This window comes from Cherax quadricarinatus, chromosome 35 (genome assembly GCF_038502225.1).
Source record: "Cherax quadricarinatus isolate ZL_2023a chromosome 35, ASM3850222v1, whole genome shotgun sequence".
Classification (NCBI taxonomy): domain Eukaryota; kingdom Metazoa; phylum Arthropoda; class Malacostraca; order Decapoda; family Parastacidae; genus Cherax; species Cherax quadricarinatus.
This window is the reverse complement of record NC_091326.1, coordinates 8,350,237-8,494,415: the sequence shown is the minus strand read 5'-3', so window position 1 is coordinate 8,494,415 and position 144,179 is coordinate 8,350,237. Positions and strand designations below refer to the sequence as shown.

At 40.5% G+C, this 144,179-nt stretch overlaps 3 protein-coding genes across 3 annotated transcripts; 2 read left to right on the top strand and 1 right to left on the bottom strand.

The window, feature by feature from the left end:
* Window positions 1-5,124: 5,124 nt before the first annotated feature.
* On the bottom strand, window positions 5,125-34,345 carry GatB (glutamyl-tRNA(Gln) amidotransferase subunit B, mitochondrial). Its single transcript, XM_070091362.1, has 13 exons — window positions 34,199-34,345; window positions 31,506-31,610; window positions 29,726-29,873; window positions 29,056-29,169; window positions 25,054-25,226; window positions 24,210-24,358; window positions 16,283-16,383; window positions 14,808-14,942; window positions 14,387-14,578; window positions 11,392-11,525; window positions 7,983-8,109; window positions 7,300-7,386; window positions 5,125-5,591 (listed from the first exon to the last, which is right to left on the bottom strand). Exons 2-13 carry the CDS (start codon window positions 31,595-31,597, stop codon window positions 5,460-5,462), a joined length of 1,584 nt encoding a protein of 527 aa, XP_069947463.1. The 5' UTR covers window positions 31,598-31,610; window positions 34,199-34,345; the 3' UTR covers window positions 5,125-5,459.
* Window positions 34,346-46,865: 12,520 nt separating this feature from the next.
* Window positions 46,866-52,237, top strand: LOC128694988 (uncharacterized). The gene is made up of 5 exons (XM_053785365.2): window positions 46,866-46,889; window positions 48,338-48,497; window positions 49,810-49,977; window positions 50,713-50,822; window positions 51,641-52,237. The coding sequence occupies exons 2-5, from the start codon at window positions 48,401-48,403 to the stop codon at window positions 51,857-51,859; spliced, it is 594 nt and encodes a 197-aa protein (XP_053641340.1). The 5' UTR covers window positions 46,866-46,889; window positions 48,338-48,400; the 3' UTR covers window positions 51,860-52,237.
* A 3,362-nt stretch (window positions 52,238-55,599) lies between these two features.
* Window positions 55,600-114,987, top strand: LOC128695043 (modular serine protease). The gene is made up of 13 exons (XM_070091360.1): window positions 55,600-55,842; window positions 72,428-72,554; window positions 73,441-73,620; window positions 86,166-86,337; window positions 86,942-87,263; window positions 99,182-99,272; window positions 100,676-100,705; window positions 101,111-101,292; window positions 104,199-104,358; window positions 105,174-105,258; window positions 108,525-108,680; window positions 109,606-109,744; window positions 114,578-114,987. Exons 1-13 carry the CDS (start codon window positions 55,746-55,748, stop codon window positions 114,784-114,786), a joined length of 1,950 nt encoding a protein of 649 aa, XP_069947461.1. The 5' UTR covers window positions 55,600-55,745; the 3' UTR covers window positions 114,787-114,987.
* The last annotated feature ends 29,192 nt before the right edge of the window (window positions 114,988-144,179 follow it).

The following is a 144,179-nucleotide window of genomic DNA, read 5'->3' as shown; positions in this document are numbered from 1 at the left end:
CAGGATAGTCTAAGGGGATGACTCTTGTGATGCCTCACCCACCATCCTCCACCCAAGGGAATGTCTCACTTAACCACCCACTCATCCTGTGCCCAACCCAGTGGCTGCCCAGTTTAAGTGCCCACCTACACACTCTGTGCCCACCAAATCAACTGCTCTTTGCCTGCCAGTCCATCCATCCCCTATCTAAGCAGCTGCTTACCCCACCCACCCAATGACCACCAGTCTTACCATTCCATCCCCACTCACCAAAAGAGAGCCAGTCACCACCCACTGCAAAGTTCCCAGGAGTGGGGATGGTTGCTTCTCTTCCCCTCCCAGCATATTGCTATCCTTACAACCAGGGAAGGTAGGCCTGTAGACTAAAATATCCCCCGGCCAGCCTTGGCCTGCCAGCATGAAAGAATGTTAGCAACCTGTGTGAAGTGAGGTTCCCTGGGATACTATACCAGTTGTCCAGGATGCCTTGTGTCATGGAACCAGAGGATTCAAGATGCAGTACAGTAATCTGTGGTCTCCTGCTACAATCCTTGTTCTCCAGGTTTCAGTTGTGGGAGAAATGGAAGGTGGTTGATGTGTGCCGTGGTGGAGAATGAGACTTGCTGTTGTAAAGATATTCAAATGCTTAGTACCTCTTTGAGCCATTTTTGACACCATTACATTATTATTATAATAAAAAAAAGCGCTAAACCTGCTAGGGTCATACAGCGCTGCAGGGCAGGAACTGATGCAGGATCAAGGGGTAAATAAGGGTGGAGAGGACAACAAAGGTAAAATTAGGAAGAACTGTGAGGAGTGCTAAAAGAAGGATTATAAAAAGAAGGGAAAAAAATAAAGTAAGGGTGTTAGAGCAGTGATGACATTGGAGGAAAAATCTGCTCGTTGATAGACAGGACAGTCCAATAAAATATGGGAAATTGAAATAGGAACTAGACAATTCTCACAAAGTGGAACAGGGCACCTCTCCATGAGATATCTATGTGTTAGAAGAATGTGTCCAATGCGAAGACGAGAGAGTGTTGTCTCCCAATCTCAGTATTGATGACAAGAAGGTCAGAAACCCAACTTGGTTTGATAGAATGAAATTTGTTACGAGTCATATCAGACCAATGTTGTTGCCAACAGTTGCAGTGAGTAGAGATTACAGCAAAATAGTCAGAGAATGGAATACTATACAGTGGTACCCAGAGTTTTTCGCCCATAATTCATTCCAGAAGGCTGTTCAAGTGCTGTTTCTGAATGAATTTGTTCCCATAAGGAATAACGTAAATTAGATTAGTCCATTTCAGACCCTCAAAAAGAGTCTGCCTGCTCATTGCCCCGAACATCAACGTGATCAGGGACCCAACAGAAAACAATTTCTTTATTTCTGCTACTAATGCAATGCAACCAAATTTGTATATGAAGAACTAGGGGATGAGGTGAATCAAATTTTTTAATAGCTTGCAAAGGACTAAAGGAATCTGAGATGATTACAAACATTGAAGTAGGCATAGATGCAATAAGGATAATTGGAATGAGAATGGCATATAATTCAGCTGTAAAAACGCCAGCCGAGTCTAATAAATGACCTTGCACAACACTGCCAGGAAACACTGCTGCAAACCCAATGCCATCAGAGGATTTAGAACCATCGGTGTACACTGCAACAGCATGAGAATGAGATTGGAAGTGATTAAGAAAAAGAGAGTGAGAAGCAACTGTAGGGATTTGGGCTTTCGTGCATGGCAGTGAGGAAGAACAGACACTGTTGGAACTTCCCAAGGGGTATGGGAAAAGTTAGATGCCAGATGAATGCATAAAGGGGGCAAATGAAGAGAAGATAAGAGCGAATGAAGACAAAGAGAAAAGAGATGGAGTATACAGGGGCGGCGAACAAATGATGGACCTCTGCTAATGCCCATTACTATCCTGTATGTAGAAGGATCATGAAGTCCCACATCAGGTGCTGATCCTAATCAGTTAATCAGCAAGGGTAGGCCAATGAGAGGCTGGTACCCATTTCTAAGAAAAATAATTGAGTCATCTAGGAGTGCCTACACAATTTCTAATAATATCACTTATTCCTGTTTTGATCCTATGGTCCTCTTCCCTATGATGTGACACATACCAGTTAACTAACTCCTAGGTACAGTACCTATTTTCTTGCTAGACAAACATGGACAAGTATAAGAATTTTTTGCCTATAGCATATCTTAACTCACTGGGGAATCTAGCTGTTCCTCTGGTTTGCAATCTGGAACCTTTGTTTTGGAAATATTTCCTGAAATCTGCTGGTTGAAGAGTCCAGAGTCACATATGTTCTTAAAGTGTTCTCGAATTATGCCTATGGCACCCCGTTTATCACTGAGTTTATTTACACTTCCTCCTATCTCTCTCAATTCAATAAGTTATGGTAGTGTGCAGATCTGGGACCAGACCCTCAAGTATCTTTCTCTTCCCCATTCCAGAATCCATTCCAAGTATTTTAAGGCATTCTCAATAGTTTAGATACTTTATTGACTATATGGGAAGTAATCCCATATGATAGAGTGGATAGGGGAGCAATGTGGCAGATGTTGCAAGTATATATGGAATAGGTGGTAAGTTACTAAATGTTGTAGAGAGATTTTATGAGGATAGTGAGGCTCAGGTTAGGGTGTGTAGAAGAGAGGGAGACTACTTCCCAGTAAAAGTAGGTCTTAGACAGGGATGTGTAATGTCACCATGGTTGTTTAATATATTTATAGATGGGGTTGTAAAAGAAGTAAATGCTAGGGTGTCCGGGAGAGGGGTGGGATTAAATTATGGGGAATCAAATACAAAATGGGAACTGACACAGTTGCTTTTTGCTGATGATACTGTGCTTATGGGAGATTCTAAAGAAAAATTGCAAAGGTTAGTGGATGAGTTTGGGAGTGTGTGTAAAGATAGAAAGTTGAAAGTGAACATAGAAAAGAGTAAGGTGATGAGGGTATCAAATGATTTAGATAAAGAAAAATTGGATATCAAATTGGGGAGGAGGAATATGGAAGAAGTGAATGTTTTCAGATACTTGGGAGTTGACATGTCGGCGGATGGATTTATGAAGGACGAGGTTAATCATAGAATTAATGAGGGGAAAAAAGGTGAGTGGTGCGTTGAGGTATATGTGGAGACAAAAAACATTATCAAAGGAGGCAAAGAAGGGAATGTATGAAAGTATAGTACTACCAACACTCTTATATGGGTGTGAAGCTTGGGTTGTGAATGCAGCAGTGAGGAGGCGGTTGGAGGCAGTGGAGATGTCCTGTCTAAGGGCAATGTGTGGTGTAAATATTATGCAGAAAATTCAGAGTGTGGAAATTAGGAGAAGGTGTAGAGTTAATAAAAGTATTAGTCAGAGAGCTGAAGAGGGGTTGTTGAGGTGGTTTGGTCATTTAGAGAGAATGGATCGAAGTAGAATGACATGGAGAGCGTATAAATCTGTAGGGGAAGGAAGGTGGGGTAGGGGTCGTCCTCGAAAAGGTTGGAGGGGGGGGGGGGTAAACGAGGTTTTGTTGGTGAGGGGCTTGGACTTCCAGCAAGCGTGCGTGAGCGTGTTAGATAGGAGTGAATGGAGACGAATGGTATTTGGGACCTGACGATCTGTTGGAGTGTGAGCAGGGTAATATTTAGTGAAGGGATTCAGGGAAACCGGTTATTTTTATATAGCCGGACTTGAGTCCTGAAAATGGGAAGTACAATGCCTGCACTCTAAAGGAGGGGTTTCGGGATATTAGCAGTTTGGAGGGATATGTTGTGTATCTTTATAGGTACCTATATGCTTCTAAGCTGTTGTGTTCTGAGCACCTCTGCAAAAACAGTGATTATGTGTGAATGAGGTGAAAGTGTTGAATGATGATGAAAGTATTTTCTTTTTGGGGATTTTCTTTCTTTTTTTGGGTCACCCTGCCTCGGTGGGAGACGGCTGACTTGTTAAAAAAAAAAAAAAAAAAATGAGCAGTAAATGATACCTGTATGTTTTCCAGCTCTGATTCCCTTGCTTTGAAACAAACTGCAAGCACAGAGCAATATTCAGGATGTGAGAGCACAAGTGATTCGATTAAAACCACTACGTTCTCATTAGTCACCCTGTCACCTTGTTTGGTCTTTGCTGCATTTGGCTTTTTCTTTTTAACATGCTGGCCATCTACCACCAAGGCAGGGTGACCTGAAAAAAACTTTCACCATCGCTTACACTATCGCTGTTTTGCCAGAGGCATGCAGATACGACAATTTAGATGTCCCCCTAAACAGAAAATATCCAAAACCCCTCCTTTAGTGTAGATACTGAACTTCTCACCTCCAGCTAACTGGTTTTCCCTGAATCCTTTCACAAAATATTACCTTGCTCATCATGTCCCAAAAACCATTTGTCTCTAAATGATAGGTCATCCAACATTATTATTCCCAAGTCTTTTACATGTTCCTTAAGTTCTATGAGATGGTCTTCTTGAATTTTGTATCCTGTACTCATTTCAAATTCTTCATTCTTTCCAAGTCTAAGCACTTAGAATTTGTCACCCTTGAATATTGTGTTATTTTCCTTTATGCATGGGGATAGTTTGTTGGCATTTCTTCTATTCTAGGGAAGGCAACTTCAATCCTTAGACATCATCAGTGCACCCATCATCAGTTACTTTCATCCTGAAAGTAACACTATGCTTCACCAGAATTTTTGTTTCTTCACTGGTGTGCCTTGATGCTGTCGAAGTGCTCTTGATCTAAGGAAATGGTGTTACTTTCCCCTTCCTCAGATGAAATCTTATTAACTCCCATTCATCAAGCATTGTATAAACCATACTGGCTTAATGCTTTCATGTAAATGTTATAATTATTCTTATAATAATAATAGTTACCTTCAATAAGATTTTTTTTTTTCTTTTTTTTTCAACAAGTCGGCCGTCTCCCACAGAGGCAGGGTGACCCAAAAAAGAAAGAAAATCCCCAAAAAGAAAATACTTTCATCATCATTCAACACTTTCACCACACTCGCACATTATCACTGTTTTTGCAGAGGTGCTCAGAATACAACAGTCTAGAAGCATACACATATAAAGATACACAACATATCCCTCCAAACTGCCAATAAGATATTCTCATTTAATAAAAAATAGAAGAAACTAGGTAATTTTTTTAATATACAGTATATTTTCCATTTCTTTCTTCTTTATTACAACAAACTGGCGGTATCCCACCGAGGCAGGGTGGCCCAAAACAAAAAAATGAAAGTTTTTCTTTTTAAATTTAGTAATTTATACAGAAGGGTTCACTTGCCTCTTGATATTTTCCATTTATATATCAATAATTATACTATTATTAGCACCACTGCTTTAATCTCTTTATACAATTAATCATGGCTCAGATGTTGCCAGACATTATGACCAATTATGCAAAATTTTAACTTATAATTCTAACAACATACTATTTCCTGACATTTACTTCAGTGCAAAAAATAACTAAGAGCTCAACTTCTTCAGAAGAACATCATTTACAATTTTCATGTTTGCTCTGTTGTCCGAGGCTTTGTTAATCTTTCCCATCAAGGCATTCAACAGCTTCTTCTTCTTACTTTTTTTGTATTTTTCAACCTGAAATACAAAAAATTATTATTATAGCATTACATTTTTAACTTTGTCCAATAGGTCATTTTTATTATTATAGCAATATATGTCTTTCCATATGCAACAAGATTGGTCACAGAATGACAGAGGCCTGATGCATTATGCACAATAATTATTATTATATTCATGGGGAAGCATGAAATTTAGAGGGATAATACAGTGCCAGGGTAATGGAAGGTAATTAGGTTTGGCCAAAGGAAGAGAGTAGCTCCAATTCCTTTCACCAAGACCCTTAACCAGTATCACTGCTCTCCATTTGAGGGTGTCCAGATATGGATAAATAAGCTCTTAATCCAAAACAATGGAGCTAGGGTTCCCTTCTCTGGATTATATTTGATTACCTCCCATTCCCTAAATGCTGTATGACTATTATAAGTTTATCATATGGTTGTTGGTTTAGAAAGACACGTAAGCAAACACTATGACATATTTATTAGAAAATGTTTCGGTCCTGGGACCCTGATCACTTCTAACATACAGAGGTAGAAAGACATTATATATATAGGCGGAGAGTGAGATGTGAGTGACGCACGTGACCTGAGGAATGTCATGTTGTGATGAGGACGGGTAGACGATGAAATCATGTGACTCATGTGTTGTTGGGTTGGTGGTGCTTAAGTGTCATGTATGCCAATGTTACTTAAGCACCACCAACCCAACAACACAGGAGTCACATGATTTCATCGTCTACCCGTCCTCATCACAACATGACATTCCTCAGGTCATGTGCGTCAGTCACACCTCACTCTCCGCCTATATATATAATGTCTTTCTACCTCTGTATGTTAGAAGTGATCAAGGTCCCAGGACTGAAACGTTTTCTAATAAATATGTCATAGTGTTTGCTTAAGTGTCTTTCTAAACCAATTTGTCGGTATTTATTACCAAGGTTTATACCATCATATGGTTGTGAATACAAAAAATACAACACATTAAACTCTATACTACCATTAATATTTTATGCATCAGAAGCATCTCTTTCAAAATGTTGATATATAGAGGCAACATTTAACAAGCAGTGTTCATATTTATTCATGTGCTGTTAATCATGGCTTTGCTTTGCAAAAGCTCCTTTGTTAATGATAATGTGGAAGAAGCACCTTTTATAGCTTATCAATGTGATGATCAACTTCTCACAAGAAATGTTCAATCAGTCATGCACACACAACGTCTTCAGGTCCTCCAAGTTACCTGCCTTGTGTGTATTGAACTACTCTACCTACACCAAAATTTTCTACCAGAGTGAGTTTTGGGTCCATTGATGAACAACTAAGAACATTGATTTTGTGCTCTCCTAATCATTTGATCATTGATTTTGATGTAATGTATATTTCAGGTCATTATAATTTTGGCAAGTTCATATGCAACCACACTTCATCATTTGATGATCTATGATGACCCCTATGGCTTTAGCACTTACCCATGAATGTGTAATAATAAGTAATAATAACTGAGCATCTGAATACAGCACCATATTCTTGACTAAAATATCCTGGTTATTCAAAATAAAAATACATTATAAAAAATATTAAACTGTAATATGACATACCTCTCCTAATATTACAGCAATACAAATTTCATTAAGCAATTTAACTGTAAATATTTTTTTGCATTATAAAAATTACACATGCAGTTAAAAGGAATAAAAAGTACCCAATGAACAAAAATAACTAACCAACTCCAAGTTATCAGCCAAAATCTTTTCAACAATTTCCTCCATGACATCATTAGAAAGCTGCAGCCAGTTATTGTCAAGCACAATCTGAAAAATGAGAATAACTATACAATTTCCAAAGCACCACTGAGGTGCTAGAGAGGAAAAGAAAAACATGATTTAAAGGCAACAAGTTGATTCTTCCATTACTGGTTTAAACTACTAATACTCCTTATTTTATTTTTCACGGGTGGGGAGGTGCCACTGTAATGCTGAAGGGTTCTTGATACAAGGAATCGTAGCTACACATCTTTGAATCAAATATGATCAGCACCTATTTTCCAAGCTCTGTATGACCCTTAGCACTTCCCAGTAATAAATAATATTTATTATTATTATTATTATTATTATTATTTCATCTTCATTAGCCTTGCCCTGAGCAGTGTGGACAATATCTTGGTACCCAACCCTACAATTTTGATCAAACTGATCTCATTTTAAGTGAATGTATTATAACACAAAAGGACATACGAGGTGCTGAGAAGAAAAACCAGCGAACAAAACGTACATTGAAGATAAATTGCATTTTCTGTACAGTACAAAAATTTTCACCAACCTTTAAATACATACTCTATATTATATTTTACACCCTTTTAATATGAAAACTTGTTGCAATGATAACTTATATCAAGTATAATTGTTACCTGAGTAGGCGACCGTGAGTCTCTCTCAATGCATATGGCACTGATCACTTGCTGGGATATATTAGTTACGATTCTGCAACTCTGCTGTAGGTCGACAATTTCACCAAAGGCTGATGCTGAAAGTGGACTGAAATATTTATTTTTAATTATATATATATATTCTGAACTGAGTTAAGGTAAATTAATATAGTACAGTGGACCCTTGACCAACGATGGCATTGTCTAACGTTAAATCCGACTAGCGATACATTTTAACGCAAAAATTTTGCCTCGACTAGCGCTAAAAAACTCGACCAACACGATTCGTTCCGTCTGAGACGCGTCCACTTGTGGCCAGTGTTTACAAGCCAGCCAGCCACCGCGGTCCCATCCAAACATACAATCGGAACATTTCATATTATCACAGCGTTTTTAATGATTGCACCTGCAAAATAAGTCACCATGTGCCCCAAGAAAGCTTCTAGTGCCAACCCTACAGCAAAAAGGGTGAGAATTACTATGGATATGAAGAAAGAGATCATTGCTAAGTATGAAAGTGGAGTGTGTGTCTCCGAGCTGGCCAGGTTGTACACAAAACCCCAATCAACCATCGCTACTATTGTGGCCAAGAGAACGACAATCAAGGAAGCTGTTCTTGCCAAAGGTGCAACTATGTTTACGAAACTGAGATCGCAAGTGATAGAAGATGTTGAGAGACTGTTATTGGTGTGGATAAACGAAAAACAGATAGCAGGAGATAGCATCTCTCAAGCGATCATATGTGAAAAGGCTAGGAAGTTGCATGAGGATTTAATTAGAAAAATGCCTGCAACTAGTGGTGATGTGAGTGAATTTAAGGCCAGCAAAGGTTGGTCTGAGAGATTTAAGAATCGTAGTGGCATACATAGTGTGATAAGGCATGGTGAGGCTGCCAGTTTGGACCAAAAAGCGGCTGAAAAATATGTGCAGGAATTCAAGGAGTACATAGACAGTGAAGAAATGAAACCTGAACAAGTGTTTAATTGTGACACTGACAATGTTATGAAACACTTTAGGAATGTCATAAAGGAACGGGAGGTACAGGCCTCTATGGAAAGATATGATGTGTGACAGAGGTCCAGTGACTCTCAAGCTGGTCCTAGTGGCATTAAAAGAAGAAGGGAAGTAACCCCAGAAAAGGACTTGACACCTCAAGTCCTAATGGAAGGGGATTCCCCTTCTAAACACTAACACCATCCACAGTCTCCCCTCCTCCCATCCCATCAATCATCACCAGATCTTCAATAAAGGTAAGTGTCATGTAATTGTACATGTCTTCTTCAGTTTGTGTGCATTAAAATTAATATTTCATGTGGTAAAATTTTTTTTTTTCAATACTTTTGGGTGTCTTGCACGGATTAATTTGATTTCCATTATTTCTTATGGGGAAAATTAACTCGACTAACGATAATTTCGATTAACGATGAGCTCTCAGGAACGGATTAATATCGTTGGTCGAGGGTCCACTGTATGCTTATATAATTTTTCTTTAAGTATGGCAGCAAAGAATAATTAAATTAATTCATGGCATAACAAAACAGTTTTCATTGATCACTGAACAATATTTTGTTCTCTGATCAGTTAACAAAATATTTTTCTTAATGTAAATTTTTAATTAATTTATAGCATAACAAAATATTGTTCACTGATGAGCGTAACAAAGATTTTTTTTTTCATTTTAGAACAGATCAACTGCTACTCATATAAATTTGTCACACAAATATTTACCAAGTGCAGCATAAGCTTTTAATGCAGTTAAATAACAGCCTTGAAAATTTGAAGCTAATCAGAAGATGCATTCACAAGTTATCACATGGAAATTGATATCACAGCTCCTTCAATAAAAATAGCAAGGTGACACCAATGCAACCCAAAACCATTCTGTACTTTACATTAAATATACTGCACCAGTTTTAAATGTCAGAGACCAATCAGGAAAGACAATTTCAAGTTATAGCACAGTAACCAATTTCCCTATTTGTTAAATAAAACTGGCAAATTAGGACTTTTTTTTTTTTTAAACACGCTGGCTGTTTCCTACTGAGGTAGGGTGACCCGAAAAAGAAACACTTCATCATCATTCATACTATCATTGTCTTATCAGATGTGCACAGATATGATAGTTTAGATGTCCCTCCAAAGAGGAAATATCCCAAACCCCTCCTTCCAATTGCAGGCATTGTACTTACCACCTCCAGGACTCAAGTCTGGCAAACTGGTTTACCCTGAATGCCTTCACAAAATATTACCCTGCTCACACAGATGAAAAAAATATGAACTTTTCTCTCTCACCAAAATACACTCGCACTTTACATTTGAAGTTGCTCAGAATTTGCATTCTTAGGTTACCATGACACAGAAAAAAATACCTACACACTTCAATAACAATCTCAACTTTCTTCTCTGTAGGATTTTGTAATGCATTGGCCATTTCCCACTGAGGCAGGGTGACACAAAAAACAAGAAATACTTTCATCATCATTCACTCCATCACTGTCTTGCCAGAGGTGCGCTGATACCACAGTTGAAAATTCGCAGCAGATGAGAAGCGCCCTTCTCAAGTTACTGCATGGTAACCACTGTGCTATTTGCATGTAGTACTGTATAAAGTGGGCAAAGTAGCCTCTGTATATCTTAATTCTAGCCCAAACCTTCCTCTAAGACACAACATTGATAGTTTTTACCTGTGTGATGAATGGTTTTGAAAACCGACAAGTTGAAGAATTGAGACACTTATGCAATGCATGGGAATCTTTATTAAAGAAGCATTTCGCCACACAGATTACCTCAAACTCCTCCTCTCCTTACCCATTTCTACTTTGTATTGGACTGATGAAGCCACTGTGTGGCGAAACATTTCTTCAATAAAGATGTCCATGCGTTGCATAAGTGTCTCAATTCTTCAAAGTTTTTAGCTAAACAGAACAGTCAGTCTGAGTTATTGCACAGAAACTGTTTAAAGGATGCATTTTTAAATTATCTTGTAAACACTAATATCTCACAATTTTATTACTAATAATGATAATCTAAGTGCCTACATATTTCAATAACACACTAAACCCCTTTCTAAGCAGGATACACCTGTGTTGAAAGTCTGAACCTGATCAAATGAAACTTTCTCAAGTTATCACAGCAAAACCACTGTACTATTTGCATTTATAAAATTGGCAAATTGGCAACACCACAGCCCAATAACACTGAACTTTTCTTTAAATAAGATACAGTTACTGTTCTGAAACCTTGGAGGCACTTGGAATAACAGGAAAAATAAAACTGACAGCCACCATTGATTTTCCCTCTATAGGGATAAATAAATATTCAATAAAGAATATTTTATTAATAAAAACTCCTTGGAGAAAGCTACTAGATAATAGCATTAGGAGCAGACTACCTGTTTGTAATGTCTGTATTGATGCTGTTTAGAGCTTCCAGTAGGTTATTAAGCAAGAGGTTACAAACGAGTTTGGAACTTCTCTTAGTATTTGACATCACTGCCATGAAGTAGTCCAAAAGATCATCCTTACTCTGCAAAATGGCAAGGAGAGAAAACAGTAAGTTATAATTCTTTAGAACTATTAACAGAAAAAAATATTAAAAAAAAAAAAAAAAAAAAATTATTTCTTTGCTTCAGTATAAATAAACTAATGAAATACACATGAATAAAAAGATGCATTTTCTGCATTTATAGTGATCTGACATCTTCAAAAAATATATGCTGAATGTAGTAGCCATCAAAATATTTTGGAGATTCTTTCAATTACTTTAAAACAATTAAGACAGGTGAATGAAATCTATTGAAGTTGCAAAAATCCATCATAATTTACACCTGGGAAATTCTGGAGGCAGAGGTGACACCAGAAGTTTTAAATAGGAGGGGCTTAGGGGTAGAAATCTGGTTGGTAGGCAAGGCTTGGGGACTTGTCTCAAAGCAGTGTTATAATTATTTTTTTTTTTCCTGAGGGATACTGATGGAATTTTTTTTTTAGGGGATTTTCGTTCCTCTTACCCCACCTCAACACTGCCAATCAGGAGGGACTGGTCCCAAATCTTCACAATGAGATTACATAATATGAAAGCAAGAACTTCAGTAAACAGTGTAATGAGTATACTAAGAGATAAATAAAAATAGGATAAGAGGATCAAGATGTTTCAACACCCTCCATTCATACACAGAGAGGAATCAAAACTAAACTCCTAGCTATTTTCAAGAGGAAACTTGATAAGTGTCTCAAGTTAGCTCCTGATCAGCCAGGATGTGGTGGCTATATTGAACTGCATGTAGCAAGATGATCAGGCAATCAATCAGGAAGTCTGCTCTGGGACCGAACTACGGAGGGCAGTGACCCCTGCAATTTTCAGGTAACCCTCAGGTGTCTGAACAAGGATCTGATTCACTAATGTTAGGACACTACATAAAACTTTATTGAGCAATTGGTTTATGCAAGTAACTATCTACTGTTTTAAGCAAGACATTGACTTTACTGACTTAACTGAGACTATTAAAAAGTTGTGTGATGTGCACACTTATATGTGTACATCACTTAAAGTATGTTTTGGTAATTTTTTTTTTTTAACAAGTCGGCTGTCTCCCACCGAGACAGGGTAACCCAAAAAGAAAGGAAATCTCCAATATTCAACACTTTCACCTCATTCACACATAATCACTGTTTTTGCAGAGGTGCTCAGAATACAACAGTTTAGAAGCATATACGTATAAAGATACACAACATATCCCTCCAAACTGCCAATATCCCAAACCCCTCCTTTAAAGTGCAGGCATTGTAATTCCCATTTCCAGGACTCAAGTCTGGCTATACAAAAATAACCGGTTTCCCTGAATCCCTTCACTAAATATTACCATGTTCACACTCCAACAGCTCGTCAGGTCCCAAATACCATTCATTTCCATTCACTCCTATCTAACACGCTCACGCACGCTTGCTGGAAGTCCAAGCCCCTCGCTCACAAAACCTCCTTTATCCCCTCCCTCCAACCTTTTTGAGGATGACCCCTACCCCGCCTTCCTTCCCTTACAGATTTATATGCTCTCCATGTCATTCTACTTTGATCCATTCTCTCTAAATGACCAAACCACCTCAACAACCCCTCTTCAGCCTTCTGACTAATACTTTTATTAACCCCACACCTTCTCCTAATTTCCACTCTCCGAATTTTCTGCATATTTACACCACAAATTGCCCTTAGACAGGGCATCTCCACTGCCTCCAACCACCTCCTTGCTGCAGCATTTACAACCCAAGCTTCATAAGAGTGTTGGTACTACTATACTTTCATACATTCCCTTCTTTGCCTCCATAGATAATGTTTTTTGTCTCCACATATACCTTAACACACCACTCCTTTTTTCCTTCATCAATTCTATGGTTTACCTCATCCTTCATAAACTCATCCACTGACAAGTCAACGCCCAAATATCTGAAAACATTCATTTCTTCCATACTCCTCCTCCCCAATTTGATATCCAATTTTTCTTTATCTAAATAATTTGATACCCTCATCACCTTACTCTTTTTTATGTTCACTTTCAACTTTCTACCTTTACACACACACTCTCCCAAACTCATCCGCTAACCTTTGCAATTTTTCTTTAGAATCTCCCATAAGCACAGTATCATCAGCAAAAAGTAACTGTGTCAATTCCCATTTTGTATTTGATTCCCCATAATTTAATCCCACCCCTCTCCCGAACACCCTAGCATTCACTTCTTTTACAACCCCATCTATAATTATTATTATTATTATTATTTTTAACACAATGGCCATCTTCTGCTGAGGTAGGGTGACCCAAAAAAGAAACACTTTCACCATCATTCACATATAATCACTGTCTTTGCAGATGCACTCAGATATGAGTTTAGGTGTCACTCCAGCCAATATCCCAGTATTATTATTATTATTATTATTTGAGTGAGGCAGTACACTCTGCCTGAGTTTTTCAATATCTATTTTATAGAGCTCTTACACAGTACTTAAAATTAGGCAAAGTAGACTATTTTCTCTGTACATACTATAATTATTTTGATTCTAAGAGACTGTGAGAACTGAGCAATAAGATTACCTACTATGTTTACCAGACATTCTGATCCTAGGTAAGAATGAACTTTCTCATTTCTTAAAATTGGAGAAAAACAAGTTCCCATTTTTTAAACCTTCTTTTTAGGAAAGGAGAAGATATGCTATGTAATGACAAATTCTATATCTAGAGTAAAGAAAAATTCTACTTATATTTAAAAGACATCAAACTCTTCGAATAATATTTTATACAAAACAAAAAATGAAGTGCAAGAATTTTATATATGTACTAGTGTATATCATTTAAGTACATAATTGTATACAACTTCCACTGCCATACAACTGCCACTTACAGCAAGCAAAAATGCATTCTCTAGTGAGAGTCCATAATCCCTTATCAGTTTTTGTCTAGTAGCTTCAGGTAGCTCTGGTATTTTAGCACGAACTTTACTGATATCAAGTGAGCCATCATATTGGCAATTGGGTTCTGAGGAATCATGCAGACGGAGTGGAAGCAAGTTTGGCTCAGGCATGAAGCGGTAGTCCTGAAAGAGAATGACTGTCTGAGAAGTTTGTATTTATACACCTGAAAACTTAACATCTCTTATTATGTTATTAATCTCACTGAGGTATATTTTCCAAATTTCTACTTTCCCTTTATTTAGTTTTATAATCCATATTTTAAATAAGATTTTTTCTAACACTAATTTTTATGTTATTTATTCACAGCTAAAGTTATAAGGTAAACTATATTAAACAAGACTGAGAAACTACCTGGATAACTTCTTTATCTCTCATGCTGATGGTTTCTTGAGTATGTGTATCAAAACTACGAGTTTCACTAGTCACATTGCCGCCGGATTCCAAAATATCAATCTGCCGCTGAATCTCGTAGTCAACTGCTTTCAGCTGCAAATAAATGCTGTAATATACTGTACTGTAATCATTCAGTATTCACAAGTTCTATATGTATGAATTTTACTTTATAATCTACTGCCTTTCATCTGTGAGCTAAACTCACATATGCCAACTCAGTGCCCAAAACAAAATGAACACTCCCTACCTGAAGTTTCTAAATGTTCCCTAGCTGCTAATTGCTTCAAAGCTAATGTTAAAAGTACCTCATCTCCTTAATGTAATTTAGACAGCAATATGCTATGTCAAACAAACATGATTTTATCCAATTTTGTCCCTGTTCTTCTTACAGCCTTCCTTCAACTCCCATATATAATCAGTAGCATATATTGTCCTGATGAGCTGATGGAGTGTGAGCAGGGGTAATATTTTGTGAAGGGATTCAGGGAAACCGGTTAGCCGGACTTGAGTCCTGGAAATGGGAAGTACAATGCCTGCACTTTAAAGGAGGGGTTTGGGATATTGGCAGTTTGGAGGGACATCTAAACTGTTGTATCTGAGTGCCTCTGCAAAGACACTGATTATGTATGAGTGATGATGAAAGTTTGTTTTTCTTTCTTTTTGGGTCACCCTGTCTCGGTGGGAAATGGCTATGTTAAAAAAAAAAAAGTCCCATTACATTTGTATTATAATTAAAGTAACAAATACCATTTGCTCTGCTAAACTTACTGTGTTTTCACCACCTCTCTTCAAACACTCAATCTAACTGAAGATCAATGAAACAACTTAAATAATATGTAATTCTTTTGCAATGCAATTGATCATTTGTCACTTATACCATTTCTTATTGTACTTATGTTTGTAATGCGCAAGTAGCATTACACAATACATTATGTCTACTTTTTAAGTAGCATGTAAGCCTTATGATTAGATGAACAAAATACACTTCATAATTTGTGGCTTTCTTTGTGCCTGCCATTGAAATGCATGTATAACTACTGTATTCTTTTTAAGGCTCAAAGAAATAAAAATTATTATTATTATTACTTAGCTGCTCCCACATTTTCAAAACAGATGCTAAGAGAAGAAGCTAAAATACTGTCCAAGCCATTTGGTCAGACCTTCAACAAATCATTAATGATAGTTGAAACTAAGCTAAGCTTGTCCTAAATGACATAGTAAAATATGCTTTAGCATAAACTCCCTTCAAGGAGGGTATTTTGATGCCAGTGAGGGCTCTTGATCCAAAGGTTTGGAAGTATCCTTCCCTTCCTGTATAAAACCTGATCACCTCCCATTCCACATGTGCTGTATGACTCCTATAGGTTTAGTTCCACGAATAAATAAAAAATAAAAAGCTCACAGCATAAGGTGTCCTGTCTTGCTTAGCTTACCAGAGACCCAATGGAACCGAGGTTCTTCACTTCAGTCCTGGTTCCCAGCGGCTCATCAGGTCTGTGAACTGATATATTAGCATCTACTCGAAGAGCTCCCTCTGTAAAGATACAATATTACAAATTGTGATTTATAATGCTGCTTCATTATTGCCATACATTCCTCAGCTCCAACCTGATTACCTCCCCCTCCCGCACCCCCACCAGTTACCCAGGTGCTGTATAGCCCTTATGGATATATCACTCTTACAATTTAATATTATTATTGCACAATCATGTACAGGAGGGTGCCCCACTTATACAGCAGATTAGGTTCTGGGCTACTGCCGTAAATTGAAACAGCCATTTTACACTTTCAAATGCATATAAAAGCCTGATAACATGTCTACAATATCATATATTAAGTGACCAATAGTGCTAGGCTTAAAAAATGCAGATACAGTACATTCATTACTCACCTTAAAATATTTTTTCTTAGCTTACAGTGAGTGGTGAATATATTCATTGTAGGTAGTCTGAATAAATAAAGAATGGGTATAACTGAAAACCGCTGTATTATGTACATGCATTAGCAAAATGCTGTAAAGTGAAGCACTATAAAGTGGAGCCCTCCTGTATGTGCAGCATTAAGGAAACATTTTTTCACAAAAAGGGGCATACAATCAAAGAAAAATGTATTAGAAGCTATAAATTATTTTCAATATGGTGTGTATACTTTGTAAATGTGGTTTGGAGAGCAATCACAACTCACAAAATCATAACATGTTTGCAAACAAACCACAGAACAGGTGGGGTTTGAATCCATGACAAGTGAGTTCCAACCCAACTCTCTCTGTGGTTTGGAGAGTAATCATATTTGTGGAGCCTTGATTTCAAGTAGCAGTCAGTATTGAATGATTCCCATGGTTCAGCACATTCCAAGAATAATAATAATCATGGCATTATGGGTAAGTATAAAGCTAATAATGGCAATTATAACAATTAATTTAAATTATGCCCTTTCAAAGAGGGTGTTTTAATGCTGATGAAGGCTATTTAAGCTCCCATTCCTTTCCTTAGATAAAACCAAAGTGATTCCCCATTAACCAAGAACTGTATGCGCCTTATGATTTTTTTTTAACATATCAGCCATTTCCCACCAAGGCACGGTGACTCAAAAAAGAAGAAACACTTTCATCATTACTTACTCCATCACTGTCTTGCTAGAGGCCTGTGGATACTACAGTTCAAATGCTGCAACTGAATTTAGTACTTTCCATAATTTTTTTTTTTAACAAGTCGGCTGTCTCCCACTGAGGCAGGGTGACCCAAAAAAGAAAAAAAAATCCCCAAAAAGAAAATACTTTCATCATCATTCAACACTTTCACCTCACTCACACATAATCACTGTTTTTGCAGAGGTGCTCAGAACACAACAGCTTAGAAGCATATACATATAAAGATACACAAACATATCCCTCCAAACTGTTAAGATCCCGAACCCCTCCTTTAGAGTGCAGGCATTGTACTTCCCATTTCCAGGACTCAAATCTGGCTATATAAAAATAACCGGTTTCCCTGACTCCCTTCATTAAATATTACCCTGCTCACACTCCAACAGATCGTCAGGTCCCAAATACCATTCGTCTCCATTCACTCCTATCTAACACGCTCACGCACGCTTGCTGGAAGTCCAAGCCCCTCACCAACAAAACCTCCTTTACCCCCTCCCTCCAACCTTTTCGAGGACGACCCCTACCCCGCCTTCCTTCCCCTACAGATTTATACGCTCTCCATGTCATTCTACTTTGACCCATTCTCTCTAAATGACCAAACCACCTCAACAACCCCTCTTCAGCCCTCGGACTAATACTTTTATTAACTACACACCTTCTCCTAATTTCCACACTCTGAATTTTCTGCATAATATTTACACCACACATTGCCCTTAAACAGGACATCTCCACTGCCTCCTCGCTGCTGCATTCACAACCCAAGCTTTACACCCATATAAGAGTGTTGGTACTACTATACTCTCATACATTCCCTTCTTTGCCTCCATAGATAACGTTTTTTGTCTCCACATATACCTCAACGCACCACTCACCTTTTTGTCCTCATCAGTTCTATGATTAACCTCATCCTTCATAAATCCATCCGCCGACACGTCAACTCCCAAGTATCTGAAAACATTCACTTCTTCCATACTCCTCCTCCCCAATTTGATATCCAATTTTTCTTTATCTAAATCATTTGATACCCTCATCACCTTACTCTTTTCTATAAATAACAAAAAAGGCACAATACCGTGACTGGAACGATACACAAATAACCCGCACATAAAAGAGAGAAGCTTACGACGACGTTTCGGTCCGACTTGGACCATTGACAAAGTCACACTAACCAGAGGTGGAGCAGGACGGCTATATATAGGCAGGAAGAGGTGGTGGTAGTAGTAGTAGTACAAGAGTTGTATATAGTACCGACAAGATGAAGTTAAGACACATGCACAACACCCGGGCATCCCCATCATAGACGTTTCGCCATCCAGCCAGCCACTGGATGGCGAAACGTCCACAACAAAGACAACCAGACGCCGCACATGTCTCAATTTCATCAGTAGTTGTAGTAGTAGTAGAAGAAGAAGAGGTAGTAGTAGTGGTAGTGGTAGAAGTGGGAAATAAGGATGACGAGCCAGTCAAATACAAAGGAAGGGGAGCACTGCAAGAGAGCTAGATGCCCACAGAGGGAGAGCAAGCGCACAGAGGTGCGTGAAAGGGGAAGTGGTGAAATAAATGAAGAAGGAACAGAAACACGAGAGAGGAGAGAGAAAGACAACCCAGAGGAGAAAAGGAAAGAGGAAAGGGGAAGAAGAAGAAGAAGAAAAAGAAAAAGAAAAAATGAGGATTCAGGTTAAGTCACGGGTGTTCTGAAGTTTGGAGCATTTTACAATGTAGTGGGAGAGGAAGGCATCTACAGAGACGAAGCCAGGGCTAAGGTTCATACAAGGAAAGTTGTGTATTAGAGAGGATTCAACTAGTCAGCGACTGTTCGAGTTGGAAGTAGGGAAGACAGTTTTAGCAGAAGACCAGTCAATAGGATGGCCATGATCTCTGACGTGACAGAAAAGAGCATTGTTAGTGTCGGCAAGCCTAACACTATTTTTGTGCTCCCTAAGTCTGTCAGAAAGAGATCGACCAGTTTCTCCGAAGTATTGAAGAGGACAGGAGGAGCAAGAAATAGAGTAGACACCAGGAACATCTGTAGAGGGAGGAGAGGTATGAACGAGATTAGTGCAAAGAGTGTTAGTCTGGCGGAAGGTAAGCTTGATGTCTAAGGGACGGAGAGAATTGTTGAGATTAGAAAGACCGGAAATGTAGGGAAGGCAGAGGATAGAAGAGTTCTCATGAGTAGAGAGTTTGGGAGAGAAGAAATTGCGTTTAGCACGTGAGAGGGCAGAGTCTATGAAATGGGAAGGGTAGCCAAGACGTGAGAACGAATTATGAAGAGTGGAAATTTCTGCTGGAAGGAACTGAGGATCACAGATGCAGAGGGCACGGAGAAAGAGGGAGATAAGAACACGTTTCTTGACAGGGGAAGCATGATAGGAAAAGTAGTGAATGTACATGCCACTGTGCATAGGTTTACGGTAAACAGAAAAGGAAAAACCTGTATCTGAGCGGTGGACATGGACATCAAGGAAAGGAAGCAAGGAATTAGATTCCCATTCAGCTTTAAACTTAATGGAAGGGGCAAGATTATTAAGAGCTTCAAGAAAAGGTTGGAAGAGACTGGAGTCATGAGGCCACAGAGCAAAGATGTCATCCACATAGCGGAGCCAGAGTGAAGGTTGCACATCGAGGGTAGGAAGAAGAACAGTCTCGAAGTATTCCATGTAAAGATTAGCAAGGACAGGAGAGAGAGGAGAGCCCATAGCGACACCGAAGGTTTGAGAATAATATTTCCCTTGGAAGGAAAAGGAGTTCGAGTCCACACAGAGGCGGATCAGATCAAGAAAGACATCAGTGGGGATAGGGAGATGAAGAAACCCTTCATGGGCCTTCTCTCTAAGGAAATCAAGGACATCATCAAGAGGGACATTGGTGAAGAGGGACTCAACGTCAAGACTAAGCATCTTACAGGATGGGAGAGAGCGAACCAGTTCAATGAAGTCTTGAGAGTGACGGAGGTGGGCAGGAGAAAAAGTACCAAGAAAGGGAGTGAGGGTTTTGGCCAGCCAAGAAGCAAGAGAATAAGAGACAGATAGGACGAAGAGGAATATCAGGTTTGTGAGTTTTGGGAAGGCCATAGAAATAGGGAAGAGAGGGACAGATGACACGAAACCGTTTAACAAGGTCAAAGTCAGGAGGACAGAGGTCGGAGAGAGTCCTTAGTTTTTTGTTGAAAGTTCTCTTGATGTGATCAAGAGGGTTGGAAATGAGAGGAGTGTAGGTGCGTGAGTCAGAGAGCAAGACATCAGCTTTACGGAGGTAATCCTCGCGATCAAGGATAACTACTGAATTACCTTTGTCAGAAGATAGTATGACAATGTTAGTGTTGGATTTAAGAGAAGAAAGGGCAAGTTGGTAACGGCGTGGAAGGTGGTGATTCTTAGAAAGCAGACTAACAAGAGCAGGAAGGAGAGCACCACGAAAAGTGGACAAGTCAGGAAGATTACGGAAGCGAGATTGACGAAAGGAATCAAAAGAGCTAATCGGGGAAATACCAGCTCGAGGAGTAGGCGAAGTGGCAAAGGAAAGGCCAAAACCAAGAAGTTCAAGCTCATACTGAGAGAGTGAGACAGAAGACAGATTAGTAACACAGTCAGTGAGGGAGAATTTAGACCAAGGGCTAGCTGAGATGAGACGTTGAAGTTTATTTTGTAGTTTAGAAGAATGAATTTGTGCATTCAGGCGAGCAGTATCAAAGGCAATGGTAGAGAGAAGGTTACAGAGATCCTGTGGTAGAGCCGCAAAGAGAGCACGTTGACGCTGACGGAAAGTAAAGAAGGCATCTTCAACCTGTGATTTAGTAGAAAGAATGAGCTGTTGAAGTAGGAGACGGGCATGATCAGGAAAGAGAGTGCCCAGTGGGTTGGTTTTCAGGAAGTGGGAGAAGGAAGGTGGCAGAACTTGTTCAGCAAGACAATCACGTAGGAAGCGAAGCTGGTTCTTACGACGCCAGGTAGCTGCCACCATTTCTCGAAAGGGGTTCTTGGATGGAGATATCGTAGGTTGAAGGTAGACACACTTGTAGGATGGTAAATGTATTGTCAGACTGAGATGAGGGATGGAGCCCGGTGCCTAGCCTGTTCACGCCTTTAAGGTCTGCCGCCGAGTGAGGACGGGACAGAGGGATCACTGCCCATGTGTGTCCCATGACGTCACCCAAAGCCAAAGGCCTACGAGGGATCTCGTGTCTAAAGCACAGGGATGATACTAATATGCTATGCTATATAATACTGGGAATACAGGGATCAGCAACTATGCTGACAATAAGAGCAGCCTCATAAGATCGAAAGAGGGAAGAACATTAAAAAAGTTGGAGAGAATATGACGCTTAACTGCGGGGTCCATAAATAACAAAAAAGGCACAATACCGTGACTGGAACGATACACAAATAACCCGCACATAAAAGAGAGAAGCTTACGACGACGTTTCGGTCCGACTTGGACCATTGACAAAGTCACTCTAACCAGAGGTGGAGCAGGACGGCTATATATAGGCAGGAAGAGGTGGTGGTAGTAGTAGTAGTAGTAGGCTTGCCGACACTAACAATGCTCTTTTCTGTCACGTCAGAGATCATAGCCATCCTATTGACTGGTCTTCTGCTAAAACTGTCTTCCCTACTTCCAACTCGAACAGTCGCCGTCTAGTTGAATCCTCTCTAATACACAACTTTCCTTGCATGAACCTTAGCCCTGGCTTCGTCTCTGTAGATGCCTTCCTCTCCCACTACATTGTAAAATGCTCCAAACTTCAGAACACCCGTGACTTAACCTGAATCCTCATTTTTTCTTTTTCTTTTTCTTCTTCTTCCTCTTCCCCTTTCCTCTTTCCTTTTCTCCTCTGGGTTGTCTTTCTCTCTCCTGTCTCGTGTTTCTGTTCCTTCTTCATTTATTTCATCACTTCCCCTTTCATGTACCTCTGTGCGCTTGCTCTCCCTCTGTGGGCCTCTAGCTCTCTTGCAGTGCTCCCCTTCCTTTGTATTTGACTGGCTCGTCATCCTTATTTCCCACTTCTACCACTACCATTACTACTACCTCTTCTTCTACTACTACTACAACTACTGATGAAATTGAGACACATGTGCGGCGTCTGGTTGTCTTTGTTGTGGACGTTTCGCCATCCAGTGGCTGGCTGGATGGCGAAACGTCTATGATGGGGATGCCCGAGTGTTGTGCATGTGTCTTAATTTCATCTTGTCGGTATTATATACAACTCTTGTACTACTACTACTACTACCACCACCTCTTCCTGCCTATACATAGCCGTCCTGCTTCACCTCTGGTTAGTGTGACTTTGTCAATGGTCCAAGTCGGACCGAAACGTCGTCGTGAGCTTCTCTCTTTTATGTGCGGGTTATTTGTGTACTCTTTTCTATGTTCACTTTCAACTTTCTACCTTTACACAAACTTCCCAACTCATCCACTAACCTTTGCAATTTTTCTTTAGAATCTCCCATGAGCATAGTGTCATCAGCAAAAAGCAACTGTGTCAATTCCCATTTTGTATTTGATTCCCCATAATTTAATCCCACCCCTCTCCCGAACACCCTAGCATTTACTTCTTTTACAACTCCATCTATAAATATATTAAACAACCATGGTGACATTACACATCCCTGTCTAAGACCTACTTTTACTGGGAAGTAGTCTCCCTCTCCTCTACACACCCTAACCTGAGCCTCACTATCCTCATAAAAACTCTTTACAGCATTTAGTAACTTACCACCTATTCCATATGCTTGCAACATATGCCACATTGCTCCCCTATCCACTCTATCACATGCCTTTTCTAAATCCATAAATGCAATAAAAACTTCCCTACCTTTATCTAAATACTGTTTACATATATGCCTCAATGTAAACACTTGATCTACATATCCCCTACCCACTCTGAAACCTCCTTGCTTATCCACAATCCTACATTCTGTCTTACCTCTAATTCTTTCAATTATAACCCTACCATACACTTTTCCTGGTATACTCAGTAAACTTATTCCTCTATAATTTTTACAATCTCTTTTGTCCCCTTCCCTTTATATAAACGGACTATACATGCTCTCTGCCAATCCCTAGGTACCTTCCCCTCTTTCATACATTTATTAAACAAAAATACCAACCACTCCAAGACTATATCCCCCCCTGCTTTTAACATTTCTGTCATGATCCCGTCAGTTCCAGCTGCTTTACCCCCTTTCATTCTATGTAATGCCTCACGTACCTCCCCCACACTCACATCCTGTTCTTCTTCACTCCTAAAAGATGGTATACCTCCCTGGCAAGTGCATAAAATTACCGTTTCCCTTTCTTCATCAACATTTAAAAGTTCCTCAAAATATTCTCGCCATCTACCCAAAACCTCCATCTCCCCATCTACTAATCCCCCTACTCTGTTTTTAACTGACAAATCCATTCGTTCTCTAGGCTTTCTTAACTTGTTTAACTCACTCCAAAATTTTTTCTTCTTTTCATTAAAATGAAATTTTCCATAAATATAATACAATAATTGCAATAAACAGTTCCCAGCACAAAGTGTTCTCCTGTCCTACAGCATCCATAATAAAACTTTAATTAACACTTCCCTATGAATTTGACAATAACTTAGTAATAATGTGTGTGCATTTGAATGTATAAGGAAGCATGATATGAGAGAGTGTAATGTATATGAGAGGTGGTAACTCTGCCTTCTCATCCCATGAAAGGTACAGTATTATGTTACTTACCATGCATTCGTCCATTACAAGTTCCTATTCTAGTGAGGATAAGGGCAACTTCTTTAACCATGGCAGCAGCCTCTTCACCATTACGTAACCCAGGGGCAAATACAAGTTCCATCAGTGGTTGACCTGCACGATTAAGATCCACAAGTACCCTAAAAATATTGAATTTACTTATAAATCATTCTATTCAAGTATAAAATTTGCTCTTTGCAGTTGAAAACATAAAACTTAAACACTGAACATTAAAAATGGTAGTACATTAGCAGTGTAATGCGATATGTATTTCTTTTGACAATATTCACTACCTCTAAATAAATACAAATTAATGTAAAGTAATCTTGAGGATTTTCAAACAGCATCATATAGTAAAGTACCTACAAAAATGCTATTCACTGTACCCCCAAAGTACAAGAAATGCCCTGTTATCATAAGTCAATTAGATAATAATAAAAAAAGTAGAGCTACATGGACAGAATGCTATTTATTCAGCATACTTCACTTTACTTGCCAGGAGTGGGGAGCTAGTAACCTCTTCCCCTGCATAAATTACTAAATATAAAAAAAAAAACTTTAATTTTTCTTTTTAGGTCACCCTGTCTCAGTGGGATACAGTTGGAGCATTAAAAAAAAGTTTACTCTGAAGAAGGCAGAATCACGAAAAAACAATGCAAACTTTTTTTTTTTTTAATAAATCATGATTCTTATACTGTACAGAAATAGCCCACACATAGGAGAAAGGAGCTTATGTAAGCTTCTTTCTATGTGCGGGTTATTTGTGTATTGTTCCAGTCATGATATTGTGCCTTTTTGGTCTTCACGATTCTTAATAAAGCCAAAGTCTTCCTACCTATTATTATCCTTGTCGTGAATGCTTTTGCCACTGTCCTCCTCAAGCTGAAGTTGCAACAAATCAACTGAATGTCGGTATGGATGTTTATGGAGAGAAGAGTTTAAGACGATGAATTCTAATCTGCCATTGCTTGCTAGTGGATAATCTAGTTGAGTGATCTGGTAACCAGCCTAGAGTCGATAAACTGATTACAATTTGCTAAATAATTTCAATATTTTTACACACTCTCAGTACACAGTAATGTACCCACAAAATTATTCTCCAAGTCCCATAACCCTTCAAAGGAAATACCTGCCTTGATACTAATGAAGGGCTCTAGATCCAAGGTAGTAAAGCTACTCACAGTGTGGAAAACCCATTTTACATATCTGATGTAACAATCAAGAGTAATTACTAAAAATAATCATTTAACTAAATTTTTTATTTCCATTTATAATTTAAATTATTATGAACATTTATGCAACCAACCACTTCAATAACCATTTTAATGTATGTTTAATCTTAAGTTAACTCAAAATGTACTGCATAACTAAGGGTTTTTTCCATGTATGATAGTACAGTACATAATATAAGACAATATGCCATGAGCAATAAACCTTACTGTATTTTGTGGCTTATAAGGTTTGTTTTAGTCTCAATGGCTCAGCATCAGATGTAACTGGGAGAACTACAGCCCACCCCACACCCCAAAGTTATAGCTCCTGTCACTGACCTTCAGTTTGCAGGATGCAGGGTGGTTTTTGCAGACATTTTATGGAAAAAAAAAAAAACATGTCTAATAAGCCGCGAAATACGGTACGTACTTTACTTTAAAATGTTCACATGTGAAACTGTGCAATCTTTAACTGCAAAACAAGGGAAAGGTATACAGTGGACCCCCAGTTTTCGTCCAGTGCGAAAATCGTACAATTCGGATTTCGAGCACTTTTTCGGCAAAATTTTCCGACAGGTTTTGTACATCCGCTCGGAAATCGTCCATATCAGACACGTCCACCTGCCCAGGACACTGCTTCTCATGCATACCAGACTCAATCTGCCTCTGTCTCGTTGAGCTAGCAATACTCCGTGCGTTCATTCATTGTTTTTTGTGCTTGTTTATTGACTGCGACTGAAACAAGCCACCATGTGGCCAAAGAAAGTTCAGAGTGCCAGGCCTTTGGTAAAGGTGAGAAACATGATAGAGTTCAAGAAAGAACTCGTAAAATGAGTGGCAAAGTTTTGTGGAGAAATATCACTACCACCCTCTACAAAGGTAGAGGGTAGTAGTGATGGTAGTAGAGGGTGGTAGTGATGGTGGCAGAGGGTGGTAGTGATGGCAAACAATCAAAGATGTTGAGTTGTTGTTGTTGGTGTGGATCAACGAAAAAAATTTAGTGGGAGATAGTGCTGTGGAGGCGATAATTTGCGAAAAGGCAAGGCAGTCGCATGCAGATCTCGTAGAGAATATGCCAACAAGTCTTCAATAAAGATAAAACTGATTTAAAAGTTCATTTATCCATTAAAATTAGTGCTTTATATTTATTTCTCATTGTTTTCTGTATGTAAAACTATAGTTATTCTCTATAAAATGTATTTTTTGTTAATATTTTGGGGTGTCTGGGATGGATTACAGTGGACCCCCAACTTACGATCAGCTCCCAACTCGAACAATTATGTAAATGTATTTTTGTAAGTGCTTTAGTAAGTGCATTTTTGGGGGTCTGAAACAGACTAATCTAATTTACAATATTCCTTATGGGAGCAAATTCATTCGGTAACGGCACCCGAACAGTCTACAGGAACGAATTAATATTGTAAGCCGGAGGTCCACTGTAATTGGATTTACATTATTCCTCATGGGAAATACTATTATTTCAGTTTTCGTCCATTTTGGATTTCGGCCGACCTTCTGGAACAGATTAAGGACGAAAACCAGGGTATTACTGTACAGATGTATACAATACACTGGGTGGTAATCTACTACATTTTCTTAACTCGTATATGTAATATCTTTTCATTTCATATGATTTCTCCACTAGTTTTTTCTTATATCTGCTCATTTCTTTTCCTGTTACTTTCTTTCTACTTTTCTATTTACATATGTACATACTTGCATTTCTCTATTTTTGGTGTATGCAAGTTCAAACCAAAATTAACATATTGAGTATTTATGTAATGTTTATTGAGCAAGTTGAAATATTTAATAACTGATGAGTGAGTGCTTATGGAGTCTTCTATGTGAGGCAATTATTATTATTATTATTATTATTATTATTATTATTATTATTATTATTATTATTATTATTATTATTATTATTATTAATGAATTTACCCCTTAACTGTCCATATGTAGATCTGTGTTTTTACCACTAGCGCTCCAAACACAGATCTACGTTTTATTTTTCCTGCCTCCAAATGTGGCACAATTGGCCTGAGATGCATGGTCAGCATAGAATGGGTCTTAATCCTCAGTGGGTGCAGTATTAAAAAAATCTAGGACCACACAGCACCTTGTGGGAGCACCAGTTCAACTGAGCACTAACTAGAGCAAACAGCGCGGCAAACACCAAGGATTCACTGATGTCATGTCGTACTAACACTCCCCTTTTAAGAGGAAAGCGATAGTGACCCCAAGTTTAGTGGCTTTGAGGTTGATGTTGCCACATGTGGTCACAGAAATATAAAAAACCTCGATAATAACCCATGTGCAACATTTGTGCAACATAGAGTGGGAGGAATAGGGGAGTTGAGGAAAGAACATTAGCAGTATGGAGAGAGGGTCTCCGCTGACTTGTCAAATTGGTGTCCGTCAAGGAATCATAGAAAGTATATGCATTAAAGGCAGGGAGGAGGGTAGACAGATCAAGGCAAGAAAGCTTAGTCCCTGTGCAGACCCAATACAAAAGAATTAGGTGCCTGTAGGAATGTCACACTTAGTATAGCATGCTTTCATTCTACCTCCTTACACATGTATTTCTTAAATCTGCTACACCTGGAAAATCCTAGAGGGACTAGTACTGAACTTGCACATGAAAATCACTCACTACGAAAGCAAAAGACTTGGCAGACGATGCAACATCCCCCCAATGAAAAGCAGGGGTGTCACTAGCACGTTAAGAGACCATACAATAAGTGTCAGGGGCCTGAGACTGTTCAACTGCCTCCCAGCACACATAAGGGGGATTACCAACAGACCCCTGGCAGTCTTCAAGCTGGCACTGGACAAGCACCTAAAGTCGGTTCCTGATCAGCCGGGCTGTGGCTCGTACGTTGGTTTGCGTGCAGCCAGCAGCAACAGCCTGGTTGATCAGGCTCTGATCCACCAGGAGGCCTGGTCACAGACCGGGCCGCGGGGGCGTTGACCCCCGGAACTCTCTCCAGGTAAACTCTAGGTAAACCTGTACATTTGATTCATTTACCCAATTTGGTGAGTTTTTTCTATCACCTTTTTCTTTAATACAGGCACAATATTTTTCACTTTTCATGTGTCAAGGAGCTTACCTTTTTTTATTATGAAATCCTCTGAATCATAAGAGGTGAAGTATGGTAATGTAAAAATGTTTCAAAACTGAATTGTGTTTTTGAAGTAAAGGTGACCCCCACACTTATTTCCTAACTGGTTCCAGGAGAGCACTAGCCAGGCAAGATGCTATAAGTTTATTTCCCAAAAGCACGATGTAATAAATGGGGGGGCTCTGTTCCTGGAAACCATTTTCATACAAATTTCATTGAAAGGAAAAAAAAATAATTTTAAATGCAGGGCAGTTACAGATTCAGAATTACTTATAAATTTACTAATACTAATACAAGTTTATTTGACTATCCATGCCCTGGAATAAACCAGCCAATGAATCTACTAAGGGAACTGCTTTTGAAACAAAAGAATGATCACAGCTTTTAGAGTTTCAAAGACATTTCGTTTCACATTAATAATGTAAATAACTGCAGTTAATGTTTAATTGCAAAGTTTTACTATGTACTCTCTATGTAATACAATCTTGAAAACAGATGCTAACTTACCGGAAGATCTGGGTAAAAATAATGCTTGCGATCAAAAAGAGATATTTTGTTGACAGTAGCTCCAAAGGCCAAAGCTGTCTTTATTCCTGCTTCAACACACCTCTTATTCAGGACCTATTAAGAAATGGCTTAATTATTTTGGAGACAAAAATAAAATAAAAGATACTGGTAGTACAATGAAAAGACAAAGTATGCTGTACATATTTCTTTTAGTGGATGTTCTTGGTTCTATTATTATACTTTTATTTAACATGCCAACCATCTACTACCAATGTAGGTTTCCCCCAGCAAAAAAAGAAACATATTCATCATCATTCATTCAATAATTGTCTTGTGAGAAGTGCATGGACATCACAATTCAAATGACCTTCTGATATGCCATATCCTTACTCCTCCTTCAGAGTGTAGGCACTATATTTTCCACCTCCAAGACACAAGTCTTGCTATCTGGCTGGATCAACCAGCTATAAAGAGTTTCGCTACTTTTAAACTTAAAAAACTCAACAAAGGCCTAAGAAAACAAATTTGATGATACAAATTAAAAGATCACATACAAAATATGTTTTGATTTATATTTTGGCTACTTACACAACCAGCAACTTGAAAAAATTGCCATTTTCTCTTCATTAATATAAGAGGCAGATATTTAGATATGCTGTATATGACTTACTGGTAAGGTTCCTGGGTGAGCTGATTCAAATATGCCAACTTGAGTGTTTGGAGGAGCTCCATATCTGGTACCAACACGGGAGAATAATTTGCTGATTGATGAGATCTGCGCGTGGATCTCCAAACCAATTACTGGCTCCCAATAATCTCTAAAAAAAATTTAAATAGAAAGACAAAATATTTAGTGTTACATAATTGCATATGAAAGCGTAAAACAAAATAAATCACATCTTTGGGCTCTTATTAGCAAATACAGTACTGTAATATCAAAAGAAATTCCTCAAAAATTAGATATCAACAAAATCTTCCATTTAGCAATGAAAAATTGCATACTATTCAGGCATGATAAATTCTAGTTGCTTCAACATGGAAAAAACAAAGAGCTTAAAACAAGTACAGTACAGCACATAATGAAGCGAGATCTGGTCTTCCAACAGAAAAAAAAAAAGTTAAAAAGAATATACGTAGTATATGTTAGACAATGTAACCTGTAAAAGTACAATAAAACAAGAAAAGTTGAGCCACTGATGGTATTCATCACAGCACTTGTACTCTCTCACACAGAATGCTGTTCTGTCCTAACATTTTTCAAGGCAGGTGAGATATCCAACTAGAAAATGCAAAGATACCTTACTGCTTGCACAGATTCGATATATAATATTCAATATTAAAATTATTGGAACCACCTCATAAGACTTGGAATGCACTGTTTAGTAGAAAAGAGAGAAATCTTATAATCTATACACAAAAAACACTCAAAAGCCAGGTAATCCACACAATAAAATAACGACTTAATAAAGAGAAATATGGTGGAAATGTACAGTAAGTTCAATGAAAAGTAGGAGGACCATAAGCATAATTACAGAACACTGTATCAGCATCTAGGATTCTCAACTCTTCAACTTTTACCAGAAGATAAAAGTAATGCTGCTAACATAAATGTAGAAATCTACATGAGGAAACCAGAAGACAAATTACTGCTGAAGGTGCTTTATCAACCAGGGTATAATGGATATGAGCCTGCATGCTGCAAATACATAGCAATAACTTAGCTAACATGAAGTCACCAGGAAAGCCTGGCTTCAGGCTGAGTTACAGGAGTAGAAAAACCTCTCAAAACGAGTTACATGTATGTCAGCAACTATACTGCTCCCTATCCACCCTGTCACAGGACTTTTTCAAATCTGTTAATTCAACAACCAGTTTTTTTCTCATTTTCTGGTAGAAATGTACATATTAGTCAATTACTGTGGGTTGTATCCTGGGGATTGCTGGATAGGAAAACCTCAATAAGACATTGGCTTCCTGTCTCTGACACAAGTATACCAATTACTAGTATTATATATGCAGAGTGGTAGAGCTATTAATTATAATATAACACTGCATGCATTCAGTTTGGAATTTAGTACTTTCCTATTACAGTAAATATTCCCTTACTTAACCTAACCTCAATGAAACAAAAGAAAATGGTATTGCAACAGAAGTAAAAACTGCATTCACAAGATAATCACAATAATTAAGTGCTGTAACTAATTTTAGTACGTAATACAGTATTAAACGAGGGATACTAAATGTAAGTAGGCCTATAATACATTAGCTATTTGTATTACTCTTGGTTTCATCATTATTATTTGTTACTGACATATGCCTATAATATTTATGTGTACAGTGAACTAATGTAGATTATATAAGTATAAAATATTTGTAATGGAAGCTTAAAATTAAAAAAAAAACTACTAGCTATATTTAAGTATCTGTAGACAATCAACAATGATACCTGCCTAATAAGATGTGGTTTATACTGGGAATTAATATTATAATGCCTCAGTAGTGCATTTTGGAGTCTTGTTTGCAGTCTTAACTGGTGCCTCATTTTTCTTCCTGATCTGTAAAGAATTTTTTTGCTATTATTATTTCCATTACAGTAATAAATGATTTTGATGTAACAGATTTTATATCCAAATATGTACTATTTACCCAGTAGACCATATCAGTAACGGACAATTCTGAAATAATTTCAAGACATTATCCAGCCATAGATTTTATCCATTAACCCTTTGAGGGTTTCCGCCGTACTAGTACGGCTTACAACCCAGGGTTTTTGACTTACTAGTACGCCTAAATTCCAGTGCCTTCAAATCTAATGAGAGAAAGCTGGTAGGCCTACATATGAAAGAATGCGTCTATGTGGTCAGTGTGCGCAGTATAAAAAAAATCCTGCAGCACACAGTGCATAATGAGAAAAAAAACCTTTGACCGTGTTTTTGGAATAAAACAGCGACTTTGCACTGTATTTTCGTATGGTATTTATTGTTGTATTCTAGTTTTCTTGGTCTCATTTTATAGAATGGAAGACATATTACAGAAATTGAGGTGATTTTGACTGGTTTTACAATGAAAAGTACCTTGAAATTGAGCGCAAAGTAGCAGAAATGTTCGATTTTTATCAAAGTTCAAAAGTAAACAAATCATGCCAAGCGTCCAATACACATCAACTGGTGAGTCTAATATTCTTTCACAAGTGCGCTGGTATTACTTATACCATTTCTACACTAATGCAGTAGTCTGCATAACAGTAAATCTTCTATTTTTTGTAAGAATAAAAATTCAAAGTGGAAAGCCAAAGAAAATATAAGAGAGGCCTGGGGATGTGACTAACGAACAGAGAACTTGTTATTTTAGTGCCAGGAATGTCTTTTTTGTTTATTCTGGACCCTATTCGGAAATTGGCATCTTTTGAAATTTGTGTGAAATTGGCAAAATTGCTAAATTCTGACCACTTTATTGGATGGTTGAAATTGGCAAATGGGTGGTTTCTTGTACTCACTCGATAGAAAAATTGGAGTTCTAGCGAAATAGTTATGATTTTTGTCGACTAGTACATTGGAATTGGTCGAAAATAGGGCTCAAAGTGGGCAAAATCGCCGATACGTAAACATCATCAAGACCGCTAACTTCGTGAGAGCATAATTCCGTAAGTTTTCCATCAAATTTCATACTTTTGGTGTCATTATGATCGGGGAAAAGATTCTCTATCTTTTCATAAGAAAAAATAATTTTTTTTTTTTTGAAATTTGGCCAACCCTGAGAACAAGTTTCGGAGAGGGCCTGTCGACCCTCAAAGGGTTAAGTACAAAATCAGTTAAATCCAAAATTTGTTAGATCGGAGCCCATTAAATTAAAGTTTTATTGAATGTGTTTAGGTAGATGTATCAAAATTTACATATGTAATATAACACATACTGTGAGGTAAGCTATTTATGGAGAATGGTAGCTGGGCCAAGTTGGGGTAGCATGAGAGAACAGCTTGTATATATGGTACCACTTAGTGGAGGTGGTAAGCACTACAATCAACTCATCAGGCAGGCGTGATCCTTCATTATTATAATTGTTTATTACAATGTATTAACAAGGGCTAAAACTTGCTTATTTTATCTTATATTATCTATGTACAGTCTCCTCAGTTATTTTTAGAGCCTCAGAGCTAGGTATGATTTAGTACTACTGTTTCAGCAAATCAGTATTACTAATGATAGAAAACTAACACACATAATTCAATTTCAAATTCCCCCCCCCCCCTAAAAAAAAAAGTCAGGATTATAAAGAATTATGAATGACCCGAGACTCCACACAGATTTAGGTTTAAAGTGTCTCCAGCATTTCTAAAACATTTGCTGGGACCTGGCAAAAAAGGCAAAAATCATTTCTTATTTTAAATATATTTTCCTTATTTAAAAACCCGTAACAAAAATACTGGGGTGTTTTTTGGTGGGGGCTGGAACGGATTAAAGGCATTTCAATTAATTTCAATGATGAAACCTGATTTCATATATGAGCAAATTGAGTTACGAGCTTGGTCACAGAACGAATTCAACTCGTAAGTCAAGGTACCACCGTATTGAGAGGAATCAACACGGTGGACAGAGACAGGTTGTTCCAGAGATGGGACACAGTAACAAGGGGTCACAGTTGGGAGTTGAAGACTCAGGTGAATCACAGAGATGTTAGGAAGTATTTCTTCAGTCACAGAGTTGTTAGGAAGTGGAATATAGTTTGGGAAGTGATGTAGTGGAGGCAGGCTCCATACATAGCTTTAAGAAGAGGTATGATAAAGCTCATGACGCAGGAAGAGTGACCTAGTAACGACCAGTGAAGAGGCGGGGCCAGGAGCTGTGACTCGACCCCCTGCAACCACAACTAGGTGAGTAACCAGGTGAGTACCTTGTACATGTACTTGAAATAAAGATTATTATTATTATTATATTATTTCCTACATTAAAAGGAAAGCTCTTTGGGCGCACTAAAACTAATACTTATGAACTACTTAATACAAGTTCTTGGATATATATTATAACATATAATTGAAGTTTTGTGTGATATTCTGCGTGGAAAATTTATGTAGGATAAGCTTTTTAACAATGATTTTGAGGGTGTTGGGAGATGTATTTTTCACATGTTTGTTTTACATTATTACCTCAGTGGAAATAAGCCAGACACAGTGGCTTTATTGGGTGGTCTTGAGTTGCTAATCTTCCGGGAAAAATAAAAAGTCTTCGTTTGCAACAGTAAGAAAATCTCTAACCCACAAACAGTTGTTATTGTTGGTTTATAAGGGTTAAGATGGCTGGAGAGCCGTATGAATTCTTAAAGCCGACAATAAGATAAGATTTCGTTCGGATTTTTAACCCCGGAGGGTTAGCCACCCAGGATAACTCAAGAAAGTCAGTGCGTCATCGAGGACTGTCTAACTTATTTCCATTGGGGTCCTTAATCTTGTCCCCCAGGATGCGACCCACACCAGTCGACTAACACCCAGGTACCTATTTGCTGCTAGGTGAACAGGACAACAGGTGTAAGGAAACGTGTCGAAATGTTTCCACCCGCCGGGAATCGAACCCGGTCCCTCCGTGTGTGAAGCGGGAGCTTTAGCCACCAGGTCACCGGGCCTTGTGATGAAACCAGCTTCAAAGTATAACCTCAAAAATTGAGATATCTTATTATTAACACTGAAGTTATTAGGTCTTTTCAATGACTCATAGTTCAGCGGTAGCATCTTCAGCTCACAACCGAAGGAACACGGTTCAGCCCTGGGGCGGGTTGGGGTAAATAGGTACTCGTGGGTTAGCCGACTGTTGTGGGTGGCATCCTGGGGAAGGAGGGTGGGAATAGTAAGACCACAGATTATCTGGAGGATGTTTTGGGGGTCAACGCACTCGCGGCCCGGTCCATGACCAGGCCTCCTGGTGGATCAGGAACCTGATTAACTAGGCTGTTACTGTTGGCCGCACGTAGTCCAACCTGGAGTTTACCTGGAGAGAGTTCCGGGGGTCAACGCCCCCGCGGCCCGGTCTGAGACCAGGCCTCCTGGTGGATCAGAGCCTGATCAACCAGGCTGTTGCTGCTGGCTGCACGCAAACCAACATACGAGCCACAGCCCGGCTGATCCGGAACTGACTTTAGGTGCTTGTCGAGTGCCAGCTTGAAGACTGCCAGGGGTCTGTTGGTAATCCCCCTTATGTGTGCTGGGAGGCAGTTGAACAGTCTCGGGCCCCTGACACTTATTGTATGGTCTCTTAACGTGCTAGTGACACCCCTGCTTTTCATTGGGGGGATGGTGCATCGTCTGCCAAGTCTTTTGCTTTCGTAGTGAGTGATTTTCGTGTGCAAGTTCGGTACTAGTCCCTCTAGGATTTTCCAGGTGTATATAATCATGTATCTCTCCCTCCTGCGTTCCAGGGAATACAGGTTTAGGAACCTCAAGCGCTCCCAATAATTGAGGTGTTTTATCTCCGTTATGCGCGCCGTGAAAGTTCTCTGTACATTTTCTAGGTCGGCAATTTCACCTGCCTTGAAAGGTGCTGTTAGTGTGCAGCAATATTCCAGCCTAGATAGAACAAGTGACCTGAAGAGTGTCATCATGGGCTTGGCCAATGTACGAACCACAGCCTAGCTGATCCGGCACTGACTTTAGGTATCTGTCCAGCTCCCTCTTGAAGACAACCAGGGGTCTATTGGTAATTCCCCTTATGGCTGGTGGGAGGCTGCTGAACAGTCTTCGACCCCGGACACTTATTGTGTTTTCTCTTAGTGTACTAATGGCGCCCTTACTTTTCACTGGGGGTATGTTACATCGCCTGCCAAGTCTTTTGCTTTCGCAGGGAGTGATTTCTGTGAGCAGATTAGGGACCAGTCCCTCCAGGATCTTCCAGGTGTAGATTATAATGTATCTCTCACGCCTGCGCTCCATTGTGTACAAATCAAGTGCTTCCAAGTGTTCCCAGTAGTTCAGATGTTTGATGGAACTTTTATGTGCAGTAAAGGTTCTCTGTACATTCTCTAGATCTGCAATTTCACCTACCTTGAATGGAGATGTACAGCAGTATTCCAGCCTAAAGAGAACAAGTGATTTAAAAAGGATCATCACTGGCTTGGCATCTTTTGTCTTGAATGTTCTCATTATCCATCCTGTCAGTTTCCTTTCAGATGTGATTACCTGGAGTTTACCTGGAGAGAGTTTCGGGGGTCAACGCCCCCGCGGCCCGGTCTGTGACCAGGCCTCCTGGTGGATCAGAGCCTGATCAACCAGGCTGTTGCTGCTGGCTGCACGCAAACCAACGTACGAGCCACAGCCCGGCTGGTCAGGAACCGACTTTAGGTGCTTGTCCAGTGCCAGCTTGAAGACTGCCAGGGGTCTGTTGGTAATCCCCCTTATGTGTGCTGGGAGGCAGTTGAACAGTCTCGGGCCCCTGACACTTATTGTATGGTCTCTTAACGTGCTAGTGACACCACTGCTTTTCATTGGGGGGATGGTGCATCGTCTGCCAAGTCTTTTGCTTTCGTAGTGAGTGATTTTCGTGTGCAAGTTCGGTACTAGTCCCTCTAGGATTTTCCAGGTGTATATATAATCATGTATCTCTCCCGCCTGCATTCCAGGGAATACAGGTTTAGGAACCTCAAGCGCTCCCAGTAATTGAGGTGTTTTATCTCCGTTATGCGCGCCGTGAAAGTTCTCTGTACATTTTCTAGGTCGGCAATTTCACCTGCCTTGAAAGGTGCTGTTAGAGTGCAGCAATATTCCAGCCTAGATAGAACAAGTGACCTGAAGAGTGTCATCATGGGCTTGGCCTCACTAGTTTTGAAGGTTCTCATTATCCATCCTGTCATTTTTCTAGCAGATGCGATTGATACAATGTTATGGTCCTTGAAGGTGAGATCCTCCGACATAATCACTCCCAGGTCTTTGACGTTGGTGTTTCGCTCTATTTCGTGGCCAGAATTTGTTTTGTACTCTGATGAAGATTTAATTTCCTCATGTTTACCATATCTGAGTAATTGAAATTTCTCATCGTTGAACTTCATATTGTTTTCTGCAGCCCACTGAAAGATTTGGTTGATGTCCGCCTGGAGCCTTGCAGTGTCTGCAATGGAAGACACTGTCATGCAGATTCGGGTGTCATCTGCAAAGGAAGACACGGTGCTGTGGCTGACATCCTTGTCTATGTCGGATATGAGGATGAGGAACAAGATGGGAGCTAGTACTGTGCCTTGTGGAACAGAGCTTTTCACCGTAGCTGCCTCGGACTTTACTCTGTTGACGACTACTCTCTGTGTTCTGTTAGTGAGGAAATTATAGATCCATCGACCGACTTTTCCTGTTATTCCTTTAGCGCGCATTTTGTGCGCTATTACGTGGCACTGTTGTGATCCTTGAAGGTGAGGTCCTCAGATATTACCACACTCAGGTCCTTCACATTACTTTTCCGCTCTATTGTGTGATTAGAGTTTGTAGTATACTCAGTTCTAGTTATTATTTCCTCCAGTTTTCCATAACAGAGTAGTTGGAATTTGTCTTAATTGAACATCATATTGTTCTCTGTTGCCCATTGGAAAACTTGGTTTATATCTTCTTGGAGCTTTACCGTGTCCTCAATGGATGACACTCTCATGCAGATCCTATTATCGTCTGCAAAGGATGATATTGTGGAAAATACTGTATATATTTTCCGGAAATACAGTAATTTATAGGTAAATAGATGCATTATATTGTATTTTTAAAAGAAGTATGTTATCGAAAAAAAGAAGAGACACTCGCCATCTTGGTTTTGATTTTGTATTAGAAACGTTGGTGAATGGGGAAGAATTTTTTGTGCTCTAGAGGTTAAAACTGTGCTGACACCTCTCAAATAGGAGGCGAAATTGGTGGATATGCATTCCTGCAAAACTTGAGTATCAGACGACAGGACAAGACAGCTCCAGGAACCTCAGATAAGCTCTCTAGATTTGTGTATAATTCTGGCCAGCATTATTTTCATAGATTTAGTTAGAGTGAGGTTTTCTGAGTATGATACACATTAATCTCCAGTCAAATTGGTGAGTGATATTAAGATATATTTTCCTTCTGTTATGTAATTGTGTATATATATATATAACCATTTATTATTTTAAATATAGTCCACAAATTTATATATTTACCAGTATTCCTGGTGTATGTATATTTCATTTAATTAATAGGTCCAGAGCAACTTGTGGCTATGACAGTCGTAGGTATCGAAGGGGGACATTTTTTGCGACCTAAGTGTCCCAAATTCCTACTTGTCTAACTGATTAATAATAGTTATCATTGTTCATTTACTGTTATGTATATAATTATACATCCAAGTAAATGCAATTTTCCACATTTAATTTGCCCGTTGGTCCTTCTTGAACCGGAGGTAATTAGTGAAGTCATTAATTAGTTAATTACTTAATAATTATATGTGAAATGACAGAAGGAGGTGGATGTTAAGTTCACAAATTTCAGTGGGCTGCAGAAAACAATATGAAGTTCAACGATGAGAAATTTCAATTACTCAGATATGGTAAACACGAGGAAATTAAATCTTCATCAGAGTACAAAACAAATTCTGCCCACAAAATAGAGCGAAACACCAACGTCAAAGACCTGGGAGTGATTATGTCGGAGGATCTCACCTTCAAGGACCATAACATTGTATCAATCGCATCTGCTAGAAAAATGACAGGATGGATAATGAGAACCTTCAAAACTAGGGAGGCCAAGCCCATGATGACACTCTTCAGGTCACTTGTTCTATCTAGGCTGGAATATTGCTGCACACTAACAGCACCTTTCAAGGCAGGTGAAATTGCTGACCTAGAAAATGTACAGAGAACCTTCACGGCGCGCATAACGGAGATAAAACACCTCAATTACTGGGAGCGCTTGAGGTTCCTGAGCCTGTATTCCCTGGAACGCAGGCGGGAGAGATACATGATTATATACACCTGGAAAATCCTAGAGGGACTAGTACCGAACTTGCACACGAAAATCACTCACTACGAAAGCAAAAGACTTGGCAGACGATGCAACATCCCCCCAATGAAAAGCAGGGGTGTCACTAGCACGTTAAGAGACCATACAATAAGTGTCAGGGGCCCGAGACTGTTCAACTGCCTCCCAGCATACATAAGGGGGATTACCAACAGACCCCTTGCAGTCTTCAAGCTGGCACTGGACAAGCACCTAAAGTCGGTTCCTGACCAGCCGGGCTGTGGCTCGTACGTTGGTTTGCGTGCAGCCAGCAGCAACAGCCTGGTTGATCAGGCTCTGATCCACCAGGAGGCCTGGTCACAGACCGGGCCGCGGGGGCGTTGACCCCCGGAACTCTCTCCAGGTAAACTCCAGGTAATGTGTAGTGGATTATAATTATTACAATATTAATTTGGATAAGTCAAGTCTGGCTAAGTTTATATTAATTTGTATAATACTAATTTGATAAGACAATTCTGGACAAGTGTGGATAAAGATTATATTGTGTATAATATTAATTTTGCTATGACAAATTCTGGCAAGGATTAATATTTGTATAATATTAAATTGATAAGACAATTTTGGCCAAGATTTATATCAGTGTATGTGTAATTGATAAGCCATGTGTAGCTAATTATTAATGTGTATATTAATTTTGCTATGGGAAATTCTGGCAAGGATTTATTAATTTGTATAATATTAATTTTGATGAGCCAAGTTTGTATTAAGTACATTTAAAATTTATATTATACATGTAATTGCTAAGCTCAAGTAGCTAGAATTTATTTAAAGGTAAGTTGTACTATTTACCTTTATAAAGTGCATAATTTAGTACATAATCAGTGTTATTAATAAAGTTGAATTTAATACATCGCATCATGGCTGAAAATGAGGAAATTAATATAGAAGACAAACATATAGAATATAGAGTAAAGAAAGCATCAGTACAGGCTAGAAAAGTTCATGTAACCAAGGCATATAATAAATGTTTGGAATTAATGAATCAAGAAACTGTGAATGCTGATGATTTAAAATTGTATTTAGATGCTTCAGGTAATAGATATGATTCATACAAATTATATTACAACAAATATGAAGGAGATTTGTTAGTAAACTGTGTAGATGAGACTGAAGTAGATCTCATGATTAATCAGTATTATGAATTAGAGGAAAAGATTCTTGTAAAAGTCAGGCCTTGAATAAATTAAAATGTGTAAACCAGGCAGTTAATCAGTCTGCTCCAACAAATAATATGTCTTTGCCAAAACTCCCAGAACTATGTTTACCTGTATTTAATCCTGGTGAAAATTGGGAGGAATTTTGGTCAATTTTTAAAGCAGCTGTGCATGACAGGAGTGACCTAGCCTGTGTAACTAAATTATTTTACCTCAAAGGACAGGCAAGAGGAGATGCTCACATACTGATACAAGCCTTTCCTAATGTAGATGACTCTTACAAGGAAGCAGTTGACTTGTTGAAGGTCACTTATGGTAATATAGAACAAAGTAGGTTGGATCTAGTGAATATCATTGTTAATTTAAAATCTCCAGATCACACTTACAAAGGTTTACAGCAGTTTAGAGTTAAACTGGAGAGCACTCTCAAAACTTTAAGTAATAAATATAATCTGAAGGAATCAGACTGGTTATTGAGTGCCATGATACAGAATAAATTAAGCTGTAAAACAATTGAATGACTCTCAAACAAATATCACAAGGGTTATTTTGGACTGGAGGAAATAAGACTAGGTCTACAAGAATTAATTGTGCAGTTGCAGACCAGCCAACTAACTCATTTTAAAGATGCAACACACAATAACTCTGAGGTATCTGTCAAGTTTCACAAAGGGAAAAATTATCCCAACGTTAATAATCAAATTTCATTTCCTAAAAAGAGTTGCATAGGTGCATATCAAGTAGCAGGAATCAGAAATAATGATTCTCCACAAGGTAAGAAGAATAAGTACCCTCCTAAGAGTAGCCCAGTTAATAAGAAACCAGTCCGAGAAAAGAGAGATTGTCTTTTCTGCAAGGGTACTCATTTATCTAAGAATTGCAATGCATACAATTCATGGAATGATAAAGTTGAAAGATTGGAGGAACTTGACAGATGTATCAGGTGTTTAGGTAATCACAATGTAAGGGATTGTCATGCCAAATTAAACTTCTGTTATCAATGTCACAAAGGAAGACACCATATAGTCATGTGTAAGGGTCTATATGTTAATGTTGATAATAATGATAATGTTGTAAATCCTGACACAACAGTAGCTAATGTAAAAATTGCTGCTAATCTTAATAATGATGGGTTTGCTGAAGTAGCCTTACCTGTGTTACAGGTAAAAATTGATGATAAAAGGCATAAATCAAAAAATGTAACTGCATTATTGGACCAGGGATCCCAGCGTACTTTCATAAAACGTAAATGTCTTGATGGTATGAAAGTACAGATGGGAGATCCCACAACTTTAAAATTATCTGGTTTTCTCTCGGATAAAAGGTCTCAATTGTATGACACTGTTTATGTAACTGTCAGGTTGGGCAGTGAGAAAAAACGTGTTAATGCAGTAATTGTAGATAGACTTCCAGAGAAAATATCTACAATAGGACTTAGTAAAGCTACAGAAAGACTCTCACATAATGTAAATTTAGCACCTTCTGGTGTAAGTGATGATTCTGTAGGCCCAATAAATATTTTGATAGGTAGTGACTATTATGCCTCCTTTGTAAAGGGTATGGTAAAGAAATGTGGTGTCACCCTTTTGAAGACTGCAGGAGGCCATGTAATGCATGGTAGGATTCCTCGTAATAATAATTCATGACTAGAGGAAACTACAAATACCATAACTGTGTGTCATACTCATGAAATCGTGCCCCAGTAAAATTCTTCCATAGAGGATGGTGTTGAGCCAGTGCATAAATTGTGGGAATTAGACAGCATTGGAATAAATGTAAATGAAGAAAGTCCAGACAATTCTTTTACTCAGGAGCAATATTTGAGAGATGTAAAATTTGAATCTGGACAATACTGGGTACGACTTCCGTGGAGACTGAACCATCCAGAATTGCCCACTAATTACAGAATGGCATATGGACAGTTAAAGGCTCAGCTCCGCGAACTGAGTAAGACACCAGAATTGTTAACTGCCTATAATGATATAATTGCTGAGCAGTTAATAAATTTATAGAAGAGGTACCTCCTGAGCAAACCAAAATTTATGGTCACTATTTGCCACATCACGGAGTGAAGAAGGATTCTAAGACCACTCCTTTGAGGACTTTGTTTAATTGTAGTGCCAGGAGTAACAAAAATGTACCTAGTTAAATGACTGTTTGATGACAGGTCCGTCGTTGACGGAAAAATTAGGAGATATCTTATTAAATTTCAGAGTAAAGAATTATGCCTTTACGGCTGACATAAGTAAAGCTTTCCTAAGAGTGGGTTTACAAGAGGCTGACCGGGATTGTACCTGCTTCTTATGGCCTGAGAATCCTATTGACCCACTTAGCCCTCTGAAAACCTTTCGCTTTAGGAGCGTGTTATTTGGTGCTACATCCAGTCCGTTCCTACTTCAAGCGATGATAAATGCACACCTTAAATGTACGGGAAGTCCATTGAGTAAAGTAATGAGCAAACAATTTTATGTGGACAATTTCCTGGGTGTGACGTCAACTGAAGAGGAACTGTTAATGACTTATGGAGAGGCTAATAAAATAATGCAAAGTGCAAATATGCCTCTGAGATAATGGAATAGTAATTCGTCCAAATTGAAGGACAAAATAAGTAAAGATTACCCTGGAGATGAAGTGCAAAAATGTAGTAATGTATTGGGTTTAACTTGGGATACTGAGAGAGATTTGTTAATGTTAAAACCTAATAATTACAGTATGCCCAATAAATTAACTAAGAGAGTTTTGCTTGCTGAAGTTTCCAAATGTTTTGATCAACTAGGTTTAGTGTCACCCCTATGTACTGTGCCAAAACAAAAGCATTCATATTGCTAAACTCATAAACTAGTATTTAGTCACTTAGGCATAATACCAACTTACCTCATAATTTGTAATATTTTAAAATTAAGAATTAAACTAAGTCTGCCCAAAATGCCTAGCCATGCTAGGTGTTCTAGTGGTACACCCTGTAATCATTATTTTACTACATGTAAACCACACAATAACCAAATTCTGTAAACTCAGCATTGTAATCCTTATAGAGAATAAACTTTGAAATGTTATTACTATAAGAGGGAAATTATTAATACAGGAAGCATGGAAACTTAAATGTGCTTGGGATGAAATTCTACCTGAGGAATTCATTAACAGGTGGGATGAATTAATTGGTGATTATGAGAAAATTCCAATGTTGGAGTTCCCACACCAGGTGGCCAATCCAAATGGGAAAAATGTACTCCACAGTTTTTGTGATGCTTCAAAATTGGCATATGGAGCAGTTGCTTACCTTCAATGTAATAGTGTCATTTCTCTTGTTATGTCTAAGGCTAAAGTGTCTCCAATTAAATCACGTACCTTACCTCAGTTGGAATTAACAGCCATTTATGTAGGTGTCAAATTAGCTAATTATATAAGAAATAAGTTGCAGGAGATAAATATTAGCGACACTGTAATTTGGTCTGATAATGAGGTATCCTTACAGTGGATTCGTAATGGAAACAGTAAAATTGTGTACATACAAAACAGAGTCGCTGAAATTAATCAGATGCAAGAGAAATATAATAGTTTGGGTCAGCATATGTTAACCTTTAATCATATACCTGGGGAGGAGAATCCAGCCGATTTCTTGTCTAGAGGTTTACCTTATACTAAATTTGTAAATGCTGTATCATGGTTTAAAGGACTGAGTTGGTTGGTAAATAAAGCTAATTGGCCTGTACAAAAGGCGTATATTGCTCCTGTTGAAATTACTGTGACCACCGCTCCAATAGTTTGTCCTCCCTTAACCTTTGATATAAATAGGTATTCTTCTTTACCCAAACTAATCAATGTAACTAAGTTGGTGTTTAAATTTCTAAACAAGATGAATATTTCATATAAGTTTTCACATCCTCTTGAATATTGGATAAAGAGGGTACAAGAAGAAATCTATGGAAATGAGATTAAATTGATGATGGAAAGAAAAATTGTGAAAGGTTCCATAATAGAGAAATTGGGGCTGTATTTAGAGAACAGTGTAATTAGGTGCAGAGGTAGGTTACAAAATGCTGAATTGGGTGATTATGCTAAACACCCTATCTTACTGCCCAAAACTCATCTTCTAACAAATTTAATTGTTCTAAATGCCCATAAAAATGTAATGCATGGTGGGGTACAAGATACCTTAAATTGTATTAGGGAAACTTTTTGGATTCCACAAGGACGGCAAAGTGTAAAAAGGGTGATTAAATCTTGTGTAATATCTCGCCATGTGGATGCCAGATCCTATATGTACCCAGGTCCTCCACCATTGTCAAATGAGCAATTTGAGTCGTTTAGCAACGAACTCCTGCCGGCCGCAGTGTGGAAAATAATGTATATATTTTCCGGAAATACGGTAATTTATAGGTAAATAGATGCCCTATATTGTATTTTTAAAAAAAGTATGTTATCGAAAAAAAAGAAGAGACACCATCTTGGTTTTGATTTTGTATTAGAAACGTTGGTGAATGGGGAAGAATTTTTCGTGCTCTAGAGGTTAAAATTGTGCTGACACCTCTCAAATAGGAGGCGAAATTGGTGGATATGCATTCCTGCATAACTTTAGTATCAGACGACTGGACAAGACAGCTCCAGGAACCTCAGATAAGCTCTCTAGATTTGTGTATAATTCTGGCCAGCATTATTTTCATAGATTTAGTTAGTGAGGTTTTCTGAGTATGATACACATTAATCTCCAGTCAAATTGGTGAGTGATATTAAGATATATTTTCCTTCTGTTATGTAATTGTGTATATATATAACCATTTATTATTTTCAATATACAGTCCACAAATTTATATATTTACCAGTATTCCTGGTGTATGTATATTTCATTTAATTAATAGGTCCAGAGCAACTTGTGGTTATGACAGTGGTAGGTATCGAAGAGAGACATTTTTTGCGACCTTACTAAGTGTTCCAAATTCCTACTTGCCTAACTGATTAATAATAGTTATCATTGTTCATTTACTGTTATGTATATAATTATACATCCAAGTAAACGCAATTTTCCACAGATACAGTGCTGTGGTTTACATCTCTGTCTATGTCTGATGAAGATGAGGAACAGGATAGGTGCGAGTACTGTGCCTTGTGGAACAGAGCTCTTCACTATAGCAGCTTCCGATTTAACTCTTTACCACTACTCTTTGTGTTAAATTTGTTAGAAAGTTGAAGATCCATCTGCCTACTTTACCAGTTATCCCTTTAGTACGCATTTTTTGCACTATGATCGCACTTGTCAAAGGGTTTTGCAAAATCTGTGTTTACTACATCGCGGTGGATTAGGGCTGTTACTGCTGGCCGCATACAAACTGACGTACGAATCACAGCCCGTCTTGATATTGCTGAGCTTTGAAATAAGGGAAGAGGAGGACAACAACACTACTCACAGGATAAGCACGGGGTACACAGTGAACGAGGCAAGAAGGCGGTACTTCTAAATAACGAAGGATTCTTGATCCAAGAAGACACGTGTAACATTTAGGTATTTTTATTGTGGAAACGTTCGCCAGCCAGTGGCTTCTTCAGTCCGGTACAGGGAAGAACGGTGGAAGATGAGGAAGGGTTTGAAGTGACCAGTCCCTCAGCCTTGAGATATATGTTCAGCCCATCACTCTTAATTACTGGAACTAGTTTTCTCATTCTCGCATCATACCTTATCAATCCCCCATGCACTCGTTCCCATTATTATGACGCTGTATGACCCCTACGGGATTAACGCTTGCCCATAAATAATATTATTGTTACAATCATAACTAAGCGCTAAGCCCACAAGGGTCATACAATAATAATATTATGAAGAAGAAGACTGTCCAACAAAAGATACATTTGAGCACTGGCGTTCGAAGAGGAACTCTTCTGAAGGAAGGATCAAGAAATTTCCCATTTTTTTTGTCAAATGCCTTAACTTCCACATAAGCATTATAAGAGCATAAAATAGCACAACAATTATAGTAGAATAAGTAAGTAAGTAAGTAAGTAAATTTATTCAGGTATACACAATACAGTTACATAGAATTATCATACATAGCAGCATATGTGTAGAGAACCTAGGATAACCCAAAAAAGTCAGACAGAGTGACTTATTTCCATTGGGGTAACTAACATATGACAAAGCCCTTTCTGACATAGCAAATTAAATGAATTGATCCCCCCCAAACATATAAAAAAAAATATTACCAAAGATGCTGCCGTGAAAAAGTCAAGTTTTTGTTCCTATAATGTTCATTTTCCTAGTCCAGGGGAGGCTGCTGCATTCCAGACTGCTTGCTTCATACGCACGTTTCTTTTTTATTCCTTACGAATATAATAATAATTCTGAGTTGTTAATGATGAAAGAGAATGCTTGTTGAGGCGAGCGAGCATGGTCTAGCCTCGACTCAATGGTATTATAGCCTGGTGTCACACTCTACCACAATGAACACTTGTCGCATTAACATAGCGTTCATGCCGGTGTCTCCTCTGTGCTGCTCAGACTGCCTGACTTATCCTCTGCCTGGAGGCTTTGACCTCTCAGATTTACCATTGGCTAAAAGATCTTTGAAGTCAAATGTGATTGGTCGAGATGGATTTCTAGATATGCACATTGGAGTTGCTGTGATATTTTGATTCATATACGTTGCTGGCCGCTACGGGGTGCAGATTCTTCCAAGGAAGCAGACAGCAAGGTTCGTTCTTGATTAGTTTTACATTTGTTTAATATATCTGTACTAAAGGCATTCCAGTACAAAGAAAGGTATTCCAGTATCTTGTAATCCCAGCCCCCTCTATCTTAAATTATTCAAGAAAGGTACTCCCGTATCCGATAAACCCAGCTCCCTGTATCTCGATGACATGAGAAAGGTGTCCCCATATCCCCAGCCTCGTCTGCCTCAATCCAGGCAAGAAGCACAGTAGTTGAATCTCTCTAAACCGTCTAGTGACGGAGGAGCGACAACTAAACTCCCCAAGAGAGACCCAGGAGCTATTGATTCAAGGAATTGAACAAATCTTATTTTTCTTTGAATTAAACCTATTGCCTCCCATTTCTTAAGGTGCTGTATAACTCCTCTGGGTTTATCGCTCCTCCATGAATGTAATAAATAATACTAATATTAACAATAAAAATAATAATCTGAAGAGGATTACACACTCAAGAAGTCTAGCACTTGTAGTTTAACGTCTTTAAAAGGCTCAGGAGCTGTAGATCAACCCCTTTAAGAGGGCCGAGAAATGCTACAATCCGAAGCTTCTGAGAAATATGCATCAGCATTGTAGGTTTGAAGCCAATTAGTAGATACATGTATATATTGCAGTTATCACAAGTAAACCGATATTAAAATTTCTTTAATAAAACTGACAAATTATACCTTGCACTGCCCACTAATATTGCGAATCTTCCTCTGAGGAAAATACATCTGCATGAACAGTTTCTAGATATTAGGCAAATTATTCTCAGGAAAAAAATAACTCACATTTTTATGGTAATATTGCCACCTTCACATTTCATTGGCAAGTAGAATGTTGTATTAAGTAAGATTTACCTGTACAGGAAGTTTGAAGCCAATCGGAAGAAGTGTTCTTATCACACGAAAATTACCTGCCTATCTGCACGTGTAAAATTGGCAGATTGAAACCTACATAAACAAGTAATAATCTGATCCTTCCTCTAATTTACATTCACTAGTGCTGATAGTTTGAGTCTGATCAGACGAAGCGTTCGTATATAATCATATGGCAAGGTGCTCAGGCGAACCTCAAGTAAAGCCAGAGTCAGATATTAAATTACCCACTTTAGCATGGTCGTAAAAAATTGATAATAAACTTAGCTCTTGTGAAACTCCATGGATATCGCAGACCGTAGATAATCAGTTATATGATTAGAGTGTAATATACGAAATTACTGTATCTTAAAGATATAAGTAACTATGCCCAATGAGTGTAACAAAGACTAGTTGTGATACTTGTAATTCAGTTTTTTCAAGTGTACTACCTCTCACAGGATGAGCCACAGGTGTACAGTGAAGTAGCCGCTCTGGTGACAGAGTAAAATGTATGTTGGCAGTTTTTACTTGCAATTTGAATTGTTCCAGCCACTATATCTTAACTATTGTATGTATAACTAACTTAATAGCAGGAAGTAATACCTCCGGTCCAAAGAGCACTACCATCGTCAAGCAGCAAAGTTTGCGACTACAGTATGCTGAGTGGAGCGCTGAACCACAGGGGCCACTGTTATGCTGGTCTTGTCGCCAGCTTTGTTGTCCCTGTTGCTGCTGCACTCACCAGGGTGGAAAGTAAGTGTGACGCTGGAGAAACCTTAAACAAATATTGAAAAATGGATATCTCTCAATAACGACAAATATATATATATATATATATATATATATATATATATATATATATATATATATATATATATATATATATATATATATATATATATATATATATATATATATATTTTATCACACTGGCCGATTCCCACCAAGGCAGGGTGGCCCGAAAAAGAAAAACTTTCACCATCATTCACTCCATCACTGTCTTGCCAGAAGGGTGCTTTACACTACAGTTTTTAAACTGCAACATTAACACCCCTCCTTCAGAGTGCAGGCACTGTACTTCCCATCTCCAGGACTCAAGTCCGGCCTGCCGGTTTCCCTGAACCCCTTCATAAATGTTACTTTGCTCACACTCCAACAGCACGTCAAGTATTAAAAACCATTTGTCTCCATTCACTCCTATCAAACACGCTCACGCATGCCTGCTGGAAGTCCAAGCCCCTCGCACACAAAACCTCCTTTACCCCCTCCCTCCAACCTTTCCTAGGCCGACCCCTACCCCGCCTTCCTTCCACTACAGACTGATACACTCTTGAATCATTCTGTTTCGCTCCATTCTCTCTACATGTCCGAACCACCTCAACAACCCTTCCTCAGCCCTCTGGACAACAGTTTTGGTAATCCCGCACCTCCTCCTAACTTCCAAACTACGAATTCTCTGCATTATATTCACACCACACATTGCCCTCAGACATGACATCTCCACTGCCTCCAGCCTTCTCCTCGCTGCAACATTCATCACCCATGCTTCACACCCATATAAGAGCGTTGGTAAAACTATACTCTCATACATTCCCCTCTTTGCCTCCAAGGACAAAGTTCTTTGTCTCAAATATATATTAATTAATTAATATATATATATTAACATGTTATATTGAACTAAGTACGTATTTAAACAATCTAAACTTTTACTGTGCATTATTAAGCAGGTTTAGGTCCTAGTCAGAAGGTATGGTCTTGGAATTGTTCGAAACGTTCTGCTTTTGGAACTTACTTTTTTTTGGCAAATCCTTGAAAGATTTTTTTTTGTTAAATAAAGATCTGAATTTGAATGTCTCTCAGTAACGAGAGGCATTGAAATTCTAACGCTTTACTTTAATTTAACATGTCCGTAGTCTTCCACACAGAAGCTACCCTCCCCTTCTTTGAATTATTATTGTAATTAGAGGGAAGCGCTAAGTCCGTAGGTCATAAAGCACCAGGCTTGATTTAAGGAAGAAAAGTGGTAGCTCCAATTTCTGGAAATCAAGAAAATATATTTTTGCAGCATCAATGTGTGGCAAAACAGACACACTAGCTGAGTGCGTGGTGAAGCAGGGTCAGTGTTCTCCCCTGGACGATCTACTGGCACCGTTGCTTGGCACTCCTGACCTCATCACTGCCTGTGCCAACACCACCGGTGTCCCGCTTAATTCAGATTACTATGAGAGTATCGGTGAGTAATACCGCAATATACATTTTTAAAAGGCTTAAGAATCTACTTGGAATCTGTCTGATGCATCGTAATTATATTAAAATATTTTTTTTCATAAGTGTTAATTTCTTACCACGTTAGTGTTTTTTTTCAACTGACTGATTACATTTAGGTACTCTAATGTCAAGTATTTTTATCTGTAGTATAAACTTTGTTTGATTCACGGGCTTGAGGGGAAACGTATTGGTAAATCTTATACCTGCTTGTCCTGTTTACTTAACATTACATCTATTATAATAAAAAAGAAGCGCTAAACCTACAAGGGTCATAGAGCGTGTTTACTTAACAGTAAACAGGTAACCTGTGTGATAGGTAGATTGGTTAGAGGATAATAATTTATTGAGTTTTCTTGTGCTTAAGTAGATGTAGGGTTATTATATTTGTATACAGTGCTAAATTCCAGTGGGTCATTTAGCTACAGTGGTGAAGGTTGGCTACTGCGTCTGCTCGCCGCAAGACACACATGTTTTCCTAGGATACAGTGATACAGTGAAACTCGTCACAGGCCCTCGAAACTACCAAGAAGAAACCATTGTTACCAACTTTTATTCTCATCTTCCTGCGCTAATTTTCTTTGAGGACTCGAGAACGTCAAGTGTTATTAGTTTATATTTGGTTAGACTAAATTAGATTACTTAAGTTAGTTATATTTAAGCAAAAATAAGCATATAGTTAAAGGTATCTACTGGCCCGCAGGTAAAGCCGTGGTGACTGGAGTGTCCGCAAGCAACCTGATGAGGCAGCCAACCTCTGATTCTGTAGCCAATCTGGCTATTAGACGCTGTGTTCTCAACGCTACACACATGGTGAGCTAACACGATACAATAAATATCTCTGGTTCATGAAGGGTTAGAACTTCTATGTAATATTAATCTTTAAGATAACTGTTTTAAGTATATTCTATAAAATTAATCTATTTCTCACGAGCAGGGATATTACTTTAATATCCAGAGTGATGCCTTCAGCATAAAGGCATCACTGTTGAAGCAAGGGCAACTACCCCACACATGTTATGCAGAAAGCTAATTAGCATAGGACAAACTCTCTATTTAGCATTGCTATATCATCATACTTTTAGCCGTAATATTTCTGTCATTCATAAAATTCGCTTCTTTTGCACATTTAGTTTATGTAACAAGAGCGTTTGGCTCACGACCGATAGGAACCGGGTTCGTTTCTCGGGCAGGCTGAGAAATCTGATTATAATCATAACTAAGCGCTAAACCCAAAATGGTCATACAGCGCTGTGAATAATAAGAGCATGTCTCCTTACACCTACTACACGTGTTACATAGAAATAAACAGGTAACTGGGTGTTGGTTGAGTGTTGTGGGTTGCATCCTGGGCAAGGACCTAAAGGAAATAGACCACAAATTATTTGTTTTCTTGAGTTAATAACGCTGAGTATGTTTTATCCGAAAGGAACCAGATTCGATTCCCGGGCGAGCCGGTTACCTATCAGTAGATAGACATCTAAGAGCTAGTTGACTGTTGTGGGCAGCAACCTGTGAGAGGCCCTAAAAAAAGAACCCAAACGAAAATAAGCCATACTGCTTGGCTTTCTTGAGCTGTCCTGGTTTAAGCTTCCGTGGTTGCTCATCCGAATATAACATTCTCATAACAGCTTGGTGCAGACGGAAGCCTCCTTGACCGCGGCGCTGTGGTGACGCAGGTGTCACTGCTCTCTCCTCCAGATCTGGGTGCCGCCGTCGCTGCAGCAGCCACCACCTGCCCGGAACCAACCTCCTTGAAGACCACCGGGTTCATCCAGTGCCTGAAGAAGGCATGCATGACGAACGCTCCTGGATCCACAGTCACCATCACTTCCTCTGAGGACTACTGACATGTTTGCCTTTCATGCCGTTTTCACACTGTAAATGCCTAGTGATCCTTGGTTGTTCACTATGTTTTAGCCTCTAGACTAGGCAAGAATCACTAATGCTGCATATTCCTTTCAGTATTCAGCATCAACTATCTAATACTTTGTCTCAGGTGAAAAGAACTTAATTTCTCTGACATAAAAATACTATAGTTTTCTTAAAGCACGCAGGCTAATATTTTATTAAAAATCAATTAATATTACTGTAGCCTTAAACATGAGGCTACGTACCCTGTATGAGGTAGCTTGGAAAGATGTTCCTTATATGAGGTAAATGAGAAACATTTACCTTAAATGAGGAAGATGAGAAACATTATCCAGTCATATTTTATATATATATATATATATATATATATATATATATATATATATATATATATATATATATATATATATATATATATATATATATATATATATATATATATATATAATATATATATATATATATATATATATATATGTCGTGCCGAATAGGCAGAACTTGCGATCTTGGCTTAAATAGCATCGCTCATCTTGCCATATAGGACAAGTGAAAATTTGTGTATGCAATAATTTCGCTAAAATCATTCTGAACCTAACGAGAAAAATATATTTGATTGTGTTTGTTTAGTACTAAATTATTGTAAACTTACCTAAAATATATTTAGTTGGGTTAGGCGAAAATAAATTGCTCTTGTTATAATAAGGTTAGGTCAGTTTTCTAAGATTCTTTTGGAGCAAAATTAAAAATTTTTGCATTAACATTAATGAAAAAAAAATATCTTTAAACGTATAAGAGAAAATTTTAGAAAGAACTTAATTATAAATGAGTTCTTGCTAATTGACCAGTTTTACATATTCGGCACGACATATATATATATATATATATAATATATATTGTATATATATATATATATATATATATATATATATATATATATATATATATATGTATATTATATATTTATAAACCCATGATCTCCACCGTACTTATATAGCGTTGAAAGAATTATCATCATTTTCATGTTTGTTGCAAGGGAAGGGGTAGCTCTTACTCCCTGGATCAAGGGCCCTCCAACGGCATCAGGGCATCTCCTCCCATAAACGGGGAGAGGCGTTCACTAAACTAGAGTACCGGATGTAAGATTTATCATGTGTTGATTGAGTTGTAACTGAGTTGCTTCCTGCACTCAACATTCACTCCCCCCATTCACTCAACATTCACTCCATGCGCTCAATATTCACTCCTTGCACTCAGTATTCACTCCTTGCGCTCAACATTCACTCCATACACTTGACATTCACTCCATGCACTCGACATTCACTCCATGCACTCAATATTCACTTCTTGCACTCAACATTTACTCCTTGCACTCAAAATTCATTCCCTGTACTCAATATTATCTCTCTCCACTTAACATTCACTCCTTGCACTCAACATTCACTCTTTTTACTCAGCTCTCGCCTTGATTTAACGTTAACTCCTTGCACTCACTCTTTACTTCCTGCAGTCTCACATACACTCAACAGAGAGCTTCTCCAATCTAAAATTATTTCTACAAGTGTGATTTAAAAGCACTACAAGTGCGTCAGGGGTCGCCCTCACAAACTGTCTCTGTGGACACCAAGAGCATTTCACTCCTTCATGGAAGTTGCGTTCATTTAATGTCACATATCTTAAAGCCTTTCCCAAGAACCACATCATTAGCAATCCCTTCCTTTAACCACTTGCAAAGGCAACTTAACTGTTAGTAATAATAAAGCACAAATTATATACACTGATGGACCTAAAATGAGTCAGGTGACAGGACTGTATCTTGCTCTTGTTGCCACCTCTTGAGATAAGAACGATAGCAACCGTGTTGAATTAAGCATAAGAATTAACAACTGGGCGTTTACACTGCAAAATGAATTGTTTGCTATCCTAATGATGCTAAAGTTACTTTACTCTTTGATTATTACTGATTTTATGTCATCACTGAAGGTCTCTTGAATCACATGACTCTAATAACATGATCATTGGAGCAGCCAGGGATAGATACTCAAAAATCAGAGAAAAATAATTAATGTACAATTTTTATGGATTCCATCACATACATCATACAGGGCCTCAGTGTGAGGCCAGAATTATACAGCACCCATTGGAATTGTTTTTATATTATCTCCGTGTTGGATACTTCGTGCCATGAAAAATAAGTCACAATACCGAGCTTGAGCACTATTAATATTATTGCTGGGTTCGCCAGCCTACTCTGGCTGCTTAGGAGAGAACATTTAAATGCACCTCGTCTACCCTCCTCTACCTCCCAAAACTATACCGTTCAAATTGCCAGCTACAAGTTCAGTGGCGGGACAGGATTTTCTTCATTCCCTCAAGAATCTTTCCTGGCTAAATGAGCTGTAACAACTCACAGCTAACCCACAAACTGGAGAGGAAACATTAGACGATGTTTTGGTTTGTCCTGGACCACGACTAAGTCACAGTAAGGATCGAACCGCTACACCAAGTAGTATATAACTCGAGTCAAAATGGTATATGATGCTTGCAGGACATGGGAGCAAACACTTCCGAAATTTATTTTGGAAAATGTTGCTCCTGGAACCGAAACGTTTCCTAACAAAACGTTTTTACAGTGTTCACACATCATTTCCCTCCACGGATCGAAACGTCGTCTAAGGTATCCTAAAGCAAATGGATCCACCAGGAGGCCTGGTCACAGACCGGGCCGCGGGGGCGTTGACCCCCGGAACTCTCTCCAGTTGTGAATCGTATGTGCCAAATTGAATCAGGTTTGGCATTTCACAGGCCATATTCGGCAAGAAGAGCGTTGCTATTTAAGCCAAAATAGCAAGTTTTACCTATTTGGCACAACACACACACACACACACACACACACACACACACACACACACACACACACACACACACACACACACACACACACACACACACACACACACACACACACAGATATATATATATATATATATAGATATATATATATATATATATATATATATATATATATATGTATGTATGTATGTATGTATGTATGTATGTATATATATATATATATATATATATATATATATATATATATATATATATATATATATATATATATATATATATATTATATATATATATATGTACTCCCACCTCTATGTGCCTATCTTTGTGTACCATATACTTTCTTACCTATCTCTACATACCCACATCACTTTTCCTGCTTCACTTCCTCTCCTCAATCCTTACGAGCCCTGTGACTAAAAAAAATCTTACTGTACATTAACTTAGTAGCAATGGGATCAGGGCTGTCGCTTTCGTTTAAAAAGCAGATAATGTTGGAAATATAATGTTTAATAAGATGATGCTACCTTAAATTAATAAGCTACGAGGTTAACAAGATTGCTTCCTCCAGAATTAAGTTAAACTCTCTTCATATTATTAATTATATAAGAAAGAATTTCATCTAGGAACCTTCCGAGATTATTATCTGTCACGATTCATTCACCACGCAATAGAGTACATGTGTTCCTAAGTAAAATATTACTATTTGATCTACTGTGTTTTCCGTGCTGCCTGTTGTCTGTGTAGATGTTTCTTGGTTCATTGCATTTTTTCCACGTCCTTGAGTGTCCCCATGATGGAAGAAAAAGGTTACAGATAGTTTACATGTGGTTGTGAAGCCTCATGGCAACTCGGGTGACGGTAGTGGGGCTCCCCCATGTCCTCACCAGTACAACAGGATTTTTCCCAGTTTCATTGACGCTGTAAAGTGAAGTATACGTTGTCTCCCTGGCACTCCTCGACAGTGCTCAAGGGACTGCCTGACACTGTCAGAGGTCAGTAGGTGACTCTGGAATTATGATGGTGTTGAGTGCAAGACGCAATCTTAAAGTCAACATGCTGAGAACTATCTTCACTTGGGCAACTTGCATCTCCATTATTCTTCCTCTATCAGGTATTATAATACTGCGGTGCCGGGCGTAGATTTTTCGGGAAAAAGAATATGCTTAATAGTGATATTTCTATCTGTAGTTTATGGTACACAGGCAGAGGTTAAATCTTCATAATTTATCACTGATATGTGATTACGATCATGTGGATAATACAACTATAGAAAATGTATGTCAGTGTAAAACAAAAAACACCAGTATTTAAGCAAAACAAAACTTATCTATCTTATCTTAATGTCAGAAGTCGGGAGGCTAAACCAGCGATGACTTTTAACATTAATTCATGTTTAAAAGTTTCCATTTAATTGGCGCACAAAATATTATGGTTTCCCTTGATATTACAACAAAACCTTGAACTGTGTCAGTCAAGGTCCCTTCAGGATCCGTGCCTTGACGTAGAAAATGGGCTTTAGATCCAAGGAATTGGAACCTCCCCTTTCCCTTCCTCGGATCAAAAATGATTACCTCCCATTCTCCAGGTGATGTACCATCTTGATGGGTACAATACTTACACGAGAATATAATACCAGCCAGATGTTTTGTGATCTCTGCGATCCAAGGATATTTCTGTATCCTGCAAGCCCAACCCTCTCTACCTCTGTGATCGAAGAAACCTATCCCTGTATCTCACAAGCCCAACCCTCTCTACCTCTGTGATCGAAGAAACCTATCCCTGTATCTCACAAGCCCAACCCTCTCTACCTCTGTGATCGAAGAAACCTATCCCTGTATCTCACAAGCTCAACCCTCTCTACCTCTGTGATCGAAGAAACCTATCCCTGTATCTCACAAGCCCAACCCTCTCTACCTCTGTGATCGAAGAAACCTATCCCTGTATCTCACAAGCCCAACCCTCTCTACCTCTGTGATCGAAGAAACCTATCCCTGTATCTCACAAGCCCAACCCACTCTACCTCTGTGATCAAAGAAACCTATCCCTGTATCTCACAAGCCCAACCATCTCTACCTCTGTGATCGAAGAAACCTATCCCTGTATCTCACAAGCCCAACCCACTCTACCTCTGTGATCGAAGAAACCTATCCCTGTATCTCACAAGCCCAACCCTCTCTACCTCTGATCGAAGAAACCTATCCCTGTATCTCACAAGCCCAACCCACTCTACCTCTGTGATCGAAGAAACCTATCCCTGTATCTCACAAGCCCAACCCTCTCTACCTCTGTGATCGAAGAAACCTATCCCTGTATCTCACAAGCCCAACCGTCTCTACCTCTGTGATCGAAGAAACCTATCCCTGTATCTCACAAGCCCAACCCTCTCTACCTCAGATCGAAGAACCCTATCCCTGTATCTCACAAGCCCAACCCTCTCTACCTCAGATCGAAGAAACCTATCCCTGTATCTCACAAGCCCAACCCACTCTACTTCTGTGATCGAAGAAACCTATCCCTGTATCTCACAAGCCCAACCCTCTCTACCTCAGATCGAAGAACCCTATCCCGGTATCTCACAAGCCCAACCCTCTCTACCTCAGATCGAAGAACCCTATCCCGGTATCTCACAAGCCCAACCCTCTCTACCTCAGATCGAAGAACCCTATCCCGGTATCTCACAAGCCCAACCCTCTCTACCTCAGATCGAAGAACCCTATCCCGGTATCTCACAAGCCCAACCCTCTCTACCTCTGATCGAAGAAAACTATCCCTGTATCTCACAAGCCCAACCCACTCTACTTCTGTGATCGAAGAAACCTATCCCTGTATCTCACAAGCCCAACCCTCTCTACCTCAGATCGAAGAAACCTATCCCTGTATCTCACAAGCCCAACCCTCTCTACCTCTGATCGAAGAACCCTATCCCTGTATCTCACAAGCCCAACCCTCTCTACCTCTGATCGAAGAAACCTATCCCTGTATCTCACAAGCCCAACCCACTCTACTTCTGTGATCGAAGAAACCTATCCCTGTATCTCACAAGCCCAACCCTCTCTACCTCTGTGATCGAAGAAAGCTATCCCTGTATCTCACAAGCCCAACCCACTCTACCTCTGTGATCGAAGAAACCTATCCCTGTATCTCACAAGCCCAATCCTCTATCTATCCCACATGCTCAGCTCCCCTTCCCCCCAATTTACCTCAATAAACGCAAAGGTATAGAGTGCTAGCGTACTCAGCTCACACAGTGAGGTCTGGGGGTCGATTCCCGGCATGGTTGGAAACATGCTGTCCCTGTTCACCTAGCAGTAAAATAGGTACCTGGGTGTTAATAGACTGGTGGGGGTCGCATCGTGGGACAAAATTGACCTAATTTGCCAGAAATGTTCTCCATAGCAAGGGGCTTTCTATATTAGTATGTTACTGATGTCAGCTATGGTCTGTATACCATGTAAATGCACTTGTAGAAATAAATATTATATATATTAGTGTAATTAAAAATAAACATTGAAAATTTGAAACCAATCAGAAGAGTCATTTACAAGTTATCACATCGAAACAAACATCAATTTTGTATTTTTAATAAAAACTAGCCTGGCCCATGGTTGGGCTCCGAGAGTAGTAAGATTCTTGAAACTCATCAAAGGTAACAGCAGATTAACACCTACACAGCCAGAAACCAAAGTTAAAGCATATTATAAACTTTAAAGCCAGTCAGAAAACATCCTCTAGTTATATATCGCAGAGGCCAGTATGCGAAAATAAAGCAGAACTTTAAGTTTGAAGCCACTCAAACGTTACATTCTGAAGTTATCGGTATTGAAGGTTTAAAGCCGATCGGATGAGGCATTCACAAATCTTATAAAAGCCATTTCAATTTTACCAATGGCAAATTAGTACCTAGACAACCCAAAATCATTCCAAATCTTGACCTAAATAAGATACACCAGTGTTCAAGGATTGAGTCGATGAGTGAAGACATTCTCCACTTTTTGTACATAATTTTATTTAGTAAAATTAGCAAATTGGGACTTACGCAGCCCCCCATAAATGAAAACTTTCTTTGAGTAAAACATACCAGCGCTAAAAATTTGAAGCCGACTAGAAGAAGCATTCTCCAGCTATCGTATGGAATCCAACAGTTCAAAGTTTAAGTGCATCGGCAAACTGGTCATCTATACGTACTTGAATAGCTTAAATATGTAGTGTCATCATTGTCATAAGATCCATCAGCCATTTAGAATTCAAGCCGTTTAGATGAGGAGCTTAAAATGTTTCACATACCAAAATACCATACAATTTTAAAAAATAAAATTAGTTAATTTTATATTCTTCTTGATTCGCCGGTACTGTCCCGGTCCCGGGCCTTTTCCAAGTGGCGGCTCGGCCTTGACTCCCTGTCTCGGGAGTATCTCAGACTAATGTCTGCCATGGGAGGAGGTACAAGTACCTCCTCATCGTTGGGACCGAGTGTCCCCAGGCCTAGCCACATTCCCTGCCTTCACGGGGCTCGTAGGCAGGACATCACTAGCGCTAAAAATAAAAAGACACAATACGTGACTGGAACAATACACAAATTTTATTTGAGTACCACCAGCATAGCTCTTTATATAGATAAAATAGCTTGTCACATCTTAGTTCAATTTTTTTCCATTACTGTAACAATTTTACAATGATTTCCAGGAAGAACACAATTGACTTCAATTGTTTGAGACCCTTGAGGGAGGTGTGCCTGGGGGTGAGAAGATCTTTGTAAAAAAAAAAAATGAACATAACCTCTCCTTTCCTGGATATGACCTGATTGAATCTCATTTACCCAGGCACGGTGTCACCCCTAGAGGTTTAGCGCTTTAAAAGTCCACCCGTTTGTCACAGGAAGAAAACTACAGGAAAAACAGTCTGGGTCACGCGAGACGTATGGGTAACTGTCCTCATCACTGTCTGCCCCTGTTTGCCTAAGAGATACACGCCTCATAGCATACATTATATTATATATATATATATATATATATATATATATATATATATATATATATATATATATATATATATATATATATATAATATATATGCCTGCACTTTAAAGGAGTGGTTTGGGATATTGGCAGTTTGGAGGGATATGTTGTGTATCTTTATACGTATATGCTTCTAAACTGTTGTATTCTGGGCACCTCTGCAAAAGCAGTGATAATGTGTGAGTGTGGTGAAAGTGTTGAATGATGATGAAAGTATTTTCTTTTTGGGGATTTTCTTTCTTTTTTGGGTCACCCTGCCTCGGTGGGAGACGGCCGACTTGTTGAAAAAAAAAAAAAAAAAAAAAAAAAGAAAAAAAAAAAAAAATATATATATATATATATATATATATATATATATATATATATATATATATATATATATATATATATATATATATATATATATATATATATATATATATATATATATATATGTCGTGCCGAATATGTAAAACTTGTCAATTAGCAAGAACTCACTTAAAATTGTCTTTTCTAACATCGACACCATGCCCAGCCCTTCTAGGGTAGGGTAGGTGCCTGAGCCCGAGCCTTTAGCTCATAAGACTGTCATTCCTATTTGCCCCCTTAGGGCGGGGATGGCAGACCAGAGAGGCCTAGCTTGTGGCTAGGCCTGGGGACAGTTGGTCCCAAAGATGAGGAGGTACTTTTGCCTCCTCCCATGGGAGACTTAGGTCTCAGACACTCCCTAAAGAGGGAGCCAAGGCCGGGCCACCACTTGGAAAAGGCCCGGGCCGGGAGAATACCGGCTAATCTTTAATAATAATAATAATGTCTTTTCTAAAATTTCCTCTTATACGTTTAAAGATATATTTTTTTCATTAATGATAATGCAAAAAAATTTAATTTTGCACCAAAAGAATCTTAGAAAACTTACCTAACCTTATTATAACAAGAACAATTTATTTTAGCCTAACCTAACTAAATATATTTTAGATTTGTTTACAATAATTTAATACTAAACAAACACAGTGAAATATATTTTTTTTCGTTAGGTTCAGAATGAGTCTGGCGAAATTATTGCTTACACAAATTTTCACTTGTCCTATATGGTAAGATGAGCGTTGCTATTTAAGCCAAGATAGCAAGTTCTGCCTATTCGGCACGACATATATATATATATATATATATATATATATATATATATATATATATATATATATATATATATATATATATATATATATATATATATATATATATATATATATATATATATATATATATATATATATATATATATATATATATATATACATATATGCAAAACAACCACTCTGAAAGAATAAAGGAATTCCAAGCGCTTTCGTGACTACTCACATTATCAAGGAACTATGTATATATATATATATATATATATATATATATATATATATATATATATATATATATATATATATATATATGTATATATATATATATATATATATATATATATATATATATATATATATATATATATATATATATATATATATATATATATATATATATATATATATATATATATATATATATATGTCGTGCCGAATATGTAAAACTGGTCAATTAGCAAGAGCTCATTTAAAATTAATCCCTTTCTGAAATTTTCTCTTATATGTTTAAAGATATATTTTTTTCATTAATGTTAATGCAAAAATTTTTAATTTTGCTCCAAAAGAATCTTAGAAAACTTACCTAACCTTATTATATCAAGAACAATCTATTTTAGCCTAACCCAACTAAATATATTTTAATACGTTTACAATAATTTAGTACTAAACAAACACAATCAAATATATTTTTTTCGTTAGGTTCAGAATGATTTTGGCGAAATTATTGCATACACAAATTTTCGCTTCTCCTATATGGCAAGATAAGCGTTGCTATTTAAGCCAAGATCGCAAGTTCTGACTATTCGGCACGACATACACATATATATATATATATATATATATATATATATATATATATATATATATATATACATACTGACGGGGGAAGAACACCATGCCCAGCCCTTCTAGGGCAGGGTAGGTGCCTGAGCCAGAGCTTGCTATCACCTGTAGCTCACAAGACTGTCATTCCCATTAGCCCCCCTGGGGTGGGGAAGATGGCAGATCAGAGAGGCCTAGCTTCTCCCTACGAGCCCCGTGAAAGGGAATGTGGGTAGGCCTGGGGACACTTGGTCCCAACGATAAGGAGGTACTTGTACCTCCTCCCATGGCAGACATTAGTCTGAGATATTCCCGAGAAAGGGAACCAAGGCCGGGCCACCACTTGGAAAAGGCCCGTGCCGGGAGAGTATCGCCAAATCACGAAGCTTTATACTGAGAGACACACGCCTCTCACTATGTACATTGAGATATACACCTCAGTGCATATACACATAAACACCTCTCACTGTACATGTATATACACCGAGATACCTCTTACTGTATATACACAGAGATACACATCAATGTGTATGTACACTGAAAATATTCACCTCTCAGTTTATATACCCTTGATGACGAACAGGTATAAGGACAGGTTTATTAATAGACGGTTGTGGCTGTTGAAATACGACGGGGTTCCCCACTATCTCGAAGCTCCATCCTCATAAAGCAATAACTGAAGGCACACACAATTATTATTATCATTATTGGTAGGCGGTACACATGTAGTGGCCATACTTCCTTTGGCTGGGAGTACGCAGTGTGAATTAATAGTAAATGTTTGAATTACTCTCTCCAAATTCCCTAGTAATTTGTAAGTAGATAAACCAAAATACATTTAGATCCGGGATTTCTCTTATTATCATAAACGAGATTGTGGTAAGCTTCCGAGACGTCTCTATCTCTCACTGTATATACAGTGTAATATAAATTCAATATAAATACACAGAATGATGTATATCTCTCAATGTACGTGTATACACCGGTAATTTACTTTAATATATACATAAGGGATTGGATTATTCTAAACTGGGGATGTATAGTTAACACGCAGCTTTAATGAGAATACCGGCGAATAAAAACAAAAAAAAAAAATGACCCTGGTGCTTTAGATAGTCTTTAAACTTGACAGTCTGTGCTTTCTCTCTCTTTCTCATATATATATATATATATATATATATATATATATATATATATATATATATATATATATATATATATATATATATATATATATATATATATATATATATATATATATATATTTGATCCATGGAATACCACATCTTTAACGTAGCTACACCCACAGAAATTATGTCATGTTAGCGTCAGAAACGTATTTACTGGTGAAGTAAATAATTCAGTGATTTGCTCACTGAATTTAGGCTCAGTTTTTGTAACACTTCACACAGAGACACCACCATTCTAATTTTACATTCACCCACTAATTTTACGCCTAATTTTTGAGCTGAAACCACAACCAATCACTAAAAGCCTAATTTTACATAAAACCAAACATTTTAGGCCTAATTTTACACAAAGGAATAATAATTTGTTCACTTGCTACGTTAGAAGATATAAAATAATTATATATTTAGGTCCTATAATATATACATTTCGGCAAGGACTATAACAACGGTACATTTCATTTGTTGAATCCATTGTGCAATGTATTCATTTGAAACCACACTATAATTAACTCACCACCACAAATTTTACTTCCAGTAGCAAAGGTAAGAAAGATATATCGCAATTTACACATGGAAAATGCATGTAGGGCTGATTCCGACTGTGCTCTCCACCATCTCCACTGCCTTTATAAGAGCCATCATTACCACACCACTTCAACCTTCTGCTCCACGATAAGTACACAGAGGGCAAGTGTCCCTGCTCATCCTTGTTGATAGCAAGTCACCACCACTATTGCAACAACAGCTACTATCACCACCATCCCGCTACTACAATTTCCACAACAATCACAATCACTGCCAAACCATCACCATCCCACCCACCACAACTACCATCACCATCACTACCACAACAACAATAACTATTTCCCGAACTCAGTAGATTACAGAGTTGTACTATATTACAGGGCTAAAACAGTCATAAAGAAGCGAGAAAATATAGCACAGTAGGAACTTGCAATTTAACTTAATCCTTTACCTCTTCTCAGCTTAAGAATACCTCATCTCGAGGTCGAAATATAGACTACCATTCTTCCTCGTTTTTTGTCTCCTGTGGGATTCCTCTCTCTTATGTACATGTATTTACAGGAAGTTAAAGAGAGGCTTTTTCCATGTGAAAAGAGTCAGGTATTTACTCCTAACCACAACACTGGTAAAGAACCAGGATAGGATGTGTCCCAGCTGTCTGTTTGCAAGAGGCTGGCTGGTTAATTGGTTAATGGAGGTCATTAGGGCTGCGTGTAACCTGATGATTTAGACAAACCATACCCCCGGCCGGGATTGAACCCGCGGTCATAGAGTCTCAAAACTCCAGCCCGTCGCGTTAGCCACTAGACCAGCTAGCCACAATAAGATTCATCCAACTAGGTATATTTCTACACCATAGGAAAGTTAGCACAGGCACCTCTGTGACCACAAATGCAAGTTTTTACAGACGAATCTCCAGCTAGCGTGGCCGTGACGAACTCTAGCTCAAGTCATGTTGGCGGCAGTGAAGGGACTTGAGCTAGAGTTCGTCACGGCCACGCTAGCTGGAGATTCGTCTGTAAAAACTTGCATTTGTGGTCACAGAGGTGCCTGTGCTAACTTTCCTATGGTGTAGAAATATACCTAGTTGGATGAATCTTATTGTGGCTAGCTGGTCTAGTGGCTAACGCGACGGGCTGGAGTTTTGAGACTCTATGACCGCGGGTTCAATCCCGGCCGGGGGTATGGTTTATTTGCAATCGTGTCATTACGATTTCTTAAGTCATGATTTAGACACATGTGCAACTCTTGGGTATCTTTATTGAGGAAACGTTTCGCCACACAGTGGCTTCATCAGTCCATACAAAGGAGAAACTCGAAGAACAGGAGGAGAATGAGGTAATCAGTCCCTCAACCTTGAGTCGATGCGGTCAGTCCATCAATCTTGAATAGAATACGGCATATGTGCGGAGAAGCAGCCTAACCCTTGGGCACGACCTACTTCCACATTGGACAAATGTGACACCACCTACGACTGCTGCGCCTCTCCTGCCTATGGTTTATAAGCTGCTTCTCCGCACATATGCCGTATTCTAATCAAGATTGATGGACTGACCACATCGACTCAAGGTTGAGGGGCTGATTACCTCATTCTCCTGTTCTTCAAGTTTCTCCTTTGTATGGACTGATGAAGCCACTGTGTGGCGAAACGTTTCCTCAATAAAGATACCCAAGAGTTGCACATGTGTCTAATTTATCAACGTGTCGGTTCTCTGAACCATTCATCTATAATGCGTGTAACCTGTTCACCACCAGACAGGAATACTTTAGTCCTACACTCAGTGTGTATATATACTGAGGGGTATTCACCTTTGTCTTTGTTGGGTTTATCAGGGTCACTGACAGCGTAAGCCATAACGAGCCCGGCTTCCCCATGACACATAAGAGCATAAGAAAGAAGGAACACTGCAGCAGGCCTACTGGCCCATGCGAGGCAGGTCCAATTCTCCTACCAGCTTAAGTCAACGCCCTAACCTAGTCAGGTCAGGTCACATTCGCTTAAGGAAGGAGCACGGTATCTGACCTAGTAGCACAAGCTAGGCAAGTCCAGCTCACACTCACCCACACGCACTCATGTTCTAACCTATTTTTAAAACTACACAACGTCTTAGCTTCTATGACGGTACTCGGAAGTTTGTTCCACTCATCCACAACTCTATTACCAAACTAGTGCTTTCCTATATCCTTCCTAAATCTGAATTTTTCCAACTTAAAGCCACTGCTGAGAGACACGGGGAAGATTTGTTGCCTAAGGCTGGGCGATGAAAGAAAAGGAACAAAAGTTCATTTGCGAATAGAAATAGAAACATGAAGTTTCCAATTAGATTCGGATGCCCCCCTTGCCAAGCCCCAGCAGAGCGGGATACCCACACCCCACCTGAGTTCAGTAACCAGCTTCCCACCAAAAACCGTTAGAGAATTATCCGCAGAGCGGAAAAAATGGAGCTGGCTAAAAGTAAGCCGATGACCAGGTGCCCCTCCTGTTTACAGGAGGGGCACCTGGTCATCAAGTACCTCCCCGGCGGGCAAAATAGATGAGGACAAGCGTCCTCAGGCGAGAGCGAGACATTCACACCTGACGAAGGCTGGCGCAGAAGTCCCAGGTATTCACCTTTAGGTATACTCTTTCAGTGGGTAGAACGTTCCCTAAAACAATGTATCTGAACTAGATACTGAACCCCCTTGAGAGGTCAGACAGCCATAGTACACATCGGTCAGCAGACCAACTAGGGTCGTACACTACCACTAAATGGCTCTGACTATCGTACTTATAGCTGGCTTAGATTATTTGCAGGATTGTGGCTTTGTATTGCATGCGTCGCATATCGAGCGAGTATCTGCCCACAGGATGGGTATGGGGTGCATAATAAACATATTAAACTAACTGCAATACAACAACTACTACTACCAACACCACCACCACCAACTACTACTACTAGTTGCTGGACTATTCCCATATCATTTATCATAATTTAAATACAACAACATGGTCGTCTGTGGGAAAAAATATCATACAACACCTACAAATATGCTTAATTTTCATTCGTTACGAAAATTAGCGTATTTAATATTATATATATATATATATATATATATATATATATATATATATATATATATATATATATATATATATATATATATATATATATATATATATATATATATATATATATATATAACTGGAATGGGGACCCTCATCCTCAGAGAAGACAATAAACGTACCTCAGGGAAAACTCAAGGTTCTCCCCGGAGCTGTTTGAATATTTTCTTCTCCTACCACCCCCTATATATTTTTTATTCTATGTGAACATTTATTAATAAACAAAATACATTTACAGAAAAAAACATAAACATGAATACAATGGCACAATGTATCAAAGATGATGAATTTCCTCCAGCTCCTCCGAGGCTGGACGTGAGCCAAGTATGCAGCAAGCATTTCCCCTCTGGATGGCGACGCTGAGGCGCTGGAACATGAAAGTGGCTGCCCTTGGGTCCCTGGTGGTGTCGATGAGTCTGGAACCCAATTCTTTAAGGAAACGTGTGGCATTTTTTCCCCATGATCCCAAGGTCTCTGATCCCACTGGGACAAATTGATACTGTTGGCTAATGTCCCTGTACTTGCTGATCTTGTACTCCTCCCTGTGGTCAGCAGCTCCTCCCTGTCGCCCCACACTGTGATGGATATAGGTGTCAGCCAGTGTGGACACACAGGTATAGTCCCATGCTAAGAGCTTGCCATTCTTCCAAGGATAGATGGTGATCCCGTCGGGGCGGTTTGCTGGGTTGTGGGTATTGTTTGCTGCAAGTGATCGTGGCTCCCTCTCGGCAGGGCATCCAGCTGTAGCAAGGGTTCTCTTAATGATGTCGTTGACCTCATTGTGTCTTGCATGCCAGCCCTTGGTTTTGGAACAGTTAAGACCATGTAGACCGTATTGGTCTGCTTGCACTTCGCCGCAAATACACATATATTCTGTGTGAATTGGGGCAGCAAGGCGCAGAGCCACTGCAATACGGAGGGTCTTAGGGTCGAGTCGCGTTCCCATTGCCGATATGGGAACTGTTTGGAGGAAGTCCCCGGAGTGAGGTGCTCTCACAGCCTGGAGACGGGCAATCTCCCTATCTGATGTTGCAGCCCTGAGCATGTTGGCAAGCACCTTTTCAGCAATTGGGCTATCCCAGCTTGACTGTTTGTGAGCCAGTGCTGCACTAGGGTTTGGTGCTGGAGCAGCAAGAGTCTCCCATTCGGTGATGGCACTGGCATAGCTAGGGTCTTCTATTCCTGCTGAGTCACTGAGGGTGTCAGGAAGAATTTGTCTTATCAACTCGTTTGATGCAATGGAAGAGGATAGGAAAGCTGGTAGAGCAATCTGGGAGGATCTGCGTACTCCTAGCCCTCCAAGCCTGACCGGAAGTGAGGCTTGCAACCACTGTCCATCGTCAAGGGAAAGATTCAATACACTCTCTAGCATGGCCTTCAGGAGAGAGTCATATTCCTTGAGTTTTGGACTGCTGAAGGCTGGGGAGCATCTCAGAAAATAGGTAAGTTTTGGGGTTGACAGGCACCTGGTGAGTAGGTAGAAGGCATCGTGTGTGTCAATGTCTTTCATCTTGCTTTCCATCGTCCGGAGGTCTGAGACTTTTTTTTCCTAGGATCAGATCGATGGCATTGGACCCAAGAGGAGCACCGAGGAGAGTGCTATTGGCTGGATCAATGGCTCGTGCTCCTGGTAAAACGGTACTAATATTCTGGATCAACTGTTGATTGGTAGAAACTATTTCACATTTGGTGGGGTTTAAAGAAAGGCCCAGGCTTTCTCCCATGTCTTTAATTTTACTGATGTCCTCCAGGAGAGATTCTGTTGTGCCAGCTAGGGTGCCGTCGTCCAGGAACCAGATATTGAGCTCGCTGGAGAGTGCCTCCGTGACTTCCTTGATGACCAAACAAAATAGAAAGGGGACGAGAGGGTCCCCCTGTTGCACGCCCTCACACCAGTCAATTTCATGGTCCCCAAACAATAGTTTGGAAGTCACACTATAACACGATTCTATGAAGGGATAAAGGGAAGGGAAGTTTCTATAAACTGCTTGGAGAGCAGCATCCCTTCTGACTGAGTTGAAAGCATTGGCAAAGTCCAATTTGACCAAGGCTTTTTCATAGGACATGTTTTTGATATATACTCGTGCTGCGTGGGCAGCTGCTTCACAGCCCTGTTGAACGCCGAAACCGAGCTGAGTTGGTTTCAGCATTGCAGCAGCCTCTTGACTCACCCTTCTTACTGCAGCCTTGGCGACTAGGCGCTGAAGGGTGTTACCCACTGCAATGGGCCTGATTCCGCCATCCTTTTTCCGGAGGGCACACAATGAGGCACCAAAGAAAAAGGGTCTGATGGCCTCTGGGACACCGCCAGCCAGGCACAGGTTGGAAAATTTGGTGAGTTCAGACAGCAGCCTCTCTGAAACCTCACCAAGTGCTGGATTGAGTATTTGTTTTAAGTGTTGAGGCCTTAAACCGGTGAAACCTCCTGCTGAACCCTGTGGAAATGACATAGCAGCTTTATACACATCAGCATCCTGTAAGGTTAGATGTTCTTCGCCTGCTGCAATGTCAGGGAGGTCAATGTTGGTACTGGGAGCCCTGGGTGGATGTTTGTCCTTCAGAGCTTGCGCCGTGCTGACGTCCTTGGGAGCGATGGTATCCTCACTGGTTATAAGTCTCAAAGCTCCAATAGTATTACCCTCTTCTATTTTTTTGCTAATTTGGGCTCTGATTTTTGAGGTGTCGGGTGTCCTGTTGTTGGCATTTGCCCGGCGGGTGTTTGTCGCCCTAGGGGGGAGACGGACGAGGTTGTCATTCCTTGGGAATGCATTTATTGCCCTAATAACATGTGTTGCTAGTGACTTGTCCCTCCTTGGTGGGACAGCCAAACAGGCATTGCCAAAAAGCAGCAAGTTGTGCCAGGATCTGTTGTTTGAAGGAGCATCGTTGACTTTCTTCAGAAGGTCAGTGAATTTGCTAGCAGCTTGAGGGCGAGCTGCTTTGGGGATGTGTGTCAGAGTCTTGGTGGATGTTAATTTGATTGCAGATTTGAGGTCCTCTGTAGAGGTGAAGTCACGGTAGCTGTCAGCCCTGTCTGCTGGGGGAGGCTGTTGGTTGTTCTCATTTGGAGCTCTCCTGGAGCCTAGACATCTATTGTGTGCACGGATGTTGCCAGATGTGGGATTGAGTGCACATTCCCTGTGGCACACCCGGCAAATGCCTCGTGAACGACAGCTTTGGCTCTGTCGTGAAGATTCCTGGGAACCCGCGACTACTTGTGACATTGCTGATATCGTGGGGGTGGGAGGGCGCCAGCTGTGGGGTGACGGGTGAAGGGCAGCATGGATGCATGGGGGATGAGGGTGGGGGAGTAGCGAGCGGCGGAACTTGTAATTGGTGGGGCACTAAACGGCAACACCCTTGGTCAGGAAGTCAGTGGGCCTAGGCCCAGAATTAAATGTCACAAAATTAATATACAGTTTACTAATGATAAAAACACAAACGTTAAGTTGTCTCTCACTGAATCAAAAACAATGAAAAAATACACAAATTACGAAGGTAAAGCAAAGTTAAGGTAGACCAATACACAAGAACAGCACTAGATGACTCAGCTCGTAACGTTACAGGCTCTTAGCCACAATGATCAAAGGTTACGTGAATAACTTTCGTAGGTATAGATAACTCTTGGATGTAGCTGCAGGTCACCACCAGACACATCATAAACAGTCACCAGTGTGATGAAAGGTAAGAGCTCTTAATGAGAGGTGCACGACAATCAACACGGTGTAAATTGAGGAAGCAGGCTAGTGTTGAACCTAAGCTTGCGGGAGTCTCGGAGGTGATGAGTGAGTACAGACACAGCTCACACAATGACTCAGCCTCACACACGCATAGCAACCTTGCCACAAAGATGAAGGTGAAGATTGGATAGATTAAATCCATTTTTTTTGCCGAAGTCTGCAACTCAGGTGATCTCACTGACTACAGAAGAGGCACACCGCAGTTACCAACATGATTCACTTACTCGATAAGACAAAGTCTTTAAAATGACGGGGTGAAAGATATTTCTTTCACCCTGTTACGTCAAAACTGGTTCCACAAATCCAGGTAACAGCTGTAAAAATAAAAGACAACAATAATACAGAGGTACGAATACCTACAACCGTCAGAGAACTGGGTAGCTAAGTGACTTCCTGACGATGCCCAGTACCACATATCACCTCCCCCTCCCTAGAGGGTAGTATTGTAAGAGGCTGGTAAGCGGCGCTGGCATCTGCATACCTCCGTAACAATTGCTTCACGCTTACGAACGACCCACACCAGTAATATACACTCACCCAATAATATGTACAACAGCATGAACCGTTCTCAGAATCGTAACTTAGTTATTCTTGTGAGAGTAACAGCTCTTAGCCTGTAAGTTAGTTACTCATGAGGCAGAGTAACATTATGGGAACCCCCACAGTTAGCTCCTACACTTTTCTACAGGTTCGTATCATTCATTGTGAGAAACCAGGGAGTGACAATGTCAGGGGATCTTACAGTCAAGGACCACAACAATGTTATCGCAACCGCGAGAAAAATGAAAAGGCTGGGTAATGTTCTGTACATTATGTATGTCATACCGTTTAAGCCGAATTGATGAGGTTGGCTTATTCGGCAAAGGTGCACTTTGCCGAATTAGCAGAATGAAAGTTTGTGTTCGCCATAAATTAGCGGAAATCGATCTGAGAATAACGAAAAAATATATAACTAATTTTAAGTGATATGAAACAAATTTAAATTAACCTGCGATACACACACACACACACACACACACACACACACACACACACACACACACACACACACACACACACACACACACACACACACACACACACACACACTGCTGCAGCATATGGGCGCCTAGCAAACCTCAGAACAGCATTCCGACATCTTAATAAGGAATCGTTCAGGACCCTGTACACCGTATACGTTAGGCCCATATTGGAGTATGCGGCACCAGTTTGGAACCCACACCTAGCCAAGCACGTAAAGAAACTAGAGAAAGTGCAAAGGTTTGCAACAAGACTAGTCCCAGAGCTAAGAGGTATGTCCTACGAGGAGAGGTTAAGGGAAATCAACCTGACGACACTGGAGGACAGGAGAGATAGGGGGGACATGATAACGACATACAAAATACTGAGAGGAATTGACAAGGTGGACAAAAACAGGATGTTCCAGAGATTGGACACAGTAACAAGGGGACACAGTTGGAAGCTAAAGACACAGATGAATCACAGGGATGTTAGGAAGTATTTCTTCAGCCACAGAGTAGTCAGTAAGTGGAATAGTTTGGGAAGCGATGTAGTGGAGGCAGGATCCATACATAGCTTTAAGCAGAGGTACGATAAAGCTCACGGCTCAGGGAGAGTGACCTAGTAGCGATCAGTGAAGAGGCGGGGCCAGGAGCTCGGACTCGACCCCCGCAACCTCAACTAGGTGAGTACAACTAGGTGAGTACACACATATATATATATATATATATATATATATATATATATATATATATATATATATATATATATATATATATATATATATATATATATATATATATATATATATATATATATATATCAGAATTTAGATAAACAAATTGCGTTAGTTTAAGGGAGGTTAGGCGAGGTTTCTAAGTTTTAGTGCAAAAATAAAAATCTATATCTCACTGTCACTGAAAAAATGACCTAACTACCTGTAAAAGAATTTTTTGGGAAAGTTTATTTTTAAAGGAGTTCGGCCTATTAGGTACGACATATATATATATATATATATATATATATATATATATATATATATATATATATATATATATATATATATATATATATATATATATATATATATATATATATGTCGTACCTAATAGGCCGTGTGTGTGTGTGTGTGTATACACGTACTTAATACGTAGCAACAAACCTGACTGAGATATATCCTCCTCCCACAGCGTCACAGTGTTCAGTGACACAGGTGACGTGTGACGGCGGGATCTGTGCTGAGCCTTGTGACGGTAACTTGGAGTGTCCTGATGGCTCTGACGAGACTAAAGAACTCTGCAGCAGCAAACCTTGCAGGTGAACTCTACTTACTCTCCTCTTATACACTTACATTCTGTACTGTTCCCTGAAGATCCCCTATATAATAATAACAATAATAATAATATGTAGTAATAATTTTAATAATGGGGAAGCTCTGACCCGCAGGGGTCATACAGCCCTTGGAGAGTGAGAGGTAATTACGTGTTGATCCATGGAAGAGGCGAGTAGCTCCAGTTCCCCGGATCTAAAGCTCTGTAAAGAATTTAGATGACTGTTTTTTTGGGGGTGGTTCACTTGCACGGGTTAATTACCCTGGTGAAAGGTTCCTGATCCAAGGAGTTGGAACTCCTTCGATCAAGCTTGATTTCTTCAAAGTCCCCAGGCGCTGTGTGAGCCTTACAGGTTTAGCGCTGGGCTGAGACTGATCTTGCCTTAGTGATTTACATTTTTTTTTTGTAGCGTATCTTTCTCTTGTTAAAAGGACGGAGGATGGAGCCTACATTCTCTTTTTTAATCCTATCTTTCTCGGACGGAGGATGAAGCCTACATTTTTTTTTTAGCCTATCTCTCTTAAAGGACGGTTGATGACGCTTTCCTTAATGTTGAGCTGTTACCCACACGAGTTTAGTTTCAGTTGTATATAAATAACAGAACTGATGTTGCCTTGTGTAGAAATGCATGAATGATTATAATTCTTACTCAGACTTGCTCTCCAAAGTGCATATTAAAGAAAAAATATATATCAAAATCCTACAGCACTACATGCAAGCCTACTGGCCCATGATAGGCAGGTTCAACTCACCCACTCATGTTTTTAAAGTCATTTAGTAAGAAGTTTCGTTCAGCAGGCGGGCGAAACGTCTTCTTAATATCATAGATCGCATATTGTATCTCATTCAAATCCTATTCTTGAATATTTCAGTGAAGGCCAGACGGGAGGTGGCATAGATTTGGGAGATTTACTGGGGGATGCCAAGTCTTCCGTCACCGGCAAGTTCCGCTGTGCTTACGGGGGATGTATCTCACACAACTTCCTCTGTAATGGCCACAGAGATTGCTGGGATCAATCAGATGAAACACCTGATCAGTGCTTATCTAAAAAGTGAGTTTCAACATAAACTATGTAAACTAATAATAATTTTTGAACGGTGTTTCGTTGATAGTACTTTTTTTTTTCTGGAAATTCGGTAGCCTCATGGTGATCCGTAGCTGGAGCTTTTGGCCATCTGAACGAGATCTTCCGCTGGCTTACCAGTCCTCCTATTTAAAAATTATAGTCTTGTACACTACCAGTTAAATATAGTTTAATCGCTGATATAAGGATTAAAGTCTAAGTGTATAAGAATTATATACAAAAGATTACCTCATCTTTTGTATATAATTCTTCACATTATATCCTAGTATTGTATTGATAAAGCCACTGGATGGCGAAACATCTACAAATATAGATACGCAGGTGTTGCAAATGTGTCTAATTCTGCATATGAGTGTACAATCAGAGGTGGGCAAGTGCTTCAATAAGAAGAGCCAAACATAACACTTTTCATACATTTTTGAATGTTCAACAGCCACAGAAAATATCATTTTACAATTGTATTAATAAATAATAAAAAAATACAGTTACATAGTAGTCCTACTTACTAAAGCAGAATATTTCATCTCTGCTCCGCCGCATCATCATCTGGCCGAGACTAGACCGGCGAACCTACTACAGAAGACCCGGGCCGAGACTAGACCGGCGAACCTACTACAGAAGACCCGGGCCGAGACTAGACCGGCGAACCTACTACAGAAGACCCGGGCCGAGACTAGACCGGCGAACCTACTACAGAAGACCCGGGCCGAGACTAGACTGGCGAACCTACTACAGAAGACCCGGGGCGAGACTAGACCGGCGAACCTACTACAGAAGACCCGGGCCGAGACTAGACCGGCGAACCTACTACAGAAGACCCGGGCCGAGACTAGACCGGCGAACCTACTACAGAAGACCCGGGCCGAGACTAGACCGGCGAACCTACTACAGAAGACCCGGGTCGAGACTAGACCGGCGAACCTACTACAGAAGACCCGGGCCGAGACTAGACCGGCGAACCTACTACAGAAGACCCGGGCCGAGACTAGACCGGCGAACCTACTACAGAAGACCCGGGCCGAGACTAGACCAGCGAACCTACTACAGAAGACCCGGGCCGAGACTAGACCGGCGAACCTACTACAGAAGACCCGGGCCGAGACTAGACCGGCGAACCTACTACAGAAGACCCGGGCCGAGACTAGACCGGCGAACCTACTACAGAAGACCCGGGCCGAGACTAGACTGGCGAACCTACTACAGAAGACCCGGGGCGAGACTAGACCGGCGAACCTACTACAGAAGACCCGGGCCGAGACTAGACCGGCGAACCTACTACAGAAGACCCGGGCCGAGACTAGACCGGCGAACCTACTACAGAAGACCCGGGCCGAGACTAGACCGGCGAACCTACTACAGAAGACCCGGGTCGAGACTAGATCGGCGAACCTACTACAGAAGACCCGGGCCGAGACTAGACCGGCGAACCTACTACAGAAGACCCGGGCCGAGACTAGACCGGCGAACCTACTACAGAAGACCCGGGCCGAGACTAGACCAGCGAACCTACTACAGAAGACCCGGGCCGAGACTAGACCGGCGAACCTACTACAGAAGACCCGGGCCGAGACTAGACCAGCGAACCTACTACAGAAGACCCGGGCCGAGACTAGACCGGCGAACCTACTACAGAAGACCCGGGCCTAGACTAGACCAGCGAACCTACTACAGAAGACCCGGGCCGAGACTAGACCGGCGAATCTACTACAGAAGACCCGGGCCGAGACTAGACCGGCGAACCTACTACAGAAGACCCGGGCCGAGACTAGACCGGCGAACCTACTACAGGAGACCCGGGCCGAGACTAGACCGGCGAACCTACTACAGAAGACCCGGGCCGAGACTAGACCGGCGAACCTACTACAGAAGACCCGGGCCGAGACTAGACCGGCGAACCTACTACAGAAGACCCGGGGCGAGACTAGACCAGCGAACCTACTACAGAAGACCCGGGTCGAGACTAGACCAGCGAACCTACTACAGAAGACCCGGGCCGAGACTAGACCGGCGAACCTACTACAGAAGACCCGGGCCGAGACTAGACCAGCGAACCTACTACAGAAGAACCGGGCCGAGACTAGACCGGCGAACCTACTACAGAAGACCCGGGCCGAGACTAGACCGGCGAACCTACTACAGAAGACCCGGGCCGAGACTAGACCAGCGAACCTACTACAGAAGACCCGGGCCGAGACTAGACCGGCGAACCTACTACAGAAGACCCGGGCCGAGACTAGACCGGCGAACCTACTACAGAAGACCCGGGCCGAGACTAGACCGGCGAACCTACTACAGAAGACCCGGGGCGAGACTAGAACAGCGAACCTACTACAGAAGACCCGGGCCGAGACTAGACCGGCAAACCTACTACAGAAGACCCGGGCCGAGACTAGACCGGCGAACCTACTACAGAAGACCCGGGCCGAGACTAGACCGGCGAACCTACTACAGAAGACCCGGGCCGAGACTAGACCGGCGAACCTACTACAGGAAAACCCGGGCCGAGACTAGACCGGCGAACCTACTACAGAAGACCCGGGCCGAGACTAGACCGGCGAACCTACTACAGAAGACCCGGGCCGAGACTAGACCGGCGAACCTACTACAGAAGACCCGGGCCGAGACTAGACCGGCGAACCTACTACGGAAGACCCGGGCCGAGACTAGACCGGCGAACCTACTACAGAAGACCCGGGCCGAGACTAGACCGGCGAACCTACTACAGAAGACCCGGGCCGAGACTAGACCGGCGAACCTACTACAGAAGACCCGGGCCGAGACTAGACCACCGAACCTACTACAGAAGACCCGGGCCGAGACTAGACCGGCGAACCTACTACAGAAGACCCGGGCCGAGACTAGACCGGCGAACCTACTACAGAAGACCCAGGCCGAGACTAGACCGGCGAACCTACTACAGAAGACCTGGGGCGAGACTAGACCGGCGAACCTACTACAGAAGACCCAGGCCGAGACTAGACCGGCGAACCTACTACAGAATACCCGGGGCGAGACTAGACCGGCGAACCTACTACAGAAGACCCTGGCCGAGACTAGACCGGCGAACCTACTACAGAAGACCCGGGCCGAGACTAGACCAGCGAACCTACTACAGAAGACCCGGGCCGAGACTAGACCGGCGAACCTACTACAGAAGACCCGGGCCTAGACTAGACCAGCGAACCTACTACAGAAGACCCGGGCCGAGACTAGACCAGCGAACCTACTACAGAAGACCCGGGGCGAGACTAGACCGGCGAACCTACTACAGAAGACCCGGGCCTAGACTAGACCAGCGAACCTACTACAGAAGACCCGGGCCTAGACTAGACCAGCGAACCTACTACAGAAGACCCGGGCCGAGACTAGACCAGCGAACCTACTACAGAAGACCCGGGGCGAGACTAGACCGGCGAACCTACTACAGAAGACCCAGGCCGAGACTAGACCGGCGAACCTACTACAGAATACCCGGGGCGAGACTAGACCGGCGAACCTACTACAGAATACCCGGGCCGAGACTAGACCGGCGAACCTACTACAGAATACCCGGGGCGAGACTAGACCGGCGAACCTACTACAGAAGACCCGGGCCGAGACTAGACCGGCGAACCTACTACAGAAGACCCGGGCCGAGACTAGACCAGCGAACCTACTACAGAAGACCCGGGCCGAGACTAGACCAGCGAACCTACTACAGAAGACCCGGGCCGAGACTAGACCGGCGAACCTACTACAGAAGACCCGGGCCGAGACTAGACCAGCGAACCTACTACAGAAGACCCGGGCCGAGACTAGACCAGCGAACCTACTACAGAAGACCCGGGGCGAGACTAGACCGGCGAACCTACTACAGAAGACCCGGGCCGAGACTAGACCAGCGAACCTACTACAGAAGACCCGGGGCGAGACTAGACCGGCGAACCTACTACAGAAGACCCAGGCCGAGACTAGACCGGCGAACCTACTACAGAATACCCGGGGCGAGACTAGACCGGCGAACCTACTACAGAAGACCCGGGCCGAGACTAGACCGGCGAACCTACTACAGAAGACCCGGGCCGAGACTAGACCAGCGAACCTACTACAGAAGACCCGGGCCGAGACTAGACCAGCGAACCTACTACAGAAGACCCGGGCCGAGACTAGACCGGCGAACCTACTACAGAAGACCCGGGCCGAGACTAGACCAGCGAACCTACTACAGAAGACCCGGGCCGAGACTAGACCAGCGAACCTACTACAGAAGACCCGGGGCGAGACTAGACCGGCGAACCTACTACAGAAGACCCGGGCCGAGACTAGACCAGCGAACCTACTACAGAAGACCCGGGGCGAGACTAGACCGGCGAACCTACTACAGAAGACCCGGGCCGAGACTAGACCAGCGAACCTACTACAGAAGACCCGGGCCGAGACTAGACCGGCGAACCTACTACAGAAGACCCGGGCCGAGACTAGACCAGCGAACCTACTACAGAAGACCCGGGCCGAGACTAGACCAGCGAACCTACTACAGAAGACCCGGGGCGAGACTAGACCGGCGAACCTACTACAGAAGACCCGGGCCGAGACTAGACCAGCGAACCTACTACAGAAGACCCGGGGCGAGACTAGACCGGCGAACCTACTACAGAAGACCCGGGGCGAGACTAGACCAGCGAACCTACTACAGAAGACCCGGGGCGAGACTAGACCGGCGAACCTACTGCAGAAGACTCGGGGCGAGACTAGACCAGCGAACCTACTACAGACCTCTCTCTGCTCGTTGATGATTTTGATTGAGTCTTCGTTTTTTGCAGTAAATAGTTTAAAATCTGGTTGGTAGGATGTCAAAGCTGTTCTAAGAGGCTCAGTGAGGTGGCTGTTAGTGAGGATAGCACGATGTTTTGACTTGGTAAATTTCGTTACAGAGTAGTAGGAAGCCAGTTTTTTGAAGTCTAGTATACTTTGCTTCTGTGATTTGTTTCCAAAGGTCAGTTAGCTTCAAACCCACATCTTCCTGCAGCTTAGTAAACTCTTGTTTCTATTGAAGCAACATCCGAGGCAAAAGGTACAACAACAAGACATCCATCGTTGATGACATCAATTACCAAGGAATTCACAAGAAACTCGGCACACCTAAAGTCAGTAAACTTCCTAATTAATTGTACAGTAGATTACCATGTTGGCCAACCTCTGGAGTCTGTATGTTATAGAAGCGTCAATAGGTGTGACCCTAGTAATGTCTGAAGTATTTCCCTTAATTTAGATATTTATAATGTTTAATTGTCAAATGATATAATTCCCAGTCTCTACGCTCCATACCTAATGTAAATAAATGTTGTGGACCCAACAACTTTCATAAGTTCAGGGCTATAATCAACTTGTACAGTCCACATAATTTTAATTTACCTGTGTTACTGGGTTTTATACTTTAATAATTCTTCATATATTATAGGTTCAACTTATGTGAGTGTGGGATAGTGCTTATGACCTCCCAGTTTCGTATTGAGGTATTCCATTCTCTGACTATTTTTGCTGTAATCTCTACTCACCTTCGCAACCGTTGGCAACAACGTTGGTCTGATATGATATAACAAATTACATTCAGTCAAACCAAGACCGTGGCCCACAGTACAGATGTTGGAGAGGAGTCTCCTCCTTCTTCCTCTACTGGGGAAAGTAGATGGAATCCAGGACGGGGTGGCCCTGGCTTGGATATTGAGGATTATAGTGCAGTCCCAGAACCTGTAGAAATTGACAACACACCTCCCAACAATTCTCAGTCAAAGGTGAATTTGTGCAAGTATTATGCTTGGGGCATCTGTAAGCATGGAATAACAGGGAAAAAAATGGGACATGCAACTTTGAGCATCACAAAAAATGTAGCGACCTCCTGTCTAAAGGAGTGTGTCGCTCTTCTTCCTGTACTTTCTTTCACCCAAAAATGTACCACTCCTCGGTCCTCCAGAAGCAGTGTTACAACATCGAATGCCCTGCATACCATCTAAAAGGGACCAGGAGGCACAGACCCCACAAGACAAACAATAGTAGCTACGACAACCCAACTCCAGGTGATTTTTTAGTGGCAGGAAACGGAAAAAGAAAATGGAAGGAAATAAAAATAGTCCACCACCTCGGAGCCTTGTTGGACTGGAGGCGCAGCCAGTGGCCACCCATGACCCTCCAGAATTACAACTACTGATGCCAATAACAAAATCCCCCCAAACAAACACAGAATACAACCTCGTTCATATTTGCTAATATACAGGGCCTTAAGCCATCAACCAACAACAAAATACCTTTTATCAGTGGACTTCTAGAGGAGTCTAATGCAATGTTTGCAGCCTTCACAGAGACTCACATAAAAGATCACTTTGACAGTGAAATATGGATAAGTGGTTACAAACTTTTTAGATGCGACAGAAAAAACAGGCAACAAGGGGGGGTTGGCCTGCACGGTTGGCCTGCACGGAGTTGCTGAACACCACAAATGAGGTAGTTGAAGTTCTATCAATAAAGGTCGAGAACCAAAACCTAGTCATTGTGGTTGTATACAAGCCACCAGATGCAACCTCACAACAGTTCGAGGAACAGCTACTGAAAATTGATTACTGTTTGGAAAACCTTCCAGCTCCATCCCCAAACATCTTACGGCTTGGTGATTTCAACCTAAGGCATACAAAATGGAAGAATGTAGCAAATAATGTTATAGCTGAAACAATCCCCGGAGGTAGCGCAGATGAAAGGTCACACACACATGAGCTACTAAGTCTCTGCGAAAAACACACCTTAAGCCAGCAGATAGTGGAGCCAACAAGACTAGAAAACACACTTGACCTTATCTTCACAAATAATGAGGACCTGATAAGAGACATAAGAATATCAAAAACAACTAATTCCGATCACAACCTAATCGAAGTCCAGACGTACATGCATAGGGGTCCTGATCAGCAGAATGCATGTACCTGTGAAGGTGTCTTCACAAAATACAACTTCAACAACAAGAACATCAACTGGGACCAGGTAAACCATGTCCTAAACGAAACATGTTGGGAAGATGTCTTAAATGACATGGATCCAAACCAGTGCCTTGAAAGGATCAACTTTGTGGCAGCCGAAGCATGTTCTAGGCATATTCCCCTAAGAAAGAAGAAGAGCAGGAGTAAACTGGAGAGAGAAAAACGCTCCCTCTACAGAAGACGACGAAGAGTCACTGAGCTCCTCAGGAGTGCTAGAATATCTGATACACGAAAGGAGGCGCTGAACAGGGAAGTGGAAACTATCGAACTTAAGTTAAATGACTCTTACAGGAACCAGGAGAGGCAGGAGGAGCTTAAAGCTATTAGTGAAATTGAAAGAAATTCAAAATATTTCTTTTCATATGCCAAAAACAAGGCAAATACCACATCTAGTATCGGGCCCTTACTCAGACAGGATGGGACTTACACAGATGACAACAAGGAAATGAGTGAAATATTGAAATCCCAGTACGACTCTGTGTTTAGTGAACCACTAATCGGTCTGAGGATCGACGACCCAAATGATTTCTTCATGAATGAGCCTCAAAACTCCATAAATGTATGCCAGATTTCCGACATTACCCTAACTCCGATAGATTTCGAAAAAGCCATTGATAACATGCCTATGCACTCAGCCCCAGGCCCAGACTCGTGGAACTCTGTTTTCATTAAGAACTGCAAGAAACCCCTCTCGCGTGCCCTAAGTACACTATGGAGGAGGAGCTTGGACATGGGTGAAATTCCACAGTCACTTAAAACAACGGATATAGCCCCACTCCATAAAGGTGGCAGCAAAGCATTAGCTAAGAACTATAGACCGATAGCTCTGACGTCCCACATCATAAAAATCTTTGAAAGAGTGCTAAGAAGCAGGATTGCAAATCACCTGGATTCCCAAAATCTGCACAATCCAGGGCAACATGGGTTCAGGGCAGGTCGCTCCTGCCTCTCACAACTACTGGATCACTATGACATGGCCTTGGATGCACTGGAAGAAAATCAGAATGCAGATGTAATATACACAGACTTTGCAAAAGCATTTGACAAATGCGATCATGGCGTAATAGCCCATAAAATACGTGCTAAAGGAATAACTGGGAAAGTGGGGAGATGGATCTTCAACTTCCTAACAAATAGAACACAAAGAGTAGTGGTCAACATAGTTAAATCGGAGGCTGCCATAGTGAAGAGCTCTGTTCCACAAGGCACAGTACTCGCCCACATCTTATTCCTTATCCTCATATCAGACATAGACAGAGATATACACCACAGCACCGTATCATCCTTTGCGGATTATACTAGGATCTGCATGAGGCTGTCATCTGCTGAGGACGCGGTTAACTTCCAAGAAGATATAAACAAAGTTTTCCAGTGGGCAACGGTAAACAATATGATGTTCAATGAGGGCAAATTCCAACTACTCCGTTATGGAAAACTGGAGGAGATAATAACTAGAACAGAGTATACTACTGACTCCGGCCATACAATAGAGCGGAAAAATAATGTAAGGGACCTGGGAGTAGTAATGTCTGAGGATCTCACTTTCAAGGATCACAACAGTGCCACGATCGCACGTGCAAAGAAAATGATAGGATGGGTAATGAGAACTTTCAAAACGAGAGATGCCAAGCCAATGATGATCCTTTTCAAATCACTTGTTCTCTCTAGGCTGGAATACTGCTGTACATTAACATCTCCATTCAAAGCAGGTGAAATCGCAGATCTAGAGAGTGTACAGAGATCCTTTACTGCACGTATAAGTTCTGTCAAGCACCTTAACTACTGGGAACGCTTGGAAGCACTTGACTTGTACTCGTTGGAACGCAGGAGGGAGATATATCGTAATCTACACTTGGAAAATCTTGGAAGGAATGGTCCCAAATCTGCACACAGAAATCACTCCCTACGAAAGTAAAAGACTGGGCAGGCGATGCAAAATGCCCCCAATAAAAAGTAGGGGCGCCATTGGTACACTAAGGGAAAACACCATAAGTGTCTGGGGTCCAAAACTATTCAACAGCCTCCCATCAAGCATTAGGGGAATTGCGAATAAGCCCCTGGCTGCCTTCAAGAGAGAGCTGGACAGATACCTAAAGTCAGTGCCGGATCAGCCGGGCTGTGGCTCGTACGTTGGACTGCGTGCAGCCAGCAGTAACAGCCTAGTTGATCAGACCCTGATCCATCGGGAGGCCTGGTCATGGACCGGGCCGAGGGGGCATTGATCCCCGGAATAACCTCCAGGTAACCTCCAGGTAAGTTTGGGTTTCTGGCCTTCTTGTCATCGAAACCGAGGTTGAGAGACAGCATTCTCTGCCTTCGCATCGGACACACTCATGTAACTCATGGATATCTCATGGAAAGGCGTCCTGTTCCACTTCGTGAGAATTATCTAGTTCCTGTGTCAATTTCCCATATTCTACTAGACTGTCCTGTCTCAGCAAGCACCCAGAATTTTCCTCCGACGTCGTCACCGCTCTAACACCCCTACTTTATCTGCCCTCCTTGCTGACAGCCATGCCTTTGACACAGACTCCCTCTTCGACTTTTTGAGAGCCACTAATAAATTTATTACACAAACTTTGATAATTCTTCCTTCAGCACTCCTCACAGCCCTCCTAACTTTACCCTTGTCTTCTCCATCCTAACATCAGTAAGCGTAATGTTTATTTTAGTTATACCTGCCCCAAAATATGTGTGTAATAATACACATCTGTACCTGTAAACTTCATACACATATTTTTTCACAACATTCATGGTCACACTTTAAATTACTGGCTCTAAAGTGGCTGATGGTTGTATGGCAGATAAGACAGAAAATGGCAACAGCAAGTAAGAGAGAGATGAAACTTTATAAACTAATGGAGGAGAAAGTTAGGGTGAGATATCAGCAACTATTGGCAGAAAGGTGGGCTAGTGCGAGTATAGGTAGTGTGGTGGTTGGAGAGGGGTGGGATAGTTTTAAAAATGCAGTGTTAGAATGCGGGGCAGAAGTTTGTGGTTATAGGAGGGTGGGTGCAGGAGGAAAGAGGAGTGATTGGTGGAATGATGAAGTAAAGGGTGTGATAAAAAGAAAAAAAGTCGCTTATGACAGGTTTTTACAAAGTAAAAGTGATATAAGAAGGGCGGAGTATATGGAAAATAAGAGAAAAGTGAAGAGAGTGGTGAGAGAGTGGAAAAGGAGAGCAAATGATAGAGTGGGTGAGGCACTGTCAACAAATTTTGCTGAGAATAAGAAAAAAAATTGGAGATAAACAATTTAAGAAAGCCTAGGGAACGAATGGATTTGTCAGTTAAAAACAGAGTAGCGGAGTTAGTAGATGGGGAGATGGAGGTATTGGGTAGATGGCGAGAATATTTTGAGGAACTTTTAAATGTTGTTGAAGAAAGGGAGGCAGTAATTTCATGCACTGGTTAAGAAGGTATAACATCTTTTAGGAGTGAAAAAGAGCTGGATGTGAGTGTGGGGGAGGTGCATGAGGCATTACGTAGAATGAAAGGGAGTAAAGCAGCTGGAGCTAATGGGATCATGACAAATGTTAAAAGCAGGAGGTGATACAGTATTGTAGTAGTTCGTATTTTTGTTCAATAAATGCATGCAAGAGGGGAAGGTACCTAGGGATTGGCAGAGAGCATGTATAGTTCCTTTATATAAAGGGAAGGGGGACAAAAGAGATTGTAAAAATTATAGGGGAATAAGTTTATTGAGTACCAGGTAAAGTGTACAGTAGGGTTATTATTGAAAGAATTAAAGGTAAGACAGAAAGCAGGATTGCAGATGGACAAGGAGATTTAGAGTGGGTAGGGGATGTGTAGATCAAGTGTTTACATTGAATCATAGACTGGTTATAAATGACCATAATTTTTAAAGGGGTGGACCGGTAAGCCAGCGGAAGGCCTCGGTCAGATGACCAAAAGCTCCAAAGGCGGGTCATCATCTGACTAAGACCCGCGTCAGGAAACATTTGTCCTGTTTCCTGACGAACCTTACCTAACCTAACCTATTGAATCATATATGTGAACAGTATTTAGATAACGGCAAGGAAATTTTCCTTGCATTTATGGATTTAGAAAAGGTATATGATAGGGTGGATAGGGTAGTAATGTGGCAAATGTTGCAAGTGTACAAAATAGGTGGTAAGTTACTAAATGCTGTAAAGAGTTTTTATGAGGACAGCGAGGCTCAGGTTAGGGTGTGTAGAGGAGAGGGAGACTACTTCCCAGTAAAAGTAGGTCTTAGACAGGGATGTGTAATGTCACCATGGTTGTTTAATATATTTATAGATGGGGTTGTAAAAGAAGTAAATGCTAGGGTGTTCGGGAGAGGGGTGGGATTAAATTATGGGGAATCAAATACAAAATGGTAGTTGACACAGTTACATTTTACTGATGATACTGTGCTTCTGGGAGATTCTAAAGAAAAGTTGCAAAGGTTAATGGACGAGTTTGGGAGTGTGTGTAAAGGTAGAAAGTTGAAAGTGAGCATAGATAAGAGTAAGGGGATGAGGGTATCAAATGATTTAGGTAATGAAAAATTGGATATCACATTGGAGAGAGGGAGTATGAAAGAAGTGAATGCTTCAGATATTTGGGAGTTGACGTGTCAGCAGATGGGTTTATGAAGGATGAGGTTAACCATAGAATTGATAAAGGAAAAAAGGTGAGTGGTGCATTGAGGTATTTGTGGAGACAAAAAACGTTATCTTTGGAGGCAAATAAGGGAATGTATGAAAGTATAGTAGTACCAACACTCTTATATGGGTGTGAAGCTTGGGTTGTAAATGCTGCAAGGAGGCGGCTGGAGGCAGTGGAGATGTCCTGTTTAAGGGCAATGTGTGGTGTATATATTATGCAGAGAATTTATAGTGTGGAAATTAGGAGGTGTGGAGTTACTAAAAGTATTAGAGGGCTGAAGAGGGGTTGAGGTGGATTGGTCATTTAGAGAGGGTGGAACAAAGTAGAATGTCTTGGAGAACATATAAATCTGTAGTGGAAGGAAGGCGGGCTAGGGGTCGTCCTAGGAAAGGTTGGAGGGAGGGGGTAAAAGAGGTTTTGTGGGCGAGGGGCTTAGACTTCCAGCAAGCTTGCGTGAGGGTGTTAGACAGGAGTGAATGGAGACGAATGGTTTTTGTGACCTGGCGAGCTGTTGGAGTGTGAGCAGGGTAATATTTTGTGAAGGGATTCAGGAAAACAGGTTAGCCAGACTTGAGTCCTGGAGGTGGGAAGCACAATGCCTGCACTTTACAGGAGGGGTTTGGGATATTGGTTGTTTGGAGTGATGCCTAAACTGTTGTATCTAAGTGCCTCTGCAAAGACACTGATTATGTATGAATGATGGTGAGAGTGTTGAACGATGACGAATTTTTTTTTCTTTTTTTCTTTCTTTTTGGATCACTCTGCCTCGGTGGGAAACGGCCGACGTGTTAAAAGAAATAGGTGTAAAACATTCTTATATAAATTAAGAGTAATTGCCTGTGTTGTTAAATACTAACACAAAATAATATATTTCAGATGTAATAGACGTGATTTTCGATGTGATTACGGAGCGTGCATCAAGAAGCTGTGGTCGTGCAATGGATATCCCAACTGTCTTGATGGTTCTGACGAGACGGCCAAAGCGTGCAAGGCTACAACTTGCAGCTCTAATAAATTTCGGTGCAAATACGGGGCGTGTATAGATATGGTAAAGTGCTACAGATTTATTATTTGTCAAAAATTTTTGTGGTTACAGAAATATTTGCCCTATTTCCTCAGGTGGATTTTGTAGTTTGTTAGGTTAAAAGCCTGTCGGTTGCACTTAAGTCATTAAAGCCTCATGTCGACTGGACACTAATACTCATGAATACATTTTTCCAGTCAGAGGGATTGGGTAGTTAACTTGCCATCACATTTCATGATGAAATACTGAATATTTTTCCCCGATACCAGTGGATTGTAGATGAGTGGAGGGAAGATTGAAAATTCCAGATAATTATTTGGAGGAGGATGGGGGTAGATACGTGGTACTTAACCACATTACAACAAATCCATAAGTTCCACGAGAGGAAGGCACAGCCAAGTTACCCCTCGAGGGAGGTTCCTTGACGCTGGTGAGGGGCGCTTGATCTAGGGAATTAGATCTGTGATCCAATTCCCTGAATTAAATCTGAATACCTTCCATCTCCCCCCACAGGCACTGTATAATCCCTACGGGTTTAGCGCTCTCCCATAATAATAATACTAATAAGAGAAAAGTTACACAAGATTTTATTGCACTGACTGAAAACTTTTTATTTTTTTTTTACCAGATAAAGAAATGTGATGGAATCGTCCATTGCATGGATTCTTCAGACGAATCGAAAGAGTTATGCGGTGCTCAGCACACTGCCGTGACGACACCTGGGCCAGTCATACTCACCCCAGTTCCTGTTACAAGTAAACCTGAAGTCCCACCAACCCCAAGACCACCAACCCCAAGACCACCAACCCCAAGCCCACCAACCCCAACGCCTTCTACAGGGAAACCCATAATAGAGGGATGCGAGGCTAACAAAATGTGCTCCTGTCCGCCGCCTAATGAACACTTCTGCGTCGCATGTGGCAGCAGCCCAGACGTTTGTGCTGGGATAGGTTAGTCTATCATTCTTCTCTTGTTATATATATATATATATATATATATATATATATATATATATATATATATATATATATATATATATATATATATATAAACATGTCGGCCGTTTCCCACAAAGGCAGGGTGACCTAAAAAGAAAGAAAGAAAAAACTTTCATCATTCAAAACATTTACCATCATTTATACATAATCACTGTCTTTGCAGAGGCGCTCAGATACAACAGTTTAGTTATCCCTCCAAACAGCCAATATCCCAAACCCCTCCTTTGAAGTGCAGGCATTGTATTTCCCACCTCCAGGACTCAAGTCCGGTTAACCGGTTTCCCTGAATCCCCCTCACAAAATATTACCCTGCTCACACTCCAACAGCTCGTCAGGTCCCAAAAACCATTCGTCTCCATTCACTCCTAACATGCTCACGAATGCCTGCTGGGAGCTCAAGCCCCTCGCCCACAACCTTTACCCCCTTCCTCCAACCATTCCTAGGACGACTCCAACCCTGCCTTCCTTTCCCTACAGATTTATACGCTCTCCAGGTCATTCTACTTTGTTCCAGTCTGTCTAAATGACCAAACCACCTCAACAACCCCTCTTCAGCCCTCTGAATAATACTTTTTGTAACTTCACACTTACTACTAATTTCCATACTACGAATTCTCTGCATAATATTTACACCACACATTGCCCTTAGACACGACATCTCCACTTCCTCCAGCCTCCTCCTCGCTGCAACATTCACAACCCAAGCTTCACACCCATATCAGAGTATTGGTACCACTATACTCTCAAACATTCTCTTCTTTGCCTCCATGGATAAGGTTCTTTATCTCCAGTTACATGGTTTACCTTGTTCTTCATAAACCCATTTGCCGACAAATATCTGAAAACATTCACTTCTTCCATACTTCCTCCCTCCAATGTGATATCTAATTTTCCCTTACCTAACTCGTTTGATACCCTTCATCACCTTACTCTTATCTGTGTTCACTTTCAGCTTTCTTCCTTTACACACTCTCCCAAACTCATCCACTAAACTTGGCAACTTCTCCTCGGAATTTTCCAAAAGCACAGTATCATCAGCAAAAAGTAGCTCTGTCATTACCCGTTTTGTATTTGATTCTCCACAATTTAATCCCACTCCTCTCCCCAGCATCCAGGCATTTACTTCTTTTGCATCCTCATTTATAAATATGTTGAACAACCATGGTGACATTACACATCACTGTCTAAGACCTACTTTTACTGAGAAGTAATCTCCCTCTTTCCTACATACTCAAACCTGAACCTTACTATCCTCATTAAAACTCTTTACAGCATTTAGTAACTTACCACCTCTCCCATACATTTGCAACATCTTGCTTCCCTATCCACCCTATCACATGCCTTTTCTAAATCCATAAATACAACGAAAACTTCCCTACCTTCATTTAAATACTGTTCACTTATATGCTTCAATGTAAAAAATTGGTTTACACATCGGTGATCCTGCCCTCCGTTTTACTTCTAATTCTTTCAATAATAACCCTACCATGCACTTTCCTTTTTGTCTCCCCTTTTTTATATAAAGGAACTATGCACGCTCTGTGCTAGTCAATAGGTACCTTCCTTTGTTTAATACACTTGCTGAACAAAAGTACCAACCACTCCAAAACTATATAACCCCTGCTTTTAACATTTCTCTCATGGTTCCCATCAGTTCCAACTTTCATTCTACCCAATGATCCACGCACCTCCAACACTCGCATCCGGCTCTTCTTCACTCTTAAAAGATGTTATACCTCCCTGGCCAATGCATGAGATCACTCATCCTCTCTTCTTCAACATTTAACAGTTCCTCAAAATATTCCTGCCATCTTTCCAATACTTGCAACTCTCCAGTTCTGTTTTTAATTGTCAAATCCATTTGTTCCTTAGGCTTTCTTAACCTATTTATCTCACTCCAAAACCTATTCTTATTCTCAGCAAAATTTGTTAGCAGAATTTCTTCCATTCTAACATTTGCTCTTCTTTTGCGTTCCCTCACCACTCTCTTCACCTCTCTTTTACTCTCTTTTACTCTCCATATACTCCGCCCTTCTTATATCACTTCTGCTTTGTAAAAACCTCTCATCTAATTATACTCACCTAATTGTGGTTGCAGGGGTCGAGACTCAGCTCCTGGCCCCGCCTCTTCACTGAGTGATACTAGGTCCTCTCTCTCCCTGCTCCATGAGCTTTATCATACCTCATCTTAAAGCTATGTATGGTTCCTGCCTCCACTACTACTTACTAGGCTATTCCACTTCCTGAAGAAATACTTCCTAACATCCCTTTAACTCATCTGGGTCTTCAACTTCCAATTGTGACTCTTGTTTCTGTGTCCCTTCTCTGGAACATCCTGTCTCTGTCCACCTTGTCTATTCTACGCAGTATTTTGTATGTCGTTATCATGTCTCTCCTAACCCTCCTGTCCTCCAGTGTCGTCAGGCCGATTTCCCTTAACCTTTCTTCGTAGGACATTTCCCCTTAGCTCTGGAACTAACCTTGTCGCAAACCTTTGCACTTTCTCTAATTTCTTGGCATGCTTGATCAAGTGTGGGTTCCAAACAGGTGCTGCATACTCCAGTATGAGCCTGACGTACACGGTGTACAGTGTCTTGAACGATTCCTTACTAAGAAATCGGAAAGGTTTTCTCAGGTTTTTGCCAGGCGCCTATACGCTGCAGTAGTTATCTGGTTGATGGGTGCTTCCGGAGACGTGTTCGGTGTTATACTCACCCCAAGATCTTTCTCCTTGAGCGAGGTTTGCAGTCTTTGGCCACCTAGCCTATACTCCGTCTGCGGTCTTCTTTGCCCTTCCCCGATCTTCATGACTTTGCATTTGGCTGGACCAGGTGTCCAGCCTGTCCAGGTCTCTTTGAAGCCCAGCCTGATCCTCATCTGATTTAATTCTCCTCATTAACTTCACATCATTTGCGAACAGGGACACTTCTGAGTCTAACCCACTGTGATACCTCATCACGTACCATGACTCCTCGTTGCCTCCCTGTCAGGTATTTTCTGATCCACTGCAGTGCCCTTCCTGTTATATGAGCCTGATACTCTAGCTTCTGCACTAATCTCTTGTGAGGAACTCTGTCGAAGGCCTTCTTGTAGTCAAAGAATATTCAATCGACCCACCCCTCTCTCTCGTGTCTTACTTCTGTTATTTTATTATAAAACTCCAGAAGGTTTGTGACACAGGATTTGCATTCCATAAATCCATGCTGGTTGGCATTTATACTCTTGTTCCGTTCCAGGTGCTCCACCACTCTCCTGATAATCTTCTCCATAACTCTGCATACTATACACGTCAGTGATACTGATCTATAGTTTAGTGCCTCTTTTCTGTCTCTTTTCTTAAAAATGGGAACTTTTTTCACCCTTATCACTCTCTTTACCTCATTATTTTACCAATCACTCTTCCTTCCTCCCGCACCCACCCTCCTATATCCATAAACTTCTGCCCCGCATTCTAAGCACTACCTATACTCTCACTAGCCCACCATTCTCCATATAGTTGCTTATATCTCACCCTAACTTCCTCCTCCCTTAGTTTATATACTTTCACCTCTCTCTTACTTGCTGATGCCATTATCCTTTTTCCCCATCTACTTCTTACTCTAATTGTTGCTACAACTAAATAATGATCTCATATATCTGTTGCTCCTTATAAACATACACTTCTTGAAGTCTAACCATCAGCCTTTTATCCACCAATACATAATCCAGCAAACTAATTTCATTATGCGCTATATCATATCTTGTAGACTTATTTATCCTCTTTTTCTTAAAATATATATTACTAATTTCCAAACCTCTTCAAGTACATAGTTCAATTAAAGGTCCCCATTATCATTTACCCCTGACACCCCAAACTTACGTACTACGCCCTCTTAACCGTTTCTCCCACTTTAGCATTCATATTCCCAAGCACAATTATTCTCTCATTTGGTTCAAAACTCTCTCTCTCTCTCGCTCTCTACACATCTCTCTTCTCCAGGGGCATAAACACTTACTATAACCCACTTTTCACATCCGATCCTTATTTTTCTCCACATAGTTCTTGAATGTATACATTTATATTCTCTCTTTTCCTGCCATAACTGATCCGTCAACATTATTGTTACTCCTTCTTTAGCTCTAACTCTATGAGAAACCCCTGACCTAATCCCATTTATTTCTCCCCACTGAAACTCTCCCACCCCCTTCAGCTTTGTTTCACTTAAAACCAGGACATCCGCCTTATTCTCATTCACAATATACACAATCATCTCTTTCTTATCATTCGCACAACATCCACGCACATTCATACATCCCACTTTGACGGTTTTCTTCTTTTTCTTTTTAGTAAGCTATACAGGAAAAGGGGTTACTAGCCCATTGTTCCCGGCATTTTAGTCGACTTTTACAACACGCATGGCTTACGGAGGAAAGAATCTTATACCACTTTCCCATCGATATGAAAGGAAATAATAACAAAAACTATTAAGAGAAAATCAAAGAAAACTCACATGAGTGTGTATACATAAACATGTATGTGTAGTGTGACCTAAGTGTAAGTAAAAGTAGCAAAATACATCTATTATCTTGCGTGTTCATGACACAAAAAAGACACCAGCACTCCTACCATTGTGTAAAACAAATACTGGTTTCCGTCTTACACTCATTTGGCAGGACAGAAGTACCTCCCTCGGTGATTGCTGTCTATGTACAGGTATATGGAACATGAAGGAACTGGGGATATGTTCATAACGTCCATGAAAGTCTTCAAGGGAGGAGGGGTGAAGTTATACTGGCGAAGGGCTTGAGAGTCAGAGAAATGGCGCTGTTTTCCCATTTCTTGTTTCAAACTTAATTACCTCACATTCCCTAGGCGCTGTATGGTTAGTGAGTTACTCCATCCACTCCCTTCAGGCATCTGTATAAGTTCAGTCTCGCTGGACACAAGTTCAATCTTGTTCGACACAAATTCAGTCTTGCTGGACACATACATGTTTAGTCTCGCTGGACACAAGTTCAGCCTTGCTGGACACAAATATTGCACAATGTTTCAATAACATTACACTTTCACAGAACCTTAATTGACTAAATTTGCAAGTACATACTTCAAATAATTATACTTAGACACACACCTAGGTATACACTGCTGCTATTATTATAATCAAGGGGGAAGCACTAAACCCGTAGGATTATACGGCGCCTGTGGGGGGATGTGGAAGGTATTCAAGTTTAATTCAGGAAACTGGAGCACAGATCCAATTCCCTAGATCAGAAGCCCCTCACCAGCATCAAGGAACCTTCCCTGAGGGGATACACACCTGTTATTTTCAGACAAGCTGCCTTAAATGTATTAATGTTTTGGAGTCGAGATAAAAGCTAATTTATATTTTTATCTTTTTATTCATACACATTATCTTATATATATATATATATATATATATATATATATATATATATATATATATATATATATATATATATATATATATATATATATATATATATATATATATATATATATATATATATATATATATATATATATATATATATATATATATATATATATATATATATATATATATATATATATATATATATATAATGTATGTATGTACGTATGTATATATAATGTACACAATATCTCGTATAAGTTTTGCAATACATATTTTCTTTTGTTTTCACAGATTATAAGAACTTAGCAATAAACCCAGAGAAAAGACTTATCTTTACGCCACATCTTTTTTGTTTCTCTCTGGGAGTGGTCTAACCTGCATGGAAATCCACATCAAGGTTTCTTTTTCACACGAGGGTCAACCGAAGATTATTCATTACTCCCATACACAGAATTCGGAGTTACTGCATCATGCATCAGTTTAGAATCAGGCGTTTGCGGAGTAGCTAAATTATCATTGAGAATTAATGGTGAACGAGGAGCTCTAACATTCTTATTTAGGCACAGCATTCTAAATCTGGTTTAAATTTAGAATAAAGACATTTTAATTTATATCATTCGCAACTCCATCCACTCCTCGATTTTCCAACAGATTGAGAGAGAATACATAATAAACTTCCTTGTGTACTGCTTTTCAGAGGACGGGTGGGGATCAACTATCTCAGCACACAAACGTTTCTCTGCCTCTATCAAATAACCATCTGTCTCTGTAGCCAATCGACGAACCTCATATATACACTTCCCCTTAATGACAAGAGATAATCGTGGGGGATTCTTATTGGGCTCATCTCCGCCCCCTCTCTAATCATAGGAGCTAATGGATCCAAATGTTTCCTTGGTGGGGAGTAAGATACCGGGTTCGTCCCAACTAAAACCACAAGTGAAAATGTTGTGGCACGTATCTTCGCAAATACTTGATGCAGAGCCGTATTAACTAGTCTTGATCCTACTTTAAAGACCGGCCAGAGCAACTCCGGCTTCATCATCTATTGTGTCTTTCAGAGCGGTCTTCACCCCATCAGACGAAACTATAGCAGTACAGTATCAAAACGCACAGGTTTCTATAAAAGCTTTACGTTACATACGTTTTCGACACACACACACACACACACACACACACACACACACACACAAGCAGGGATAACAGGGAAGGCACTACAATGGATCAGGGAATACTTGTCAGGAAGACAGCAGCGAGTCATGGTACGTGGCGAGGTGTCAGAGTGGGCACCTGTGACCAGCGGGGTCCCGCAGGGGTCAGTCCTAGGACCAGTGCTGTTTCTGGTATTTGTGAACGACATGACGGAAGGAATAGACTCTGAGGTGTCCCTGTTTGCAGATGATGTGAAGTTGATGAGAAGAATTCACTCGATCGAAGACCAGGCAGAACTACAAAGGGATCTGGACAGGCTGCAGACCTGGTCCAGCAATTGGCTCCTGGAGTTCAATCCCACCAAGTGCAAAGTCATGAAGATTGGGGAAGGGCAAAGAAGGCCGCAGACGGAGTACAGTCTAGGGGGTCAGAGACTACAAACTTCACTCAAGGAAAAAGATCTTGGGGTGAGTATAACACCAGGCACATCTCCTGAAGCGCACATCAACCAAATAACTGCTGCAGCATATGGGCGCCTAGCAAACCTCAGAACAGCATTCCGACATCTTAATAAGGAATCATTCAGGACCCTGTACACCGTGTACGTTAGGCCCATATTGGAGTATGCGGCACCAGTTTGGAACCCACACCTAGCCAAGCACGTGAAGAAACTAGAGAAAGTGCAAAGGTTTGCAACAAGACTAGTCCCAGAGCTAAGAGGTATGTCCTACGAGGAGAGGTTAAGGGAAATCAACCTGACGACACTGGAGGACAGGAGAGATAGGGGGGACATGATAACGACATACAAAATACTGAGAGGTGGACAAAGACAGGATGTTCCAGAGATTGGACACAGTAACAAGGGGACACAGTTGGAAGCTGAAGACACAGATGAATCACAGGGATGTTAGGAAGTATTTCTTCAGCCACAGAGTAGTCAGTAAGTGGAATAGTTTGGGAAGCGATGTAGTGGAGGCAGGATCCATACATAGCTTTAAGCAGAGGTATGATAAAGCTCACGGCTCAGGGAGAGTGACCTAGTAGCGATCAGTGAAGAGGCGGGGCTAGGAGCTCGGACTCGACCCCCGCAACCTCAACTAGGTGAGTACACACACACACACACACACACAACACTTACACACACACACAACACTTACACACACACACAACACTTACACACACAAACACACGCAGACACACAACACTTACACACACACACACACACACACACACACACACACACACACACACACACACACACACACACACACACACACACACACACACACACACACACACGCAGACGATGTGAAGTTAATGAGGAGAATTAAATCAGATGAGGACCGGGCAGGACTTCAGAGAGACCTGGACAGACTGGACACCTGGTCCAGCAACTGGCTTCTCGAATTTAATCCCGCCAAATGCAAAGTCATGAAGATAGGGAAGGGCACAGAAGACCGCAGACAGAGTATAGGCTAGGTGGCCAAAGACTGCAAACCTCGCTCAAGGAGAAAGAGTTTGGAGTGAGTATAACACCGAGCCTGTCTCCGGAAGCACACATCAACCAGGTAACTGTTGCAGCATATGGGTGCCTGGCAAACCTGAGAACAGCGTTCCGATACCTTAATAAGGAATCGTTCAAGACACTGTACACCGTGTACGTCAGGCCCACCTGTTTGGAACTCGCAGTTGATAAAGCACGTCAAGAAACTAGAGAAGGTGCAAAGGTTTGCGACAAGTTTAGTTCCAGAGCTAAGGGGAATGTCCTATGAAGAAAGGTTAAGGGAAATCGGCCTGACGACACTACAAACACACACACACACACACGCCAGGAGCTTGGACTCGACCCCTGCAACCTCAACTAAGTGAGTACACACACACACACTCACCACAACAGACGGTGCAGGCAGCATGAATAGCAGGGAGCGTGGATCAAAGAGTACCTAAGAGGAAGGAAGCAGAATGATTGTCTGGTAAGAGATGTCAGAATGGGAGAATAACAAGTGGGGTTCCATAAGGTTTCGTATTAGGGCCAGTACTGTGTCTGGATTATGTGAACGACACTCCAGAGCAGGTACGACAGTCTCCACGAGGCTAGGAGGGAGTGAATTTGGCAAGTAATAGGTTTAGAGATGAGGCCGGGAGCTAAGACTCGACCCCTTCAACCACATACAGGTGAGCACTTACGCACGCACTTACGCACGCACTTAAGCACGCACTTACGCACGTACACACACACACACACACTCGCACGCACGCACGCACGCACGCACGCACGCACGCACGCACGCACGCACGCACGCACACACACACACACACACACACACACACACACACACACACACACACACACACACACACACACACACAGTTTAAAGTCACTCTAAACTTGTAACAAACTTATAAATCTCGTTAAACGATATTTGGAAACTTAAAATAACTTGCCATTGCTTCCAGAGGAGTTGAATGAAGTCATTCTCTATAGAGTGAAGGGCGGTGAAGAGCAGATGTGTGTAAGTGACCCCGTGTCACTGCCTCACTAATAATAAATGGTGCGAAGTAAATTTACGTGATCAGGAGAGTGTGGTCTTACGATAGTTTGGGTAAAGGGTTGGGGGGTAATTATAAGAAGGCTGACACGTCTACTAAGTCATGTGCAGCGACACACGATCACTTTCACACATCTGCTCTCCGCTGTCTTTCGTCTAATGAAAATGACTGCATTTAACTCCTCCACAAGCCTTGGTATTATGTAAAACATTTGTTAACGAGATGGTTTATGAATTTATTACGAGTTTCGAGGGACTTAAAACGTATTTGTGTGTCGGTGTTGAGCGCTTAACTAACGTACATATTTTTTTTCTTTATAGAACCCTGTGTGATTCGAAATTGTACTGTTATACTTTTGTCTGATGGGACGAAGACCACTCTGAAAGATATAATACGTGAGGAAATTGAATTTGCTCTGGCCGATCTTAAAAATATGATCAAAACTGAAGTTTCTACGGCTCTTCAGCAAATATTGACGGAGAGACACGGGCCAGGGTTTGTGCATTATAAACAGCCAGCAACGTTTACCCCCGATGATCGGGATGGGACGAACCCAGTGCCTTCCACACCATCAACGAATATAGATGTGGACCCAATACCTCGTATCTTTAGCAAGAGAGATGTTGGAGGTGAAGGTGGGAATAGGATGACCTCAATACTCTCCTCCCTACGTATGAATGGAGAAGGGGAAATATTGTCTCCTACGATTAAAGTAAATGAAGAGGTTCTTGGTAGTTCACCACCTGACTACCTACCTGTGATGGGGCTGACTAAGGTTGAAAGAGTGACTATTAAGACAGATGATCATTGGATAGAGGCACAGAAACGTTTATTTGCAGAGACTGTTCATTCACTCCTCTCCACTCCTCTGACAGTGTGAGTAGATAAGGGAGTTTACTGTGAACCGCTTCTCAGTCTGATGGAAAATCGAGAAATGGATGGAATTAAGTATAATGAAAATGAATATGCCATTCTGAATTTACCCATTTATCCCCATTGTTAACTTAGCTACTCGGCAAACTCTTGATTCTGAACTGATGTAATACCCAGCAACTCCGGATTCTATGTATGGGAGTGAAGTGGCCGAGACTTAGTCTTTAATAGAAGTGATGGATAATCATCATGTGGTTCGTGTGTGAAAAAGACTTGATGGGATTTCCATGACAGTGAGACACTTCGAGAGAGACAGAAGATATGCTGTAAAGAAGGAGTCTTTACTCCCCCCCCCCTAGGCTAAGTTCATTGTTCTTATAGTCTGTGAAAACAAACTAAAATTAATTTATACGTGATATTATGTATATGTAATTTGTAAATCTGTGGTGATGTGTATGAATAAAGAGATATAAGTATAGGTCACTTTTTATTTAAATTCCAAAGGTTAATTAATAATTTTAAGATAAATACCTATGAATATCGGCTGTGTAGACATACAAGGTGGAGTCAAGTGTATTTCTGTGAGATGTATTGTTGCTGGATCACTGTGCCATACTTGTGTCCACCATGACTAAACTTGTCTTGGAAGACTGAAATTGTACAGATATCTGAAAAGATAGAGAGAGTGGGGCTACTCCTTATTCAGCTCTTGATCTAATGAATCAGAGAAATAACCTGAAGTGAGAAAGAATCTTGATCCAAGGAAGTGCAGTGAAATGGCCAGCTAATGGACCCTTAATTATCAGGATGCGGGGAACAGGCACAGAATCCCGATAAGAGGAATTTGAGTGAAATGGTAACTCTGATCTGAGGAATCACAGGTGGGTTGAAACAAAAATGAATTACAAAGGCCTCGCCTCTGTGAGGAATCTGAAACCTGAATGAGTTTTTTACGAGGTCAAAAAGTTCAGCCTACAGAGTTCAGCCAGCATACGGAGTTCCTCAGTTGTTCAGAGTATAGATCCCTACTACTACTACTAGTAATAATACACATATTTAGACACGTGTAATTATTGGTAGTAATATCGACTTTACTTAGATTATTGGACACAAACAGCTTAATGAGACATTTATTAAGTCATTGTATCGCCCACCTGTGACTTTGTCAGTCACGCTGATCACTTATACCTGGAGAGGGTTTCGGGGATCAACGCCTCTGCGGCCCGGCCTGTGACCAGGCCTCCTGGGTGCCTGTCCAGCGCCTTCTTGAAGACAGCCAGGGGACTATTGGTAATCCCCCTTATGTATGCTGGGAGGCAGTTGAACAGTCTTGGGCCCCTGACACTATTTTCTCTTAGCGTACTCGTGGCGCCCCTACTTTTCATTGGGGGAATGTTGCATCTCGTGCCTAGTCTTTTTCTTTCGTAGGGAGTGATATTCGTGTGCAAAATTGGGACTGCATAGATAAACTGATGGAAAAAGTTGAACCAGATCAACGGTACACAGATTATAGTTAGATATTATAGTTGGATATTAGATATTAGATATTAGATATTAGTTAGATATTATAGTTAGATATTAGATGGATCTTTTTCAGTCTGATACAACAAAATGAGAAACTGGATTATTATTATTATTAGTAGTAGTAGTAGATCGAGGAGAGCTAAACTCGTAGGAGCCATACAGTGCTTGGGGAATTGGAGGCAATCAGATTTGATCAAAGGAGGTGGAAAGCAACTGTAATTTCCTGGTTGAAGTCCTTCACCAGCATCGAAGCAGGTACCTCCCCCCCCCTGAAGGGACTGAGCCCGAGAGCTGGAGCTCAACCCTCAGGGTAAACAAAAGAAGTCGAGTGTTGAAATCTATGACTTATAATAAGATGTTGTTTATAACTAAATGTATCATGCACTGTCGTTGCAGTTAACGAGGTGGTGTGTAGCGTAGACCAAGTAGACAGCTCCGACACTGAAATAACCATTGATGTTCTGTCTTGTGGAGTCCAGCCTATTGTGTGAGTCTCTCCTTACTTTAAGAGTCTTATATGATATTTAAAGTCCTGCACACGTAAATATGATTGAGCAAATATATATTTTTATTTACAAATTCCTGTACTGTGATGTACTACTAATGTGACTTTTATTATTCATTAGTATGTATTAATAAATTTTCTTCTTGACAAATAGTCATTAAAGTTTCCAGACAGATTAAGTTAAGATTATTTTATTTTGGGCTCATTTATACAAGGTATGATAAGTTGTGCAAGAGAGGTATAAAATACCGACAATATGAAAGTTAAGACACATGTGCAACATCTGGAAATCTTTATTGTAGACGTTTCGCCATCCAGTGGCTTTATCAATACAGATTCTAGGACATAATAGGAAGACAGTAGAACTATATACAAAAGATGAGGTAATCAGTCCCTCAGCCTTGGAGTTAGTGTTCACAGCATCGTGGTGGAGGAGAATCTGAAGCAAAGGCAAGAAGACTGGCGGTTATATAGGCGTCAGTGGATAGGGACGGGCAGCAGACGAGGGCATAGTCACTGGTAGGCGGGATTTCCCAGTGGAAGTAGATCCTACCCAAAGAGATGGGTTAGTTGCAGCAGCCGTGAAGAAGGTCTTGTAGATGTCCTCTGAACCAAGATTCCATGATGTTGCAGTGTCTGACAAGTTGTGCAAGAAAGGTATAAAATACCGACAATATGAAAGTTAAGACACATGTGCAACATCTGGAAATCTTTATTGTAGACGTTTCGCCATCCAGTGGCTTTATCAATACAGATTCTAGGACATAATAGGAAGACAGTAGAACTATATACAAAAGATGAGGTAATCAGTCCCTCAGCCTTGGAGTTAGTGTTCACAGCATCGTGGTGGAGGAGACACTGCAACATCATGGAATCTTGGTTCAGAGGACATCTACAAGACCTTCACGGCTGCTGCAACTAACCCATCTCTTTGGGAAGGATCTACTTCCACTGGGGAATCCCGCCTACCAGTGACTATGCCCTCGTCTGCTGCCCGTCCCTATCCACTGACGCCTATATAACCGCCAGTCTTCTTGCCTTTGCTTCAGATTCTCCTCCACCACGAGGCTGTGAACACTAACTCCAAGGCTGAGGGACTGATTACCTCATCTTTTGTATATAGTTCTACTGTCTTCCTATTATGTCCTAGAATCTGTATTGATAAAGCCACTGGATGGCGAAACGTCTACAATAAAGATTTCCAGATGTTGCACATGTGCCTTCACTTTCGTATGATAAGTTGTTGTGTTAGATTAGGACAAACAAAAAGCAGACGAGACATAGATACAATTATATTTAAATAGTTTCAGAAGTGAGACGAACTTTATGTGATCCATTTTATTCCTGGGAGAGAGAAGACTCATACAGTTACTTTCATTTTCCAGGAATATCGCTGGTATTGTTCGAAGTCCTGGGTAAGTTGACACAGCTTACGTATTTCCAGTTTTGCTTTACTATGTTCTCTCTATATACCCTGTGTGTCCTATTGTTTGTACTGGCTTAACAAAGTCCCTGGAGAGTGACTCACGATATTGTAATAACACGATCGCAAACAAATCAAAGAACGGGTGAGTTCTAAAACTCAGGCCTTTTGAGTTTTATGTGTCACCTACCCTGGGATCAAGCCTACCCGTTACGGGATTTTATTTTTTTCTCGTGGAGAACTAAACGTCCACTTCAATTTGCATTTTTATTAAGTTTAACATTGTACAGTGGTTCAAAGAACACATAGGTATTATGGGTACACGTCTGTTATACATTTTGTATTTAATTTATGAAGATTTCCACGTAACGGACTAACAGTCGTTGTTGTTCTGCAGAGCGCCGATGTGTGGCTCTGACAGAGGAGTCCCTGTGCTGAGTGTGGTCCTTGCTGACTGTTGGGGAACTACACACCTTGCTGAGTGTAGACCTGATGGGTTGTGGTACCCTTATGGTAATTTCCGAAATGACACTCTCCCTTCAAAGTTATTATGCCAGTCTAACTACATTAACTCTCATGGTAAGTGCTGTGGTAGCCACCCAGGCTACCTCTTCTCAAAGTTATTATGCCAGTCTAACTACATTAACTCTCATGGTAAGTGCTGTGGTAGCCACCCAGGCTACCTCTTCTCAAAGTTATTATATTCCATTCTAACTATGTACTAATTCTCATGGTGTTATATGATATCCAGAAACAAAAATCCGTATTTTCAAAGGTAGGATGCTTGTTCAACCTGTAAATTCACTCGTAAAAAAAGTTAATAGGCCATTCTAACTAAATTACCTTCAAGTAAATGGTTCTTGAAGTCACTGTTGATATATTCAGAACTTTTGATGGGATATCTTTTCAAGAAAATGGTGATATTATTTTATTTGAATAAAAGATCACCTGAATTTGCTCCCTTACCCAAGGGAAACAGTGAAATATAATTGCTCCCTTACCCAAGGGAAACAGTGAAATATAATTGCTCCCTTACCCAAGGGAAACAGTGAAATATAATTGCTCCCTTACCCAAGGGAAACTGAAATATAATTGCTCCCTTACCCAAGGGAAACAGTGAAATATAATTGCTCCCTTACCCAAGGGAAACAGTGAAATATAATTGCTCCCTTACCCAAGGGAAACAGTGGAATATAATTGCTCCCTTACCCAAGGGAAACAGTGGAATATAATTGCTCCCTTACCCTAGGGAAACAGTGAAATATAATTGCTCCCTTACCCTAAGGAAAGTGAAATATAATTGCTCCCTTACCCTAGGGAAACAGTGAAATATAATTGCTCCCTTACCCTAGGGAAACAGTGAAATATAATTGCTCCCTTACCCTAGGGAAACAGTGAAATGTAATTGCTCCCTTACCCAAGGGAAACAGTGAAATATAATTGCTCCCTTACCCTAGGGAAACAGTGAAATATAATTGCTCCCTTACCCTAGGGAAACAGTGAAATATAATTGCTCCCTTACCCTAGGGAAACAGTGAAATATAATTGCTCCCTTACCCTAGGGAAACAGTGAAATATAATTGCTCCCTTACCCTAGGGAAACAGTGAAATATAATTGCTCCCTTACCCTAGGGAAACAGTGAAATATAATTGCTCCTTTACCCAAGGGAAACAGTGAAATATAATTGCTCCCTTACCCAAGGGAAACAGTGAAAAATAATTGCTCCCTTACCCAAGGAAAACAGTGAAATATAATTGCTCCCTTACCCTAGGGAAACAGTGAAATATAATTGCTCCCTTACCCTAAGGAAACAGTGAAATATAATTGCTCCCTTACCCTAGGGAAACTGAAATATTATTGCTCCCTTACCCTAGGGAAACAGTGAAATATAATTGCTCCCTTACCCAAGGGAAACAGTGAAATATAATTGCTCCCTTACATTAGGGAAACTGAAATATAATTGCTCCCTTTCCCAAGGGAAACAGTGAAATATAATTGCTTCCTTACCCAAGGGAAACAATGAAATATAATTGCTCCCTTACATTAAGGAAACAGTGAAATATAATTGCTCCCTTTCCCAAGGGAAACAGTGAAATATAATTGCTCCCTTACCCAAGGGAAACAGTGAAATATAATTGCTCCCTTTCCCAAGGGAAACAGTGAAATATAATTGCTCCCTTTCCCAAGGGAAACAGTGAAATATAATTGCTCCCTTACCCAAGGGAAACAGTGAAATATAATTGCTCCCTTTCCCAAGGGAAACAGTGAAATATAATTGCTCCCTTTCCCAAGGGAAACAGTGAAATATAATTGCTCCCTCACCCAAGGGAAACAGTGAAATATAATTGCTCCCTTTCCCAAGGGAAACAGTGAAATATAATTGCTCCCTCACCCAAGGGAAACAGTGAAATATAATTACCCAAATTATTATATACATTAGGCTTTATTATTCATGCGGATAATATAATAATTAAATAGGTTACATAAATTAAGATATTTTTTTATCACATGAAAAATTTCAGCAAGATTAAGATAGATCGCTATGTTAGTTACAGCGTAAAAAAAAAAAAAAAGCTATCAGACTACCAAAAAAAAAAAAAACAGTTTTCCAAATAAAAATAAGTCAGGTAGAAAGTGCTTGGTAAATTTTCAGATGTTTTATGTTAAATATTTAAAATTAAATACTGCACACCATATATATTATGTAAGAGTAATAATTCAACTACATGTCCCATACAGATTAACTGTTAAAATAATTGTTTACAACTTGACATAGAGATTAGTTAAACAACAATTGAGGTGCCTTATTTTTTTAGATAACTGAATAGGATAATTTAATTATATTTTTTCATTAACAGTTTGATTTATAGAAAAGTAATACGTAAAAGTTTGCAAAGTTTGGGGTGTCGAAACAGTCCTATAATATCAACTTAACTCTTGAAGGTCTACTTATAGGCAGGTGTTTAAGAGCTATATAACAGATGTTTAGGGTATGTTTAATGATAGGTGTTCAAGGTCTTCTTTATAACAAATTTTTAATAGCTATTTAGTATGAGATTTTCAGGATCTACTTAATAATAGACATTTTAGGATACGTTTTCTTAGTAGGTGTGTAAGATCTACTTAATAATAGATGTTTAAGATTATTTTCTTAATAGGTATATATAAGATCTACTTGATAACATGTTTAAGATCCACTTAATAACAGATGTTTCAGAAATAACAGGTATGTAAGAGCAGTAATAAAAAAATCTTAACAGCAGATGTTAAGAAGCTTAGAAAATGCTTGTTTGTTGAAAAATAAAAACGTCTTCCTCAAAGAATTCACTACTGCAGATACGGAGGGCAGGCGGGAAGAAGCCTATTATTATGCCACATTTAGTTTTGTATCGTGGTGTGAGTAGAAGTGGAGAAGATAGTCAACTTTGACATATTTTGCCTGACCCTTCATGTGACTATGCTCCTGATGTCTCCTTGTCAACAGTGTGTGGTCGGAGACCAAGGTATCCGATAGAGAGAGCTCCCCGAGCGCCTGAACCACAGTGGCCCTGGCTGGTGGGAATCTTCAATCTGCAGAAATTCGTCTGCACTGGTACCATCATTTCTCCCTATTACCTCCTCACAGCTGCTCACTGTCTCACTACGTATGTACACACTTTTCTCAGTTGCTTTATTAGATTTAAAGCCTCGGCTACCCGATAATCATATAAGGGTGCATCTCCCCTGCTTGCAACCAGTCAAGAATACTTTAATTACTGATAGGGATTACAGTTATTTCTGAGTATATATACAGTAAAAGACTTACTCCTCGTGATGTATATTGGTAGTTGTTTGGTTTAAAGCCTTAGATTATGCTTCCACTTTATGATTTTAAAATCTGTTCCATTTTTAAGTCTGTTTTATAAACTTAGTTTAATGTTGCTTTAAATTATTTTTTCTAGTTAGTTTTCTTGGTAGGTAATTGTGTTATCCACACCTTCATGTCTAGCATTTTCATATATTTTTTTTAAAACTCACCGGCCTTCTAAAGCCAAGGTAAGATGACAAAAAAAGAGGAAATATTCATCATCATTCACTCAACGCTTTGGTATGATTAAAAAATTATTTGAACATAACATTTGGTGTATTACTCCGCATGTGTTCACAATTAGTGGTCAGCAGAGAAGAAATATAATATATTCATGAAAGATAAAAAACATATTATTAAAAACCATGATTTTTAAAGTGGTGGAGAGGTAAGTCAGCGAAAGTCCTCAGTCAGAGGACCAAAAACTCCAGCTGCGGGTCATCACATGACTAATATCCGCGTCAGGAAACACTTGTCCTGTTTCCTGACAAACATTATATTATACCTACCTACCTAATAAACAATGTAGTCAAAAATCAGTATATTACTTTTAAAATATTACATTTAAAAATCCAAAAAATATATTAATGTAATTTTTTTCCTTGATGACAGAACACAGGAGACAACACATGCAATAGATGTACGTAACTTGAGAGTACAACATCCCTTTACAAATGGATCAATTTTAAAAGATTATGTAAGTACTTTGTTCTCCATTTATGGAAGAAAATACTGGAGTTTCTGTGAGATAATAACTCATTATCAAATATTTTTTTTAGCTTAATGCTCTCAGAGATAAATTATTTCACTCTGTGAGTGAAATAATTTATTTTTAGGTCAAAATCTATTTCTTTTTTAGAGCAGATTATTTGATAATTAGTGTTTGAAATGAGTTTAAGGATTAAATTTTGTACCTCACAGGAATTTATCATGTTATTGCTCATACGATAAGTTTTGTGTTATTTTAAGCTTCATATTGTGATTATCGCGGAATTTACGCAATAGAAACTTTCAGGACAAGTTTCTTCCGCCCTCTCCCTCAAGAACACTGCTATCACGTACACCTGTGCTATCACGTACACCTGTGTTATCACGTACACCTGTGTTATCACGTACACCTGTGTTATCACGTACACCTGTGCTATCATATACACCTGTGCTATCACGTACACCTGTGTTATCACGTACACCTGTGCTATCACGTACACCTGTGTTATCACGTACACCTGTGCTATCACGTACACCTGTGTTATCATATACACCTGTGTTATCACGTACACCTGTGTTATCACGTACACCTGTGCTATCATATACACCTGTGCTATCACGTACACCTGTGCTATCATATACACCTGTGCTATCACGTACACCTGTGCTATCATATACACCTGTGCTATCATATACACCTGTGCTATCACGTACACCTGTGTTATCATATACACCTGTGCTATCATATACACCTGTGCTATCACATACACCTGTGCTATCATATACACCTGTGCTATCACATACACCTGTGTTATCACATACACCTGTGTTATCACGTACACCTGTGTTATCACGTACACCTGTGCTATCACATACACCTGTGCTATCATATACACCTGTGCTATCACATACACCTGTGTTATCACATACACCTGTGTTATCACGTACACCTGTGCTATCACATACACCTGTGCTATCATATACACCTGTGCTATCACGTACACCTGTGTTATCACATACACCTGTGTTATCACGTACACCTGTGCTATCACATACACCTGTGCTATCACGTACACCTGTGCTATCATATACACCTGTGCTATCACGTACACCTGTGTTATCACATACACCTGTGTTATCACGTACACCTGTGCTATCACATACACCTGTGCTATCATATACACCTGTGCTATCATATACACCTGTACTATCACATACACCTGTGCTATCACATACACCTGTGCTATCATATACACCTGTGCTATCATATACACCTGTGCTATCACATACACCTGTGCTATCATATACACCTGTGCTATCATATACACCTGTACTATCACATACACCTGTGCTATCATATACACCTGTGCTATCATATACACCTGTGCTATCATATACACCTGTGCTATCATATACACCTATGCTATCATATACACCTGTGCTATCATATACACCTGTGCTATCACATACATCTGTGCTATCACATACATCTGTGCTATCACATACATCTGTGCTATCACATACACCTGTGCTATCATATACACCTGTGCTATCACATACACCTGTGCTATCACACACACGTGTGCTATCACATACACCTGTGCTATCCCATACACCTGTGCTATCATATACACCTGTGCTATCACATACATCTGTGCTATCACATACACCTGTGCTATCACATACACCTGTGTTATCACATACATCTGTGCTATCACATACACCTGTGCTATCACATACACCTGTGCTATCACATACACCTGTACTATCACATACATCTGTGCTATCACATACACCTGTGCTATCACATACATCTGTGCTATCCCATATACCTGTGCTATCCCATACACCTGTGCTATCACGTACACCTGAGCTATCCCATACACCTGTATTATCACATACACCTGTGCTATCATATATACCTGTGCTATCCCATACACCTGTGCTATCACATACACCTGTGCTATCCCATACACCTATGCTATCACATACACCTGTGCTATTCCATACACCTGTGCTATCACATACATCTGTGCTATCCCACACACCTGTGTTATCACATACACCTGTGCTATCCCATACACCTGTGTTATCACATACACCTGTGTTATCACATACACCTGTGCTATCCCATACACCTGTGTTATCACATACACCTGTGTTATCACATGCACCTGTGCTATCCCATACACCTGTGTTATCACATACACCAGTGCTATCCCATACACTTGTGCTATCACATACACCTGTGCTATCCCATACACCTGTGTTATCACATACGCCTGTATTATCACATACACCTGTGCTATCCCATACGCCTGTGCTATCACATACACCTGAGCTATCACATACACCTGTGCTATCACATACACCTGTGCTATCACATACACTTGTACTATCATACACCTGTGCTATCACATACACCTGTGCTATCACATACACCTGTGCTATCACATACACTTGTACTATCATATACACCTGTGCTATCACATATGCCTGTGCTATCCCATACACCTGTGTTATCACATACACCTGTTATCACATACATCTGTGCTATCCCATACACCTGTGTTATCACATACACCTGTGCTATCACATACACCTGTACTATCACATACACCTGTGCTATAACATACACCTGTGCTATCACATACACCTGTACTATCATATACACCTGTGCTATCCCATAAACCTGTGCTGTCACATACACCTGTGCTATCACATACACTTGTACTATCATATACACCTGTGCTATCCCATTCGCCTGTGCTGTCCCATACACCCGTGTTATCACATACACCTGTGCTATCTACCAATGGCTATCCCCTCAAGGGAGGCTCCTTAATTCCGGTGAGGTGCTCTTGGTCTAAAGAAATGGAGCTGTATGTTCCCATCCGTAGATCGAATCTAAATGCCTCACAGTCCCCCCCCCCCCTCTAGACGCTGTACGACCCCTAAGTGTTTAACACTCCCCCTTGAATGTAACAACAATAACTATAATAATTAGTAGTAATAATAACAGTAATACTAATAATTATAGTTGTAATAATAATAATAGCATTAGTAATAACAATAATAATAATAAAAAATAATGATAATAATAATAATAATAATAATAATAATAGCATTAGTAATAACAATAATAATAAATAATGATAATAATAATAATAATAATAATAATAATAATAATAATAATAATAATAATACCTATAACTACTTAACGGCAGGTGATTAATATACATTTTTTCCTACCAGGTAACAAAAGTCCACTTGTACCCTGGCTATATAGCCGGCAACCGACCTTCCCACGACGTTGCGCTCATCAGGGTGGAGACGGAGATTATATATTCTCGCAGAGTGTATCCTGCCTGTGTCCTCACTGGGAGCTTTCCTCAGTACAAGGACGCTGCTGTTAGTATCTCTCTCTCTCTCTCTCTCTCTCTCTTTGCATTGCCATTATGGAGGAGAGGAAGTATGAGAATCCAATGTAGGAGGGACATGTCTGTCACTCTCAGGAAGGTGTCTTTGTATGTATCCCGTAAGGCCAACTCTCTGTATCCCAGTGATCCAAGAAAGGTATCTCGGGAATTACATAAGCCCAGCCCCCTCTACTTCAATGATCCAAGGAAGATCCCGGGAATCCCACAAGCCCAGCCCCTCCTCAGTGATCCACTACACCACAGGTCTGATAAGCTCACACCACAGGTCTGATAAGCTCACACCACAGGTCTGATAAGCTCACACCGCAGGTTCAGCTCAACATCATTCCACTGTTATATTCCTATTTACGACTATGTTGGATGGATGGAAAGGGCGCCTTAATGCTCATGTTTTTTTTAGTCGCAAACACTGGAGTTATCCTCACCTTACTCAGGTCAAGACTGATAACCTCACATTCCCCAGGGGGTTATATGGCCCCCAACGGGTTTATCACGAAACCTTCGTTATGAATTTTCAACACAAATATATACCAAAATAACATTTGTACAATAACCTCCCTTATAAAGCTTCTCTTATACTGTAGATTTTTTTTTTTTTGTAAATGCGACTGAAAAGTACATCCAAAATAAAAATAGCACATTGAAAGGCCTTCATAGTATGAGCTATTATATTTTGGATGCTGTTTTTAAATCATGTTTAAAAATAATCACATATAATGGAGCATTATAAGAGAGTGTCCTGTGTTACAATACCTTTAATACCAAAATATCATTAGGCAGTATTTCCTGAAGTTTACCTGGAGAGGGTTTTGGGGGTCAACGCCCCAATGCTAAAATATCATTAAGCAATATTAAAATGGTATTAAGTACAATTTTAATTTTTTTTGTGTATACAGACTTTTCTACACACATCAGAGAACTACAAGTGGATTCTGATTATCCAGCAGCGCGACACTAGGTGTCGTCCCACACCACACAGAGAGTGTGGCAAGACTCTCAAAATTGACGACGACCAGTTCTGTGGCATTAGCCAAAGTAAGTATTACGCCGTATATATCAGAAACCTTGGTGTGACTTCTAATTATTTCACGAAGGGATCCAGTAAGCCAGTGGAAGGCCTCGTATATGTATATGTATTTGTTTCTTAACACGTTGGCCGTTTCCCACCGAGGCAGGGTGACCCAAAAAGAAAGAAAAACCCAGAAAGAAAGAAAAAACTTTCATCATCCTTCGACGCTTTCACCATCACTCATACATAATCACTATTTTTGCAGAGGCACTCAGATACGATAGCTTAGACGTCCCTACAAACTTCCGTTATCCCAACCCCCTCATTTAAAGTGCAGGCATTGTACTTCCCATTTCCAGGACTCAAGTTCGGCTAATCGGTTTCCCTGAATCCCTTCACAAAATATTACCCCTGCTCACACTCCAACAGCTCGTCAGGTCCCAAACACCATTCGTCTCCATTCACTCCTATCTAACACGCTCACGCACGCTTGCTGGAAGTCTAAACCCCTCGCCCGCAAAATCTCCTTTACCTCCTCCCTCCAACGTTTTTGGGGACGACCCCTACCCCGCCCTTCCCTACAGATTTATACGCTCTCCAAGTCATTCTACTTTGTTCCATTCTTTCTAAATGACCAACACACCTCAGCAGCCCCTCTTCAACCCTCTCATACTTTTATTAACTCCACACCTTTTCCTAATTTCCACACTCCGAATTCTCTGCATAATATTTACACTACACATTGCCTTTAGACAGGACATCTCCACTGTCTCCAGCCGCCTCCTCGCTGCAGCATTTACAACCCATGCTTCACACCCATATGAGAGTGTTGGTATCACTATACTCTCGTACATTCATCACTATACTCTCGTACATTCATCACTATACTCTCGTACATTCATCACTATACTCTCGTACATTCCCTTGTTTGCCTCCATGGATAAGGTGACATGTGCATTGTGTAGCCTCTTGAGGCGGGACAATGTACATGTCACCTTATCCACTTAGCCACCGATCATGATCGGTGGCTGAGTGGATAAGGTGACATGTACATTGTGTGGTTTCTTCAGGCGGGGCAGTGTGTTGCGGGGTCGAATCCTGGCCTGCCACAGTTTGGTAAATGATTCAAAATCACTTGTTTTGTGGCTTAATTGCTATATAATAGTAGGCAATATTAAGAAGATATACTTATGAGTACATCGGTAGAACATTCAAGTACCTCAGAGCAGGACATTTAAGCTGACAAAGAGCACATTGTATTCCTTTTATTTGAAAAAGGTCACACAGAATAATAGCAATCCATGTCTACAATAACGAGAAACTTATTTTCTCAAACCACATGACCTGTTATTAACAATTAGAAAAAGCTTAAGGCTGCGTTTTATACCTTATAATTTCATACTTGACGTCTCAGAAACCCTCCTACCCCATACGGGGAGTAGGGGGATGATGGTAGGGTGGGGTTGGCACCAACCACTAACCCAGTCTAAGCGTAACTGTGGCCGGTGACACCTACGCTACTCTGAGACCTCTCCCTGCATTGGCTGCTCACTCGCAACGTTGGACAGCTCCTGATGATGTACTGAGAAATGTGAAAGTACTTGAGCTAAAGATTTCCACCCCCTGTGGCCAGGGCCGGATTACCGCATAGGCAAACTAGGCATTTGCCTAGGGCCCTGCGCATTTTGGGGCTCCACGGTCCAAGGGGTTCAGGGGCTCATCCAAGACTGCGCACATGGTGCAAGTGCAAAGGGGTCCCTACCTAAAAAGTTCAAGTGTTTGGAGAGTAAAATTGATTTTTAAAAATTAATCAAAACAAAAATAAATAATGAAATAAAATAAAATAAAAATAAATAAACCTAACCATAGATGGCAACACTCAACACTCCTTTGTTTACATCAGAACAGCTGTGTTTTCCCGCTAATGGGTGAGTATGGGAGATTCCTCTCCAATTTTCTGTAGTTTATATAATTTGATAGTCTTATGCATGATGCAATGATAACAATAATGGTCAGTGATTTATAAAGGGAATAATAGTGCTGTAGTGGTTATGCTGAATATAATAGGTACATGATGTCACTACTTTAATAGCCTAATCTAGTAATACTATGCTGTCTTGAGTTTATTCTCTTTAAAATGCATGATTTAACAAGATAGTTATAATGGCTGTTGGTAAATGGTTTTGGTTGTCTTGATGTAATTTCCCTATTAATTTAATCTAAATAGCCAGAATGTATTTAATTAGACCTTAAACAGGCTCACACCGACCCCCCCCCAAGCTGGAAGGGGTCGCTTCGCTTACCCGTAACTCAAAGGGGCCCCGCCAATCTGAATAGCCTAGGGCCCGGAGACTTCTTAATCCGGCCCTGCCTGTGGCTTGTCCTGCACACACATACACACACACACACACACACACACACACACACACACACACACACACACACACACACACACATATATATATATATGGTAGACAGCAACCGCCCAGGGAGGTACTACCGTCCTGCCAAGTGAGTGTAAAACGAAAGCCTGTAATTGTTTTACATGATGGTAGGATTGCTGGTGTCTTTTGTCTGTCTCACAAATATGCAAGATTACAGGTAAGTCTTGCTACTTCTACTTACACTTAGGTCACACTACACATACATGTACAAGCATATATATACACACCCCTCTGGGTTTTCTTCTATTTTCTTTCTAATTCTTGTTCTTGTTTATTTCCTCTTATCTCCATGGGGAAGTGGAACAGAATTCTTCCTCTGTAAGCCATGTGTGTCGTAAGAGGCGACTAAAATGCCGGGAGCAAGGGGCTAGTAACCCCTTCTCCTGTATATATTACTAAATTTAAAAGGAGAAACTTCAGTTTTTTCTTTTGGGCCACCCCACCTCAGTGGGATACGGCTGGTACGTTGAAAGAAGATATATATATATATATATATATATATATATATATATAATATATATATATATATATATATATATATATATATATATATATATGTATATATATATATGTATATATATATATATATATATATATATATATATATATATATATATATATATATATATATATATATATATATATATATATATATATATATATATATATATATATATATATATATATATATATATTATATATATATATATATATTTTCAACAAGTCGGCCGTCTCCCACCGAGGCAGGGTGACCCAAAAAAGAAAGAAAATCCCCAAAAAGAAAATACTTTCATCATCATTCAACACTTTCACCACACTCACACATTATCACTGTTTTTGCAGAGGTGCTCAGAACACAACAGTTTAGAAGCATATACGTATAAAGATACACAACATATCCCTCCAAACTGCTAATATCCCAAACCCCTCCTTTAAAGTGCAGGCATTGTACTTCCCATTTCCAGGACTCAAGTCCGACTATATGAAAATATCCGGTTTCCCTGAATCCCTTCACTAAATATTACCCTGCTCACACTCCAACAGATCGTCAGGTTCCAAGTACCATTCGTCTCCATTCACTCCTATCTAACACGCTCATGCACGCTTGCTCGAAGTCCAAGCCCCTAGCCCACAAAACCACCTTTATATATATATATATGTATATATATATATATATATATATATATATATATATATATATATATATATATATATATATATATATATATATATATATATATATATATATATATGTCGTGCCGAATAGGTAAAACTTGCGATTTTGGCTTAAATAGTAACGCTCTTCTTGCCGAATAAGGCAAGCGAAAATTTGTGTATGCAATAATTTCGCAAAAAATCGTTCTGAACCTTAACGAAAAATATATGTTTCATTGTGTTTGTTTATTATTAAATTATTGTAAACTTATCTAAAAAATATTTAGTTGGATTAGGCTAAATTAAATTGCCCTTGTTATAAGGTTAGGTAAGTTTTCTAAGGTGCTTTTGAAACAAAATTATTAATTTTTACATTAACCTAAATGAAAAACTATATCTTTAAAAGTAAAAGAGAAAATTTTAGAAAGGACTTAATTTTAAATGTGTTCTTGCTAATTGACCAGTTTCACTTATTCGGCACATTATATATTATATTATATATATATACATATATATATATATATATATATATATATATATATATATATATATATATATATATATATATATATATATTCGGGGGGGGGGGTCCACCTCTGGTGTAAATTGTGGGACAAATAGCCAAGGAGAAGTGGATAAAAAGGCTTCAAGGAAAAATATTTGGATTTCTTCCTGAAGCCGTTTGAATATTCCACTTCCCCTACCACCCCATCTTTTCATATTTATTTTTTTTTACTAATAGGAATATTTTATTACATAATATGGTACAGAAGATTTAAGAGATACAAGATATATATATATATATATATATATATATATATATATATATATATATATATATATATATATATATATATATATATATATATATGCGCAAAACAACCACTTTGAAAGAATAATGAAATTCCAAGCGCTTTCGTGACTACTCACATTATGAAGGAACAATACACGCACTGATGGTATGTAGCCTTAATGAATCTCGTGCAGTTAGTATATCACGTATGAACCTTCATAAATACGGACTGTAGTAGTTTGGCTTACACCGCTAAGTGGATTTGTTTTGTGCATAATAAACTCAACATGTGCAGTGCTTGTACGACTACAATAATTGCTGTTGTACATCATACACATCTACAGTAATTCCTGATATACATCCACAACTACACTAACTTCTGTTGCATCTCTTCCTCAACAACAGTAACTTACCCTGTTGAATATCCCCCATAATGTAGGTTCTAAATTAAATACGTCTTTCAACAGATTCCAATCAGTTCCTTAAAGAGGGGTCCTCGGGAGGACCTTACCTGGTGAATTTTGGGAATGACGTGGAGGAGAAGTGGATGATAGCTGGCATTGTCTCCTCGTCATACTCAGAGGCGTCGTGTCCTGCCAGCTTCACGATCTTCAATCATATTATAGATTTCTGGAACTGGATATCCACTTGTGTAAACGATGGAATATGTTTATAAGGACAAAATCACTGGTGATAACGGCTTGGGATCCCATCTGTTCGTAAGATCAAAATCACTGGTGACCACGGCTGGAGATCCCGCCTGTTCGTAAGATCAAAATCACTGGTGACCACAGCTGGAGATCCCGCCTGTTCGTAAGACCAAAATCACTGGTGACCACGGCTGGAGATCCCGCCTGTTCGTAAGATCAAAATCACTGGTGACCACAGCTGGAGATCCCGCCTGTTCGTAAGACCAAAATCACTGGTGACCACAGCTGGAGATCCCGCCTGTTCGTAAGACCAAAATCACTGGTGACCACAGCTGAAGATCCCGCCTGTTCGTAAGACCAAAATCACTGGTGACCACAGCTGGAGATCCCACCTGTTCGTAAGATCAAAATCACTGGTGACCACAGCTGAAGATCCCGCCTGTTCGTAAGACCAAAATCACTGGTGACCACAGCTGGAGATCCCGCCTGTTCGTAAGACCAAAATCACTGGTGACCACAGCTGAAGATCCCGCCTGTTCGTAAGACCAAAATCACTGGTGACCACGGCTGGAGATCCCGCCTGTTCGTAAGACCAAAATCACTGGTGACCACAGCTGAAGATCCCGCCTGTTCGTAAGACCAAAACCACTGGTGACCACGGCTGGAGATCCCGCCTGTTCGTAAGACCAAAATCACTGGTGACCACGGCAGGAGATCCAGCATGTTCGTAAGACCAAAATCACTGGTGACCACGGCTGGAGATCCCGTCTGTTCCTTAATACCAAAATCACTGGTGAGAACGGCTGGAGATCCCGCCTGTTCGTAAGACCAAAATCACTGGTGAGAACGGCTGGAGATCCCGCCTGTTCGTAAGACCAAAATCACTGGTGACCACGGCTGGAGATCCCGCCTGTTCGTAAGACCAAAATCACTGGTGACCACGGCTGGAGATCCCGTCTGTTCCTTAATACCAAAATCACTGGTGAGAACGGCTGGAGATCCCGCCTGTTCGTAAGACCAAAATCACTGGTGACCACGGCTGGAGATCCCGCCTGTTCGTAAGACCAAAATCACTGGTGACCACGGCTGGAGATCCCGTCTGTTCCTTAATAACAAAATCACTGGTGAGAACGGCTGGAGATCCCGCCTGTTCGTAAGACCAAAATCACTGGTGAGAACGGCTGGAGATCCCGCCTGTTCGTAAGACCAAAATCACTGGTGACTACGGCTGGAGATCAAGTCTGTTCGTAAGACCAAAATCACTGGTGACCACGGCTGGAGATCCCCTCTGTTCGTAAGACCAAAATCACTGGTGACCACGGCTGGAGATCCCCTCTGTTCGTAAGACCAAAATCACTGGTGACCACGGCTGGAGATCCCGCCTGTTCGTAAGACCAAAATCACTGGTGACCACGGCTGGAGATCCCGCCTGTTCGTAAGACCAAAATCACTGGTGACCACGGCTGGAGATCCCGCCTGTTCATAAGACCAAAATCACTGGTGACCACGGCTGGAGATCCCGCCTGTTTGTAAGACCAAAATCACTGGTGACCACGGCTGGAGATCCCGCCTGTTCGTAAGACCAAAATCACTGGTGACCACGGCTGGAGATCCCGCCTGTTCGTAAGACCAAAATCACTGGTGACCACGGCTGGAGATCCCGCCTGTTCGTAAGACCAAAATCACTGGTGACCACGGCTGGAGATCCCGCCTGTTCGTAAGACCAAAATCACTGGTGACCACGGCTGGAGATCCCGTCTGTTCGTAAGACCAAAATCACTGGTGACCACGGCTGGAGATCCCGCCTGTTCGTAAGACCAAAATCACTGGTGACCACGGCTGGAGATCCCGCCTGTTCGTAAGACCAAAATCACTGGTGACCACGGCTGGAGATCCCGCCTGTTCGTAAGACCAAAATCACTGGTGACCACGGCTGGAGATCCCGTCTGTTCCTTAATACCAAAATCACTGGTGAGAACGGCTGGAGATCCCGCCTGTTCGTAAGACAAAAATCACTGGTGACTACGGCTGGAGATCCCGTCTGTTCGTAAGACCAAAATCACTGGTGACCACGGCTGGAGATCCCCTCTGTTCGTAAGACCAAAATCACTGGTGACCACGGCTGGAGATCCCCTCTGTTCGTAAGACCAAAATCACTGGTGACCACGGCTGGAGATCCCGCCTGTTCGTAAGACCAAAATCACTGGTGACCACGGCTGGAGATCCCGCCTGTTCGTAAGACCAAAATCACTGGTGACCACGGCTGGAGATCCCGCCTGTTCGTAAGACCAAAATCACTGGTGACCACGGCTGGAGATCCCGTCTGTTCGTAAGACCGAAATCACTGGTGACCACGGCTGGAGATCCCGACTGTTCGTAAGACCAAAATCACTGGTGACCACGGCTGGAGATCCCGCCTGTTCGTAAGACCAAAATCACTGGTGACCACGGCTGGAGATCCCGTCTGTTCGTAAGACCAAAATCACTGGTGACCACGGCTGGAGAACCCGTCTGTTCGTAAGACCAAAATCACTGGTGACCACGGCTGGAGATCCCGTCTGTTCGTAAGACCAAAATCACTGGTGACCACGGCTGGAGATCCCGCCTGTTCGTAAGACCAAAATCACTGGTGACCACGGCTGGAGATCCCGTCTGTTTGTAAGACCAAAATCACTGGTGACCACGGCTGGAGATCCCGTCTGTTCGTAAGACCAAAATCACTGGTGACCATGGCTGGAGATCCCGCCTGTTCGTAAGACCAAAATCACTGGTGACCACGGCTGGAGATCCCACCTGTTCGTAAGACCAAAATCACTGGTGACCACGGCTGGAGATCCCGCCTGTTCGTAAGACCAAAATCACTGGTGACCACGGCTGGAGATCCCGCCTGTTCGTAAGACCAAAATCACTGGTGACCACGGCTGGAGATCCCGCCTGTTCGTAAGACCAAAATCACTGGTGACCACGGCTGGAGATCCCGCCTGTTCGTAAGACCAAAATCACTGGTGACCACGGCTGGAGATCCCGCCTGTTCGTAAGACCAAAATCACTGGTGACCACGGCTGGAGATCCCGCCTGTTCGTAAGACCAAAATCACTGGTGACCACGGCTGGAGATCCCGCCTGTTCGTAAGACCAAAATCACTGGTGACCACGGCTGGAGATCCCGTCTGTTCGTAAGACCAAAATCACTGGTGACCACGGCTGGAGATCCCGCCTGTTCGTAAGACCAAAATCACTGGTGACCACGGCTGGAGATCCCGTCTGTTCGTAAGACCAAAATCACTGGTGACCACGGCTGGAGATCCCGCCTGTTCGTAAGACCAAAATCACTGGTGACCACGGCTGGAGATCCCGTCTGTTCGTAAGACCAAAATCACTGGTGACCACGGCTGGAGATCCCGCCTGTTCGTAAGACCAAAATCACTGGTGACCACGGCTGGAGATCCCGTCTGTTCGTAAGTCCAAAATCACTGGTGACCACGGCTGGAGATCCCGCCTGTTCGTAAGACCAAAATCACTTGTGACCACGACTGGAGATCCCGTCTGTTCGTAAGACCAAAATCACTGGTGACCACGGCTGGAGATCCCGCCTGTTCGTAAGACCAAAATCACTGGTGACCACGGCTGGAGATTCGCCTGTTCGTAAGACCAAAATCACTGGTGACCACGGCTGGAGATCCCGCCTGTTCGTAAGACCGAAATCACTGGTGACCACGGCTGGAGATCCCGTCTGTTCGTAAGACCAAAATCACTGGTGACCACGGCTGGAGATCCCGCATGTTGGTAAGACCAAAATCACTGGTGACCACGGCTGGAGATCCCGCCTGTTCGTAAGACCAAAATCACTGGTGACCACGGCTGGAGATCCCGTCTGTTCGTAAGACCAAAATCACTGGTGACCACTGCTGGAGATCCCGTCTGTTCGTAAGACCAAAATCACTGGTGACCACTGCTGGAGATCCCGTCTGTTCGTAAGACCAAAATCACTGGTGACCACTGCTGGAGATCCCGTCTGTTCGTAAGACCAAAATCACTGGTGACCACTGCTGGAGATCCCGTCTGTTCGTAAGACCAAAATCACTGGTGACCACGGCTGGAGACTAGCTTTGCTTTTGTTATGCTCATTAATAATTTATATCGATATTTTTCTGTTATTTAGTAGTCTCTTTTTAAGATAGTGTAGAATAGGTGATGCTTGGTGCAAGTTTTTCTGCTGACTGGGATATTATTATTAATAAGAATATGAGAACGTAGGAGCAATGCAGCAATTCCACTGACCCATGTTAAGCACGTCCTTCTCAGATCCCAGCCCTCATAACAGTAATAATGATACAGTAATATAATATTCACTAAAAACACTAGGGCCTGGATTGGGTCAAGTAGGTTACGATTCCTGGAACCATTAATAAATAAACAGCCCATTATGGTCATACAGTTCTGCGTGGTAGAGAGGCATGACAAAAGCAGAAGGTGCAAAAGTATCAAATGCAGGAGAACTAGCAAAAGAATGAGATATTGCAAGTTAGTGCAACATATCAACCGCTTAGAGAGCCACGGATACAATTTGCAACAAGACTGTTACTTCCAGAGAGGAGGGCGGAGTAAACATAGCGGAGCACTGGAAGAGATTCTGAGTATAAATAAAGTCAGTGAGCTCCTCCATAAATGGGATTTTCTATTAAAAGATATTTGTCAGCACGACCTGGTAATCCTGGTAGAGTGAGATAGGGCGTCCCTCCATGACATGACCACGGGTGAGTTCACTGTGACCAATGTGTCGTGAGAGAACTCACTGCCTTCCACAACCAACAGCAGTGAGGCGAGGACGGCCAGAAGCCTAAGTTGGGCTTGACTGAAGTAAAGGGCATGTGATGTTTTCAGGACACTTGGTAATCGACGAGGAAGCCTAGGTCTTTTAAATAAATTCAGAGAAGCCGTAATACAAGGATTGAAGGAAATATGGTGCTGGACAGGCACCTAAAGTCAGTACCTGATCAGCCGAGCTGGTTTGTAGGTTGGTTTGCATGCGGCCAGCAGTAACAGCCTGGTTGATCAGGCCTTGATTCACTGCAAGGCCTGGTCACAGACTGGGCCATGGGGGCGTTGACCCCCAAAACCCCTCTCTAGGTACAGATCGCTATGTAAAAACTGCGGAACACCTCTTGAATACAGACAACCTGAAGCCATTTTTCCTGTCGAAATGAGAAGCAGTGTTAATAGAGCTACAACGAGATACCCAGATGACTGTCCAGTGTAAGCCAAGACAAAATTATCATAGAGGAAAGCTCGAAGTCCATGAGAAAAATGAGAAGAGCGCACTGACAGCAGTTGGGAACAATATGGTGCTAAGGTCTCATCCCTCTGGAACTCGTCATATTAAACATAGTCAGGGAAAAAACAGCTATTGACTTGCAAGCGAAAATCTGCTGTAAGACTTTTAAGCACTTTAAGTCAACAGAACGGGTTTGGGATAAGACGCAGTACCGGTCGCTGATTGTCACAACTTAATTGTTTGTCCAGTCATTAGAACTATTTAAAATTACAGCACAAATTGGAACTGAAAACAACGACGTTTAGGTTGGTCCTGGATCCTCATCAAGTAAGGATAATGACCAATAACAAACAGAACTGTTTGTTTGTCGTTTCCAGTTTCTGGATTGGCTGTGAGTTGTTCCAGCCATTATATTGTGATGTTTAATGTTATCAGGGCTAGCCTATATAATTGTCATCTTGCAAGCAGCATTCTGAAGTCATAACTTATACCTTCTCTGAAAGCACGTGCTTTGGTGAGCTCATCAACTCTGTGGTTTAGTCGCAGACCATCACACTGTTGGATGGTCAATACTCTTACACAGGTCGCAGAGCTAGCTTTATCGGAGACAATGTTTTGCTTTGTACTGAGGTTTGAAGAGTCATAAACAAAATAGAAAACTAATACTGAGTTGCATAGCAAGCAACGGCCAGTTACAGTGTCACAAGAATCACTCCAAGGATAGAAGTTAGACTCAGAAATAACTTCAGATAACTATACAATATTTATAAATATACAGAACTTTATCACGCCAGAGTTATAAACAGAACACACCCACACCAGTCAACCAGTCGATTTAATGAGTTATGATTTAGCTGCCAGCTAGAGAGAATGTGAGTAATAGCTAGAGCAATAATCACAGACAAGGTAATCAAGTCAGCGACCCATCATTTATTCTGAGAAGTCACAGCACCACAATACTCCTAATGGACACCAGCGGCCTAGTGTTGCATGCCACCTCTAGAGGGCTCTGATAGTATGCACTTCCAGCTGGCAAAATGACTACAAGACTTATGGTATGAGTTTGTGCTAAATAATGGATGTTACACACACACACATGTGCCGAACAGGTAAAACTTGATTTTGGCTTAAATAGCAATGCTCTTCTTGCCGAATAAGGCATGCGAAAATTTGTGCATGCAATAATTTCGCAAAAATCATTCTGAAACTAACGAAAAATATATATTTAATTGTGTTTGTTTATTTTTAAATTATTGTAAACTTATTTAAAATATATTTAGTTGGGTTAGGTTAAATTACATTGCGGTTGTTATAATGGGTTTATGTAAGTTTTTGAAAGTTCTTTTGGTATAAAATTATTAATTTTTATATTAACATAATGAAGAAAATATATATTGAAACGTATAAGAGAAAATTTGAGAAAGGACTTAATTTTAAATGAGTTTCTTGCTAATTGACCAACTGACAAATTTTACCTATTCGGCACGATATATATATATATATATATATATATATATATATATATATATATATATATATATATATATATATATATATATATATATATATATATATATATATATATATATATATATATATATATATATATATATATATATATGCAAAAATTGCGAACAAGCGATACAATATGGAAAACAAGCACGTGGGGAAGTGAATGATAGCTCTAGGCCTTTTGTGTTGCAATCAATACATCAGGAGCTTGCAGTGTTGCAGAAAAGAGGAGGATGTCCAAGTTGATAAAGCAAATGCACAACACCTGCGTATCTTTATTAACGAGAGTCTCTTGATAAAAACTAACAAGGTGTTGCACATGTTTGCACAGATTTAAACAAAAATTATGAAGTATAAAATTTATATGAATGTTGTGTGGTACAGCAGTGATATTACAGTGAATGTTGTGTGGTACAGCAGTGATATTACAGTGAATGTTGTGTGGTACAGCAGTGATATTACAGTGAATGTTGTGTGGTACAGCAGTGATATTACAGTGAATGTTGTGTGGTACAGCAGTGATATTACAGTGAATGTTGTGTGGTACAGCAGTGATATTACAGTGAATGTTGTGTGGTACAGCAGTGATATTACAGTGAATGTTGTGTGGTACAGCAGTGATATTACAGTGGTGTACTTACTTGTTACATACGTGTTGTGATATTACAGTGGTGTATTGTTACACACGTGTTGTAATATTACAGTGGTGTATTTACTTGTTACACACGTGTTGTAATATTACAGTGGTGTATTTACTTGTTACACACGTGTTGTAATATTACAGTGGTGTACTTACTTGTTACACACATATTGTGATATTACAGTGGTGTATTTACTTGTTACACACGTGTTGTAATATTACAGTGGTGTATTTACTTGTTACACACATATTGTAATATTACAGTGGTGTATTGTTACACACGTGTTGTAATATTACAGTGGTGTATTTACTTGTTACACACGTGTTGTAATATTACAGTGGTGTATTTACTTGTTACACACATATTGTAATATTACAGTGGTGTATTGTTACACACGTGTTGTAATATTACAGTGGTGTATTTACTTGTTACACACATATTGTAATATTACAGTGGTGTATTTACTTGTTACACACGTGTTGTAATATTACAGTGGTGTATTTACTTGTTACACACGTGTTGTAATATTACAGTGGTGTATTTACTTGTTACACACGTGTTGTAATATTACAGTGGTGTATTTACTTGTTACACACGTGTTGTAATATTACAGTGGTGTATTTACTTGTTACACACGTGTTGTAATATTACAGTGGTGTATTTACTTGTTACACACGTGTTGTAATATTACAGTGGTGTATTTACTTGTTACACACGTGTTGTAATATTACAGTGGTGTATTTACTTGTTACACACGTGTTGTAATATTACAGTGGTGTATTTACTTGTTACACACATATTGTAATATTACAGTGGTGTATTGTTACACACGTGTTGTAATATTACAGTGGTGTATTTACTTGTTACACACATATTGTAATATTACAGTGGTGTATTGTTACACACGTGTTGTAATATTACAGTGGTGTATTTACTTGTTACACACGTGTTGTAATATTACAGTGGTGTATTTGCTTGTTACATACGTGATATTACAGTGGTGTATTTGCTTGTTACACACGTGATACTACAGTGGTGTACAGTAGAACCTCTGTCTTCAGATGCACCTTTACTCGTAAAATCCAGTATTCGTAAAATCCAATATTCGGAAAAAACTTCGAGAGAAAAAGTACGGATATTCGCAAGTGTCATTATATTGTGCACGACGCTGTTGTCTGGTCTCTTGTGATTGTTAGTTTTTATGTAACTCTTATTTTGATTTTATTATTGAAAATAAGTGATCATAACCCAGAATAAGAAAAATGAAGGAAAAAAGGAACAATGAAAAAAAAGAAGGAAAAGGGAAAATTGTAAGAACCAACATTGAACTAAAAATAAAGGAGGGAAATGGAAAACATCTTGTTGACCCAGACAAGGAATATGACAGGTCAACATCTACTGTATTTCCTATTGTAAAATATTAATGACCAATAAAAAGTGCTAATGTGACAACAGAAGTTTAAATTGTTGATGTATGATGTCTTGTTTATATTATTTTACAAGTTTAATTAATATTATGACTTAAAAATGGTTTGTCAAGAGTAACTTTCGGGGTCTGGAACTAATTAATCCAATTTACATTATTTCTTATGGAAAAAATTAATCCAGTATTCAAAAAAATCAATATTCAGAACACTCTCAGGAACCAATTAATTCCAAATACAGAGGTTCTACTATATTTGCTTGTTATACACGGGTTGTGATAATACAGTAGTGTATGTGCTTGTTATATACACGGGTTGTAATGTTACAGTGGTGTATTTGGTTGTTAGACACAGGATGTGATATAACAGTGGTGTAAGTGCTTATATTATACATTATGTGCTGTATGTTCATCTTGTTATTGTTTTCCTTAGTTAATTTGTTTCATCTTGTCCTTGTTTATTCTGTGATATTTTGAAAGTATTAAATATATTTTCTTATTTTATTTTTCATTACCCTTATTTTATTTGTAGGTTAGGATGTATGAGTTGGGATATGGAATAATATACCAGTATGACTGAGGCAGCAGTAGGATTATTATTATTATTATAATCAAAAAGAAGCGCTAAGCCACAAGGACTATACAGCGCTGCAGGGCAGGAAGGAAGCGAGGGCATCAGGTGGCAAAAGGAAGATGGATGAGTAATAGGTTACGGATAACAGCGGGGCAGTGGATGGTGAAAGGGTAAAGGGCAGCAAGAGACTGAACTAGAAAGGGCTGAGGGGAGTGCGAAAAGTATCATCAGAGTTTGTGGAGTGGCAGCAGTAGGAGTCATCATATGTGTGACACACCTCACTGTGTGAGGCTGACTGCTCTCATTACTTCTCTTAATATGCCTCGCTTTCTCCCTTACTCCAGTGCCCACTATAGCCCTCCTTAGTTCTTCCTTACTTCACTACCCACTCTATATCCCTCACTCTTCCTCCCTTCATCGCCCACTCTATATCCCTCTCTCTCTTCCTTCACTCCCCACTCTATATCCCTTCATCTTTCTCCCTTCAGTAAGCATTCAAGGTACCGCAGCTGAACACTTACTGCAAGACTTGACGTTATCCTCATTAGCCTAATGAAATTATGTCCTTCAGGCTGACGACAGATTTCAACACTAAGTATGTGCTCCATAAAAAATAAAAAGGAAAATATTGTGACTGGAACAATGCACAAATAACCCACAGAAGAATGAAACTTATAACGACGTTTCGGTCGGACTTGCAATTTTAACTCGACACACACGTCATCATTATGTTATTCTTCTATCTGCGATGTATTTATATATGTGCTCCATCATGCCTGAAGGAATGTGAAAGTGGAAACAGATTTTATTCTCGCTATTTAACTGGATACACTACTATACTTCATGACATCCAGTACCACCCGCTTCTTGTGCAAAATATTTGGCTTGTTCTCCAGCACCCTTCTTCAAAGGCGGTGCCTGGATGATGAGAAATAACTCTTGGTATAAAGCATTGGAACTACCCTCCCTTTCCTTGCATCTAACCTGATTGCCTTCCATTCCTAAATCGCTGCATGACCCCAACGGATTTAGCTTTTCAGATGAATATGCAGCAACAACGTCTTATAAGAGAGGGGTTGATAGTAGAATATTCAAATAGCATCAAGGATAAATCCAAATTGTTAGAAATTATTTATCTGTTTCTTAGATATATATCCGTCAACGTATATTTACACATGACTTACTCCTCAGAAAGCAGTGAACTTCATCAAACTCACAAAACCTGCAAAGGAACAATGGGATGTTTGTAGTATCATAACAGGACTAAATCCGAATTCATAAGTTGATATTTCTTTTATGTCAAATCTTCGATGTACGATTTACGATCTTCCATCTTTGCTAATGGAAGGAGGGAGGAGTCATGGAAAGTTGAGTTGATTTATTCACCCACACTTTCTGACAACTGATATATGTGGCAGTTTTTTTTTTTTTTTACAGATCGTATTCTACTTTCTTGAAAATTTGTATGGAGTCCTCGGGCCTCGAACCGATGGTTTTCTAGAGAAAGACAGTCACGAGAACAACACGAGGACGCAGTGAAGACAGAAGTAGACTAAAAGATGAACATGAACGGTATACAATACTGACAAGATGAAGAATTAAACACATGTGTAACAATATCTGGGTACCTTTATTTGTAGATGTTTAGCCATCCAGTGGCGTTATCAATACAAATTCAAAGATATAGAGGGAAGACTGTAGGAATATATACAAAAGACGAGGTAATCAGTCCCTCAGCCTCGGTGTTTGTGATGAGCACCATAGTCTTGAAGAATCTGAAGCACAGGCATGAAGATCGGCGCTTATATGGTCGATATTGCGGGTAAAGACAATTGAGAAAACACTTTAAGACTTCATTATGCAAAGTTTTCCCTCTTGTGACCTTGCTGACCCCAAAATAAAATGACCTAAGTGTTACTACAACTTGCCAGCATTACATACCAGTCTTTCACCATAGTTGATACAAGTCAATTATTATTATTGCATTCATGGGGAAACACTAAACCTTCAGGGGGTCATATAGCTCCTGTGGAACTGAATTCAATAACATATGATCCAGGAAGAGAAGGTATATTGTTCAGGCATACATTATATACATTGTGAGCAATTCTCAGTTATCTTGTAGGAGTGATTGTCTACCAAGTGTACAGTCAAAATACCCAGACCTCACAAGGTGGAGGCGGCTGCTCGTGAAGCTTCCAATGTTGGATAAGAAAACTTAACCAAGTGAAATAACCACGTAAAGGCAGGTCTATATACAGTGTTGAAGAGGGGAAGGTCTATATACAGTGTTGAAGAGGGGCAGGTCTATATACAGTGTTGAAGAGGGGAAGGTCTATATACAGTGTTGAAGAGAGGCAGGTCTATATACAGTGTTGAAGAGGGGAAGGTCTATATACAGTGTTGAAGAGGGGCAGGTCTATATACAGTGTTGAAGAGGGGAAGGTCTATATACAGTGTTGAAGAGAGGCAGGTCTATATACAGTGTTGAAGAGGGGAAGGTCTATATACAGTGTTGCAGAGGGGCAGGTCTATATGCAGTGTTGAAGAGGGGCAGGTCTATATACAGTGTTGAAGAGGGGAAGGTCTATATATAGTGTTGAAGAGAGGCAGGTCTATATACAGTGTTGAAGAGGGGAAGGTCTATATACAGTGTTGCAGAGGGGCAGGTCTATATGCAGTGTTGAAGAGGGGCAGGTCTATATACAGTGTTGAAGAGGGGAAGGTCTATATACAGTGTTGAAGAGAGGCAGGTCTATATACAGTGTTGAAGAGGGGCAGGTCTATATACAGTGTTGCAGAGGGGCAGGTCTATATACAGTGTTGAAGAGGGAAAGGTCTATATACAGTGTTGAAGAGAGGCAGGTCTATATACAGTGTTGAAGAGGGGAAGGTCTATATACAGTGTTGCAGAGGGGCAGGTCTATATATAGTGTTGAAGAGGGGCAGGTCTATATACAGTGTTGAAGAGGGGAAGGTCTATATACAGTGTTGAAGAGAGGCAGGTCTATATACAGTGTTGAAGAGGGGAAGGTCTATATACAGTGTTGCAGAGGGGCAGGTCTATATGCAGTGTTGAAGAGGGGCAGGTCTATATACAGTGTTGAAGAGGGGAAGGTCTATATACAGTGTTGAAGAGAGGCAGGTCTATATACAGTGTTGAAGAGGGACAGGTCTATATACAGTGTTGCAGAGGGGCAGGTCTATATACAGTGTTGAAGAGGGAAAGGTCTATATACAGTGTTGAAGAGAGGCAGGTCTATATACAGTGTTGAAGAGGGGAAGGTCTATATACAGTGTTGCAGAGGGGCAGGTCTATATACAGTGTTGAAGAGGGGCAGGTCTATATACAGTGTTGAAGAGGGGAAGGTCTATATACAGTGTTGAAGAAAGGCCGGTCTATATACAGTGTTGAAGAGGGGAAGGTCTATATACAGTGTTGAAGAGGGGAAGGTCTACATACAGTGTTGAAGAGAGGCAGGTCTATATACAGTGTTGAAGAGAGGCAGGTCTATATACAGTGTTGAAGAGGGGAAGGTCTATATACAGTGTTGAAGAGAGGCAGGTCTATATACAGTGCTGAAGAGGGGAAGGTCTATATACAGTGTTGTTAGGTAAGACACATATGCAACAGTTAGGTATCTTTATTTTGAAACGTTTCGCCTACACAGTAGGCTTCTTCAGTCGAGTACAGAAAAGTTGATAGAAGCAGTAGATACTTGAAGACGATGTAATCAGTCCATCACCCTTAAAGTTTTGAGGTTGTCAGTCCCTCAGTCTGGAGAAGAGCATTGTTCCGTTGTCTGAAACAATATGAAGTTGAAGTGACAGGATGGAGCTTTATATAGTGCCAGGAGGTGAGACGTAGGTTGCTTTGGGAGGGCAGGTCCCTCTCAAACTCAGCCGTTCTCACTAGTAGAGGTTGTCGAAGTTGATGGTCTGTACCAAGATACCCTTGTGTTGCAGTGTCTGACAGAATGAACATTAAAATGGTATAAAATACCGACAGATTGTTAGGTAAGACACATATGCAACAGTTAGGTATCTTTATTTCGAAACGTTTCGCCTACACAGTAGGCTTCTTCAGTCGAGTACAGAAAAGTTGATAGAAGCAGAAGATACTTGAAGACGATGTAATCAGTCCATCACCCTTAAAGTTTTGAGGTGGTCAGTCCCTCAGTCTGGAGAAGAGCATTGTTCCGTTGTCTGAAACAATATGAAGTTGAAGTGACAGGATGGAGCTTTATATAGTGCCAGGAGGTGAGACGTAGGTTGCTTTGGGAGGGCAGGTCCCTCTCAAACTCAGCCGTTCTCACTAGTAGAGGTTGTCGAAGTTGATGGTCTGTACCAAGATACCCTTGTGTTGCAGTGTCTGACAGAATGAACATTAAAATGGTATAAAATACCGACACTGCGACACAAGGGTATCTTGGTACAGACCATCAACTTCGACAACCTCTACTAGTGAGAACGGCTGAGTTTGAGAGGGACCTGCCCTCCCAAAGCAACCTACGTCTCACCTCCTGGCACTATATAAAGCTCCATCCTGTCACTTCAACTTCATATTGTTTCAGACAACGGAACAATGCTCTTCTCCAGACTGAGGGACTGACCACCTCAAAACTTTAAGGGTGATGGACTGATTACATCGTCTTCAAGTATCTTCTGCTTCTATCAACTTTTCTGTACTCGACTGAAGAAGCCTACTGTGTAGGCGAAACGTTTCGAAATAAGGATACCTAACTGTTGCATATGTGTCTTACCTAACAATCTGTCGGTATTTTATACCATTTTAATGTTCATATACAGTGTTGCAGAGGGGCAGGTCTATATGCAGTGTTGAAGAGGGGCAGGTCTATATACAGTGTTGAAGAGGGGAAGGTCTATATACAGTGTTGAAGAGAGGCAGGTCTATATACAGTGTTGAAGAGGGGCAGGTCTATATACAGTGTTGCAGAGGGGCAGGTCTATATACAGTGTTGAAGAGGGAAAGGTCTATATACAGTGTTGAAGAGAGGCAGGTCTATATACAGTGTTGAAGAGGGGAAGGTCTATATACAGTGTTGCAGAGGGGCAGGTCTATATACAGTGTTGAAGAGGGGCAGGTCTATATACAGTGTTGAAGAGGGGAAGGTCTATATACAGTGTTGAAGAGAGGCAGGCCTATATACAGTGTTGAAGAGGGGAAGGTCTATATACAGTGTTGCAGAGGGGCAGGTCTATATGCAGTGTTGAAGAGGGGCAGGTTTATATACAGTGTTGAAGAGGGGAAGGTCTATATACAGTGTTGAAGAGAGGCAGGTCTATATACAGTGTTGAAGAGGGGCAGGTCTATATACAGTGTTGAAGAGGGAAAGGTCTATATACAGTGTTGAAGAGAGGCAGGTCTATATACAGTGTTGAAGAGGGGCAGGTCTATATACAGTGTTGCAGAGGGGCAGGTCTATATGCAGTGTTGAAGAGGGGCAGGTCTATATACAGTGTTGAAGAGGGGAAGGTCTATATAGTGTTGAAGAGAGGCAGGTCTATATACAGTGTTGAAGAGGGGAAGGTCTATATACAGTGTTGCAGAGAGGCAGGTCTATATACAGTGTTGAAGAGGGGAAGGTCTATATACAGTGTTGAAGAGGGGAAGGTCTATATAGTGTTGAAGAGGGGCAGGTCTATATACAGTGTTGAAGAGGAGAAGGTCTATATACAGTGTTGAAGAGGAGAAGGTCTATATACAGTGTTGAAGAGGGGCAGGTCTATATACAGTGTTGAAGAGGGGCAGGTCTATATACAGTGTTGAAGAGATGCAGGCCTATATACAGTGTTGAAGAGAGGCAGGTCTATATACAGTGTTGAAGAGGGGCAGGTCTATATACAATGTTGAAGAGGGGCAGGTCTATATACAGTGTTGAAGAGGGGCAGGTCTATATACAGTGTTGAAGAGGGGAAGGTCTATATAGTGTTGAAGAGGGGAAGGTCTATACAGTGTTGAAGAGGGGAAGGTCTATATAGTGTTGAAGAGGGGAAGGTCTATACAGTGTTGAAGAGGGGAAGGTCTATACAGTGTTGAAGAGGGGAAAGTCTATATACAGGGTGACTTGACTCACGAAATCGTAATGACACGATTGCAAACAAACCATACCCCGGCCGGGATTGAACCCGCGGTCAGAGACCGGCGACGGGCTGGAGTTTTGAGACTCTCTGACAGCGGGTTCAATCCCGGCAGGGGTATGGTTTTTTTTATAGGGTGACTTGATTGCTGAGGATACATCGAGGACATACCATGAGAGAGAGAGAGAGAGAGAGAGAGAGAGAGAGAGAGAGAGAGAGAGAGAGAGAGAGAGAGAGAGAGAGAGAGAGAGAGAGAGAGAGAGAGACAGAGAGACAGAGACTAGAGGAATGGTGGGCAAGAAGCAACAGGAAGAAATTAGAGATATCAAAGGAACCTGGGTGGACCAACTTCACTCTTACTCCACAATATCCTGAAGGATTCAGTTGCACCATAAGAAACCAAGGATTCTAGAAGAGGAAGGTAGAATAAAGGAACTGTGGGGTGGACACACCGGCGACACCAGGTTAAGTTAGGTTAAGGTACGATAAGATTTGTTTGGATTTTTAGCGCAGAGGGTTAGCCACCCAGGATAACCCAAGTCAATTCGTCATGGAGGACTGTCTGTCTTATTTCCATTGTGGTTCTTCAATTTTGTCCCGTCAGGCTGAGTGTCCCCATGACCTGGTAGACAACACTCGCCTCACATACTGAATTTAATCCCCGGCAAGGGTGTAAACACTGGGCGTGTTTACACATGCTGTCCCCGTTCACTTAGCAAGCAAGTAGGTACCTGTGTGTTAGTCGATTGGTGTGGGTCACATCCTGGGGACAAGATTTAAGGACCACAATGGAAATATGACAGACAGTCCTCGATGACGCAGATTTCTTGGGTTATCCTGGGTGGCTAACCCTCCGGGGTTAAAAACCTAACAAAATCTTATCTTACCCACAACAGCCGGCTAACACCCAGGTACTTATCCAGAAGAAATAACAAATTATAACATATCACCACAAAAATATATAAGACAGAGGCCCCACCTTCAGTGCCAAGTGTTGGGACCCAAAGTCTCGAAGTAGATAAAAGACTTCAAGGAAATTTTTGCATTTTTCTCTGATAAAAATTTCTGCTGGGAGAACAGAAAACGGGGAGCCAGGCAGCGAGCATGGCAGACATAACTATTATTTGATTTTCACTGTTTAAGATTCTTTCACCAGTCTCCCACGTGACTGTTTCTACAACAGTGAAATTATGTCTGTGATTAAGAGGACAAGCTGCAGCAACACTGACACTAGAAGCTCACATACATAAAGTAACGTCAACTGGATGTGCAAGGAGTCAAGGACACCAATGGAAATAAGTCACTTCGTTGGAAGTTTTTAGGGGTTATTCTAGGTAATTTACACATGTTACTTATGCATGATAATTTGTGTAACTGTTTGTGTGTATCTGTACCTTAATAAACTTACACACTAGAACACCTTCTAGTAATTTCACATGAATTCATACAGGTTAACACGAACTACATTATTAGTACAATAAATTACGTAGCAGCCAGAGTGAAAAAAGAGAGGAAAGTTAGGGAAGACGCTTGAGACAACGTTTCGCTCTGTGTAAAACTCTATTAAGTCATACAAACTCTTATAAAAAGCTTAAGAACTTTCCAGTCTTCAACGCTGAGCGAAACTCGCACCGAAAAATCAGCAAAACTAATCACCTATTATTTGTAAAAAAGTAATAAAAGAATAGATAACACGCAAATAAATACGGTAAACTGCAAGGTTTTTACGTATTTAAAAAAATAATAAACTTTTCATTGGAAGAACGAGACAGCAGAGACTTGACAGTAAGTCATGACACAGACGTGATAATGTCATGCTGCAGACATGATAATAAGTCATGACACAGACATGATAATAAGTCATGACACAGACATGATAATAAGTCATGACACAGACATGATAATAAGTCATGACACAGACATGATAATAAGTCATGCTGCAGACATGATAATAAGTCATGACACAGACATGATAATAAGTCATGACACAGACATGATAATAAGTCATGACACAGACATGATAATAAGTCATGACACAGACATGATAATAAGTCATGACACAGACATGATAATAAGTCATGCTGCAGACATGATAATAAGTCATGACACAGACATGATAATAAGTCATGACACAGACGTGATAATAAGTCATGCTGCAGACATGATAATAAGTCATGACACAGACATGATAATAAGTCATGACACAGACATGATAATAAGTCATGACACAGACATGATAATTAGTCATGACACAGACATGATAATAAGTCATGCTGCAGACATGATAATAAGTCATGACACAGACATGATAATAAGTCATGACACAGACGTGATAATAAGTCATGCTGCAGACATGATAATAAGTCATGACACAGACATGATAATAAGTCATGACACAGACATGATAATAAGTCATGACACAGACATGATAATAAGTCATGACACAGACATGATAATAAGTCACGACACAGACATGATAATAAGTCATGATACAGACATGATAATAAGTCATGACACAGACGTGATAATAAGTCATGCTGCAGACATGATAATAAGTCACGACACAGACATGATAATAAGTCATGACACAGACATGATAATAAGTCATGACACAGACGTGATAATAAGTCATGCTGCAGACATGATAATAAGTCACGACACAGACATGATAATAAGTCATGATACAGACATGATAATAAGTCATGACACAGACGTGATAATAAGTCATGCTGCAGACATGATAATAAGTCATGACACAGACATGATAATAAGTCATGACACAGACATGATAATAAGTCATGCTGCAGACATGATAATAAGTCATGACACAGACATGATAATAAGTCATGACACAGACATGATAATAAGTCATGACACAGACATGATAATAAGTCATGACACAGACATGATAATAAGTCATGACACAGACGTGATAATAAGTCATGCTGCAGACATGATAATAAGTCATGACACAGACATGATAATAAGTCATGACACAGACATGATAATAAGTCATGACACAGACATGATAATAAGTCATGACACAGACATGATAATAAGTCACGACACAGACATGATAATAAGTCATGATACAGACATGATAATAAGTCATGACACAGACGTGATAATAAGTCATGCTGCAGACATGATAATAAGTCACGACACAGACATGATAATAAGTCATGACACAGACATGATAATAAGTCATGACACAGACGTGATAATAAGTCATGCTGCAGACATGATAATAAGTCACGACACAGACATGATAATAAGTCATGATACAGACATGATAATAAGTCATGACACAGACATGATAATAAGTCATGATACAGACATGATAATAAGTCATGACACAGACGTGATAATAAGTCATGCTGCAGACATGATAATAAGTCATGACACAGACGTGATAATAAGTCATGCTGCAGACATGATAAGAAGTCACGACACAGACATGATAATAAGTCATGATACAGACATGATAATAAGTCATGACACAGACGTGATAATAAGTCATGACACAAACATGATAATAAGTCATGCTGCAGACAAACATGATAATAAGTAACATAATAAACGACACAAACATGATAATAAGTCATGTTGAAGAAACAATCTGGACAGATCAATCCATCCTCCTGATCAACGTCAATATATTACTGGCTAAAAAACATCAAGTGTATGACTGACGGTGGAGTAAAATAATAATTTTTTTACTGCCTATTGTGACAAAGGCTGTGAGAGTCTCCTGTTCAAGCTTTAACAGTAAGTTTATTTAGGTACCGGTACACATACCTACTATTATCATAAATAGTTTAATTTCCTAAGAACCCCAAAAAACCAAAGTGACTGGCTCTGGGATGATGGAGATATCTTCATTAAAAATCCATTTCTGCTGTGGATGGGACAGGTTGTCCTGAGAGATGGTAGCTCCCAAGTGGTTATAACTCCGGCTCTATTGCAAGGAAACCTTTGAGGCTGCCGTAGCTGATGAACCCTTGCTGAAATGCTTGATGATGTCCTCATTGTCCTACTGAAGTCTTACAGCTCAGGCTGATACTACCGAAGTCTCACAGCTCAGGCTGACACTACTGAAGTCTCCCAGCTCGGGCTGACAGATTTCAACACCTTGTATGAACCCCATCCTACGTGATGGAATACGACAGGGAAAACATAGCTAGCCTTTGTTCTCACTGTGTGACTGTCATACAGAACAGCGCAGCAGCACAATGCTGTATATCCAATTTTATTTAATATAAAAGAGGCGGTCATCGACATGAGGACACGCCTGCTGAAGGAAAGGTGAACCACATGCTACCTACGGGTGCAGTGACCCTTCAAGGGTAAGGGGTTACCCATGCAGAGACGTTGGGGTGTCTGCTGCTTCACGTTGGGAAAACCTGAGGCTGCCCAGAGCAAGCTGCCCTTACAGTCGCGCGCGTTTGTGCTCCGTCAAAAACTGCGTGTCTTGATAGTAGTAGAAGGAACAGAATGCGGGAAATAAGCGTGTGCAACCATAAAGTGCATATACTCCTTTGAACAAACAAAAAAGGAATATCAGTGAACGCTAAATAGGAAAATATGGATTATAGTGTCACATAGAGAGTGCCGGTGGAGAAACGGTTACCGTGGGAAATAGACCTGACCAGCACTAGTGAATTATTGCCGGGTGTCGACACAAGTGGAAATAAACGAATATCGATCTATCTATCTATAAGTAATATAGTGAGTGACAAGGATATATATGTGCAGTGGCATAGTGAACTAAATTGTAGATAAGAGTAATCTAAATTATCCCCAAGTATAGCGTACAATATATAGTGTAGATAGGGGAATATCTTACAAGCGACTGGCACTAGCGAACTATTGCCAGAGGTCCAGTGAAGTGTTAATAACGGATAAGTAACTACTATAGTCATAAGATATGAAACGAGTGATGGTAGCATTGAGGTGCAGGGAATCACAGCATACATAAATTGAGCATACAACCGTTACCTCTACTAAACAGGAAATAATCTTTTCCTTAGAAGTGTAGGGGGAAGTTAGCGTAGGCCTGTGTAAACAATAAAACAATGATCCCAGTATAACGCAGTGAAAAGTGTAATTTGAAAGAATACAGTGTATATCCTTGAGATAAACAGTGTACAGCACTACATAAAAGGAATTTAAATAGTAATAATAATAATAATAGTAAAAAAAAAAAATAATAGTGAAGTGTGGCAGTGTGGGCAATTCTGCCGGCTCACACCCACCCTACACCCCCCACCCACCCTACACCCACCACCCACCCTACACCACCACCCACCCTACACCCACCACCCACCTTACACCCACCACCCACCCTACACCACCACCCACCCTACACCCACCACCCACCCTACACCACCACCCACATACTGCAAACTTGGTTCGTATAAATACATCTTGCATATTACTGGCACCAGCAAGAGAAAGGTAAAGTGGAAATCAGTTTTCTTCCGTGGCATACAGTGTAGTAGGATACAGACAGGATGTCAGCACAGCATATCTGTGGGACATGTAAAAAAATCCTTGGAAGGAAATCCAGAATCACATGCAACCTATGCTCTTCCAAACACCATATCTCTTGTACTAGACTAAATACAGCCTCAAAAAATGACCTCGAACTAGCAAGGTGCTTCTGGTTGTGCAATAAAGATGTAGAACTTTGGGCAGGTATCAGAAAGGTACTAAGGAGAGTAATAAATGATAAAAATAATCAAGAAAACAAGGATGACCTCTTGGATAGTCTACCAAAAATATATAAAACATGGGAGCAAGAGATAGTGTATCAATAAATGCAGAATGTCCATACCACAACAGATGACTCGAAACTATCTAGTCACCCACATGGTGCTAAGCCAGACCCATCCCCCAGTCATAGCACTAATACCCACAGTGCTGGTGCTGGCCCAGGCTCCCCCAGGCATAGCACCAATACCCACAGTGCTGGTGCTGGCCCAGGCTCCCCCAGTCATAGCACTAATACCCACAGTGCTGGTGCTGGCCCAGGCCCAGCCGCTGACCCAGACCCAGCCCCACCCCCCAGCCCCAGTGCTGACCCAGACCCAGCCCCCAGCCTTACTGCCAGCCCAGACTCTCCTAGGGACACTACCCAAACCACCACAAAAACAGTAAATATACAACCATCATTGCACAAGACCGTGGCCCACAGTACAGATGTTGGAGAGGAGTCTCCTCCTTCTTCTCTACTGGGGAAAGTAAATGGAATCCAGGACGGGGTGGCCCTGGCTTGGATACTGAGGATTATAGTGCAGTCCCAGAACCTGCAGAAATTGACAACACACCTCCCAACAATTCTCAACCAAAGGTGAATTTGTGCAAATATTATGCTTGGGGCATCTGTAAGCATGGAATAACAGGGGAAAAAAATGGGACATGCAACTTTGACCATCCCAAAAAATGTAGCGACCTCCTGTCTAAAGGAGTGTGTCGTTCTTCTTCCTGTACTTTCTTTCACCCAAAAATGTGCCACTCCTCGGTCCTCCAGAAGCAGTGTTACAACATCGAGTGCCCTGCATACCATCTAAAAGGGACCAGGAGGCACAGACCCCACAAGACAAACAATAGTAGCTACGACAACCCAACTCCAGGTGATTTTTTAGTGGCAGGAAACGAAAAAAGAAAATGGAAGGAAATAACAAAAATAGTCCACCACCTTGGAGCCTTGTTGGACTGGAGGCGCAGCCAGTGGCCACCCATGGCCCTCCAGAATTACAACTACTGATGCCAATAACAAAATCCCCCCAACAAACGCAGAATACAACCTCGTTCATATTTGCTAATATACAGGGCCTTAAGCCATCCACCAACAACAAAATACCTTTTATCAGTGGACTTCTAGTGGAGTCTAATGCAATGTTTGCAGCCTTCACAGAGACTCACACAAAAGATCACTTTGACAGTGAAATATGGATAAGTGGTTACAACCTTTTTAGATGCGACAGAAAAAACAGGCAACAAGGGGGGGTTGGCCTGTATGTCAAAGAGTCCCTTATCTGCACGGAGTTGCTAAACACCACAAATGAGGTAGTTGAAGTTCTATCAATAAAGATCGAGAACCAAAACCTAGTCATTGTGGTTGTATACAAGCCACCAGATGCAACCTCACAACAGTTCAAGGAACAGCTACTGAAAATCGATTACTGTTTGGAAAACCTTCCAGCTCCATCCCCAAACATCTTACTGCTTGGTGATTTCAACCTAAGGCATACAAAATGGAAGAATGTAGCAAATAATGTTATAGCTGAAACAATCCCCGGAGGTAGCGCAGATGAAAGGTCACACACACATGAGCTACTAAGTCTCTGCGAAAAACACACCTTAAGCCAGCAGATAGTGGAGCCAACAAGACTAGAAAACACACTTGACCTTATCTTCACAAATAATGAGGACCTGATAAGAGACATAAGAATATCAAAAACAACTAATTCCGATCACAATCTAATCGAAGTCCAGACGTACATGCATAGGGGTCCTGAACAGCAGAATGCATGTACCTGTGAAGGTGTCTTCACAAAATACAATTTCAACAACAAGAACATCAACTGGGACCAGGTAAACCATGTCCTAAACGAAACATGTTGGGAAGATGTCTTAAATGACATGGATCCAAACCAGTGCCTTGAAAGGATCAACTTCCTGGTAGCCGAAGCATGTTCTAGGCATATTCCCCTAAGAAAGAAGAAGAGCAGGAGTAAACTGGAGAGAAAAAGACGCTCCCTCTACAGAAGACGACGAAGAGTCACTGAGCTCCTCAGGAGTGCTAGAATATCTGATACACGAAAGGAGGCGCTGACCAGGGAAGTGGAAACTATCGAACTTAAGCTAAATGACTCTTACAGGAACCAGGAGAGGCAGGAGGAGCTTAAAGCTATTAGTGAAATTGAAAGAAATTCAAAATATTTCTTTTCATATGCCAAAAACAAGGCAAATACCACATCTAGTATCGGGCCCTTACTCAGACAGGATGGGACTTACACAGATGACAACAAGGAAATGAGTGAAATATTGAAATCCCAGTACGACTCTGTGTTTAGTGAACCACTAATCGGTCTGAGGATCGACGACCCAAATGATTTCTTCATGAATGAGCCTCAAAACTCCATAAATGTATGCCAGATTTCCGACATTACCCTAACTCCGATAGATTTCGAAAAAGCCATTGACAACATGCCTATGCATTCAGCCCCGGGCCCAGACTCGTGGAACTCTGTTTTCATTAAGAACTGCAAGAAACCCCTCTCGCGTGCCCTAAGTACACTATGGAGGAGGAGCTTGGACATGGGTGAAATTCCACAGTCACTTAAAACAACGGATATAGCCCCACTCCATAAAGGTGGCAGCAAAGCATTAGCTAAGAACTATAGACCAATAGCTCTGACGTCCCACATCATAAAAATCTTTGAAAGAGTGCTAAGAAGCAGGATTGCAAATCACCTGGATTCCCAAAATCTGCACAATCCAGGGCAACATGGGTTCAGGGCAGGTCGCTCCTGCCTCTCACAACTACTGGATCACTATGACATGGCCTTGGATGCACTGGAAGAAAATCAGAATGCAGATGTAATATACACAGACTTTGCAAAAGCATTTGACAAATGCGATCATGGCGTAATAGCCCATAAAATACGTGCTAAAGGAATAACTGGGAAAGTGGGGAGATGGATCTTCAACTTCCTAACAAATCGAACACAAAGAGTAGTGGTCAACAGAGTTAAATCGGAGGCTGCCATAGTGAAGAGCTCTGTTCCACAAGGCACAGTACTCACCCCCATCTTATTCCTTATCCTCATATCAGACATAAACAGAGATATACACCACAGCACCGTATCATCCTTTGCGGATGATACTAGGATCTGCATGAGGCTGTCATCTGCTGAGGACGCGGTTAACCTCCAAGAAGATATAAACAAAGTTTTCCAGTGGGCAACGGTAAACAATATGATGTTCAATGAGGACAAATTCCAACTACTCCGTTATGGAAAACTGGAGGAGATAATAACTAGAACAGAGTATACTACTGACTCCGGCCATACAATAGAGCGGAAAAATAATGTGAGGGACCTGGGAGTAGTAATGTCTGAGGATCTCACTTTCAAGGATCACAACAGTGCCACGATCGCACGTGCAAAGAAAATGATAGGATGGATAATGAGAACTTTCAAAACGAGAGATGCCAAGCCCATGATGATCCTTTTCAAATCACTTGTTCTCTCTAGGCTGGAATACTGCTGTACATTAACATCTCCATTCAAAGCAGGTGAAATCGCAGATCTAGAGAGTGTACAGAGATCCTTTACTGCACGTATAAGTTCTGTCAAGCACCTTAACTACTGGGAACGCTTGGAAGCACTTGACTTGTACTCGTTGGAACGCAGGAGGGAGAGATATATCATAATCTACACTTGGAAAATCTTGGAAGGAATGGTCCCAAATCTGCACACAGAAATCACTCCCTACGAAAGTAAAAGACTGGGCAGGCGATGCAAAATGCCCCCAATAAAAAGTAGGGGCGCCATTGGTACACTAAGAGAAAACACCATAAGTGTCCGGGGCCCAAAACTGTTCAACAGCCTCCCATCAAGCATTAGGGGAATTGCCAATAAACCCCTGGCTGCCTTCAAGAGAGAGCTGGACAGATACCTAAAGTCAGTGCCGGATCAGCCGGGCTGTGGCTCGTACGTTGGACTGCGTGCGGCCAGCAGTAACAGCCTAGTTGATCAGGCCCTGATCCATCGGGAGGCCTGGTCATGGACCGGGCCGCGGGGGCGTTGATCCCCGGAATAACCTCCAGGTAACCTACCTATCATTCCAATTCACTTTAAATGTCACATGGAACACATAATTCACTATGATAACACTACCGTGCGACGGACACTTTGAGCAAGTGTTCTGAATTGCTTTGTAGTATATAAAACATATTAATATGTAAACATGTGTTCTCAGGTGTCATTTAAATAAGGGTTTTAAAAATAGCCACATAAATATATAGATAGGGGTGGTAGGGGAAGAAAAACAACTCGGGGACAAGTGTCTAAGATTTCCCCCTGAAGTATGTTTATTCCCTTTGAGGCTGAGGTTCCCCAGTTGGCACTGGAGGTTGCAGGTCCCAATTTAACTGTATATATGTAACCAGATGTCCTCCTGTTAACCCCTTTGAGAGCCTAGTTCTTAGGTTAGGTTAAGTAAGGTATGTCAGGTAAGGCAGATCACATTTTCATTGGGATCGTTTCGCTCAACCTTGGGCGAAAAGTAGTCTCAATACAAGCGTATTCTGCATACAGCTTTTACATTTAAAGATCAGGTTAGGTAAGGTTTGTCAGGAAACATAAGTGTCTCCTGACGCGGGTCTTAGTCACACGATGACTCACAGCTGACTGAGGTCTTCCACTGGCTTACCCCTCCACCCCCTTAAAAATTAAGGTTATGACTATAACCATTAAAAATTTAATTATATTAAAATTGCTAGTCTTAATTATAACAATTTCATTACAATTTAAATCCTGTGATTAAAAGAAATTAATACTAAGAGACAATTTACTTAAGAAATAAAACTTATCGTGAAAATATTAGTCTGTGAAACAAGATATCAGTCTGTGAAACAAGATATCGGTCTGTGAAACAAGATATCAGTCTGTGAAACAAGATATCAGTCTGTGAAACAAGATATCGGTCTGTGAAACAAGATATCAGTCTGTGAAACAAGATATCAGTCTGTGAAACAAGATATCAGTCTGTGAAACAAGATATCAGTCTGTGAAACAAGATATCAGTCTGTGAAACAAGATATCAGTCTGTGAAACAAGATATCAGTCTGTGAAACAAGATATCAGTCTGTGAAACAAGATATCGGTCTGTGAAACAAGATATCAGTCTGTGAAACAAGATATCAGTTTGTGAAACAAGATATCGGTCTGTGAAACAAAATATCGGTCTGTGAAACAAGATATCAGTCTGTGAAACAAGATATCAGTCTGTGGAACAAGATATCAGTCTGTGAAACAAGATATCGGTCTGTGAAACAAGATATCGGTCTGTGAAACAAAATATCAGTCTGTGAAACAAGATATCAGTTTGTGAAACAAGATATCAGTTTGTGAAACAAGATATCGGTCTGTGAAACAAAATATCAGTCTGTGAAACAAGATATCAGTCTGTGGAACAAGATATCAGTCTGTGAAACAAGACATCGGTCTGTGAAACAAGATATCGGTCTGTGAAACAAAATATCGGTCTGTGAAACAAGATATCAGTCTGTGAAACAAGATATCGGTCTGTGGAACAAGATATCGGTCTGTGAAACAAGATATCGGTCTGTGAAACAGATATCAGTCTGAGAAACAAGATATCAGTCTGTGGAACAAGATATCAGTCTGTGAAACAAGATATCAGTCTGTGAAACAAGATATCGGTCTGTGAAACAAGATATCAGTCTGTGAAACAGATATCAGTCTGTGAAAGTTTTGTCTTACACATAGCTGAAATCTTAACTAGGCTAAAACTCACTGACGGACGCTGCTCTGACGTCTAATTTACATTTGGTGTATCAGAAAGTGACCCGTAGCCGAGTGGCAGAGCGATCTGCTTAAAACTAAAAGTAACCAGGGTTTGATTCACGGGATGGGCGAGACACACAGGGCAAGACGTCCTTACAGGTGCTGCCCTCTCTCTCTCCCCCCCCCTTCCCTACTCACCTAAGTGTTTATATAAGCCATCCCCCCAGGAGTTATCAAGTGTTGTGGGTGGCATCCTGGGGGTGGTGTTGGCTCTGAAATAAGCACTGTTGACTTAGTGATAATAACTTTCAGCAATTTACAAAAAAAAAAAAATTCTCAATTAATTATCTAATTGTGAATTTAAAAAAATACATAAAAAAATTACTCATTATCTAATTCTTAATTTACTAAAAAAATTATAAAATAAATTTTTACTCATTACTTATCGAATTGCAAATTTAGAAAAAAAAAATACAAAAAATTACTCATCTAACTGTAAATAAAAGAAAATACTAAAACAACCTTTATTACACAATTTTATTTTAGTCATTTCTTACTTGTAAATTTATTATTGCGTTTTATTTACCGGCTGTTTTTCATTTACTTCACGTTTATTGTATAATAATCTTAAGATATGTAGATACGACGACACACACATATTTACTACCTACTCTCACATATAACAATAATGAAAATTAGTATTTTAACAATGGCTAAGATATATATTGTGCCTGAGATTATAACTAATAATTTATATATATATATATATATATATATATATATATATATATATATATATATATATATATATATATATATATATATATATATATAATATATATACAGAGAGAGATACAGAGACAGACAGACAGATATATCAATAGTTAGTTATTATGATTATTGTTACACTCAGCACAATAAACATCTCACTTAGTATCTTAGTCATTGTTAAAATTCTAATTTTTATTATTTTTATGGCTGACAGTAGCTAGTAAACATGTCTGTCTGTCGTCGTATCTACATATCGTAAGTTTATTATGCAATAAATATGAAGTAAATAAAAATATTCGGTAAATAAAACGCAATAATAAATTTACATATAATAAATGGGGAAAATAGGTGAGGTGTTACCCAGTGTAAATGGGTAGCCTAACCCTGGGTAACTCGACTTAACTCGACTCACGAAATCGTAATGACACGATTGCAAACAAACCATACCACGGGTGGGGTTTGAACCCGCGGTCAGAGAGTATCAAAATTCCAGACCGGTGCGACAGTCTGGAGTTTTGAGACTCTCTGACCGCAGGTTCAAACCCCACCCGTGGTATGGTTTAACTCTACTTAAGTTAACGTAACCGAACTATCCTTAACTATACCTAATCTAACCTAACAATCTAATCAAACTTAACTGATCCTAAACTAGCAAAATACAACTAAAACTTGCAAAACGCAGCTTAAAAAACTATACACTCTAAACTATAGTTTATATAACTAAATTGAACCGAGAACATAAGTTTCCCATCATTCTTAACACTACACTGAGGACAGTTATAAAATCTGGGTATAGTTATAACCTTAATTTTCAAAGGGGTGGAGGGGTAAGCCAGTGGAAGGCCTCGGTCAGATGACCAAAAGCTCCAGCTGCGGGTCATCATATGACTAAGACCTAACCTAACCTGAGGACAGGTAAGCGAAGTATAATGCATCGCTCATTCATTGGATTATATTAATATTTATTTATGTGACAAAGCTTGACATATTGCTATGAATATCTCTCTCTCAGTTTAATATATATATTAGTTTAATTAGCTCTAGATGGCAATCAAGGCATCGATTAACATAATATGTTGTAGTACAAAACAGTGACCTAGAATAATAGCCACTTTTCTGTTCACTTGACCTCAATGCTTCGTGTATAATACCAATTACCAGTGACAAAAAAAAAGTTTTATTTGTGCATATTATCCATTAACAGTGGTAAACATAATGTGATTTCTATCTTAATATAAACATTAGTGAAGATTTACGTACTGGTGACCTGACTTACTCTACCTGCCTGCCTGGGACACTTGGGGTAATAATTAAAAGCTTATATATATATATATATATATATATATATATATATATATATATATATATATATATATATATATATATATATATATACACACAGTAAATGCACACTTTGTAAATATATTTGGTTTGATATAATTGAAAATTTATTGGAGGTTTAAAATAAAGTTAGGTGTAAATTCATCTGCCATCATGTGAGTATAAAGTGGTATATAATTATGTGGATGAATGAGGAAGTTCTTCATATTTTACTAGCTAATTTATAAAAGAGATTCTGAAG

What these genes read in the sequence shown, in the direction of transcription:
- GatB (XM_070091362.1), bottom strand. Translation starts at nt 31,597, where the DNA reads ATGAGGCACCAGTTAAGACTGCAAACAAGACTCCAAAATGCACTACTG. An exon ending in TTGTAATGGACGAATGCATG is followed by an intron (nt 16,384 to 24,209) that starts GTAAGTAACATA and finishes GTATCTTTACAG; the next exon opens with AGGGAGCTCTTCGAGTAGAT. An exon ending in AGAATGCATTTTTGCTTGCT is followed by an intron (nt 11,526 to 14,386) that starts GTAAGTGGCAGT and finishes GCCATTTTGCAG; the next exon opens with AGTAAGGATGATCTTTTGGA.
- LOC128694988 (XM_053785365.2), top strand. Translation starts at nt 48,401, where the DNA reads ATGCTGAGTGGAGCGCTGAACCACAGGGGCCACTGTTATGCTGGTCTT. An exon ending in AGATTACTATGAGAGTATCG is followed by an intron (nt 49,978 to 50,712) that starts GTGAGTAATACC and finishes ACTGGCCCGCAG; the next exon opens with GTAAAGCCGTGGTGACTGGA. An exon ending in TTCTCAACGCTACACACATG is followed by an intron (nt 50,823 to 51,640) that starts GTGAGCTAACAC and finishes TTCTCATAACAG; the next exon opens with CTTGGTGCAGACGGAAGCCT.
- LOC128695043 (XM_070091360.1), top strand. Translation starts at nt 55,746, where the DNA reads ATGATGGTGTTGAGTGCAAGACGCAATCTTAAAGTCAACATGCTGAGA. An exon ending in ACGGGGCGTGTATAGATATG is followed by an intron (nt 86,338 to 86,941) that starts GTAAAGTGCTAC and finishes TTTTTTTACCAG; the next exon opens with ATAAAGAAATGTGATGGAAT. An exon ending in CTCAGTACAAGGACGCTGCT is followed by an intron (nt 108,681 to 109,605) that starts GTTAGTATCTCT and finishes TTGTGTATACAG; the next exon opens with ACTTTTCTACACACATCAGA.